The sequence below is a fragment of the Elephas maximus genome, chromosome X (genome assembly GCF_024166365.1).
Source record: "Elephas maximus indicus isolate mEleMax1 chromosome X, mEleMax1 primary haplotype, whole genome shotgun sequence".
NCBI lineage: Eukaryota > Metazoa > Chordata > Mammalia > Proboscidea > Elephantidae > Elephas > Elephas maximus.
In genome coordinates, this window is record NC_064846.1 from 95,538,423 (window position 1) to 95,682,601 (window position 144,179).

The 144,179-nt window shown below is 39.5% G+C and overlaps 1 protein-coding gene, 1 long non-coding RNA gene and 2 pseudogenes across 2 annotated transcripts; 1 reads left to right on the forward strand and 3 right to left on the reverse strand.

The window, feature by feature from the left end:
- Positions 1 to 1,104: 1,104 nt before the first annotated feature.
- Positions 1,105 to 55,514, reverse strand: LOC126068749 (riboflavin kinase-like; annotated as a pseudogene).
- An 886-nt stretch (positions 55,515 to 56,400) lies between these two features.
- LOC126069700 (uncharacterized) lies at positions 56,401 to 62,674 on the forward strand. Its single transcript, XR_007516014.1, has 3 exons — positions 56,401 to 56,511; positions 62,183 to 62,306; positions 62,527 to 62,674. It is a non-coding gene; the product is annotated as an uncharacterized LOC126069700 (long non-coding RNA).
- Positions 62,675 to 88,694: 26,020 nt separating this feature from the next.
- CDX4 (caudal type homeobox 4) lies at positions 88,695 to 97,029 on the reverse strand. Its single transcript, XM_049873324.1, has 3 exons — positions 96,528 to 97,029; positions 90,694 to 90,839; positions 88,695 to 88,901 (listed from the first exon to the last, which is right to left on the reverse strand). The coding sequence occupies exons 1-3, from the start codon at positions 97,027 to 97,029 to the stop codon at positions 88,695 to 88,697; spliced, it is 855 nt and encodes a 284-aa protein (XP_049729281.1).
- Positions 97,030 to 101,215: 4,186 nt separating this feature from the next.
- LOC126069670 (T-complex protein 1 subunit zeta-like) lies at positions 101,216 to 109,310 on the reverse strand (annotated as a pseudogene).
- Between the last annotated feature and the right edge of the window lie 34,869 nt (positions 109,311 to 144,179).

Below are 144,179 nucleotides of genomic sequence, written 5' to 3' on the forward strand. Positions count from 1 at the left end.
TTGCTGAGGACCATACAATTACATTAAAAATAAATAGACTTCTATTTTTCATCGTTTCACTGGCTCTTAAATAGTTTCCCAGGGGGCAAGGGACAACCATTTTGTGTTCCTTAAGAAACTGGTGCATATAAATGAACTGCTATGCATTAATTTAAATCTTGAGAAAACCTAACGATGAAGTCCCCCTGCTACCCCCCAAATTACAGTACAGATCTATATGGTAATCACTGTCCATACTGTGAATGGATGAAACACTACAGACAAATTCAATCTCTTGGAAGTGTACAGCTGTAAGATATTCTCAGTTGACAAAACTGATACTGGCAATCACTTAATGGAAAAAAGACCAAAATCAAGAAAAATATTGAACAAGGATATCTACTCTTAAAAAGGAGAGAGAACTGTTACCCAACACAAAAATGAGACCTATAGATTTGAAAAACATTCATTTTCCTTTGTCTTAAAAAAAAAATCAACAAATGGTAGGAGGAGGGAGTCAAGAATTGACTTAGAATTGAGGCAGGTTTATTTTAAAAAAATGGACAAGCACAATGTTTTGAACTCATGAAGGAAACGACTAAAATGAAATGCCGCCAAGTTTTCAATGTCTGTAATAAAATATGTGAATGTACAATACATCAAAAATACAAAGTATGGATTTTCCCCCTTAGGTTTATAATCAACTACCAAACCTCTGTTTTTAGTGCATGTACTTCCATAAGCCTTCTCTGTTTAGCTGGATGTGCCGTACAAGTACAGATACACTGGTGTTTTCCCAGACGTGCCTTTGCATCCAGACTTACATACATTTTATTTCCATCATAAGAATATAAGAACTTTCTAGTGGCATGTTTTGAAAAGATTTGAAAGTTTTATTAACATAATACATAAAAAAGAGCCTTGATTTTTAAATTAATCTTCCTAGTACTGTGTGGCATGATGGGTTTTACAGTTGAAGCATAATATAGCCACTACATTGTAACATTTAAACTAATTCACAACTGAAGGAAAATGTTAGATTTTTAAAATACAACCAAGATGAGACTGCAGAGTTATGAACAGTGAAATACTAGAAAACAGTGAATGAATAAATAAGATGATTTTTCAGCAGTGGCCCTTCAGTATTTTGCTTTTAGGAACCTGGAAGAAATTGTCTTCTTTGAGTTTCAAATGTTCTGGTAAATCTACTCATTTCTTAGCTTCCTCAGTATCACCTTGAATTGCTGAAATAAGCGACTCTAAAGAATCAAAGTTGTTTACTGGTCTCAGGTAGCCCACGAAGGCCACATTGACGATTTCCCCATAGAAGTCTTCTTTGAAGGTATGCATGAGTTTCCATGGACTTTTTCGTATTCTTGTAGTAGGGGTTCCATCCTACGTTCCCCACAATCTTATGGACATCTCCGCTTCCAACACTGGCCCAACCATAATAAATGCCACTGAATACATCAGGTGGTAGATTATCTACTACTTGTTCAGGGAAGTTAGCTGTGGGGATGCCCAGCTGTTTGGAACCTCAGCCGAAGCCCGCACCACTTGTCCGCGGCAGATGTACAGCAAATGCCTCAGGACAACGCAGGTTTGGGGCCCGGGCTCCGGCCCGGTCCGCGCGTCCAGCGGAGTCGCCGTCGGGGCGCTGCTAGGACACCCGGACCAGACGGGGGACACAGGACAAGCTCGGCCGGGCTGGGCCGGCAACGCGCGGTGGCCAGTCCCTCATGCCGCTGAGCCAACAGAAGCCGCCAGGCGACTCAAGAGCTGTCTCCACCCTGTAGCAGCGGCGACGGCCTTGTTCTTTTTTTTTTTTTTTAATAATTTTTATTGTGCTTTAAGTGAAAGTTTACAAATCCAGTCAGTCTCTAACACAAAAACCCATATACACCTTGCTCCAAGCCCAAGCCCAGTGCCCTCGAGTGGATTCCGACTCATAGCGACCCTATAGGGTCGCTATGAGCTATGAGTATACACCTTGCTTCACACTCCCAATTACTCTTTCCCTAACGAGACAGCCCGCTCTCTCCCTCCACTCTCTTTTCGTGTCCACTTCTCCAGCTTCTAACCTCCTCCACCTTCTCATCTCCCCTCCAGGCAGGAGATGCCAACATTGTCTCAAGTGTCCACCTGATCCAAAAAGTTCACTCCTCACCAGCATCCCTCTCCAACCCATTGTCCAGTCCAATCCATGACTGAAGAGTTGGCTTCGAACATGGTTCCTGTCCTGGGCCAACAGAAGTTCTGGGGGCCATAACCACCAGGGTCCTGCTAGCCTCAGTCATACCATTAAGTCTGGTCTTATGAGAATTTGGAGTCTGCATCCCACTGCTCTCCTGCTCCCTCAGGGGTTCTCTGTTGTGTTCTCTGTCAGGGCAGTCATTGGTTGTAGCCAGGCACCATCTAGTTCTTCTGGTCTCAGGATGATGCAGTCTCTGGTTCATGTGGCCCTTTCTGTCTCTTCGGCTCCTAATCACCTTGTGTCCTTGGTGTTCTTCATTCTCCTTTGATCCAGGTGGGTTGAAACCAGTTGATGCATCTTAAATGGCTGCTTCCTAGCGTTTAAGACCCCAGACGCCACTCTTCAAAGTGGGATGCAGAGTGTTTTCTTAATAGATTTTATTATGCCAGTTCACTTAGATGTCGCCAGAAACCATGGTCCCCAGACCCCTGCCCCTGCTACGCTGGCCTTTGAAGCATTCAGTTTATTCAGGAAACTTCTTTGCTTTTGGTTTAGTCCAACTGCGCTGACCTCCCCTGTATTGTGTGCTGTCTAATTACTGAATGCCCCTCTCTGAGCCGCCCTCCCTCCCCCCTCTCGTAACCACGAAAGAATGTTTTCTTCTCAGTTTAAACTATTTCTCCAGTTCTTATAATAGTGGTCTTATACAATATTTGTCCTTTTGCAACGAACTAGTTTCACTCAGCATAATGCCTTCCAGGTTCCTCCATGTTATGAAATGTTTCACAGATTCTTCACTGTTCTTTATCGAAGCGTAGTATTCCATTCTGTGAATATACCATAATTTATCCATTCATCCATTGATAGGCACCTTGGTTGCATCCCCCTTTTTGCTATTGTAAACAGAGCTGCAATAAACATGGGTGTGCATATATCTGTTCATGTAAAGGCTCTTATTTCTCTAGGATATATTCCAAGGAGTTGAATTGCTGGATCCTATTTTTTTTTATGCTAGTTCTAATTCTAGCTTTTTAAGGAAGTGCATAATCGATTTCCAAAGTGGTTGTACCATTTTACATTCCCACCAGCAGTGTATAAGTGTTCCAATCTCTCCACAGCCTCTCCTACATTTATTATTTTGTGTTTTTTGGATTAATGCCAGCCTTGTTGAGGTGAAATGAAATCTCATTGTAGCTTTGATCTGCATTTCCCTAATGGCTAATGATCGTGAACATTTCCTCATACATCTGTTAGCTACCTGAATGTCTTCTTTAGTGAAATGTCTGTTCATATCTTTCGCCCATTTTTTAATTGGGTTATTTGTCTTTTTGCAGTTGAGTTTTTGCAGTGTCATGTAGATTTTAGAGTTCAGGCGCTGATCAGAAATGTCATAGCTAAAAACTTTTTCCCAGTCTGTAGGTAGTCTTTTTACTCTTTTGGTGACGTCTTTGGATGAGCATAGCTGTTTGCTTTTTAGGGGCTCCCAGTTATCTAGTTTTTCTTCTACATTCTTTATAATGTTTTGTATACTGTTTATGCCATGTATTAGGGCTCCTAACGTTGTCCCTATTTTTTCTTCCACGATCTTTATCGTTTTAGGTTTTATATTTAGGTCTTTGATCCATTTTAAGCATGTTTTTGTGCATGGAGTGAGGTATGGGTCTTGTTTCATTTTTTTTGCAGGTGGATATCCAATTATGCCAGCACCATTTGTTAAAAAGACTTTCTTTTCCCCATTTAGCTGTTTTGGGGCCGTTGTCAATTATCAGCTGCTCATATGTGGATGGATTTATGTCTGGATTCTCAATTCCATTCCGTTGCTCCAGGTATCTGTTGTTGTACCACTACCAGGCTATTTTGACTACTATGGTGGTATAATAGGTTCTAAAATCAGGCAGAGCAAGGCCTCCCACTTTGTTCTTCTTTTTCAGTAATACCTTATTTATCCGGGCCTTTTTTCCTTTCCATATGAAGTTGGTGATTTGTTTCTTCATCTCATTAAAGAATATCCTTGGGATTTGGACTGGAATTGCATTAAATGTATAGATCACTTTTGGTAGAATAGACATTTTTATAATGTTAAGTCTTCCTGTCCATGAGCAAGGTATGTTCTTCCACTTATGTAAGTATCTTTCGGTTTTTTGCAGAAGTGTACTGTGGTTCTCTTTGTATGTCTTTTACATCTCTGGTAAGATTTATTCCTAAGTGTTTTATCTTCTTCGGGGCTACTGTAAATGGTATTGATTTGGTGATTTCCTCTTCAATGTTCTTCTTGTTGGTGTAGAGGAATCCAACTGGTTTTTGTATGTTTATCTTGTATCCCGATACTCTGCTGAACTCTTCTATTAGTTTCAGTAGTTTTCTGGAGGATTCCTTAGGGTTTTCTATGTATAAGATCATGTCATCTGCAAATAGAGATACTTTGACTTCTTCCTTGCCAACCTGGATGCCCTTTATTTCTTTGTCTAGCCTAATTGCTCTGGCTAGGACTTCCAGCACAATGTTGAATAAGAGTGGTGATAAAGGGCATCCTTGTCTGGTTCCCGATCTCAGTGGGAATGTTTTCAGGCTCTCTCCATTTAGGGTGATGTTGGCTGTTGGCTTTGTATAAATGCCCTTTATTATGTTGAGGAATTTTCCTTCTATTCCTATTTTGCTGAGAGTCTTTATCATGAATGAATGTTGAACTTTGTCAAATGCCTTTTCTGCATCAATTGATAAAATCATGTGATTCTTGTCTTTTGTTTTATTTATGTGGTGGATTACATTAATTGTTTTTCTAATGTTGAACCATCCCTGCATAACTGGTATGAATCCCACTTGCTCATGGTAAATTATTTTTTGGATATGTTGTTGAATTCTATTGGCTAGAATTTTGTTGAGGATTTTTGCATCTACATTCATAAGGGATATAGGTCTATAATTTTCTTTTCTTGTCGTGTCTTTGCCTCGTTTTGGTATCAGGGATATGGTGGCTTCATAGAATGAGTTTGGTAGTATTCTGTCCTTTTCTATGCTCTGAAATACCTTTAGTAGCAGTGGTGTTAGCTCTTCTCTGAAAGTTCAGTAGAGCTCTGCAGTCAAGCTGTCCGGACCAGGGCTTTTTTATTTGGGAGTTTTTTGATTACCTTTTCAATCTCTTCTTTTGTTATGGGTCTCTTTAGTTGTTCTACCTCTGTTTGTGTTAGTTTAGGTATGTAGTATGTTTCTAGGAATTCATCCATTTCTTCTAGGTTTTCAAATTTGTTTGAGTATCGTTTTTCCTAGTATCTGATATGATTCTTTTAATTTGAGTTGGGTCGGTTGTAATATCGATCCCTTCATTTCTTATTCGAATTATTTGCTTCCTCTCCCATTTTTCTTTTGTCAGTTTGGCCAATGGTTTATCAATTTTGTTGATTTTTTCAAAAAAACAGCTTTTGGTCTTGTTAATTATTGGAATTGTTTTTCGGTTTTCTATTTATTTCATTTAGTTCAGCTGTAATTTTTATTATTTGTTTTCTTCTGGTGCCTGTGGGTTTCTGTCATTGCTCTCTTTCTATTTGTTCAAGTTGTAGGGATAATTCTTTGATTTTGGTTCTTTCTTCTTTTTGTATGTGTGTATTCATTGATAGAAATTCACCTCTGAGCACTGCTTTTTCTGTTTCCGAAAGGTCCTGATAGGAAGTGTTTTCATTCTTATTGGATTCTATGAATTTCTTTATTCCATCCTTAATGTCTTCTATAATCCAGTCTTTTCTGAGCAGGGTATTGTTCAGTTTCCAAGTGTTGGATTTCTTTTCCCTTCTTTTTCTGTCATTAAACTCCACTTTCACGGCCTTATGGTAAGAGAAGATGCTTTGTAATATTTCAATGTTTTGGGTTTTGCTAAGGCTTGCTTTATGACCTAATATGTGGTCTATTCTAGAGAACGTTCTATGTGCACTAGAAAAGATAGTATACTTGGCTGCTATTGGGTGGAGTGTTCTGTGTATGTCTATGAGGTCAAGTTGGTTGTTTGTGGCATTTAGATCTTCTTTGTCTTTCCTGAGCTTTTTTCTGGATGTCCTGTCCTTCACTGAAAGTGGTGTGTTGAAGTACCCTACTATTATTGTGGAGGTATCTATCTCAGTTTTCAATGCTGATAGAGTTTGTTTTATGTATCTTGCAGCCCTGTCACTGGGTGCATAAATATTTAATATGGTTATACCTTCTTGGTATATTGTCCCTTTAATCATTATATAGTGTCCTTCCTTATCCTTTATGATGGATTTAACTTTGTAGGCAGCATATAGACAGATTTTGTTTTTTAATCCATTATGCCACTCTCTATGTCTCTTTATTGGTGCATTTAGTCGATTTACATTCAGGGTAATTATGGAAAAAAATTATTAATTTTTTAATGAATTTAGTCTATCATTTTGATGTCTTTTTTTGTGTGTTGACAGTTTCTTTTTCCCACTTGATTTTATGTGCTGTGTAGATTTTCTTCATATATTGTCCTTTCCTCATATTTGCTGTTGTTGATTTTGTTTCTGCTGAGTCTGTATTTTTCCCTTGTATTTTATGTTGATGAGTAGGATAGTGTTTCTCCTTTGTGCTTACCTTATTATTTACCCATATTTTTCTATATTTAAAACTAGCTTTTATTTCTTTGTATTGCAGTATCTTCCTCTCCATATGGAAAGTATATGATTACATTTCTTAGTCCCTCTATATTAATGTTGTCTTCTTTTAAATAATAACATCGCCGTTAACCTGTTTTGGGCTTTTTTTTCATAATCTTGCTTTGTTTTTTTATTTTTTTTTTGGATTTCCCTGTCTGGGTTGACTTCTGGTTGCTCTGCCCAGTGTTCTAGTCTTGGGTTGATACCTGATATTATTGATTTTCTAACAAAAGAACTACGTTTAGTATTTCTTGTAGTTTTGCTTTGGTTTTAACGCATTCCCTAAACTCGTGTTTATCTGGAAATGTCTTAATTTCACCTTCATATTTAAGAGACAGTTTTGCTGGATATATGATTCTTGGCAGGCAATTTTTTTCTTCAATTTTTTTGAATATGTCCTCCCATTGCCTTCTTGCCTGCATGGTTTCTGCCGAGTAGTCCGAGCTTATTCTTATTGGCTCTCCATTGTAGGTGACTTTTCATTTATCCCTCACTGCTCTTATAATTCTCTCTTTATCTTTGGTTTTGGCAAGTTTGATTATTATATGTCTTGGTGACTTTCTTTTAACATCTACCTTATGTGGAGTTCGATGAGCATCTTGGATAGATATCTTCTCATCTTTCACAGTATCAGGGAAGTTTTCTGCCAACAAATCTTCAACAATTTTCTCTGTATTTTCTGTTATCCCTCCCTGTTCTGGTATTCCAATCACTCGTCAGTTATTTCTCTTGATAGAGTCCTACATGATTCTTAAGGTTTCTTCACGTTTTTTAATTCATTTATCTGATTTTTCTTCAAATAAATTAGTGCCAAATGATTTATCTTCAAGTTTAGAAATTCTAGCATCTACTTGCTCAGTTCTGCTCCTCTGACTTTCTATTGAGTTGTCCGCTTCTGTAATTTTATTGTTAATCTTCTGAATTTCTGATTGCTGTTTGTATATGGATTTTTCCGGCTTATTAAACTTTTCATTATGTTCCTGAATAATCTTTCTAATTTCTTCAGCTGCTTTATCTGTGTGTTCCTTGGTTTGTTCTGCGTATCGCCTCATTTCCTTCCTGATGTCTTGAAGGGTTCTGTATATTAAACTTTTTTATTCTGCATCTGGTAATTCCAGGAATGCACTTTCATCTAGAAGATCCCTGGATTCTTTGTTTTGAGAGCCTGTTGAGGTGATCATGGTCTGTTTCTTTATGTGACTGGACATTGACTCTTGTCTGCGAGGGTCTATAAGTTATTGTATTAATTTATGCTTGCTTACTGTGTCATAGCTGCTTGCTTTCTTTTGTTCTGGTATACCCCTATGGGTTGCTTGAGTGAGCTAGCTTGATTATTTTTGCCTTTGGAGCTCTGGTGTCCTGTCCCCAGCTGGCTAGAGCTGTTATCAAGTATATCAGTCTAGGAGTCCATTCAGTTTTCTTGTATGAATTCAGCTCAGGTTTCCAGGTAGCTGATCATCAAGTGTGTGGTATAGGCTCTGTCCTACAGTCTTAAGCGTGCAGAGGTGATTGGCGTACATACCGGTATCTGATTGTAGCAGGGGGTCATGCTCTGAACAAGGCAGGGGGCCGAGAACCAACCCCCAAGTGTCTCTGAGGAAAATGTGTGTCTGTTCCCTAGAGAGTGCTGGTGGGTGGGTTCTGCAGAGGGACCATGGTCACCCAAAGTTTTTGGTTGTAAGGACTGGGAGGTACCAGTTATCTTTTGGCCCCTGTTGCAGGTGGCTGGGTGACCTGAGTGGAGCTACCAGTCCTTAGGTCCCTGATATGGGTAGGTGAGGACCTTGTTTAATAGGCAAAGCAAAGTCAAACATCAAACACCCACCTCTCCACAGAAATGGTTGGAGTTTGCCAACAATGGCCTATTCTCCCAAAATAGGCCCACACAGGTCCATGCAGAAGGGAAAGTTGTTCAAGGTGCACGGACTGTTTATGCCTGGACAGGAGCCACTTCTGTCTTGAGCTCCCCCAGTTAATGGAGCTAGCAAATTATCTTTTCCCCCCAACTGCAAATTTTTTCCTTCCCCAAGGCAGGGAGGATGGTTCTAGGTGCTCACCAGGGTCTATCTCAGGCCCAGGAATTCAGCTGTTGAAAGTGGCTTGGGGTGGGGGGGGGGTGCGGTACAATGTAGGCAAGTACTTAGCTTTTGCCGAGAGTGCTGTTCTTCTCAGGTTCCAGAGGTCTGAGTAGGCTGCGTGGCTGGCTGCTTCTCCCCGAGGAAACTGCAGGCGAACGCTAGTACCAGCCCACCACCACCGCTGCCACTCTGGGAATGGTGCCTGAGGGCTTCCTGCGGTTCAGGTCCGGCAATTCCTCTCCACTTCTGAACAGTCTCTTCTTCCCCCGCCCCTCAGTTTGTTGTCTAAGCTTGCCTTTGATGCTCAGGGCTCCCAGCTTTTCACACATATACTCGTTTCACTTGTTTCTTCAGGTCTTTGTTGTAAAGAGGGCTCACTGGAAGCATCTGTATATTCCGCCACCTTGGCTCCGTCTCCTTGTTCGTTCTTTTGACAGTCCCTAGTACGTTCAATATTCTTCGCCAACACCACAATTCAAAGGTGTCAATTCTTCTGTCTTCCTTATTCACTGTCCAGGTTTCACATGCATATGATGCGATTGGAAATACCATGGCTTGGGTCAGGTGCACCTTAGTCTTCAAGGTAACATCTTTGCTCTTCAACACATTAAAGAGGTCCTTTGCAGCAGATTTGCCCAATGCAATGCGTCCTTTAATTTTTTGTCTGCTGCTTCCATGGGTATTGATTGTGAATCCAAGTAAAATGAAATCCTCGACAACTTCAATGTTTTCTCTGTTTATCATGATGTCACTCATTGGTCCAGTTTTCAGGATTTTTGTTTACTTTAAGTTGAGGTGTAATCCATACAGAAGGCTATGGTCTTTGATCTTCATTAGTAAGTGCTTCAAATCCTCTTCATTTTCAGCAAGCAAGATTGTGTCATCTGCATAACACAGGTCATTAATGAGTCTTCCTCCAATCCTGATGCCCCGTTCTTCTTTATATAGTCCAGCTTCTCAGATTATGATTGAATAGGTATGGTGAAAGGCTACGACCCTGATGCACACCTTTCCTGACTTTAAACCACTCAGTATCCCCTTGTTCTGTCCAAACAACTGCCTGTTGATCTGTGTACAGGTTCCTCATGAGCAAAAGTATTCTGAAATTCCCATTCTTCAAAATGTTATCCACAATTTGATATGACCCACACAGTCGAAAAACTTGGCATAGTCAAAAAAACACAGGTAAACATCATTCTGATATTCTCTGCTTTCAGCCAGAATCCATCTGACATCAGTGATGATATCCATGGTTCCACGTCCTCTTCTGAATTTGTCCTGAATTTCTGGCAGTTACCTGTTGATATACTGATGCAGCAGCTTTTGAATGATCTTCAGCAAAATTTCACTTGCGTGTGATGTTAATGGTATTGTTGGATAATTTCTACATTCGCCTGGATCATGTTTCTGTAAAATAGGTATAAATATGGATCTCTTCCAGTCAATTGCCCAGGTTGCTGTATTCCATATTTCTTGGCATAGAAGAGTGAGCACTTTTAGCACAGCATCCATTTGTTGAAACATCTCGATTAATATTCCGTCAATTCCTGGAGCCTTGTTTTTTGCCAATGCCTTCAGTGCAGTTTGGACTTCTTCCTTCAGTACCTTCGGTTCCTGATCATATGCTACCTCTTGAAATGGTTGAACATCGACTAATTCTTTTTGGTATAACGACTCTGTGTATTCCTTCCATCTTCTTTTGTTGCTTCCTGCATCATTTAATATTTTTCCTGTAGAATCCTCTAATATTGCAACTTGAGGTCTGAATTTTTTCTTCAGTTCTTTCAGCTTGAGTAACGCCAAGCATGTTCTTCCCTTGTGGTTTTCCATCTCCAGCTCTTTGCACATGTCATTATAATACTTTACTTTGTCTTCTCCAGCCACCCTTTGAAATCTTCAGTTCTTTTACTTCATCGTTTCTTCCTGTTGCTTTAGCTGCTCGACATTTGAGAGCAAGTTTCAGAGTCCCCTCTGGTATCCATCTTGGACTTTTGTTTCTTCCCTGTCGTTTCAATGACCCTTGCTTTCTACATGTATGATGCCCTTGATGTCATTCCACAACTCGTCTGGTCTTCGGTCATTAGTGTTCAACGCATCAAATTTATTCTTCAGATGGTCTCTAAATTCAGGTGGGATAAGCTCAAGGTTGTATTTTGGTTCTCGTGACTTGCTCTGATTTTCTTCAGTGTTGCCTTGAACTTGCACATGAGCAGTTGATGGTCTGTTCCACAATTGGCCCCGGCCTTGCTCTGACTGATGATATTGAGCTTTTCCATCATCTCTTTCCACAGATGTGGTCAATTTGATTCCTGTGTGTTCCATCTGGCAAGATCCGTGTTGCCATTTATGTTGGTGAAAAAAGGTATTTACAATGAAGAAGTCATTGGTCTTGTAAAATTCCATCATTCGATCTCTGGCATTGTTTCCAACACTGAGGCCATATTTTCCAACTACCAATCCTTCTTGTTTCCGACTTTTGCATTCCAATCACCAGTAATTATCAATGCATACTGACTGCATGTTCGATCAATTTCAGACCGCAGAAGCTGATAAAAATCTTCAATTTCTTCATCTTTGGCCTTAGTGTTTGGTGCTTAAGTTTGAATAATAGTCATATTAACTGCTCTTCCTTGTAGTTGTATGGATATTATGTCACTGACAACGTTGTTCTTCAGCATAGATCTTGAAATGTTATTTTTGACTATGGATGCAACACCATTCCTCTTCAAGTTGTCATGCACAGCATGGAAGACTATATGATCGTCCGATTCAAAATGGCCAATACCAGTCCATTTCAGCTCACTAATGCCTAGGATATCGATGTTTATACATTCCATTTCATTTTTGATGATTTCCAGTTTTCCTAGATTCACACTTTGTACATTCCAAGTTCTGATTATTAGAGGATGTTTGCAACTGTTTCTTCTAATTTTGAATCATGCCACATCAGCAAATGAAGGTCCCAAAAGCTTTACTCTATCCACTTCATTAAGGTCGACTCTACTTTGAGGAGGCAGCTCTTCCCCGGTCATATTTTGAGTGCCTTCCAACCTGGGGGGGCTCATCTTCCAGCACTATATCAGACAATGTTCTGCTGCTACTCATAAAGTTTCACTGGCTAATTCTTTTCAGGAGTAGACTGATGGTTCCTTCTTCCTAGTCTATTTTAGTCTGGAACTTTAGTTGAAACTTGTCCTCTATGGGTGACCCTGCTGGCATCTGAATACCATGACATAGATTCCAGCATCACAGCAACACTCAAGCCCCCACAGTAGGACAAACTGACAGACACATTAAAAAACCCACTGTTGTTGTATTGATTCTGACTCATAGTCACCCTATAGGACAGAGGAGAACTGCCCTTTAGAGTTTCCAAGGAGCACCTGGTAGATTCGAACTGCTCACCTTTTGCTTAGCAGCCATAGCACTTAACCACTAAGACACCAGATTTTCCATAGTGACTGTTAGGGAGATGCAAATAAAACTACAATGAAGTTTAGGAAATTCATAAAAACCAAACCAAAACTACAAGAAATGTGAAAGGGAGTTCTATGGTTAGAAAATCAATAGTATCAGGTATCAACCCATGTCTAGAACACTGGGCAGAGCAACCAGAAGTCAACCCAGACAGTGAAATCAAAGAAAAAAATCAAGATTAAAAAAAAAAAAAACGCTCAAAACTGGGTAACAGCAATGTTATGATGTAAAAGAAGACAACATTAAAATAATAAAGAGCGACTAAGAAATGTAGTCGTAGAAAAGGTGCTACAAAGAAATAAAATATATAAAGATAATCTAATCAGCCCATAAAATTAAGTGGGAAAAAGAAACTGTCAACAACACACAAAAAAAGACATCAAAAATGTTTGCATTAAATTCGTACCTATCCATAATTACGCTGAATGTAAATGGATTGAATGCACTAATAAAGAGACAGAGAGTGGCAGAATGGATTAAAAAACATGATCCGTCTATATGCTGCCTACAAGAGACACACCTTAGACTTAGAGACACAAACAAACTAAAACTCAAAGGATGGAAAAAATAAATCAAGAAATCAAGCAAACGACAATCAAAAAAGAGCAACAGTGGCAATATTAATTTCTGACAAAATAGACTTTTAAGTTAAATCCAACAGAAAGGATAAGGAAGGACACTATATAATGATTAAAGGGACAATACACCAAAAAGGTATAACCAAATTAAATATTTATGCACCCAAAGACGGCTGCAAGATACATAAAACAAACTCTATCAGTATTGAAAACTGAGATAGATACCTCCACAATAATAGTAGGGTACTTCAACACACCACTTTCAGTGAAGGACAGGACATCCAGAAAAAAGCTCAGGAAAGACAAAGAAGATCTAAATGCCACAAACAACCAACTTGACCTCATAGACATACACAGAACACTCCACCCAATAGCAGCCAAGTATACTTTCTTTTCAAGTGCACATGGAACATGCTCTAGAATAGACCACATATTAGGTCATAAAGCAAGCCTTAGCAAAACCCAAAACATTGAAATATTACAAAGCATCTTCTCTTACCATAAGGCCGTAAAAGTGGAGTTTAATGACAGAAAAAGAAGGGAAAAGAAATCCAACACTTGGAAACTGAACAATACCCTGCTCAGAAAAGACTGGATTATAGAAGACATTAAGGATGGAATAAAGAAATTCATAGAATCCAATAAGAATGAAAACACTTCCTATCAGAACCTTTCGGAAACAGAAAAAGCAGTGCTCAGAGGTGAATTTCTATCAATAAATACACACATACAAAAAGAAGAAAGAACCAAAATCAAAGAATCATCCCTACACCTTGAACAAATACAAACAGCAACAAAAGAAACCCTCAGAAACCAGAAGAAAACAAATAATAAAAATTAGAGCAGAACTAAATGAAATAGAAAACAGAAAAACAATTGCAATAATTAACAAGACCAAAAGCTGTTTTTTTGAAAAAATCAACAAAATTGGTAAACCATTGGCCAAACTGACAAAAGAAAAACAGTAGAGGAAGCAAACAACCCGAATAAGAAATGAGATGGGTGATATTACAACAGACTCAACAGAAATTAAAAGAATGATATCAGACTACTATGAAAAATTGAACTCTAACAAATTTGAAAACCTAGAAGAAATGGGTGAATTTCTAGCAACACACTACCTACCTAAACTAACACAAACAGAGGTGGAACAACTGAATAAACCCATAACAAAAGAAGAGATTGAATAGGTAATTAAAAAACTCCCCCCACCCCCAAAAAAGCCCTGGCCCAGACAGCTTCACTGCAGAGTTCTACCAAATGTTCAGAAAAGAGTTAACACCACTACTACTAAAGGTATTTCAGAGCATCGAAAAGGACGGAATACTCCCAAACTCGTTCTATGAAGCCAGCATATCCCTGATACCAAAACCAGGTAAAAAAACACCACAAAAAAAGAAAACTACAGAGCTGTATCCCTCATCAACTTAGATGCAAAAATCCTCAACAAAATTCTAGCCAATAGAATTCAACATGTCCAAAAAATAATTCACCATGACCAAGTGGGATTCATACCAGGTATGCAGGGATTCTATCATTCTATCTCCTGCATTGTTTCTATCACCAAGGCCAAGTTTTCCAACTACTGATCCTTCTTCTTTGTTTCCAACTCTTGCATTAAAATCACCAGTAATTATCAATGCATCTTGGTTGCATGTTCAATCAATTTCAGACTGCAGCAGCTGATAAAAATCTTCTATTCATCTTTGGCCCTAGTGCTTGGTGCGTATATTTGAATAATAGTCACATTAACTGGTGTTCCTTGTAGGCGTATGGGTATTATCCTAACACTGACAGCATTGTACTTCAGGATAGATCTTGAAATGTCCTTTTTGATGATGAATGCAATGCCATTCCTCTTCAAGTTGACATTCCCAGCATAGTAGACTATATGACTGTCCGATTCAAAATGGCCAATACCAGTCCATTTCAGTTCACTAATGCCTATGATATCAATGTTTATGTGTTCCATTTCATTTTTGTTGATTTCTAATTTTCCAAGATTCATACTTTGTACATTCCAGGTTCCGATTATTAATGGATGTTTGCAGCTGTTTCTTCTCATTTTGAGTCGACTTCTTCATTGCAAATACCTTCTTTCACCAACATAAGTGGCGAATATATACAAGGATGTCCCCAGGCGGAACACACAGAAATCAAATTGACTATGTCTGTGGAAAGAGATGATGGAAAAACTAAATATCATCAGTCAGGACAAGGCCAGGGGCTGACTGTGGAACAGACCACCAATTGCTCACATGCAAGTTCAAGCTGAAACTGAAGAAAATTGTACCAAGTCCACGAGAGCCAAAATATGACCTTGAGTATATCCCACCTGAATTTTGAGACCATCTGAAGAATAGACTTGATGCATTGAACACTGGTGACCGAAGACCAGACGAGTTGTGGAATGACATCAAGGACATCATACATGAAGAAAGCAAGAGTTCATTGAAGAGACAGGAAAGAAAGAAAAGACCAAGATGGATGTCAGAGGGAAATCTGAAACTTGCTGTCAAACGTTGAGCAGCTAAAGCAAAAGGAAGAATTGATGAAGTAAAAGAACTGAACGGAAGATTTCAAAGGGTGGCTGAAGAAGACAAAGTAAAGTATTATAATGACATGTGCAAAGAGCTGGAGATGGAAAACCAAAGGGAAGAACATGCTCGGCGTTTCTCAAGCTGAAAGAACTGAAGAAAAAATTCAAGCCTCGAGGTGCAGTAGTGAAGGATTCTATGGGGAAAATATTAAATGATGCAGGAAGCAACAAAAGAAGATGGAAGGAATACACAGAGTCATTATACCCAAAAGAATTAGTCGATTTCTACCGTTTCAAGAGTTAGCATATGATCAGGAGCTGATGGTATTGAAGGAAGAAGTCCAAGCTGCTCTGAAGGCGTTGGTGAAAAACAAGGCGCCAGGAATTAATGGAACAACAATTGAGATGTTTCAACAAATGGACGTAGCGCTGGAGGTGCTCATTCGTCTATGCCAAGAAATATGGAAGACAGCTTCCTGGCCAACTGACTGGAAGAGATCCATATTTATGCCTATTCCCAAGAAAGGTGATCCAACCAAATGTGGAAATTATAGAAAAATATCATTAGTGTCACATGCAATCAAAATTTTGCTGAAGATCATTCTAAAACGGCTGCAGCAGTATAGTGACAGGGAACTGCCAGAAATTCAGGCCTGTTTTCAGAAGAGGACATGGAGCCAGGGATATCATTGCTGGCGTCACATGGATCCTGGCTGAAAGCAGAGAATATCAGGAGGATGTTTACCTGTGTTTTATTGACTATGCAAAGGCATTCAACTCTGTGGATTATAACAAATTAAGGATAACATTGCAAAAAATGGGAATTCCGGAACACTTAATTGAGCTCATGAGGAACCTATGCACGATCAAGAGGCAGTTGTTCGGACAGAAAAAGGGTATACTGATTGGTTTAAAAACAGGAAAGGTGTGCGCCAGGGTTGTATTCTTTCACCATACCTATTCAATCTGTATGCTGAGCAAATAATCCAAGAAGCTGGATTATAGGAAGAAGAACGGGGCATCGGGATTGGAGGAAGACTGGTTAACAACCTGTGATGTGGAGATGACACAACCTTGCTTGTTGAAAGTGAAGAGGACTTGAAGCACTTACTAATGAAGATCAAAGACCACAGCCTTCACTTTGGATTGCACCTCAACATAAAAAAAACAAAAATCCTCACAACTCGACCAATGAGCAACATCATGATAAACGGAGAAAAGATCGAAGTTGTCAAGGATTTCACTTTACTTGGATCCACAATCAACAGCCATGGAAGCAGCAGTCAAGAAATCAAAAGACACATTGCATTGGGTAAATCTGCTGCAAAAGACCTCTTTAAAGTGTTGAAGACCAAAGATGCCACCTTGAAGACTAAGGTTCGCCTGACCCAAGCCATGGTATTTTCAATCTCATCATATTCATGTGAAAGCTGGACAATGAATAAGGAAGACCAAAGAAGAATTGATGCCTTTGAATTGTGGCCTTGGTGAAGAATATTGAATATACCATGGACTGCCAGAAGAACGAATAAATCTGTCTTGGAAGAAGTACAGCCAGAATGCTCCTTAGAAGCAAGGATGGCGAGACTGCGTCTTACATACTTGGACATGTTGTTGGGAGGTATCAGTCCCTGGAGAAGGACATCATGCTTGGCAAAGTACAGGGTCGGTGGAAAAGAGGGAGACCCTCAACGAGGTGGATTGACACAGTGGCTGCAACAATGGGCTCAAGCATAACAATGATTGTAAGGATGGCGCAGCACCGGGGTGTGTTTCATTCTGTTGTGCATAGGGTCACTATGAGTTGGAACCAACTCGACGGCACCTAACAACAACATGCAGGGATGGTTCAACATTAGAAAAACAATTAGTGTAATCCATCATATAAATAAAACAAAAGACAAGAATCACATGATTTTATCAATTGATGTAGAAAAGGCATTTGACAAAGTTCAACGCCTATGTATGAAAAAACTCTCAGCAAAATAGGAATAGAAGGAAAACTCCTCAACATAATAAATGGCATTCATACAAAGCCAATAGCCAGCAGCATCCTAGATGGAGACAGTCTGAAAGCATTCTCCTTGAGATCGGGAACCAGATAAGGATGCCCTTTATTAACACTCTTATTCAGCATTGTGCTGGAGGTCCTAGCCAGAGCAATTAGGCTAGATGAGAAAATAAAGGGCATCCAGATTGGCAAGGAAGAAGTAAAATTACCTCTATTTGGAGATGATATGATCTTATACACAGAAAACCCTAAGGAATCCTCAAGAAAACTACTGAAACTAATAGAAGAGTTCAGCAGAGTATCGAGGTACAAGATAAACGTACAAAAACCAGTTGGATTCCTTTACACCAACAAAAAGAACATGAAAGAGGAAATCACCAAATCAATACCATTTACAGTACCCCCAAGAAAATAAAATACTTAGGAATAAATCTTACCAGACATGTAAAAGACTTATACAAAAAAACTACAAAACACTTCTGCAAGTAACCAAAAGAGACCTACATAAGTTGAAAAATGTACCTTGCTCATGGATAGAAAGACTTAACATTATAAGAATGTCTATTCTACCACAAGTGATCTATACATTTAGTGCAATTCCGATCCAAATTCCAACAACATTCTTTAATGAGATGGAGAAACAAATCATCAACTTCATATGGAAGGGAAAGAGGCCCCAGATAAGTAAAGCATTCCTGAGAAAGAAGAAAGTGGGAGGCCTGATTCTACCTGATTTTAGAACCTATTATACTGCCATGACAGTCAAAACAGCCTAGTACTGGTACAACAACAGATACATAGAACAATGGAACAGAATTGAGAATCCAGGCATAAATCCATCCACATATGAGCAGTTGATATTTGACAAAGGTCCCAAAACAGTTAAATGGGGAAAAGACTGTCTTTTTAACAAATGGTGCTGGCATAACTGGATATGCATCTGCAAAAAAATGAAACAAGACCCATTACTCACTCCATGCACAAAAACAAACTCAAAATGGATCAAAGACCTAAATATAAAATCTAAAACGATAAAGATCACAGAAGAAAAAATAGGGGCAAGGTTAAGAGCCCTAATACATGGCATAAACAGTACACAAAACATTACTAACAGTGCAGAAGAAAAACTAGATAACTGGGAGCTCCTAAAAAGCAAACAGTTATGCTCATCCAAAGACGTCACCAAAAGAGTAAAAAGACTACCTACAGACTGGGAAAAAGTTTTTAGCTATGACATTTCTGATCAGCGCCTGATCTCTAAAATCTACATGACACTGCAAAAACTCAACTGCGAAAAGACAAATAACCCAATTAAAAATGGGCGAAAGACATGAACAGACACTTCACTAAAGAAGACATTGAGGTAGCTAACAGATACATGAGGAAATGCCATTAGAGAAATGCAAATCAAAACTAAAATGAGATTTCATCTCACTCCAACAAAAAAAAAACAAGGGTGGCATTAATCCAAAAAACACAAAATAATAAATGTTGGAGAGACTGGAACACTTATACACTGCTGGTGGGAATGTAAAATGGTACAAACACTTTGGAAATCGATTTGGCGCTTCCTTAAAAAGCTAGAAACAGAACTACCATATGATCCAGCAATCCCACTCCTTGGAATATATCCTAGAGAAATAAGAGCATTTACGCAAGCAGATATATGCATACCCATGTTTGTTGCAACACTGTTAACTATAGCAAAAAGATGGGAGCAACTAAGGTGCCCATCAAGGGATGAATAGATAAATTATGGTATATTCACACAATGGAATACTACACATCGATAAAGAACAGTGAAGAATCTGTGAAACATTTCATAACATGAAGGAATATGGAAGGCATTATGCTGAGTGAAATTAGTTGCGAAAAGGACAAACACTGTATAAGACAGCTATTATAAGAACTCGAGAAATAGTTTAAAAGGGGAAGAAAATATTCTTTGATGGTTATAAGAAGGGGGAGGGAGGGAGGGTAGGAGAGAGGTATTCACTAATTAGATAGCAGATAAGAACCATTTTAAGTGAAGGGAAAGACAATGCACAATACAGGAGAGGTCAGGACAACTAGACTAAACCAAAGGCAAAGAAGTTTCCTGAATAAACTAAATGCTTCGAAGGCCAGTGTAGCTGGGGCGGGGGTTCGGGGACCATGGTTTCAGGGGACATCTAAGCCAATTGGCATAATAAAATCTATTAAGAAAACATTCTGCATCCCACTTTGGAGAGTGGTGTCTGGGGTCTTAAACGCTAGCAAGAGGCCATCTATGATGCATCAATTGGTCTCAACCCACCTGGATCAAAGAGAAATGAACACCAAGGACACAAGGTAATTAAAAGCCCAAGAGACAGAAAGGTCCCCATAAACCAGAGACTACATTCAGCCTGAGACTAGAAGAACTAGATGGTGCCCACTATAACCGATGACTGCCCTGACAGGGAACACAACAGAGAACCCCTGAGGGAGCAGGAGAGCAGTGGGATGCAGACCCCAGATTTTCGTAAAAAGACCAGGCTTAATGGTCTGACTGAGGCTAGAACGACCCCGGTGGTAATGGCCCCCAGAACTTCTGTTGGCCCAGGACAGGAACCATTCCCAAAACCAACTCTTCAGACAGGGATTGGACTGGACAATGGGTTGGAGAGGAATGCTGGTGAGGAGTGAGCTTCTTGGATCAGGTGGACACTTGAGACTATGTTGGCATCTCCTGCCTGTAGGGGAGATGAGAGGGGGTTAGAAGCTGGAGAAATGGACAGGAAAAGAGAGAGTGGAGGGAGGGAGCAAGCAGTCTCATTAGGGCGAGAGCAATTGGGAGTATGTAGCAAGGTGTATATAAGTTTTTGTATGAGGGACTGACTTGGTTTGTAAACTTTCACTTAAAGCACAATAAAAAAAATAAGTCAGTCTAAAAGGACAAATACTGTATGATCTCATGTCCTAGTCATCTAGTGCTGCTATAACAGAAATATCACAATTGGATGGCTTTAACAAAGAGAAGTTTATTCTCTCAGAGCTCAGTAGGCTAGAAGTCCGAATTCAGGGCACTGGCTCCAGGGGAAGGCTTTCTCTCTGTGTCAGCTCTGAAAGAAGTTCCTTGTGATGCATCAGTCTTCCCTTGGTCTGGAATCATCTCAGCCCAGGAACCTCAGGTCCAAAGGACACTCTCTGCTTCTGGCACTGCTTTCTTGCTGGTATGAGGTCCCACTTTCTGCTTGCTTCCCTTTACTTTTTATCTCTCAAGAGATAAAAAGTGATGCAGGCCACACCCCAGGGAAACTGCCTTTACATTAGATCAGGAATGGACCTGGGTAAGGGTGCTACAAGCCCACCCTAATTCTCTTTAACATAAAAAGACAATCTCAAAATGGAGGACAACCACACAATACTGGAAATCACGGCCCAGCCAAATTGATACATACATTTTGGCGGGGGGACATAATTCAATCCATGACATCTCACTTATATGAAATAAGCAAATATAAAAAAAACCACAAAGATTATTCATGGTTAACAACGGTTGGAGGGAGGGGGGAAAGGGGAGTTTTTGGTTTGGGGAACACTGAGTTTATATTGATGGTGGTGGAATGTTTTGGATGAGGACAGTAATGGTGGCATAACATGAATTGCAATGTGTAACGTGGGAGTCGTGTTGACAGATGTTTTGGTGTGTATGTTTTCACCACAATTTGAAAAAAAAGAAAAATTAGATTATTGAGTTATAAGCATCTTTATATATATATACATATTTTTAAGCATCTTTTTATATATTCTGAATAGATCCTCTTTATCAGATATGACATATAAATATTTTCTCCCAGTTGGTGGCTTCTTTCATTACTTTGTTAATGGTGTCTCTTTTTATTTATTTCATTATGCTTTAAGTCCAAGTTTACAATTCAAGTCACCTTCTCATACAAAAACATATACACACATTGTTATGTAACCCTAGTTGCTCTCCCTGCAATGTGACGGCATACACCTTCTCTCCACCCTGTATTTCCCGTGTCCATTCAACCAACTCCTGTACCCTCTGCCTTCTCATCTTGCTTCCAGACAGGAGCTGCCCACATAGCCTCATGTGTCTACTTGAGCTAAGAAGCACACTTCTCACCAGTATCATTTTATGTCTTATAGTCCAGTCTAATCTTCATCTGAAGAGTTGACTTCGGGAATGGTTTTAGTTTCGGGCTAGCAGAAAGTCAGGGGGCCATGACCTCTGGCGTCCTGCCAGTCTCAGTCAGACCATTAAATCTGGTCCTTTTACTAGAATTTGAGGTCTGCATGCCACTTTTCTCCTGCTCCATCAGAGATTCTCTATTGTGTTCCCTGTCAGGGCAGTTGTTGGTGGTAGCTGTGCACCATCTAATTCTTCCAGTCTCAGGCTGATGGAGTCTTTGGTTTATGTGGCCCTTTCTTTCTTTTGAGGTCATATTTTCCTTATGCCTTTGGTGTTCTTCATTCTCCTTTGCTCCAGGTGAGTTGAGACCAATTTATGTATCTTAGGTGGGCGCTTACTAGCTTTTAAGACCCCAGACGCCATTCATCAAAGTGGGATGCACAACATTTTCTTAATAAACTTTGTATGCCGATTGACCTAGATGGCCCCTGAAACCACGGTCCCCAGGCCCCTGCCCCTGCTACTCTGTCCCTTGAAGTGTTTGGTTGTGTTCAGGAAACTTCTTAGCTTTTTGTTTAGTCCAGTTGTGCTGACTTCCCCTGTATTGTGTGGTGTCCTTCCCTTCACCTAAAATAATTCTTGTCTACTATCTAGTTAGTGAATACCCCTCTCCCTCCCTCCCCACCCTCGTAAGCATCAAAGAATGTTTTCTTCTGTGTTTAAACGTTTTCTTGACTTCTTATAATGGTGGTCTCATACAATATTTGTCCTTTTGCAACTGACTAATTTCACTCAGTGTAATGCCTTCCAGATTCCTCCATGTTATGAAGTGTTTCATGGGTTTATCATTGTTCTTTACCGTTTTACAGTATTCCATTGCGTAGTATTCCATTGTGTGAATATACCATAACTTATTTATCCATTCATCCATTGATGGGCACCTAGGTTGTTTCCATTTTTTTGCTATTGTGAACAGTGTGGCAATGAACATGCTTGTGGGTATATCTATTTGTGTGATGGCTTTTATTTCTCTAAGATAAATTCCAAGAAGTGGGGCTGCTGGAATGTATGGTACTTCTATTTCTAGGTTTTTAAGAAAGCGCCAAATCAATTTCCAAAGTGGTATACCATTTTATCTTCTCACCAGCAGTGTATAAGTGTTCCAGTCTCTCCACAACCTGTCCAATATTTATTATTTTGTGTTTTTTGGATTAATCCCAGCTTTCTTGAGGTGAGATGGTATCTCATTGTAGTTTTGATTTGCATTTTTCTAATGGCTAATGATTGTGAGCATTTCCTCATGTTATCTGTTAGCTGCCTGAATGTCTTCTTTGATGAAGTGCCTGTTGATATCCTTTGCCCATTTTTTAATTGGGTTATTTGTCTTTTTGTTATTGAGGTTTTGCAATATCTTGTAGATTAGACCCTGATTGGAATCTCGTAGCCAAAATTTTTTTCCCAGTCAGTAGGTTGTCTTTTTACTCTTTTGGTGATGTCTTTAGACAGCTATCAGTTATCTAGTTTCTTTTCTAGTGTTTGTGTGTTCTTAGTAATGTTTTGTATTCTGTTTCTGCCATATATTAGGTCTCCTAGTGTTTGCCCTGTTTTTTCTTCCATGATCTTTCTTATTTTAGATTTCATATTTAGGTCTTTGATTCATTTTCAGTTAGTTTTTGTGCATGGTGTGAGGTATGGGCCTGGTTTCAGTTTCTTGCAGATGGATATCCAGTTATGCCAGCACCATTTGTTAAATAGACTGTCTTTTCCTCATTTAATGGACTTTGGTCCTTTGTCAAATATCAGTTGCTCGTAAGTGTATGAATTATTTATGTCTGGATTCTCAATTCTGTTCCATTGGCCTATGTATCTGTTGTTGTACCAGTACCAGGCTGTTTTGACTACCGTGGTGGTATAATATGTTCTAAAATCAGGTAGAGTGAGGCCTCCCACGTTGTTCTTCTTTATCAGTAATGCTTTATTTGTCTGAGGCCTCTTCCCTTTCCATATGAAGTTGGTGATTTGTTTCTTCATCTCATTAAAAAATGCCATGGGAACTTGGACCAGGATTACATTGTATCTATAGACTGCTTTGTGTAGAATAGACATTTTCACAATTTTGTGTCTTCCTCTCCATGAGTAAGGTATGTTTTTACATGTATGTAGGTCTCTTTTGGTTTCTTCTAGTAGTGTCTTGTAGTTTTTTTTTTTTTTTGTATAGGTCTTTTACATCTCTGGTTTGATTTATTCCTAAGTATTTTATCTTCTTCTGGGCTATTGTAAATATTATTGATTTGGTGATTTCCTCTTTGATGTTGTCTTTGTTGGTGTAGAGAAATCCAACCGATTTTTGTATGTTTATCTTGTATACTAATACTTTGCTGAAATCTTCTATTAGTTCCAGTAGTTTTCTTGAGGATTCTTTAGGGTTTTCTGTGTATAACATCATATCATCTGCAAATAGAGACACTTTTACTTCTTCCTTACCAATCTGGATGCCTTTTAGTTCTTTTTCTAGCCTAGTTGCTCTGGCTAGGACCTTGAACACAATGTTGAATAAGAGTGGTGATAAAGGGCATCCCTGTGTGATTCCCGTTTTCAAGGGGAATGCTTTCAGACTCTCCATTTAGGATAATGTTGGCTGTTGGCTTTGTATAAATGCCCTTTATATGTTGAGGAATTTTCCTTCTATTCTTATTTTGCTGAGAGTTTTTTTTATCATGAATGTGTATAGAACTTTGTCAAATGCCTTTTCTGCATCAATTGATAAGATCATGTGGTTCTTGTCTTTTATTTATGTGATGGATTACATTAATTGTTTTTCTAAAGTTGAACCATCCCTGCATACCTAGTATGAATCCCACTTGGTCATGGTGAATTATTTTTTGATATGTTGTTGAATTCTATTGGCTAGAATTTTGTTGAGGATTTTTACGTCTAAGTTTGTGAGGAATATTGGTGTGTAATTTTCTTTTTTGTGGTGTCTTTACCTTATTTTGGTATCAGGGTTATGCTGGCTTCATAGAATGAGTTTTGGAGTGTTCCATCCTTTTCTATGCTCTGAAATACCTTTATTAGTAGTGGTGTTGCCTCTTCTCTAGTGGTGAAGTTGGTATTTGTGAGTTCACCAAATTTATTCTTTTTCAGTATCATTTTGGTTATTCTGAATCTTTTACATATCCATAAGGTTTTAGGATCTGAGGCAGAGCCAACATAGTGCTATAGACAGAAGCACCATGCTGTCTTTCTGCAGCAAAGACCCAAAAAACTAAGTAAAACAGAAACAAATGTCAGTCCTGAAACCCTAAGCATCAAATGAAAGGATAAAGGACTAGATCAAGTACCACATGGAAGAAGAATCTGACTGAGAACATAGAATGAGGAGAGCTACAGAGTGGAAGTCCCCTGCCAGCTAATACAGCACTGCTTTGTCATGTTGGGGTACAGCCAGCAATGACCCTAGACAGGGAGTATGGAAAGCAACTTCACAGTAGATAGAGCACCCGGTAACCAGAGAAATATGCTTTCTCACCCCTCACCCTCCTGTCTTGTATGCTGCCTCCACTGCTCTCCAATGGGCCGTGGCCACATGGCCCAAGAGACACTGGCTCACTGCCATCCTGAGTCTCCCCTGCCCCCACCAGCTGTTTCCTGCCAAGCCATTGTTTTTTTCTTTCCTTTCCTTCCTTTACTTTCTCCCTCCTACCTAGCCCCATGTATTGTGTCCACTCCTTCTCAACGGGCCATACCACACTGTTCAGCTGGAGAGCCACTTGCACACGGCCTCCCTGGATCTGCCTCACACCTACCAGCAGGCTTCTGCCATGCCACCATTGTTTTTTTTTTCTTTTCTGTTTCTCTTTCTTCCTTTTCTTTTTTTCCTCCCACCTAGCCCCCATACACTACCTTCAGCCCATTCTACTAGGGCACGCCTTGCTACCTTGGCTGGGGAACCACCTGCCCACGGCTGCCCTGGGTCCGCTTCACCCCAATCTGCTGGTTCCTGCTATGCCATTTTTGTTTTTTCCTTTTGTTTCTCTTATTTCTTTCTCCCTCCCACTTAGCTCCACACATCACATCTGCTCCTTTCCAACCGGCCCTCAGGTCTGCCCTGCTCCCACTCACCAGGCCCCATCACGCTGCCAGGTTTCTTTCTTTTCTCTCTCTCTTCCTTTTCCTTCTCCCTCGAACCTAGCCCCATACCCCACCAACCCCCCTGCTGCACTGCCACAGCCGGAAAGCCACCAGCCTGTAGCTCTGAACTACTGTGGGGTAAAGTGGTATCTCATTATGAGTTTGATTTGCATTTCTCTAATGGCTAACAGGAGTCCTGGTGGCACACTGGTTAAGAGTTCAGATGCTAACCAAAAGGTAGGCAGTTCAAATCCACCAGCCACTCCTTGGAAACCCTATGGAACAGTTCTACTCTGTCCTATATGGTCGCTATGAGTTGGAATTGACTTGAAGGCATTGGGTTTAATGGGTTAATGGCTAATGATGTTGACCATCTCTTTGTGTACCTATTGGCCATTTATATATCCTTTTTGTTGAAATGCCTATCCAAGTCCTTTGATCATTCTTTTATAATAACAATAGTTAATATTCATTTATTGACTGTGTCTAATGTGCTAAGCAACTTTTATTATGTTATATATGTAACAAAACATTTACCATTTCAACACTGTTCACATGTACAATTCAGTGACATTAATTATATTCATCATGTTGTGCAATCATTACTATTACTATTACTTATTTTCAAATTATTCCATAACCATTAACAGAAGCTCATTTTCCCTTAAGTAATGAGCCCTCTTTCCCCCTCTTTCCAGCCCACCACTGGTGTCTTAGTCATCTAGTGTGCTGCTATAACAGAAATGCCACAAGTAGATGGCTTTAACAAAAAAAATTTATTCTCTCACAGTCTAGTAAGCTACACATCCAAATTCAGGGCATCAGCTCCAAAGGAAGGCTTTCTCTCTCTGTTGGCTCTGGAAGAAGGTCCTTGTCAAAAGTCTTCCCCTGGTTGAGGAGCTTCTCAGCACAAGGACCCCTGATCCTAGCTCTTGTTTCTTGGTGGTATGAGGTCCCCATGTCTCTCTGCTTCACTCTTTTATATCTCAAAAGAGATTGGCTTAAGACACAATCTAATATTTTAGATTGTCCTGCCTCATTAACGTAATTGCCACTAATTCTATCTCTTTAGCGTCATAGAGATAGGATTTACAACACACAGGAAAATCACATCAGATGACAAAATGGTGGATGATCACACAACACTGGGAATCATGGCCTAACCAAATTGATACACATATTTTTTGAGGACACGATTCAATCCATGACACCTGGCAACCACTAATAAACTTAGGTCTGTATATACTTGCTTATTCTAGATATTTAATATTATTGGAATCATATATTTGCCCTTTTGTAACTGACTTGTTTCACTCAGTACAATGTTTTCAAGGTACATCTATACTGTAGCAAGTATCAGAACTTCAATTCTTTTTATGGCTGAGTAATATGGTAGTGTATGTATGTACCACATTTTCTTTATCTATTCATTTGTTGATGGACATTTAGATTGTTCCCATTTTTTGACTGTTGTGAGTAGAGTTACAATGAACATCGGTGTATACATATCTGTTTGTGTTCCTGTTTTGAATTCTTTTGGGTATATACCTAGAAGTGGAATTGCTGGGTCATGTGGTAATTCTATGTTTAACTTTTTAAGGAACCACCATAATGTTTTCCACAGAAGCTCTATCATTTTACAATCCCAACAGCAATGGATGGAGCTTCCTATTTTTCCACATTCTCACCAAGACCATTTGTTTTCCATTACTTTTTTTTTAGTCATAGCCATCTTAGTATGTGTGAGATGATAGCTCATTGTGTATTTTTTTACATGAGATATTGTCAAGTGGGTATCTTAGTTTGTATTTTACTTTATTATTGTTATAAAAATATATATAGTGTAGCATTTGCCAATTCAACATTTTTTTACACATTCAATTCAGTGATACCAATTACATTAATCATTTTGTCCAACCAGTATCCTTTGCCAAATTTTTCTATTACCGTGAATCCATATTCAATGCCTTTCTAAACAGTGACTTCCCTTCCCCTCTTCCCTCCTGTGCCTGGTAATCACTGATAAGCTTTGGTCTCTATACATTTACTTGTTCTAGATGTTTCATGTAAGTGGGATCATATAATATTTGTCCTTTTGTGATTGACTTACTTCACTCAGAATAATGTTTTCAAGGTTCAGTCATGTTGTAGCATGTATCAGGACTTTGTTTCTTTTCATGGCTTACTAATATTCCATTGTATGTACAGTGAAACCTGTGACAGCTGGAACTCGATGGATCTGCTTTGTTTTCCCAGGTCTCACAAGTTTTCTGCCTTTGACAGGCTGCAGCCTTACCGCTTTTCTGTCACTCGTTTTAATGGAAAATATTTGAGCTTTCTTTCTCTGACAGGTTTCTGCCTTACACAAGTTCCGGCTTTCACAGGTTTCACTGTATATAGCACTTTGTTTATCCATTCGTCTGTTGATGGACATTTAGATTGTTTCTGCTGTTTAGCAATAGTGAACACTGGTGTACATGTGTCTGTTTGCGTTGCTACTTTCAAGTCTCTTCGGTATACACTCAGGAGTGGACATACTGAGTCATATGGTAGTTTTATGTTGAACCGTTCAGCTTTTTGAGGAACTGCCAAACTTTTCCAGAGGCTGTACCATTTTCCATTCCCACCAGCAGTGGACAAATGTTCCAATATCTGCACAACCTTGCCAACATTTGTTGTTTTCCTATTTGGACTGAAGAAGAATTGATGCCTTTGAATTATGGTGTTGGTGAAGAATGTTGAATATACCATGGACTGCCAGAAGAACAAACAAATCTGTCTTGGAAGAAGTACAGCCAGAAAGCTCCTAAGGAAGCAAGGATGGCAAGACTGTCTCATGTACTTTGGACGTGTTATCAGAAGGGACTAGTGCCTGGAGAAGGACATCATGCTTGGTAAAGTAGAGGGTCAGCAAAAAAGAGGAAGACCCTCAATGAGATGGATTGACACAGTGCCTGCAACAATAGACTCAAACATATTAATGAGCGTGAGGATGGCACAAGACTGGGCAGTGTTTTGTTCTGTTTGTACTACGTTGTTTGGTCGCTATGAGTCAGAACCAACTTGACAGCACCTAGCAACAACAACAGCAGCCATCTGCTGGGGGTGAAATGGTGTCTCATTGTGGTTTTATTTGCAACCCCATAATGGCTAATGATATTGAACATTTTTTCATGTGCTTATTGGCCATTTCTATGTCTTCTTTGGTGAAATGTCTATTCAAGTCCTTTGCCTATTTTTGATTGGGTTATTTGTCTTTTTGTTGTTGAGTTGTAGGAATTCTTTATATATTTTGGACATTAAACCCTTATCAGACATATGATTACCGAATACTTTCTTCCAATCTGTAGGTTGTCTCTTCACTTTGTTAATAAAATTCTTCAATGAACAACTTTTAAAAAAAAATTGATGAGGTTCCAGTTGTCTATTTTGTTTTTTGTAATTTTGGTGTCCTATTTGAGATTCTGCGGTTGAAAACTATGTCTGGAGTTTGTTCTAAGAATGTTATGGTTTTTGTTCTTATATTTAGGACATTGATCTGTTTTGAATAAGTTTTCATATATGGTGTGAGATATGACTCCAGCTTTGTTCTTGTGCAGGTGGAAATTCAGTTGTCCCACCACCAGTTCTTGAAAAGACTCTCCTTTCCCCATTGCATGGACTTAGCTCACCTTGTTAAAAATCAATTGACTGTAAATGTATGGATTATTTCTGTGCTTTCAATTCTATTTCTTTTATCTATATGTCTATCCTTATACTAGTACTATACTATTTTGTTTATTGCAGCTTTATATAACATTTTGAAATTGGGAAGTATGAATCTTCCTACTTTGTTCGTATTTTTTAAGATTGTTTTGGCTATTCAGGGCCACTTGAAATGCCATATAAATTTAAAGGTTGGCTTTTCCATTTCTCCAAAGAAGGCTGTTGGAATTTTGATAGAGGTCATATTGAATCTATAGGTTGCTTTGGTTAGTAGTGGCATCTTAACAATGTTAAGTCTTCCAGTCCATGAATATGCAATGTCCTTCTATTTATTCAGGAAAACCTGGTGGCATAGTAGTGAAGGGCCATGGCTGCTAACCAAAACATCAGCAGTTCAAATCCACCAGCTGTTCCTTGGAAACCCTGTGGGGCAGTTCTACTCTGTCCTATCGAATCGCTATGAGTTGGAATCGACCCGATGGGAACAGAGTTTTTTTTTTTTTTCCATTTATTTAGGTCTTCTTTCCTTTCTTTCAGCAATGTTTTACAGTTTTCAATGTACAAGTTTTTGACCTCTCTTGTTAAATTTATTCCTAGGTATTTTATCTTTTTTAAAAAATATATATATTATTGTGCTTTAGGTGAAAGTTTACAGGACGAATTAGTTTTTCATTGAAAAATTTGTACACAAATTGATTTGTGACATTGGTTACAGTCCCCCCAATGTGTCAACACTCTCCCACCTTCCCTTCACACCCCCAAGTTCCCTGCGTCCATTCATCCAGTTTCCTGTTCCTTTCTGCCTTCGTGCCTTTGATTTGGGGCAGGAGTTGCCTTTTAGCCTCGTATACTTGACTGAACTAAGAACATTCCTCATGTATGTTATTGTTTGTTTTATAGGCCTGTCTCATCTTTGGCTGAAAGGTAGACTTAGGGAGTGGCTTCATTCTGAGTTAGCAGGGTTTCCAAGGGCCGTGGTCTAGAGGTTCCTCCAGTCTCTATCAGACGAGTAAATCTGGTCTTTTTTGTATGTGAGTGAATTTAAATTTTGTTCTACATTTTTCTCCTGTTCTGTCCAGGACCCTTTATTGTGATTCCCATCAAAGCCATCAGTGGTGGTAGCCAGACACCATCTATTTATTCTGGGCTCACGCTGGTAGAAGCTGTGGGTCATGTGGTCCATTACTCCTTTGGACCATTATTTTCCTTGTGTCTTTGGTTTTCTTCATTCTCCCTTGCTCTGAACGGCATAAAACTAATGGATATATTTTAGATGGCTGCTCACAAGCTTTTAAGACACTAGATGCTGCTCACCCAAGTAGGATGTAGAATATTTTCTTTCTGAACTATGTTATAATTGAACTAGATGTCCCCTGAGACCATGGTTCTCAGCCCTCAGGACCAGTAATTCAGTACCTTGAGGTGTTTGGATGTGTCTAGGAAGCTTCTATGGCTTTGCCTTGGTCAAGTTGTGCTGACTTTCCCTATACTGTGTGTTGTATTAACACTTCTCTACTATCTAGTTAGTGATTACCACTCTCTCATAACCATCAAAGTTTTTTTTTCTGTGTGTAAACCTTTTTTTGAGTTTTTATAATAGTAGTCTCATACAATATTTGTCCTTTTGTGATTGACTTATTTCACTCAGCATAATGCCTTCCAGATTCATCCATGTTGTGAAATATTTTGTGGATTCATCATTGTTCTTTAGTATTCCATTGTGTGTATGTACCATAATTAGTTTATCCAACAACTTAGGTCGTTTCCATTTTTTGTTATTGTGAATAATGCTGCAGTGAACGTGAGTATGCATATGTCTATTCACGTGACAGCTCTTGTTTCTTTAGGATATACTCCTAGCAGTAGACTTGCTGGGTCATACCATATTTCTATTTCCAGCTTTTTAAGGAGGCGCCATATCGCTTCCCATAGTGGTTGTACCATTTTATACTCCCAACAGCAGTGCGTAAGTGTTCCAACCTCCTTGAAACCTCTCTAACATTTGCTAATTTCTTTTTTTTTTTTTAGTGCCAGTAATGTCGGGGTGAGATAGTATCTCATTGTAATTTTGATTATCATTTCTCTAAATGTCTAATAATCTCAAGCATTTCCTCATATATCTGTTAGCTGCCTGAATGTCTTCTTGGTGAAGTGTCTGTTCATAACATCTGCCCATTTTTAAGTTGGATTATTTGTCTTCTTGTTGTTAAGGTGTTGAAGTATTCTATATATTTTAGAGATTAGGCCTTTGTCGTATATGTCGTAGCCCAAAATTATTTTTTTCCCAGTGTGTAGGTTCTCTTTTTACTGTATTGGTCAAGTCTTTTGATGAGTGTGTTGAATTTTTAGGAGCTCCCAGTTATCTAGTTTGTCTTCTGGTGTTTGAGCCTTCTTAGGTGTGTATTGAATTTAGGCCATGTATTAAGGAACCTATCCTTATCCCTGTTTTTTCTTCCATGATCTTTATCATTTTAGGTTTTATAATTGCAATTTTTTAAATCTTTATCCCTGTTTTTTCTTCGATGAACTTTATCATTTTAGGTTTTATAGTTAGGTCTTCCCCCACGTGTCTGTCAGTTTGTCGTACTGTGGGGGCTTGCGTGTTGCTGTGAAGCTGGAAGATATGCCACCAGTTTTCACATACCAGCAGGGCCACCCATGGAGGACAGATTTCAGCTGAGCTTCCACACTAAGACAGACTAGGAAGAGGGACCCGGCAGTCTACTTCTGAAAGGAATTACCCAGTGTAAACTTTATGAATAGCAGCGGAACATTGTCTGCTATAGTGCTGGAAGATGAGCCCCCCAGGTTGGAAGGCACTCAAAAGATGACTGGGGAAGAGCTGCCTCTTCAAAGTAGAGTCGACCTTAATGACATGGATGAAGTAAAGCTTTTGGGACCCTCATTTCCTGATGTGGCACATCTCAAAATGAGAAGAAGCAGCTGCAAACATCCATTAATAATTGGAATCTGGGATGTACGAAGTATGAATCTAGGAAAATTGGAAATCATCAAAAATGAAAAGGAACGCATAAACGTCGATATCCTAGGCATTAGGGAGCTGAAACGGACTGGTATTGGCCATTTCAAATTGGACAATCAAACAGTTTACTATGCTGGGAATGACAACTTGAAGAGGAATGGTGTTGCATTCATTGTCAAAAAGAACATTTCAAGATTTATCCTGAAGTATAACGCTGTCAGTGATAGGATAATAGCCATACGCCTACAAGGAAGACCAGTTAATATGACTATTATTCAAATTTATGCACCAACCACTCGGGCCAAAGATGAAGAAATAGAAGATTTTTATCAGCTGCTGCAGTCTGAAATTGATTGAACATGCAATCAAGATGCATTGATAATTACTGGCGATTGGAATGCGAAAGTCGGGAACAAAGAAGAAGTGTCAGTAGTTGGAAAATATGGCCTTGGTGATAGAAACAATGCTGGAGATCGAATGATACAATTTTGCAAGACCAATGACTTCTTCATTGCAAATACCTTCTTTCACCAACATAAACGGCGACTATACACACGGACCTCACCAGATGGAATGCACAGAAATCAAATTGACTACATCCGTGGAAAGAGTTGATGGAAAAGCTCAATATCATCAGTCAGGACAAGGCCAGGGGCTGACTGTGGAACAGACCATCAATTGCTCATATGCAAGTTCAAGCTGAAACTGAAGAAAATCAGAGCAAGTCCATGAGAGCCAAAATATGACCTTGAGTATATCCCACCTGAATTTAGAGACCATCTGAAGAACAGATTTGACACATTGAACACAAGTGACCGAAGACCAGAGGAGTTGTGGAATGACATCAAGGACATCATCCATGAAGAAAGCAAGAGGTCATTGAAAAGACAGGAAAGAAAGAAAAGACCAAGATGGATGTCAGAGGAGACTCTGAAACTTGCTCTTGAGCATTGAGCAGCTAAAGCAAAAGGAAGAATTGATGAAGTAAAAGAACTGAACAGAAGATTTCAAAGGGCATCTCTAGAAGACAAAGTAAAGTATTATAATGACATGTGCAAAGAGCTGGAAATGGAAAACCAAAAGGGAAGAACATGCTCAGTGTTTCTCAAGCTGAAAGAATTGAAGAAAAAATTCAAGCCCTGAGTTGCAATAGTGAAGGATTCCATGGGGAAAACATTAAAGGACACAGGAAGCATCAAAAGAAGATGGAAGGAATACAAGGAGTCATACCAAAAAGAATTAGTCGATGTTCAACCATTTCAAGACATGGCATATGATCAGGAGCTGATGGTACTGAAGGAAGAAGTCCAAGCTGCTCTGAAGGCATTGGCGAAAAACAAGGCTCCAGGAATTGATGGAATATCAATTGAGATGTTTCAACAAACAGATGCAATGCTGGAGGTGCTCACTTGTCTATGCCAAGAAATATGGAAGACAGCTTCCTGGCCAACCGACTGGAAGAGATCCATATTTATGCCTATTCCCAAGAAAGGTGATCCAACCGAATGTGGAAATTATAGAACAATATCATTAATATCACACGCAAGCAAAATTTTGCCGAAGATCGTTCAAAAGTGGCTGCAGCAGTATATCGACAGGGAACTGCCAGAAATTCAGGCCGATTTCAGAAGAGGACGTGGAACCAGGGTTACCATTCTGATTTTAGATGGATCCTGGCTGAAAGCAGAGAATATCAGTAGGATGTTTACCTGTGTTTTATTGACTATGCAAAGGCATTTGACTGTGTGGATCATAACAAACTCTGGGTAACACTGCGAAGAATGGGAATTCCAGAACACTTAATTGTGTTCACGAGGAACCTTTACATAGATCAAGAGGCAGTTGTTCGGACAGAACAAGGGGATACTGATTGATTTAAAGTCAGGAAAGGTGTGCGTCAGGGTTGTATTCTTTCACCATACCTATTTAATCTGTATGCCGAACAAATAATACGAGAAGCTGGACTATATGAAGAATGGGGCATCAGGATTGGAGGAAGACTCATTAACAACCTGCGTTATGCAGATGACACAACCTTGCTTGCTGAAAGTGAAGAGGACTTGAAGCACTCACTAATGAAGATCAAAGACCACAGCCTTCACTTTGGATTGCACCTCAACATAAAAAAAACAAAAATCCTCACAATCGGACCAATAAGCAACATGATGATAAATGGAGAAAAGATCGAAGTTGTCAAGGATTTCGTGTTATTTGGATCCACAATCAACAGCCATGGAAGTAGCAGTCAAGAAATGAAAAGACACATTGCATTGGGTAAATCTGCTGCAAAGGACCTCTTTAAAGTGTTGAAGACCAAAGATGTCACCTTGAAGACTAAGGTGTGCCTGACCCAAGCCGTGGTACTTTCAATCGCATCATATGCATGTGAAAGCTGGACAATGAATAAGGAAGACCGAAGAAGAATTGATGCCTTTGAATTGTGGTGTTGGTGAAGAATATTGAATATACCATGGACTGCCAAAAGAACGAGCAAATGTGTCTTAGAAGAAGCACAACCATAATGCTCCTTAGAGGCAAGGATGGTGAGACTGCATTACCTACTTTGGACATGTTGTCAGGAGGGATCAGTCCCTGGAGAAGGACATCATGCTTGGCTGACTACAGGGTCAGTGGAAAAGAGGAATACCCTCAAAGAGGTGGATTGACACAGTGGCTGCAGCAATGTGCTCAAGCATAACAACGATTGTAAGGATCGCTCAGGACCGAGCAGTGTTTTGTTCTGTTGTGCATAGGGTCGCTATGAGTTGGATCCGACTCGATGGTACCTAACAACAACAACAACAACATTTAGGTCTTTATCCAGTTGAGTTAGTTTTTGTGTATGATGCTCGGTATGGGTCCTGTTTCTTTTTTTTTTTTTTACAGACAGGCATCCAGTTTTGCCAGAACCACTTGTTAAAAAGAATGTCTTTTCCACATTTAATGGATTTTGTTCCTTTTTCAAAGATCAGCTGGTTATGGATGGATGGATATACCTCAGGGTTCTCCATGCTGTTGCGTTGGTTCATGTGTCTGACATTGTACCAGTACTAGGCTGTTTTGACTACCATGCCTGTATAGTAGAATCTGAGATCAGGTAGTATGAGGCCTCTTATTTTGTTCTTTTTCTTCAAAATGCTTTACATATTCAGGGCCTCTTTCCTTTTCAAGTAAAGCTGGTGATTAGTTTTTCCATCTCATTAAAGAATGCTGTGGATACTTCGATCAGGATAGCATTTTATCTGCAGATCGCTTTGGATAGAATTGACATTTTCACAATGTTGAATCTTCTTATCCATGAGTATGTTGTTTTTCCATTTATGTAGGTTTTTTTATTGCAATAGTGCTTTGTGGTTTTCATTGCATATGTCTTTCACATCCCTGGTTAGATTTATACCTACGTATTTTATCTTTTTAGTGGCTGTTATAAGTGGTATTGTTTTCCCAATTTCCTTTTTGAAGTTCTATTTTTGGTGTAATCCAACTGATTTTTGTATGTTGATCTCATATTCTGGTACTCTGCTGAATCTTTCTATTAGTTACAGTAATTTTATTGTGGGATCTCTGGGGTTCTCTATGTATAGTATCATGTCATCTTCAAACAGGGATACTTTTACTTCTTCCTTTCTGATTTGGACACCCTTTATTTCTTTCTCTTGCCTTATTGCTCTAGCTAGGACTTCCAGCACAATGTTAAGCAGAGTGATATTAAAGGTCATCCGTGGAGGCAGGGCCAAGATGGCAGGGTAGTCAGATGCTTCTGGTGATCCCTCTCACAACAAAACCAAAAAAAAAAAAAAAAAACAAGTGGAACAATTATATATATGACAAGTTAGAAGACTTGAACATCAAAGGCAAAGTTAGGAAATTGGACTGAGTGGCAGGGGGAGGGACGGATGGTTCAGAAGCTGTGAGGAGTTGCTGGACCTCATTCAGTGGGAACCAGCACCCATCAGACACAATCCCCCAGAGTGACTGCAGCGGGGCTGGCAGTAGCATTTGGAATGTGGTTTTCTCAAGGAGAGACAGCAAGCCACACAGTCTACTCACACCTCCAGAACCAGAGAAGAACAGTGCTCTTGGCAAAAGCTAAGTACTTGGGTTTATTTTACCATGCCCCCAGCCCCCAATCTGGCTTCAATGGCTGTCCATTTCCGGGGACCTGAGATAAGTCCTGCTGCATGCCCTGAGCCATTCTTCTGGCCTTGGAGAAGAAATAAATTAGCAATTGGGGGAAAAGATAATCTGCCAGCTCCACTAACCTGGGGAGCTCAGGACAGAAGCGGCTCCTGTCCAGGCATACACGGTCCATGGACTTTGAATACCTTTCACCCCTGCATGGACCTGTGTGGGCCCATTTCAGGAGCTTAAGCACTTGTTGGCAGAGTACGACAGTATATGTGCCTGAGGTCTGACTTCAACTGTTTCAGCTGTGCAATGGAGAGGTGGGTTTTTGGTGTTTGACACTTATTTGCCTATTAAACATGGTCCTCACCTACCCACATCAAGGGCATAAGGATTGGTGGCTCCACCCACATCACCTAGCCACCCGCGACAGGTACAAGGATAAGTGGTGCCTCCCAGTCCTTACAACCAAAAGTACTGGCTGCCCCTGGTCTAGCTGCAGAACCCACCCACCTGTGTGCTCTAGGGAACAGGAACGCGCTTTCCTCACAGACATCTGGGGGACAGTTGTCAGTCCCCTGCCTTGTTCAGACCGTGAAACCCTGCTGCAATCAGCTACCTGTATCTACACCAATCACCCCTGCTCCTCTAACACTGTAGGACAGAGCCTGTACCGCATGCTTGATGACCAACTACCTGGACACCTGAGCTGAATCCATACAAGAAAAATGAATGGACTCCTAGGCTCATATACCTGATAACAACTCTAGACATCTGGTGACAGGACGTTAGAACTTCAAAGACAAAAATAATCAAGCTAACTCCCTCAAGCAGTGTATTTGGGCATATCAAAACAAAACAGCAAGAAGCAAGGATACAGTAAGTGAACAGAAAATAAATTAATACAATAACTTATAGATGGCTCAGAGACAACAGTCAATATCAAATCACATAAAGAAGCAGACCATGATCGCTTCAACAAGCTCTTAAACAAAAAATCAAGGATCCTTCCAGATGAAGGTGCCTTCTTGGAATTACCAGATGTAGAATACAAAAGATTAATATACAGAACTCTTCAAGACATCAGGAACAAGATCAGGCAACAAACAAAAGAAGCCAAGGAACACATAGATAAAGCAGTTGAAAAAATTAAAAAGATTATTCAAGAACATAATGAAAAAATTAATAGGCTGCAAGAATCCATAGAGAGACAGCAATCAGAAATTCAGAAAATTAACAATAAAATTACAGAATTAGACAACTCAATAGAAAGTCACAGGAGCAGAATTGAGGAAATGAAAGGCAGAATTAAGAGATTGAAGATAAAACACTTGGCACCAATATATTTGAAGAAAAAGCAGATAAAAGAATTTTTAAAAATGAAGAAACTCTAAGAATCATGTGGGATTGTATCAAGAGAAATGACCTCTGAGTGATTGGAGTGCCAGAACAGGGAGGGATAACAGAAAATACAGAGAGAATTGTTAAAGATTTATTGGCAGAAAACATCCCTGATATTGTGAAAGATGAGAAGATATCTATCCAAGATGCTCATTGAACTCCACATAAGGTAGATCTCAAAAGAAAGTCACCCAAACATATTATAATCAAACTTGCCAAAACTAAAAATAAAGAGAATTTTAAGAGTGGCTAGGGATAAATCAAAAGTCACCTACAAAGGAGAGTCAATAAGAATAAGCTCAGACTACTCGGCAGAAACCATGCAGACAAGGAGGCAATGGGATGACTTATGTAAAACATTGAAGGAAAAAAATTGCCAGACAAGAATCATATATCCAGCAAAAATGTCTCTCAAATATGAAAATGAAAATAGGACATTTCTAGATAAATAGAAGTTTAGGGAATTCATAAAAACCAAACCAAAACTACAAGAAATACTAAAGGGATTTCTTTAGTTAGAAAGTCAATAATATCAGGTATCAATCCAAGACTAGAACAGTGGACAGAGCAATCAAATGTCAACCCAGACAGGGAAATCACAAAAATAAGTCAAGATTGAAAAAAATGCTCACAGCAGGGAAACAATGATGTTATTATGTAAAAGAAGATAACATTAAAACAATAAAGAGGGACTAAAAAATGTAGTCATAGATCTTTTATATGGAGAGGAAGTCAAGGTGATATAAAGAAATAAAAGTTAGGTTTAAACTTAGAAAAATAGGGGTAAATATTGAGGTAACCATGAAGGAGACTAACAATTCTACACATCAAAATAAAACACAAGAAAAACCTAAAGACTCAGCAAAAACAAAATCAACAACAAAGAATAAGAGGAAAAGACCATATATAAAGATAAACTACTCAGCACAAAAATTAAGTGGAAAAAAGAAACTGTCAACAACACGCAAAAAGACATCAAAATGACAGCACTAGACTCAAAGCTATCCATAATTACACTGAATGTAAATGGACTAAATGCACCAATAAAGTGACAGAGAGAGGCAGAATGGATTAAAAAAAAACACGATGCATCTATTTGCTGCCTACAAGATACACAACTCAGACTTAAAGATACAAACAATCTAAAACTCAAAAGATGAAAAAAATATTTCCAGCAAACAACAATCGAAAAAGAGTAGGACTAGCTATATTCATTTCTGACAAAATAGACTTTAAAGTAAAATCCACCACAAAGGATAAGGAAGGACACTATATAATGATTAAAAGGACAATATACCAGGAGGATACAACCATATTAAATAACTTTGCACCCAGTGACAGGGCTTCAAGATACATAAAAAAAACTCTAGCAGCACTGAAAAGTGAATTAGACCGCTCCACAATAACATTAGGAGATTTCAACACACCACTTTCAGTGAAGGACAGAACATCCAGTAAGAAGAAGCTCAATCAAGACACGGAAGATCTCAATGCCACAATCAACCAACATGACCCCATAGACATATACAGAACACTCCACCCAACAGCAACCACGTGTATTTTCTTTTCCAACGCACATGGAACATTCTGTAGAATAGACCACATATTAGGTTATTAAGCAAGCCTTAACAGAATCCAAAACGTCAAAATATTGCAAAGCACCTTCTCTGACCATAAAGCCATAAAAGCAGAAATCAGTAACAGAAAAAGGAGGGAAAAGAAATAAAACACTTGGAAACTGAACAACACCCTGCTCAAAAACAACTAGGTTATAGAAGAAATTAAGTATGGAAAAAAGAAATTCATAGAATCAAATGAGAATGAAAACACTTTCTATCAGAACCTTTGGGACACAGCAAAAGCAGTGCTCGGAGGTCAATTTAGAACAATAAGTGCACACAGCCAAACAAAAGAAAGGACCAACATCAAAGAATTATCCCTACAACTTGAACAAATAGAAAGAGAGCAACAAAAGAAACCCTGAAGCACCAGAAGAAAGCAAATAATTAAAGTTGGAGCAGAATTAAATGAAATAGAACACAGAAAAACAATTGAAAGAATTAACAAGATCAAAACCTCGTTCTTTGAAAGAATTAACAAAATTGATAAACCACTGGCCAAACTGACAAAAGAAAAACAGGAGAGGAAGCAAATAACTTGAATAAGAAATGGGATGGTCGATATCACAACAGACCCAAATGAAATTAAAAGAATCATATCAGATTACTATGAAAATTGTTCTCTAACAAATTTGAAAACCTAGAAGAAATGAATGAAATTTTGGAAACTCGCTACCTACCTAAACTAACACAAACAGAGGTAGAACAACTAAAGAAACCCATAAAAAAGGAAGAGGTTGTTAAGGTAATCGAAAACTCCCAACAAAAAAAAGCCCTGGGCATGACGGCTTCACCGGAGAGTCCTACCAAGCTTTTAGAAAAGAGTTACCACCACTACTACTAAAGGTATTTCAGAGCATAGAAAAGGACGGAATACTCCCAACCTCATTCTATGAAGCCACCATATCCCTGATACCAAAACCAGGTAAAGACACCACAAAAAAAGAAAATTACAGAGCTGTATCCCTCATGAACCTAGATGCAAAAATCCTTGACAAAATTCTAGCCAATAGAATTCAACAACATATCAAAAAAATAATTCACCGTGACCAAGTGGGATTCACACCAGGTATGCAGGGATGCTTCAACATTAGACAAACAATGTAACCCTTCCTTTAAATAAAACAAAAGAACGAAATGATCTTATCGATTGATGCAGAGAAGGCGTTTGAGGAAGTCCAAAACCTATTCATGATAAAAACTCTCAGCAAAATAGGAATAGAAGGAAAATTCCTCAAGATAACAAACTGCATTAATATAAAGCCAACAGCCAACATCGTTCTAAATGGAGAGAGTCTGAAAGCATTCCCCTTGAGAACATGAACCAGACAAGGATGCTGTTTATCACTACTCTTATTCAACATTGTACTGGAGGTCCTAGCCGGAGCAATTAGGCTAGATAAAGAAATAAAGGCCATCCAGATTGGTAAGTGTCATGGAGTGAATTACATCCTCTCAAAAATGTATGTCTCAACTTGGTTAGGCCATGCTTCCCAGTATTGTGTGGTTGTCCTCCATTTCATGATTGTAATTTTATGTTTAGAGGATTAGGGTGGGATTGTAACACCACCCTTACACAGGTCACCTCCCTGATCCAAGGTAAATTGAGTTTCCCTGGTGTGTGGCCTGCAGCACCTTTCATCTCTCAAGAGATAAAAGGAAAGGGGAGCAAGCAGAGAGTTGGAAACCTTATACCACCAAGAAAGCAGTGCAGGGAGCAGAGTGCATCCTTTGGACATGGGGTCCCTGCGCCTGAGAAGCTCCTCAAGCAGGGGAAGATGGAGGACAAGGACCTTTCTCCAGAGCTGACAGAGAGACAAAGCCTTCCCCTGGAACCGAAGCCCTGAATCTGGACTTGTAACCTACTAGACTGTGAGAAAATCAATTTCTCTTTGTGAAAGCCATCCACTTCTTGTGGTATTTCTGTTATAGCAGCACTAGATGACTAAGACAAAGGGTCACAATAGATGGAACCTGAGGGAATGGGAGAAAAATGTGGAACAGACCTCAAATCATAGGGGGGAAAAAAAACAGACCCACTGGTCTGGTTGGGACAGAAGCAGCCCCAGAGACTATTGCCCTGAGATACTCTTCAAACCTTGAACCAAAACTAACTCCTGAAGATACATTGTAGGTAAATAATAAATAGGCTCAAAAAATAATGAATACCACCTCTAAGTACCGTATTTTATGCAAATAATGCACACATTTTGCATTTATTTACCAGCCATGCCCTCCTGCGAAAGCCATCCTTAAAATGTTCATCAAAAGATTAATGGATAAACAAAATGTGGTATATGAATATACAATATTATTCAGCCATAAAATGAAATGAAGTTCTGATACATGCTACAACATGGATGAATTGTAAAAACATAACATTGAGCAAAGTAAGTCAGACACAAAAAGCAAATATTCTATGGCCTCATTTATATTGAATACATAGAATAGGCAAATTCATACTGACAAAAATTTATTTGAGGTCACCAAGGACTGGGAGGAGAAGGAAACAGTTATTATTTAAGGGGTATTTAGTTTCTGTTTAGGGGATAAGAAAACATTTCAAAATGAATAATGGTTGTCATGGATTGAATTATGTCCCCCTAAAAATGTGTAAATGTGTGTATCAATTGGACTGGGCCAGGATTCCTGGTTTTGTGTGGTTTTCCTTTATGTGGTAAATTCTGCCTCTATGGTGTTAATGAGGGAGGAGGGGCGGCAGTTGTGTTAGTGAGGCAGGACTCTCCCTACAGGGTTGGATTGTGTCTTGAGGCAATCTCTTGAGATATTAAAGGGAGAAGCAAGCAGAGAGACAGGGGGACCTCATACCGCAAAGAAAGCAGTACCAGGAGCAGAGCGCATCCTTTGGACCTGGGGTTCCTTCGCAAAGAAGCTCCTAGTCCTAGGTAGGATTGATGAGAAGGCTGACAGAGAGAGAAAGCCTTCCCCTGGAGCTGACATCCTGAATTTGGACCTTTAGCCTACTTTACTGTGAAGAAATAAATTTCTCTTTGTTAAAGCCATCCACTTGCACTATTTCTGTTATAGCAGCACTAGATGACTAAGACAGTGGTAATGGTTGCACACCACGGTGAATGTAATTAACGTCACTGAACTGTACAATTAAAATGGCAAATATTTTGATATGTATATATATTACCACAATAAAAAGTTAATAATAAATATCAACGTTGGCAATGTTGTGGGAAAGCAACATGTAGATTGTTGTTGTTAGGTGCCGTCGGGTGTGAAACACTGCCCGATCCTGCCCCATTCTCACCATCTTTGCTATGTTTGAGCCCATTATTGCAGTCACTGTGTCAGTCCATCTTGTTGAGGGTCTTCCTCTTTTTTGCTGATTCTCTACTTTACAAAGCATGTTGTCCTTATTCAGGGACTGATCCCACCTGATGACATGCCCAAAGTATGTGAGATGAAATCTCACCATCCTTGTTTCTAAGGAGCACTCTGGCTGTACTTCTTCCCAAGACAGATTTATTAGTTCTTTTGGCAGTACAGGGTATGTTCAATATTCTTCAACAACGCCATAATTCAGAGATATCAATTCTTCTTCAGTCTTCCTTATTCATTGTCCAGCTTTCACATGCATATGAGGCGATTGAAAACACCATGGCTTGGCTCAGGCGTACCTTAGTTTTCAAGATGACATCTTTGCTCTTGAACACTTTAAAGAGGTCTTTTAAAGCAGATTTGCCCAATGCAATGTGTCGTTTGATTTCTTAACTGTTGATTCCATGGGTGTTGATTGTGGATCCAAGTAAAATGAAATTCTTGACTTCAATCTTTTCTCTGTTTATTATGATGTTGTTTATTGGCTCAGTAGTGAGGATTTTTGTTTAAAGTGTAATCCGTACTGAAGGCTGTATGTAGTCTTTGATCTTCACCAGTAAGCGCTTCAAGTCCTCTTCACTTTCAGCAAGCAGGGTTGTGTCATCTGCACAATGCATGTTGTTAATGAGTCTTCCTCCAATCTAGATGCTGTGTTCTTCTTCATACAGTGCAGCTTCTCAGATTATTTGCTCAACATACGGATTGCATAAGTATGGTGAAAGGATACAACCCTGACATACACCTTTCCTGATTTTAAACCACGCAGTATTTCCTTGTTTTGTTCAAACGACTGCCTCTTGATCTATGTACAGGTTCCTCATGGGCACAATTAAGTGTTCTGGAATTCACATTGTTAGCAATGTTATCCATAATGTTACCAGGTGGAAACCCAAGGTTCGTGCTCAGCATGACTCATATTGGCCAATGAACTAGAGACGGAGGTGGGAGAACAGGAAAGGCACCTTTATTTTTTTGTACAAGGAAAGGAGTCAGCTGGAACTGCTGCTGCCAAGACTACTCACCAAGGGCAGGCAGGCCGGTTACTTTTAAAGGGGTTTACAAGTAGGGAGTTCATACAAATTACGTCAGCAACATTCTTAATCATGCTACGCAGGCGCAACAGGGCTTACATAAAAGCAGAATTCAAATGCAAAGCCTGGGGGGAGGAAGCCAAGCAAAGAAAATAGAATTTTTAATACAATACTGTGGGAGCTGTCTCAGTAAATTTGTTATGATCCACACAGTTGAATGACTTTGCATAGTCAATAAAACACAGGTAAACATCTTTATGGATCCATCTGACATCAGCAATGATATCCCTCACTCTATGTCTTCTTCTGAATCTGGCTTGAATTTCTGGCAGTTCTCCGTTGATGTACTGCTGCAGCCACTTTTAAATGATCTTTGGCAAAATTTTATTTGCCTGTGATATTAATGATATTGTTCACTGATTTCCACATTCTGTTGGATCACCTTTCTTGGGAATAGGCATAAATATGGATCTCTTCCAGTCAGTAGGCCAGGTAGCTGTCTTCCAAATTTCTTGGCATGAACGAGTGAGCACTTCCAGCGCTGCATCCGTTTGTGAAACATCTCAGTTAGTATTCCATCAGTTCCTGGAGCCTTGTTTTTCGCCAATGCCTTCAGTGCAGCTTGGACCTCTTGGTTCAGTACCGTCAGTTCTTGATCATATGCTACCTCCTGAAATGTTCAAAATTGACCAATTCTTTTTGGTACAGTAACTCTGTATTCCTTCCATCTTCTTTTGATGCTTCCTGCATCATTTAATATTTTCCTTATAGACTCCTTCAGTATTGCAACTCAAGTCTTGAATTTTTTCTTCAGTTCTTTCAGCTTGCGAAATGCTGAACGTGTTCTTCCCTTTTGGTTTTCTAACTTCAGGTCTTTGCATATGTCATTATAATACTTTGTCTTCTCCAATAGCCATTTGAAATCTTCTGTTAGGCTCGTTTACTTCTTCATTTCTTCCTTTTACTTGAGCTACTCGAAGTTCAAGAGCAAGTATCAGAGTCTCTTCTGACATCCATTTGGGTCTCTTCTTTTTTCCCTGACTTTTTAATGACCTCTTGCTTTCTTCATGTATGATGTCCTTGATGTCATCCCACAACTTGTCTGGTCTTCGGTCATTAGTGTTCAATGTGTCAAATCTATTCTTGAGATGGTGGGATATACTTGAGGTCATACTCTGGCTTTCATGGGCTTGTTCTAATTTTCTTCAGCTTCAACTTGAACTTGCATATGAGCAAATGATGATCTGTTCCACAGTTGACCCCTGGCCTTGTTCTGACTGATTATATTGAACTTTTCCATCATCTCTTTACACAGATTTGATTCCTGCGTATTCCATCCGGCAAGGTCCACATGTATAGTTGCTGTTTATGTTGTTGAAAAAGGGTATTTGCGATGAAGTCTTTGGTCTTGCAAAATTCTATCATGGGATCTTCAGCATCATTTCTATCACCAAGGGCATATTTTCCAACTACCGATCCTTCTTTGTTTCCAACTTTCACATTATAATCACCAGTAATTATCAGTGCATCCTGATTGCATGTTTGATCAATTTCAGACTGTAGAAATTGGTAAAAATCTTCAATTTTTCATCTTTGCCCCTAGTGGCTGATGTGTAAATTTGAATAATAGTCATATTATTCAAATAAGGTATGGATATTATCCTATCACTGATAGCATTGTACTTCAGGATAGATCTTGAAATGCCCTTTTTGACAATGAATACAACACCATTCCTCTTCAAGTTGTCATTCCCGGCAAAATAGAGCATATGATTGATTCAAAATGGCCAATACCAGTCCAATTTCAGCTCACTAACACCTAGGATATCAATCTTTATGCGTTCCATCTCATTTTTTACAATTTCCAATTTTCCTAGGTTCGTACTTCATGTATTACACGTTCCAATTATTAATGATTATTTGCAGAAACATGTGGATGCTTGCACTAAAAATGGATCCAATATTTTTTGGGGGGTAATTTGTCAATGTGTAATAAAGGCTATAACAATGATCAGTCCTCTAATTCAGCAAGACTACTTCTAGGACTTTATTCTAAAAGGAATAATTTAGTATAGGAAAAAAGTGATTTGTACATAATGTTTATAGAAATGTTATTCACTAGACTATTTTAGATATAAAGAAAAAAAAAATTTTCTTTATAAGAATAAATCAAACATGGATCCTGTCCCTAAAGAGCTTGTGATTTAAGGAAGGGATAGTTAAGTGCAGAATATTTGGGAAAGAATTGGACTACATGTTCTCTAAATTTCTTTCCAGCACTTAAATTCAGTTATTCTATTATTTCTACTCTGTTCTATTGAAGCTGGAGTGGGTTCCCTTGATTCTTTCCCCAACAGTGGCAAGCTGTTCACTATCCCCCATAGTACAATCTAGTGCATACATAAAAAGTCAAGGAACACACAAACTAGTATGAAATCATAGAGGGTAACTTATTACATATGGAGGGAGTGTGGGAAAGCATCACTCAGTAAGTCTCATTTAGTTAGGATTTAAAGATTAAATACTTTGACAGGTTAGAGAAGTCTGTGGATTATTGAGAAATAAATCATACTCTAGTGATTGTTGTTATGATGGATGTCTTAGTTATCTAGTGCTGCTATAACAGAAATACCACAGGTGGGAGGCTTTAACAAGGAAAATTTATTCTCTCACAGTCTAGGAGGCTAGAAGTCCAAATTCATGGTGCCAGCTCCAGGGGAAGGCTTTCTCTCTCTGTCAGTTCTGGGGAAGGTCCTTGTCATCAATTTTCCCCTGGCCTAGGAGCTCCTCAGCACAGGAACCCCAGGTCCAAAGGACACACGCCTCTGGCTCTTCTTGCTTGGTGGTAATGAGGTATCTCTGTCTCTCTGCTTGCTTCTCTTTTGTATCTCAAAAGAAATTGACTCAAGATACAGCCTAATTTTGTTGATTGAGTCCTGCCTCATTAAGATAATTGTCTCTAATCCTGCCTTATTAACATCATAGAGGTAAGATTTACAACACATAGAAAAATCACATCAGATGACAAACTGGTGGGCAATCACACAATACTGGGAATCATGGCCTAGCTAAACTGACACACATTTTTGGGGGGAAACAATCCAATTCATAAAATTCCACCCCTTGGCCCCTCAAAATTCATGTCCTTGCCACATGTAAAACACATTCACCCCTTCTTATTATAGCAAAAGTCTTAAATCAACTCCAAGTCCAAAATCCAAAAATTCCTCTTCATCTGTGAAATCTAGAAGACAAGTTATCTGCTTCCAAAGTAAAATAGTGGAACAGGCACAAGCTAGATATTTCCATTAGAAATGGGAGGAATTGGAGGGAAAGAAGGGATAACAGGCACCAAGCAAGTCAGCAGAACACATTACAGTAGCTCTCAAAGCTTGAAAATAATCCTCTGTTCTCTGAGACTATTTAGGTAGTGGCCCTGCCAATCAGACTCTGGGTGTTAGCCACACTCTCTGGACTCTAGGTGGAAGCCCCTCAGCCCTAGGCTTCAGTTCCAACCATCCAGACCCACTGGAATGGCAACTCTGCTGCCTCAGATTTGGGCGGCCCCATTCTCCTAGTCCATTTGTATGATGACTCCATTCCCTCAGCCCAGGCAGGCCCTGTTCTTCTGCCATTTGGGCATGACAGCCCCACCCCCTCAGCTTTGGGCAGCATCTAGCACCATCCCACTGGCACTCATGAAAGGCAACCCCACACTCCAGAATTGAGTTGGTGAAAATCTGCCTGTTTGAAACTGAGGAGGCTGTGGCCCCACCCTCAGAAACTCCAGAGGCCATGGCTCTACCATTCGAGACCCCTGAGGTCATGGCCATATTCTTTGAGACTGAAGCGGCTTAGCTTCCTGTGCTCTTTTTCTCTTCAGCTTTTGCTTCGTGGTTTCTTGGCCTTTTGGCCACTTGTGCCTCACCACCTATGTCTGTCCTGCTCGGGCAAGTGTTTCTAAGCTGTTTCACTCCTCTGGTAAGTGCCTGGAGGCACCCCACTCTGCCAGTAAACTTTGGCCAGAAGGCACTCAGCTCCCTTGCTCTGAGAGTCTGCAAGTCTGGCTCCACTGATAAGTGCCTGGAGGCACTCCTCTCCACCAGGAAGGCTCCTGCCAAAGGCATTCAGCTCTTTCGCTCTGTGGGTTGGCTCTAGCACTGTCTCGTGCTGGTCTCCTGGTTCTGCTTCTGCCATTTCTTTGCGGCTGCACATTCTCTGCTGCTTCTCACTGCCTGCTCTGTCTCCAGTGTAACAGCTCTCCTCACTTCTTTCTGAGTCCTCGATAGCATTGTGTTTGATGTCCATAATTCCACCAACAATCTCCTTAAAGCAATCTAGATTTTTACTATTGGGCATTTTAAAACTCTTCCAGCCTCTACCTATTCAGTTTCCAAACTCCTTCCAAATTTTAGGTATCTGTTAGAGCAGCACCCCATTCCCAGTACCAAATTATGTCTAAATATCTAGTGCTGCTATAACAGAAATACCACGAGTGTGTCTTTAACAAAGATAAATTTATTCTCTCACAGTCTAGGAGGCCAGAATTTCGAATTCAGGGTGCTAGCTCCAGGGGAAGGCTTTTGATCTCTCTCGGCTCTAGGGAAAGGTCCTTGTGATGTATCAGTCTTCCCTTGGTCTGGAAGCATCTCAGCCCAGGAACCTCAGGTCCAAAGGACACTCTCTGCTCCTGGCGCTGCTTTCTTGGTGGTATGAGGTCCCACTCTCTGCTTGCTTCCCTTTCCTTTTTATCTCTTGAGAGATACAAAGTGATGCCGGCCACACCCCAGGGAAACTGCCTTTACATTGGATCTTTCCCTGGCCTAGGAGTTTCTCAGTGCAGGGACCCTGGGTCCAAAGGACGCCAGCTCCTGACTCTTCTTGCTTGGTGGTAATGAGGTCTCACTCTCTCTTTACTTGCTTCTCTCTTTTATATCTCAAAAGAGATTCACTCCAGACAAAACTTAATCTTGTGAATTGAGTCCTGCCTCATTAACATAACTGCCTCTAATTCAGCCCCATTGACATCATAGAGGAAGGATTTACAAGACATAGGAAAGCACGTCAGATGACAAAATGGTGGATAATCACACAATACTGGGGATCATGGCCTAGGCAAGTTGACACACGTTTTGGGGGGACACAATTTAATCCATAACAATGGTTTTCAGAACACATAGGATTATTGCTTCTCAATGGTCTAATGAAGTGATTCACTATATAAATAAAAAATAATATCTTGTGGAAATTTAAATTATATGAAGTTAAAAATACATTACAATAATAATGCAAAAAGCACAAGAAAGTAAAGGTATTAATGGGGTATAGGATACTAACGTTATCAGTAAAGTAGTAAACGTATTAACTGGTTTAGACTGTAATAAATAAAAACAGTGGGTTATAAATTTTAGAGTAACCACTAAAGGAATAGTATAACTAACAAGGTACTAGAGGGAAAATTCTAAATAATAGAAATATTTGATCAATTTAAAAGGTGGCGTGAAAAGAGAAAAAAGGAACAAAAAGAGATGTGTCAAATAAAAAAGCAAAAATGATGATGGGAAATATAGGCCATAATATAGCAGTGATAAGATTAAAATTAAGTAAAATAAATATCCCAGTTAAAAGACAAACATTGTCAGTTTGGATAATAAATAAATAATACCAAAGGAAATCCAACTGCATGCTGTTTACATGGCCTTTATCTTGAATATAAGGAAACAGAAAGGTTGAAAGTGAAAAGATGGAATAAGATAAGCCACACAAACACTAACCGAAACAAAATTAGTGTACATATACTTATTTGACTCTGCTTTGAGAAGGCAGCTCCCCAGTCATATTAAAATATGACTTCCAACCTGAGGGGTTTATCTTCCAGCATTGTATCAAACAATGTTCCGCTGCTATATATAAGGTTTTCACTGTCCAGTTTTTTAAGAAGTACATCACCAGGTCCCTCTTCCTAATCTTAGTCTGGAAGCTCCACTGAAACCTGTCCACCATGGGTAACTCTGCTGCATCACAGCAACATGCAAGCCACCACAGTATGACAAACTGCCAGACAAATGGTGGAACCAACTTCATGGCACCTGACAACAACATACTTATATGGGAAAAAATAGAATTTAGGGGTGAAATTAATTGAGATAAGAAGAGAGATTAGAAAATGATAAGAGGGTCAATCCACAACAAAGATAAATATCACAATTCTAAATCATTAGGAACACAACTAAATAGCATTAAAAGATACAAAGTAAAATTGGACAGAACTAAAAGGAGACACACAAAATCACTTTGGGAGGCTTTCACACGGTTCTGTCAATATCTGATAGAAGAAAAAAAGCAAAAAAAAATTGTAAAGCTTATGTGAACAACAAATTTAACAAACTGTACCTAATTGACATACATAGAACACTGCATAGGACAATGAGACAATACAGATTCTTTTCAAGTGCAAATGAAAAATCATCAAAATTGAACATATGAAAAACTTTTGGAATCAAGTAGCGGTGATGGTTGCTGTATTGTATATTAAATGGCCACTAACAGTCTTTTAAGACCCCAGACACTACTCACCAAAGTAGAACATAGGACATTTTCTTTACAAACTTTGTTATGCCAGTGGAGCTAGATGTTCCCCAAGATCATGGTCCTCGCAGCCCCCAGCCCAGTAATTCGATCCCTCAGGGAATTTGGATGTGTCTATGCGATGACCCTGTCTTGTACGACTTGTGCTGGCTTCCCCAGTATTGTGTACACTCTCACCCTTCACCAAAGTTACCACTTATCTATCGTCTATTTAATGTTTTTCCATCCCCACCCCTCCCCTCACTCATAACCATCAAAGATTGTTTCTTTTTGTGTGTAAACCTTTTATGAGTTTTTACAGTAGTGGTCTCATACAATATTTGTCCTTTTGTGATTGACTTATTTCACTCAGCATAAAGCCCTCATGATTTATCTGTGTTGTGAGATGCTTTGCAGATTCATCGTTGTTCTTTATTATTGCATAGTACTCCATTGTGTGTAGGTACCATAGTTTGTTTATCCATTCATCTGTTGAATGGGCATCTGGGTTGTTTCCACCTTTTTGCTGTTGTGAGCCATGCTACAATGAACACGGGTGTGCATATGTCTATTCGTGTGGCAGCTCTTATTTCTCTAGGATATATTTCAAGGAGTGTGATTGCTGGATCATATGGCATTTCTATTTCTAGCTTTTTAAGGAAGTGCTGTATCATTTTCCAATGTGGCTGTACCATTTTGCATTCCCACTAGCAGTGCATAAGAGTTCCGATCTCCCCGCAGTCTATCCAACACTTGTTATTTTCTGTTTTTTTGATTCCTGCCAGTAATGCAAGGTGAGATGGTATCTTGTTGTCATTTCGATTTGCATTTCTCTAATGACTGGTGATCGTGAGCATTTCTTCATTTATCTGTTAGCTGCTTGAATGTCTTCTTTGGTGAAGTGTCTGTTCATTTCCTTTGCCCATTTTTTAATTGGATTATTTGTCTTTTGTTGTAGAGGTGTTGGATTTTCCTATAGATTTCAGAGATTAGACCCTTGTCAGATTTGTAATAGCCAAAGATTTTTTCCCAGTCTGTAGGTTGTCTTTTTACTCTGTTGGTGAACCCTTTTGATGAACATTAAGTGTTTAATTATTAGAAGATCCCAGTTATCTAGCTTATCTTCTGGAGTTTGTGTGTTGTTAGTTATGGTTTGTATTCTGTTAATGCCGTGTATTAGGGCCTCTAGTGTTGATCCTATTTTTTCTTCTGTGAACTTTATAGTTTTGGGTTTTATACTTAGGTCTTTGATTATTTTGAGTTAGTTTTTGTGTATGGTGTGAGATATGGGTCCTGTTTCATTTTTTTGCAGATGGACATCCAGTTTTGCCAGAACCATTTGTTAAAAAGACTGTCTTTCCCCATGTGATGGACTTTGGACCCTCGTCAAAGACCTTGTGACCGTAGATGAATGGATTTACATCTGGGTTCTCAATTCTGTTCCATTGGTCAGTATATCTGTCATGGTAACAGTACCAGGCTGTTTTGACTACCATAGCTGTTTAGTAGGTTCTAAGGTCAGGCATGAGTCGGAATCAACTCGACGGCACTGGGTTTGGTAAGGTCAGGTATTGCAAGTCCTCCTACTTATTTTTCTTAATAGTGATTTACTTATCCAGGGCCTCTTCCCTTTCCATATTAAGTTAATGATTAGTTTTCCCACCTCTTTAAAGACAGTTCTTGGTATTTGGATAGGAATTGCATCATATCTGTAGATTGGTTTGGGTAGAATTGTCATTTTCACAATGAAGAATCTGCCTATCCATGAGCATGGTATGTTTTTCCATTTTTGTAGGTCTCTTTTGGTTTCTTGCGGTAGTGTTTTGTAGTTTTCTTTGTATAGGTCTTTTACATCCCTGGTTAGGTTTATTCCTAAACATTTTTTTAGGGGCTATTATGAATGGTATTGTTTTCATGATTTCCTTTTCATCATTCTCTTTATTGGTGTATAGGAATCCAACTGATTTTTGTATGTTTATCTTGTATCCTGCTACACTGCTGAATCTTTCTATTAGTTCAAGTAGTTTTCTCGTGGAGTCTTTTGGGTTTTCTATGTATAGTATCATATCATCCACAAATAGAGACAGTTTTACTTCTTCCTTAGCAATTTAGATGCCCTTTATTTCATTTTCTTGCCTTATTCCTCTAGCTAGGACTTCCAGCACAATGTTAAATAGGAGTGGTGATAAAGGGCATCCTTGTCTGGTTCCTGTTCTCAAAGGAAATGTTTTCAGCCTCTCTCCATTAACAATGATGTTGGCCGTTGGTTTTAGATGCCCTTTATTATGTTGAGGAATTTCCCTTCTATACCTATTTTATTGAGAGTTTTTATCAAGAATGGGTGTTGGACTTTGTTGAATGCCTTTTCTGTGTCGATGGAGATGATCATGTGATTCTTTTATTTATGTGGTGGATTATGTTGATAACTTTCTAATGTTGAACCATCCTTGCATGCCTGGTATGAATCCTACTTGGTGGTGGTATGTTATTTTTTTGATATGATGCTGAATTCTATTGACTAGAATTTTGTTGAGAATTTTTGCATCTATGTTCATGAAAGATATTGGTCTGCAATTTTCTTTTTTTGTAATGTCTTTGCCTAGTTTTGTTATTAGGGTTATGCTGGCTTCATAGAATGAATTCAGGAGTATCCCTTCCTTTTCTATTTTCTGAAATAGTTTGAATAGTACTGGTGTAAGCTCTTCTCAGAATGCTTGGTAGAATTCTCCAGTGAAGCCATCTGGGCCGGGGCTTTTTATTGTTGGGTTTTGTTGTTTTTTTTTTTACCTTGTCAGTCTCTTCTCTTGTTATGTGTCTGTTCAGATTTTCAACATCATTTTGTGTTAGTTTGGGTAGGTAGTGTGTCTTTAGAAATTTGTGCATTTCCTCTAGGTTTTCAAATTTGTTGGAGTATAGTTTTTCATAATACTCTGTTATAATACTTTTTATTTCAGTTGAGTCTGTTGTAACGTCCTCTATTTCATTCCTTATTTGGGTCATTTGTGTTCTCTCCTGTTTTTCTTTTGTTGAATTGGCCAGTGGTTTGTTGATTTTGTTGATCTTTTCAAAGAACCAATTTTTGGTTTTGTTGATTCTTTCTATTTTTTTTATTCTCTATTTCATTTATTTCTGCTCTAATCTTTATTATTTCCTTTCTTCTCGTGGCTGTGGGCTTCTTTTGTTGTTCTCTTTCTATTTGTTCAGTTGTGTAGCTAATGGTTTGATTTTGTCCCTTTTTCTTTTTTGATGTTTCCATCTATTGCTATAAATTGACCTCTGAGCACTGCTTTTGGTGTGTCCCAAAGGTTTTGGTATAATGTGTTTTCATTCTCATTTGATTCTAGGAATTTTTTCATTCCATCTTTGATTTTTAGTATTATCCAGTGGTTTTTAAGCAGGATGTTATTCAGTTTCCATGTAATCGATTTTTTCCCTTGTTATTCCTGTTGTTAATTTCTACTATGATGGCATATGATCAGAGAAGATACTTTGTATTATCTCAATGTTTTGGATTTTGTTGAGGTTGCTGTCTGGCTTAATATGTGGTCTATTCTGGAGAGATTTTCCATGTGCTTTGGAAAAGAATGTGTACTTTGCAACTGTTGGGTGGAGTGTTTTATATATGTCTATGAGGTCAAGTTGGCTGATTGTGCCCTTTAGCTCTTCTGTATGTTTATTGAGTTTCTTTCTGGAGATTCTGTCCTTTACCGAGAGTGGTGTGTTGAAGTATCCTATTATTATCGTGGAACTGTCTATTTCTCAGTAGGTGGTGGGAGATCAAGGGGTCTCAGTGCGTGTGGGGCTGGCCTGCAGGAACTGGCTGAGTGTAGGATGGCCAATGCTGCAGCCAGGTGGTCACTGAGTGTTGACACAAGGTGTGCCTGCTTATCATTGGAGTCTCCACCTAGTAGTCACTGGTGATGAAATATGCCTGCCAAGACATGCCAGGTGGTCACTGGAAGAATGTACAGGGATGTGTCTGCTAGTTGCTGGGCTAGGGTGTGGGGCACACTTGTTGGTTGCTGGGCAGTGACTCCGGGTGTGTTTCCGGTTACTGTGTGGGCTCAGGGGGGGGGATAGCACTGGTCACTGGGCAGCTGATATGTGGGCATCCCTGCTGGTTACCAGGCTGCAGGAATGCTCTTGCCAGTCATCATGCAGTGGGCTTGCTCTTGGTGGTCACCAGGCTGCAGGTACACTGGTATTGGTTGCCCAGCTATGGATGCACTCACTGCAGTTACCGAGCTGCAGGTATATAGCCAGGGAGCTGATGTGCTCCCACCAGTCACCAGGCAGCAGGCTCTCTCCCACTGGTCGCCAACTACAGGCATGCTCCCACTGGTCACTGGGAAATGGGCACACTCTCACCAATCATCGGTGTGCAGGTGCACTTCTGCTGGTCACTAGTCAGTAGGTGTCCTCCCATGGTTGCCAAATTGCAGGCACATTCCTGCTAGTCACCAGGAAACAGGTGCCCTCCCACCAGTCCCTGGGCTGCAGACACTCTCCCGCTGGTCCCTAGACAGTGGACAGTGGGTGCTGGCTTGCCCCTGCATGTCATGGCTTGGGGAGCTCTCCTGCCTGGCTGCCCAAAGTGACTGGGGCCCAGTTTGTTTAAACGTGTGGCGTGGCACACAGATGCTGGCTGGTTTGGGGGCCTCTAGTTGCTACTCTGCAGTTTCACTATTCAGTGGTGTTTCCCAGCCAAATGATCAGGCTCTGCTGCTGGTGAGTGGACCCTTCTCCAGTTCCTGTCACCCTCTTTTCTCTGTGGTCAACAGGATCACTGGAGGTCCTGCCCTATCTTCCTGCTCTTTCCCTTTTTAGACCCAGCTTGTGTCCCACTCACCTTGTTTCATTCCAGGTTTGTTTGCATAGTACCTCTTTCTCCTGTCATGAGAGGACAGGAATGCTGCCCGCTTTGTCCCAAGATGGCCACGTTGTACCAGGCCAGGTGGCAAGGCACTGAGGGTCTGCATCTCTCCACATCAGCTGTTTTCTTTCTGTCCCTCTTTCCACTTGGAGCTCAGTCTAATTCCTCGTCCTTCTGTTTGATGATCAGGGTTCCAAGGTTGCCATCTGTATCTGTTTCACTTGGTTTCTTGGGTCTTTGATGTAGAGAGACATTCTGGTGCATTAGCCCAAGTCTCCATCTTGGGATCCTCCTCAGTAATCACTGAATTTTTAAAAATTAAGCCAGGCCCTAGCTTTCAGGAATTGAAGATGGAAATTTAGTGTTTTGGTCATTTGTCATATTCGAGTCCTAAAATAAACTTTGATTGTTACATGCATATATTTGGATGTGGCCATGAGGAAGCAGGTAATCAGACCAGGGCAAGGATGGGGAGGATATAGCTAAAATGATTCAGGTTTATTGGCTCAGAGTTTAACCTTTTTGGAGGGAAATGACAATTCTTACTAAGCATGGAACAGAGGACCTCTGAAGAAAAGAGAAATGTTTTAGTTACTTTTATGGAAAAAGAAAAATGACACACCTCTCAAGATGTTTTCTCCATGGAAAAGAGAAAGAACGAAGTATTCTTTTACTATTCTTTTAGTAAAGAATAAAAAAAAAAGAATACTATCATAGAAATTACAGCATTCATCTTGAATTCATCATGTTCAACTGTTAAGTGTACTTTAACCCTCTTCTCAGATAATGCAAAGATTCCAGAACTCTTTAACTGCATTTATATTACCTACAACTTATATATTGTTGTTACTATGTTAATATTTTATATATTTCAAACCCCAATACATTGTTATTGTTTTATACAGTAACTTTCATTTAGATTTACCCACATATTCATTATTTTCATTGCCCTTCCTTCCCAGAGCTGTGACCTTCAACCTGGGATCATTTTATTCCATGGAAGCAACAATCAAGAAATTAAACCACACATTGCACTGCAAGAATCTGCTGCAGAAGACCCCTTTGACGTTTTAAAAAGCAAAGATGTCACTTTGATGACTAAGGTATGCCTGACCTAATTTATGTTTTTTCTCAATTGCTTCATATGCATGCAAAACTGGATAATGAAGAAGGAAAACAAGATGATTGGATGCATTCAAATTGTGGTGCTGGTGAAGAATACTGAATATACCATGGACTGCCAAAAGAATGAACAAATCAGTCTTAGAAGAAGTACAGCCAGAATGCTCCTTAGAAATAATCATGGCAAGACTTCGACTTACTTTGGACACATCATCAGGAAAGATCAATTGCTGGAAAAGGCCCTCATGGTAGTCGAGTAGAGGGTCAGTGAAAACAAGGGAAATCCTCAATGAGATGGACTGATACAATCGCCACTACAATGGACTCAAACATACTAATGATCATGAAGATGGAACCCATAAAAAAAAACTCATTGCATCCAGTCAATTCTGACTCATAGCAACCCTATAAGACAGAGTAACACTGCCCAGATTGCCACATCTTTCTCCTGCAGAGTGGCTGGTGGATTCAAACCGCTGACCTTTCAGTGAGCAGCCAAGCACTTTAATCACTGAGCCACCGGGCCTCCTTGAAGATGGCACAACCCAGCAATGTTTTGTTCTGTTATACATAAGATCATCATGAGATGGAGTGAACTGAACAGCAACTAAAACAACAAATAACATACTTTATAGTGCGTCTGTTAATGACGCTGTCTTAGGCTGGGTTCTCTAGAAAAGCAAAACCAGTAAAGCGTATAAATATATGTATAGAGATTTATATCAAGGAAATGGCTCATGCGGTTGTAAAGGCTGGAATGTCCCAAGTCTGTGGGTCAGGGTAGAGGCTTCTCCCAATTCACATTGCCACAGGGACTGGCGAACCCAAAATCAGCAAGTCAGAGAGCAGGGCTCTTGCTCACAGGCTGCAAAGATCAATGAATTCCAAGATCGGCAGGCAAGACTGAAGGTAAGCTGCTAGCTCAAGTCCCAAGGACCAGAGGTCAGATGAACGGAACAAGTTGCAGGATCCAGCATGAGCAAAAAGCCCTCAAGCCTTGCCAGAATGTCTGCTTATATTTGATACAGGCCACACATCCAAGGAAACTCCCTTTCACCATCATGGGGGTGATCACATATCAAATCTCAACAGGGAAGTGATCACAACATTATTTGGCTGCCAAAACACGGAGAATTATGGCCCAGTCAAGTTGACACACAATCTTAACCATCACAGACACATTTTATTAGTTTTTGTTTGTCTGAAAATATCAGGAAAAAATAGGAAATATAATTCAGTCTTTTATTGACTCAAAGCTTGGCCTTTATTGGGAAAACAATGGCAACAAAGCATGGAATAGCTGATCTTAGAAGATTCACTAAAAGGAGTAACTTGCCATGGAAAGGAGAAATAATGAAAAACTGTCTTTCAGATGTATAAAAGGCAATGCTATTAAAGATGGTGACTAATACCTGCTGGTGAGAAGACCAATATAAACCATAAGATGTTATTGTTGGAAGAGGAACCATGGATCTTTTTATGCCTCCCTCTTTACCTCTTCACCTCTTCATTTTATGGATGATTAAATGAAAATTAATATTTTTTTAAGACCATCCACTGAGTTAGTGTTTGATCTTGGTCTAAAATTCAGGTCTCCTAACTTACAGCAATACTGTTAAGATAAGTAGAAGATTTTAGTAATAGCAAAGCACATTGTTAACTTAATTTTTTTTTTAATTAAAGAAATAGTAGTTTTCACAGGGGGCTTTCTGTTAGGGAGAAATGGAAGATATTGTAATCTTATTGCATTTCTAGATGAGCACCTCAGAAGCAACTGAAAGAGTGGAAAATTTTTAAGAAATTGCAGGTGGGAAACCAAAAACAAATATACATTAAAAAAAATGTAAAGTCTTTAAAATCCAAGAAGAATCGAATACCCTATGATATGCATGATTTCCCTCTTCTTACCATCCCTCCCTCCCCCCTGCCCCATCATGTTTGGCAATCCCTCTTCCACCAAATTTTCCCCTAACTGCTTGCATTCCCAATTCTGCTAGTCCATCATCCAGAATGAAGCATGTAGGTCTTAAATCTCCAGAAAATAGCCCAAACCAAAGGTTACACAGAAGAGGTTTTGTTGAGCATGTATTAACCTGATAAAATTTGGAGGAGAAGAAACAAAATTTGCTACTGACAGCTTCACTGAGGTATGACAAATGAGCTGTTCTTTTTTCTCAGTTATGGGGGTCTGGGAAACTAGATGTTATGGATTAAACTGTGACCTCCCAAAATATGTATTAAAGTCCTGGCTCCTGTATCTGTGGACGTGATTCTGCTTGGGAATAGGTATTTCATTTTATGTTAATAATGTCATACCAGAGTAGGGTGAATTCTAAACCTAATCACTTAATGAGTTATAAAACCAGCAGAAAAGACATAGATACACACAGAGACAGATGCCAAGGATGCTAAGGAATGCCAAGGAACTCCCAGGTTTATTGACAAGAAAGGACTGTCCCCTAGAGCTGATGCCCTGATTTAGACTTCTGACCTCCAAAACTGTGAGAAAGTAAATTTTTGTTCTTTAGAGCCACCCACTTATCATCTATTTGTTATGGCAGCATTAGGTTACTAAGACAATAGTGGAACACCACTATATAGGATGTGGATAATAGAAGACTCAAGAGTAATGTTCTTAATATTGTTTATTGGGGTGAAATTCCTATAAAACTAACCATTTTCTGGTGTAATTTATACATTCACTATGATGTGCAACCACCACCTCATTCTAGTTCCAAAACATTTCATCACCCCAAAAGTGAATCATATACCCATTAATCAGTTACTCTCCATTCCTTCCTGTCAACTGCCAGTCTCCTTTCTGTCTCAATGGATTTACCTTTCCTGAATATTTCATATAAATGGAATAATAAAATATGTGACTTCTTTTACTGCGCCTAGATTCTTTTATTTAGCAATCCAAATTGCAACATGTATCAGGACTTCTTTTATTTCACATAATCTTTTTAAGGTTCATCCACATTGCTGTATATATTAGTACTTCATTCCTTTTTATGGCTGAATAGTATTCCAGCGGTTAAGAGCTCGGCTGCTGACCAAAAGAACAGCAGTTCAAATCTACCAGCTACTCCTTGGAAACTCTATGGGGCAGTTCTGCTCTCTCTTATAGGGTCGCTATGAGTTGGAATCGATTTGACGGCAATGGGTTTCTTTTTTGGGGGGATATGTGTGTGTGTGTGTGTGTGTGTGTATAAACACATTTTGTTTATCCATTAGTTGATAGACATTTAGGATGTTTCCACATTTTGGCTATTGTGAATAGTGCTGCTATGAATATGCATGTACATGTATTTGTTTGAGTCCCTGATGCCTTCAGTTCTTTTGGGTATGTATCTAGGAGTGGAATTACTGAGTCATATGGTAATTCAATGTTTAACTTTTTGAGGAACTGCCAAACTGTTTTGCATAGCAGCTTCACCCTTTAATATTTCCACCAGCAATTCACGAGGTTTATGAATTCTCCACATTGTCACCAACACTTACTATTTTCTGTTTTTTTTGTTTGTTTTTATATTAGCTATTCTAGTCGGTGCAAAATAGTCTTTCGTTATGGTTTTGATTTGTTGCTTTTTCCTAATGACTAGGGATGGTGAGCATCTTTTTACGTGCTTGTTATCTGTTTGTATATCTTTGAAGAAATACCTATTCAAGCCTTTTGCCCATTTTTAAATTGGTTTTTAATCTTTTTATTGTTGAGTTGTAAGAGTACTTTATATACTCTAGATAATAGACCTTTATCAGATATATGACTTGCTAATACTTTTTCCTAATGTAGGTTGTCTTTTCACATTCTTGACGATGTCCTTTGATATACAAAAGTCTTACATTTTGACGAAGTCCGATTTATGTATTTTTTCTTTTATTGCTCAGCTTTTGTTGCTGAGTCCATTGCCAAATGAAATGTCCTGAAAATTTACTCTTATGTTTTCATCTAAGAGTTTTATAGTTTTACCTCTTATAAATATATATATACATATAAATACATATATATATGTATTTGGAAACTCTGATGGCATACTAGTTAAGAACTAAGGCTGCTAACCAAAAGTTTGGCAGTTTGAATCCACCAGGCACTCCTTGGAAACCATATAGGGCAGTTCTAGTTTGTCCTATAGGGTCATTATGAGTCAGAATTGATTCATGGCAAAGGGGTTGGCTTTTTTTGGTTTTATTTATTTAATCAGTCTTTAATCTTTATATGGTATGAAGAGTCTACCTTCATTTTTTTTTTTTTGCACAATTAGCTGTAAATATTATTCTTTCCTCATTGAATGGATTTGGCACCTTTGGCAAAAATTTATTGACAATAGATGCATGGGTTTATTTCTGCACTCTCAGTTCTATTCCATTGACCTATATGTCTATCTTTATGCCAGTACCACACTGTTGATCACTGAAATTTCGTAGGAAGTTTTGAAATCAGAAAGTCTCAGTCCCCCAAATTTGTTCTTTTTAAAAAAAAAATTCATTAGGCTATTCTAAGTCCCTTGCAATTCCATATAAATTTTAGGATCACCTTATCCATTTCTGTATAAATGGCCATTATGATTTTGATAGAGATTACATTGGATCTGTAGATTGCTTTGTGTGGTATTGCCATCTTAACAATATTACATCTTTCAATCTTTAAATCACTTTTGTGTGGACTTTTTAGCCATTTTGCCAATTTTTTATTGGCTTTTAATGTTTTTGTTGTTGAGTTGTAAGAGTCCCTTATATAGTCTAGATAATAGTCTTATCAGATATATGATTTGCTAATACTTATAACTCCTACCGAAGTGATTGGGCAGGACTAGGTGATAGGGTAATTGTGGCCCACCAAAGGGATTGATCAGTTTTGCCATCCTGCTAGCTAGAGGTGAGCCATCTCAGAGGCGAGAGAGAGAGAGAAGATACCACCACCAGGGAAGAACAGCCAGGAGCCAGCATGTCCTTTGGACCAAGGATCACTTCATTGGGATCAGAGGCTGCCCTGGTGGAAGAACTATATCCTTGCTTGTTCCTGAGCCTGAATTGTAACCTGTTACTTCCCTAGTGAAACCCATAATCGTGAATATGATCTGTGAGTTCTGTGTGGCCATTACAATGAAGTATTGAACGCAGCAGAGAAGTAGAGAGTACCCTGGGAGGGACACTTGGTGTTAGAGTTGGTAAAGATGGTGGAGAGAGGAGTCATGTTTGACCTCCGCCTCATAGGAATCTGCCTTGGGCTGTTGGTCTTGGCTGTTCTTCCCCCTTGGGAAGTTAGATAAGGTCAGACACTGCCACCATGCTGTTGTTACAGTTGGTGTCAGAAGAAGCGGGATTCTTTACAATGGCTCCAGACTCTTGGAAGCATGGAGCCTTGTAAGAGAAAGAACAAAGTCGCTTGGGAAGTAAAAACTTTTGATTCTTAGGTGGCACTTTCGTTGTTGTTACGTGTGATTTAGAAAATAATATTGGAATCATTATTCTCTATCCTTGAGCATAGAGAATGTGACCCAGCTGGAGCTGGGCTCACAAGGACACATCAACTGGGCCCTGGGGTATAAAGACAATATAGCAAAGATAATCTTGGAAAATATTGTTTAAGGAGACTTTCACGTCAATAAGAACACAAAGACTTTCCATTCATCTTTTTCTATTATTTAGTGAACAGAAATTTGTTGGACCAATGAAGATCCTCCTGACTGTTGTTACTGAAACCTGCACCAATGATTGTTAAGCGGGACAATTCAAAATGTGAGATCACAGCTTCTAGCCAATCTGTGAAAAGGTGAAGTTTTCAATGGTTTTGCCCATTTTATAATGTTAATATAGACTGATGATTCTGTAATATTCTCTGGACTTGGGCAGGCAAGGCTGTGGCAGCATGCTTGTCCTTTTTCCCATTCTTACTTATTCTGTCCAACCTCTCAACTTTTGTCTTTTTGAATATATGCCGAATAAAACTTTATTTTTGCTTTACTAAACTTTGTTTTGTTTTCCCCATACAGCAGGTGTAATGGCGGAAAAGCTGCAGTTGAAGTGGCCTGGGCCGAAACCAGCCTAGATAAGCACGATGATTGATAGGGGGCCAGGGTCTTCTGGTTCCACCCTGCCAGAGGCCCAAGGCCATATTCATATGAATGAGAAAATAGTTAAGGGGTGGAGAAGATGCAACTGGAATGTTTTAAAAATGGTTATGTGTTTAAGATTATGTGTTTAACTGAATGTACTATGGATATTGAATGTTTCTCCTACCTACTGTTGTTGTAAAGCAGACCTGTATGTATGGTAGAAATGAATATTGGGTAGTAGAGAGTACAGAGAGCATGTAACTCTGCCTTAAGTCAATATTTGATTGGATATGCTAAAAGAGGACCTAGGATTTGCCCAAGAGAAACACACAGGCTGTTTGAATGCAGTAGCCCTGTGGATAGAGTGGGGGCTTAGGTCAAAAACCTGAGCCCCACCAGAATTTACATGTGAAAAGACATATTGAACCACCCAGAAATGCTGAGAGAACTGGAGATTTGCATTGAAGGCAAGACCTGCAGAAGGAAAAAAAAATGACTGTTTTTGCTCTTTGAATTTCAGGTAAGCAGTTGCTGTTGAATGTGTTGAGGCAGGAAAAGCCAGTGCTCATCAGATGGAAACCCCTTGCAGTTCTGGAAGTTAAGGGGAGCCAGCAAGTAGGCAGCTTGGTCTGCTTGTTTGTGGTGACCACCTGGGTCCACTCATGAGTGGAAGTGCAGCAATGAAGAGAAGGGTTGAGTTTGCACATGTTCTATTGGCACCCATTGACCTAGCCCACGGTGGCTAGGGATGAGAGAAATAAAGGGCTGGCTGGTCAGAAGTAGAACAGTTGTTGAACTCCTGAAGTTTATGGATAAAACCCATTGACCTAGCCCAAGGGGGCTAGGGATGAGAGTGTGTGAAGGGGCTGCCTGAAGGGTTGGGAGATGTGTGTGAACTCTCAAGCCTAAGGCTGCTACCCATTGTGACCTAGCTTTGATGGCTAGGGATGACCTGACCAGAACCCAACTGAATGAAGAGAAAGATGTTTGGCACCGTGAGCTGGTGTAGATTACTGAAATCTGATGGCTTGCTCTAGACTGGACTTTGCTTGTGAATGCAGATGCTCGAAGTTCCAACTTGAACAGAAGATTCTTCAAGACCAAGGAACATGCTTATCTCCTCAGAGTACTGGTTTGATAGTGCTTTAGGAAATAATATTGGAGTCATTACTCCCTGTCCTTGAGCGTAGAGAAAGTGACCCAGCTGGAGCTGGGCTCACAAGGACTCACAAGGACTCACAGGGACACATCAACTGGGCCCTGAGGTATAAAAACAATAAAACAAAACAAAACCCAGTGCCATTGAGTCAATTCCGACTCATAGCGACCCTATAGGACAGAGTAGAACTGCCCCATAGAGTTCCCAAAGAGCGCCTGGCAGATTCAAACTGCCAACCCTTTGGTGAACAGCCGTAGCACTTAACCACTATGCCACCAGGGTTTCCATAAAAACAATAGCTAAGATAATCTTGGAAAATATCTTTTAGGGAACCTTTCACATCAACAGAACACAGAAAACTTTCCACTCTTATCTTTTTCTGTTAACATTTTGTGAATAGAAATTTCTTGGACTAATGAAGACCCTCCTGACTGTTGTTACTGAAACCTGTACCAATGATTGTTGAGTGAGGCAATTCAAAATGTAGGATCACATTTTCTAGCTAATCTGTGAAAGGGTGAAGCTTTCGATGGTTTTGCCCATTTTGTAATGTTAATATATACTGATGACTCTGTAACGTTCCTTGGTCTTGGGCAGACATGGCTGAGGCAACATGCCTGTCTGTTTTCCCATTCTTACTTATTCTGTAATATTTCCTTGAACTCGGGTAGACATGGCTCTGGCAACATACTTGTCCACTTCCCACTTTTGCCTTTTTGAGTGTATGCTGAATAAAACTTACTTTTCACTTTACTAAACTTTGTGATTTTTTTTTACCCTACAACAATTGCTGTTGTTGGGTGCTGTTGTAACTGAACTAGGGTTCTTGTCTTGTCTTATTAGCTGATTGAAATAAGATGGATGCCATACCACCAGTTGCAAGGGAGAACAGAAAATGGAAATTTATTGTCTGCTCAGACAAGGAGCAACTGGTGTCTAGTGACCATAAGGCCACGTGCTCGCCGTCTAAGGGTGCTGGGGAGCTTTTTGTTTCCAATGGCATCGGGGGTTGGGTTTGGTACCCGGAACTCTCCACCCTTAGCCTTCCCATGCCCATACTTAGAGGTCCAGATATTAAGTCATCTTCTGTCGGATGTGTGTGTAGTGGGACCCCTCGCTTTTAAAATAGAATCAGGTGAAATCATGGGCTGGGAAATATCGTTCTTTCTGGTGACAGTCGGGTCTGGGGTGGTCTGAAGGACGTGATCTCTTTAATCTGTGCATGCTTCAAGGCATAGCTTGGACTGGTTCAGTGGATGGAGCCACTACCTGCTGCAACTTCCTGAAAAATGTTGCTCAAAACAAGCTTGTGGTTAGCAAGACAAAGAAAGGGGGAGGGGACGGGTGTTAATTGGGGTTTTCACCGTCAAGGCAGTTCTGACGCATAACAACCCTATTTACCACAGAAGGAAACACTGACCGGCCCTGTGCCATCCTTACAATCCTTGTTATGCTTGAGTCCATTGTTGCAGCCACTGTGTCAATCCATCCCCTTGAAGGTCTTCCTCTTTTTCACTGACCCTCTGCTTTACCAAGCATGATGTCTTTCTTCAGGGACTGATCCTGTAACCAAACAAGGGTTCTTGTCCTGTCCTATTAGCTGATCAAAATAAGATGGATGTAACACCACCAGTTGCAAGGGAAACAGAAACTGGAAATTTATTGTCTGCGCAGACAAGGAGCAATGCAGGATCTAGCCACCATAAGGCCACATGCTTGATGTCTGAGGGGGTTGGGAGCTTTTTATTTCCAGTGGCGTCTGGGGGTTGGGTTTGGTGCCTGGAACTCTCCGCCTTTTGCCCTACTATGTCCACATTTGGAGGTCCGGATATTGAATCATGTTGGTGATATTCAGGTCCAAGGACAGACTGAGGACACCGCTCTTATGGTCCTGCGCATGCACCAAAATCTTGGTTCACACATGTGCAGGATTCTGGCACCAAATTCAAAATGTGCTTAGGGCAGCAGCTTGGTTGGGCCAAACCGCAGTTAGAAGCTGTGGCTTGGCGGGCTATGAGGGGGGCAGGGAACCACGGCAGAGTGGGTGGGGGGGGAGGGAGTCTTGGTGGAGGCCTCAATCCCTCCTGACAACATGTCCAAAGTATTTAAAACACAGTCTTGCCATCCTTGCTTCTAAGGAGCATTCTTGTTGTGCTTCTACCAAGACGGATTTGTTCGTTCTTTTGGCAGTCCATGGTATATTCAATGTTCTTTGACAACACCACAATTCAAAGGTCTTCCTTATTCATTGTCCAGCTTTCACATGCATATGATGCAATGGTAAATACCATGGATTGGGTCAGGTACACCTTAGTCTTCAAGGTGACATCTTTGCTTTTCAACACCTTAAAGAGGTCACTTGCAGCAGATCTGCCCAATGCAATGCGTCTTTTGATTTCTTGACTGCTGCTTCCATGGGAAGCAATAGAGACGGTCAATTTAAATATTGGCTATCTAAAACGGGGGGGGGGGGAGTAAAGCATGAAGTGGCTGGCTTACACACTTTCGTGAGTGTGCTTACATTAAATGAGGAGGACAAAGGAGGATCCCCACTGAATAGATTCCTCTTTTCCTGATGGGCCGAGGGAACACAGGGCGGGGGAAGATGTTGATAGGATTATTTGATTCAGCTGTGAGTGTTGATTGCTAAAAAGGTTAATTGTGATTGTAAAAGCTGTAATTGTAGAAGCTGTAACTGTGAAAGAGTGGACTAAGCGGGAGGCACTGCTGGACTCCAGTACAATGGCTGAACCTAAAGTCTCTTAAAGGTTTGCTTATGCTGATACCTCATGAGTTCTGTGGGGCCACTGCAATGAATTATTGAACTCAGCAGAGAAGTATAGCGTGCTATAGGAGGGACAATTGGTATCACAGTTGGTAAAGATGGCAGACAGAGAATTCCTGTTTGACCTCCGCCTCATAGGAATCAGCCTTGGGCTGTTGATCTTGAGTCTCCTTCCCTCTTGCGAAGTTAGGGAAGGTCAGACACTGCTCCCACATTGTTTTTACACAATTCATGAAGCCTCCTTTGTCTTTCCATTTATTTGGGTCTTCTTTAACTTATTTCAGCAATTTTTTAGTTTTCTGTGTACAACTCTTTTACTTCCTTGGTTAATTTTTTTTTAAATAATTTTTATTGTGCTTTAAGTGAAAGTTTACAAATCAAGTCAGTCACTCACACAAAAACCCATATATACCTAGCTACACACTCCCAATTACTCTCCTGCTCCCTCCCTCCACTCCCTCTTTTTGTGTCCTTTTCGCCAGCTTCTAATCCCCTCCACCCTCTCATCTCCCCTCAAGGCAGGAGATGCCAACATAGCCTCAAGTGTCCACCTGATCCAAGAAGCTCACTCCTCACCAGCATCCCTCTCCAACCCACTGTCCAGTCCAATCCATGTCTGAGGAGTTGGCTTTGGGAATGGTTTCTGTCCTGGGGCAACAGAAGGTCTGGGGGCCATGACCACCGGGGTCCTTCCAGTCTCAGTCAGACCATAAAGTCTGGTCTTATGAGAATTTGGGGTCTGCATCTCACTGCTGTTCTGCTCCCTCAGGGGTTCTCTGTTGTGTTCCCTGTCAGGGCAGTCATCGGTTATAGCCAGGCACCATGTAGTTCTTCTGGTCTCAGGATGATGTAGTCTCTGGTTCATGTGGCCCTTTCTGTCTCTTTGGCTCGTAATCACCTTGTGTCCTTGGTGTTCTTCATTCTCCTTTGACGCAGGTGGGTTAAGACCAATTGATGCATCTTAATTTTTTTTAATGGCTGCTTGCTAGCGTTTAAGACCCCAGACGCCACTCTTCAAAGTGGGATGCAGAATGTTTTCTTAATAGATTTTATTATGCCAATTGACTTAGATGTCCCCTGAAACCATGGTCCCCAGACCCCTGCCCCGGCTATGCTGGCCTTCGAAGCATTCAGGAAACTTCTTTGCTTTTGGTTTAGTCCAATTTTGCTGACCTCCCCTGTACTGTGTGCTGTCTTTCCCTTCACCTATCTACTATCTAATTAGTGAATACTCCTCTCCAGCCCTCCCTCCCTCCCCCCTCTCGTAACCACAAAAGAAAGTTTTCTTCTCAGTTTAAACTATTTCTGAAGTTCTTATAATAGTGGTCTTATACAATATTTGTCCTTTTGCAACTGACTAATTTCACTCAGCATAATGCCTTCCAGGTTCCTCCATGTTATGAAATGTTTCACAGATTCCTCACTGTTCTTTATCGATGCGTAGTGTTCCACTGTGTGAATATATCATATTTACCCATTCATCTGTTGATGGGCACCTTGGTTGCTTCCATGTTTTTGCTATTGTAAACAGTGCTGCAATAAACACGGGTGTGCATACATCTGTTCCTGTAAGGGATCTTATTTCTCTAGGATATGTTCCAAGGAGTGGGATTGCTAGATTCTATGGTAGTTCTATTTCTAGCTTTTTAATAAAGCGCCAAATCAATTTCCAAAGTGGTTGTACCATTTGACATTCCCACCAGCAGTGTAGAAGTGTTCCAATCTCTCCACAGTCTCTCCAACGTTTATTGTTTTGTGTTTTTTGGATTAATGCCACCCTTGTTGGAGTGAGATGAAATCTCATTGTAGTTTTCATCTGCATTTCTTCAATGGCTAATGATCGTGAACATTTCCTCGTATATCTGTTAGCTACCTGAATGTCTTCTTTAGTGAAGTGTCTATTCATAACTTTTGCCCATTTTTTAATTGGGTTATTTGTCTTTCTGCAGTTGAGTTTCTGCTGTATTGTGAAGATTTTAGAGATCAGGCGCTGATCAGAAATGTCATAGCTAAAAACTTTTTCCCAGTCTGTAGGTAGTCTTTTTACTCTTTTGGTGAAGTCTTTGCATGAGCATAGGTGTTTGATTTTTAGGAGCTCCCAGTTATCTAGTTTTTCTTCTACGTTCTTTATAATGTTTTCTACGCTGTTTATGCCATGTATTTGGGCTCCTAAAATTGTCCCTATTTTTTCTTCCACGATCTTTATCATTTTAGATTTTGTATTTAGGTCTTTGATCCATTTTGAGTTAGTTTTTGTGCATGGAGTGAGGTATGGGTCTTATTTCATTTTGTTGCAGATGGATATCCAGTTATGCCAGCACCATTTGTTAAAAAGACTGTCTTTTCCCCATTTAACTGTTTTGGGGCCTTTGTCAAATATCAGCGGCTCATTTTTTTTTCATATGTGGATGGATTTATGTCTGGATTCTCAATTCTGTTCCATTGGTCCATGTATCTGTTGTTGTACCAGTGACAGGCTGTTTTGACTACTGTGGCAGTATAATAGGTTGTAAAATCAGGTGAAGTAAGGCCTCCTACTTTAGTTCTTCTTTTCTACTCTAGTTCTTCTTTTTCAGTAATGCCTTATTTATCTGGGGCCTCTTTCCCTTCCATATGAAATTGGTGATTTGTTTCTCCATCTCATTAAAGAATGTCCTTGGGATTTGGATCGGAATTCCATTAAATGTATAGATCGCTTTTGGTAGAATAGACATTTTTATAATGTTAAGTCTTCCTATCCATGAGCAAGGTATGTTCTTCCACTTGTGTAGGTCTCTTTTGGTTTCTTGCAGAAGAGTACTGTAGTTTTCTCTGTATAAGTCTTTTACATCTCTGGTAAGATTTATTCCTAATTATTTTATCTTCTTGGGGGCTACTGTAAATGGCACTGATTTGGTGATTTCCTCTTCGATGTTCTTTTTGTTGGGGTAGAGGAATCCAACTGATTTTTGTATGTTTATCTTGTATCCCGATACTCTGCTGAACTCTTTATTAGTTTCAGTAGTTTTCTGGAGGATTCCTTAGGCTTTTCTGTGTATAAGATCATGTCATCTGCAAATAGAGATACTTTTACTTCTTCCTTGCCAATCTGGATGCTCTTTATTTCTTTATTTAGCCTAACTGCTCTGGCTAGGATTTCCAGCACAATGTTGAATAAAAGCGGTAATAAAGGGCATCCTTGTCTGGTTCCCGATCTCAAGGGGAATGTTTTCAGGCTCTCTCCATTTAGGATGATGTTGGCTGTTGGCTTTGTATAAATTCCCTTTATTGTGTTGAGAAATTTTCCTTCTATTCCTATTTTGCTGAGAGTTTTTATCATGAATGGGTGTTGAATTTTGTCAAATGCCTTTTCTGCATCAATTGATAAAATCATGTGATTCTTGTCTTTAGTCTTATTTATGTGGTGGATTACATTAATTGTTTTTCTAATGTTGAACCATCCCTGCATAGCTGGTATGAATCCCACTTGGTCATGGTGAATTATTTTTTTTATATATTGATGAATTCTATTGGCTACAATTTTGTTCAGGATTTTTGCATGTACATTCATGAGGGATATAGGTCTATAATTTTCTTTTCTTGTCATGTCTTTACCTGGTTTTGGTATCAGGGATATGGTGGCTTCATAGAATGAATTTGGTAGTATTCCATCCTTTTCTCTGCTCTGAAATACATTTAGTAGTAGTGGTGTTAACTCTTCTCTGAAAGTTTGGTAGAACTCTGCAGTGAAGCCGTATGGACCAGGGCTTTTTTTTGTTGGGAGTTTTTTGTTTACCTTTTCAATCTCTTCTTTTGTTATGGGTCTATTTAGTTGTTCTACCTCGGTTTGTGTTAGTTTATGTAGGTAGTGTGTTTCTAGGAATTCATCCATTTCTTCTAGGTTTTCAAATTTGTTTGAGTATAGTTTTAATTTCAGTTGGGTCTGTTGTACTACTGCCCATCTCATTTCTTATTTGGGTTATTTGCTTCCTCTCCTGTTTTTCTTTTGTCAGTTTGGCCAATGGTTTATCAATTTTGTTGATTTTTTTCAAAAAACCAGCTTTTGGTCTAGTTAATTCTTTCAATTGCTTTTCTGTTTTCTATTTCATGTAGTTAAGCTCTAGTTTTTATTATTTTTTTTCTTCTGGTGCCTGTTGGTTTCTTTCGTTGCTCTCTTTCTATTTGTTCAAGTCGTAGGGATAGTTCTTTGATTTTGGCCCTTTCTGCTTTTTGGATGTGTGCATTTATTGATATAAATTGGCCTCTGAGCACTGCTTTTGCTGTGTCCCAAAGGTTGTGATAGGATGTATTTTCATTTTCATTGGACTCTCTGAATTTCTTTATTCCATCCTTAATGTCTTCTATAATCCAGTCTTTTTTGAGCAGGGTATTGTTCAGTTTCCAAGTGTTTGATTTCTTTTCCCTGCTTTTTCTGTTATTGATTTCCACTTTTATGGCCTTATGGTCAGAGAAGATGCTTTGTAATATTTCAATGTTTTGAATTCTGCTAAGGCTTGCTTTATGGCCTAATATGTGGTCTATTTAGAGAATGTTCCATGTGCACTAGAAAAGAAAGTATAGTTGGTTGCTGTTGGGTAGGGTGTTCTGTATATGTCTACGATGTCAAGTTGGTTGATTGTGGCATTTAGATCTTCCGTGTCTTTATTGAGCTTTTTTCTGGATGTCCTTTCTTTCACCGAAAGTGGTGTGTTGAAGTCTCCTACAATTATTGTGGAGCTGTCTATCTCACTTTTCAATGCTAACAGAGTTATGTATCTTGCAGGCATATCATTGGGTGCATAAATGTTTAATATGGGTATATCTTCTTGGTGTATTGTCCCTTTAATCATTATGTAGTGTCCTTCCTTATCCTTTCTTATGGATTTAAATTTAAAGTCTATTTTGTAAGAAATTAATATTGCCACTCCTGCTCTTTTTTGATTGTTGTTTGCTTGATATATTTTTTTCCATCCTTTGAGTTTTAGTTTGTTTGTGTCTCTAAGTCTAAGGTGCGACTCTTGTAGGCAGCATATAGACGGATCTTGTTTTTAATCCATTCTGCTACTCTCTGTCTCTTTATTGGTGCATTTAGTCCTTTTACATTCAGGGTAATTATAGATAGGTATGAATTTAGTGCTATCATTTTGATGTCTTTTTGTGTATGTTGACAGCTTCTTTTTCCCACTTGATTTTATGTGCTGAGTAGATTTTCTTTATATATTGTCCTTTCCTCATATTTGTTGTTGTTGATTTTGTTTCTGCTGAGTCTATTTTTCCCTTTGTATTTTATTTTGATGAGTAGGATAGTTTGTCTCCTTTGTGGTTACCTTATTATTTACCCTTATTTTTCAAAATTTATAACTAACTTTTATTTCTTTGTATCGCCGTATCTTCCTCTCCATATGGAAGGCCTATGATTACATTTCTTAGTCCCTCTTTATTATTTTAATATTTTGTTCTTTTATATAATAACGTCACCATTACCCTCTGTTGGGCTTTTTTTTTTTTTTTTTTTTTTTGGATTTCCCTGTCTGGGTTGACTTCTGCTTGCTTGCCCACGTCGATACCTGATATTATTGATTTTCTAACCAAAGAACTCCCTTTAGTATTTCTTGTAGTTTTGGTTTGGTTTTTATGAATTCCCTCAACTTGTGTTTATCTGGAAATGTCTTAATTTCACCTTCATATTTAAGGGACAGTTTTGCTAGATATGTGATTCTTGGCAGGCAATTTTTTTCCTTCAATTTTTTAAATATGTCATCCCATTGCCTTCTTGCCTGCATGGTTTCTGCCGAGTAGTCCGAGCCTATTCTTATTGGCTTTCCTTTGTAGGTGACTTTTTTTTATCCCTCACTGCTCTTATAATTGTTTCCTTATCTTTGGTTTTCGCAAGCTTGATTTTAATATGTCTTCGTGACTTTCTTTTAAGATCTATCTGATGTGGAGTTCAATGAGCATCTTGGATAGATATCTTCTCATCTTTCACAATATCAGGGAAGTTTTCTGCCGACAAATCCTCAACAATTTTCTCTGTATTTTCTGTTATCCCTCCCTGTTCTGGTACTGCAATTGCTCATAGGTTATTTCTCTTGATGGAGTCCCACATGATTCTTAAGGTTTCTTCATTTTTTTAATTCATTTATCTGATTTTTCTTCAAATATATTAGTGCTACGTGATTTATCTTCGAGTTAAAAAATTCCAGCTTCTACTTGCTCAATTCTGCTGCTCTGACTTTCTACTGAGTTATCTAATTCTGTAATTTTATTGTTAATCTTCTGAATTTCTGATTGCTGTCTGTGTATGGATTTTTCCAGCTTATTAAACTTTTCATTATGTTCCTGAATAATCTTTCTGAGTTCTTCAGTTGCTTTATCTGTGTTCCTTGGCTTGTTCTGCGTATTACTTCATTTCCTTCCTGATGTCTTGAAGGGTTCTGTATATTAAACTTTTTTATTCTGCATCTGGTAATTCCAAGAATGCACTTTCATCTAAAAGATCCCTGGATTCTTTGTTTTGAGACCCTGTTGAAGTGATCATGGCCTGTTTCTTTATGTGACTTGATATTGACTGTTGTCTCCGAGCCATCTATAAGTTATTGTATTAGTTTATGCTTGCTTACTGTGTCGTAGCTGCTTGCTTTGTTTTGTTTTGGTATACCCCCATGGGTTGCTTGAGTGAGCTAGCTTGATTATTTTCGCCTTTGGAGCTCTGGTGTCCTGTCCCCAGCTGGCTAGAGCTGTTATCAGGTATATCAGTCTAGAAGTCCATTCAGTTTTCTTGTATGAATTCAGCTCAGGTTTCCAGGTAGCTGATATCAAGTGTGTGGTACAGGCTCTGTCCTACAGCCTTAGAGGGGCAGGGGAGATTGGTGTATATACCCATATCTGATTGCAGCAAGGGTGATGCTTTGAACAAGGCATGGTGCTGAGAACCGACCCCCAACTGTCTCTGAGGAAAATGCATCTCTGTTCCCTAGAGCATGCTGGTGGGTGGGCTCTGCAGAGGGACCATGGGCACCCAAAGATTTTGTTGTAAGGACTGGGAGGTACCAGCTATCCCTGGGCCCCTGTCGTGGGTAGCTGGTTGACCCAAGTGGAGCCACCAGTCCTTAGGTCCCTGTTGTGGGTAGGTGAGGACCTTGTTTTATAGGCAAAGCAATGTCAAACGTCAAATACCCACCTCTCCACCGCACCACTTAAATGGTTGGAGTTTGCCAACAAGGGCCTATTCTCCTGAAATAGGCCCACACAGGTCCATGCAGAAGGGAAAGGTGCTCAAGGTCCACGGACAGCTTATGCCTGGACAGGAGCCACTTCTGTCCTGAGCTCCCCTAGTTAATGGAGCTAGCGAATTATCTTTTCCCCCCAGTTGGAAATGTTTTCCTTCCCCAAGGCCAGGAGGACGGCTCCAGGTGCTCACCAGATTCTATCTCAGGCCTAGGGATTCAGCCGCTGAAGCTGGGTTTGGGGTGGGGTGGGGGTGCGTGGTAAAATATAGGCATGTACTTAGCTTTTGCCGAGAGCGCCCTTCTCCTCAGGTTCCGGAGGTGTGAGTGGGCTGTGTGGCTGGCTGCTTCTCCCTGAGGAAACTGCGGTCAAACGCTAGGACCTGCCCTCCAAAGCCACCACTCCGGGAATGGTGCCTGAGGGCTCCCTGCAATTCATGTCCGATAACTCCTCTCCACTTCTGAACGATCTCTTCCTTTCCCTGCCCCTCAGTTTGTTGTCTAAGCTTGCCTTTGATGCTCAGGGCTCCCAGCTTGTCACAAATATACTCGTTTCACTTGTTTTTTCGGGTCTTTGTTGTAAAGAGGGCTCCACGGAAGCGTCTGCCTATTCCGCCATCTTGGCTCCGCCTCTCCTTGGTTAAATTTATTCCTAGGTTTTTATTCTTTAGATATTATTGTAAATTTATTTTTTTTCTTAATTTCCTTTTTGGATTGTTCACTGCTGTTATTTAGAAACAGCTGGTTTTTGCATGCTCATCTTGTACCTTGAAACTCTTCTGAATTTTTTTATTAGTTCTTGTAGATTTTTTAATTGATTTTCTATACATAGAATCAAGTTATCTGTAAATGGATATAGTTGTGCTTCGTCCTTTGCAATCTGGTTGCTTTTTTATCTTTTTTGCCAATTTCTCTGGATAGCACTTCCAGTACAGTGTTAAATAGCAGTGGTAAAAGCAGGAATCCTTGTTTTGTTCCGATTATTATGGTGAAAACTTTCAGTGTCTCACCAGTGAATATGATGTTAGCTGTGGGATTTTTATTAATGCTGGTTACCAGACTGAGAAAATTCCCTTGTATTCCTAGTTTTCTGAGTGTTTTCGTTGCAGGACAAGGCTTCCCAGCTTGGGACCAAGTCCTGTTTAGGCTCTTGCCTTCTGCTGACCAAGAATGACCAGGAGAGGCTCAGAAGTTCCACACGAACAAAGGTTTATTAGTGACAGAGAAAAAAAAAATCTCGCGAGGGAGGGATGGAGAGGGGCTTATTCCTACGCTGGTCTCCAGTCTCTCCCTGAATGGAAGTTTTCCTGGAGTTTATAAGGGGTTTTAGGGGGGAAGGATCTCATGTTTTATTCATTGCTTTCTGGGGAAAAAGGTGGAGCTTTCTGAGAAATAGGGGGGTTAAGATATTAGGTGCGTGTGCATCTGGAATCCAAGGTGGAGTCAGTTTGGACAATGTCAGGTCCCCACTGCGCAGTCCCAGTGGCCACTTGACAAGACCATAAGGTCGCACCCATTCTCACTGCACATGCCCCGGGGATCGGCTGATTCTCTTCATCTTTGGAAAGCAGCTTGTAGGGAAGATATGGAGAATTTCATGCATCAGAGTCCAGGATGTGGGTTATCTTGTAACACCACCCCTCATGGTGGGGTCCTGAAAAACAACTTACAAGAGAGATATGCAGGATGCCACCCCCATAGTGCGGTCCTGAAAAACAACTTGAGAGAGATATGTAGGATGCCACCCTCATAGTGGGGTCCTGAAAAACAACTTGGGAGAGAAATACGTAATACTTTGTGCATCACAGGCTGCATGTGTGGGTTGTCTTGTAACATCCCCCAGGGGATAGAGTCCCAGATCAATGGGCCTGTTATTCTGGCCTTAAGGCTCTCCAGCCTTCTGTCCCTGTCTCATTTTTATGACAAAGGGGTGTTGGATTTTGTCAAGTGATTTTTCTTAGTCAATTGAGATGATCAACTGTTTTTTCCCTTTTTTTTTCTATTAATGTAGTGTATTACATTGATTGATTTTCTTATGTTTAACTACTCCTGCATTCCTGGGATAAATCCCACTTGATCATGGTGTATGCTTCTTTTAATATATTGTTGTATTTGGGCTTTAGTACTTTGTTCAGGATTTTTGCATCTATATCCATAAAGTATATTGTTCTGTAGTTTTCTTTTCATGTGGTGTCTTTGTCTGGCTTTGGTATCAAGGTCATACTAGCTTCATAGAATGAGTTGGTAAGTGTTCCCTGTGTTTTTTGGGAAGAGTTTGAAAACAGTTTGTATTAATTCTTCATTAAATATTTAGAAGAATTCTCCAGTGACACCTTCTGATTCTGTACTTTGTTTTTTTTGGTTTTTTTTTAGATTCAGTCTCTACTTTTTACAGGTCTGCTGAGATTTTCTGTTTCTATTTAAGTCAGTTTTAGTAATTTATGCTTGTCTAGGAATTTGTCCATTTCGTCTAGGTTATGTAATTTTTTGGCATACAATTGCTTATAGTATTCTCTTATAATTCTTTTTACTTCTGCAAGGTCACCCATAATGTCCCCATTTGCAGTTCAGATTTTAATGAGGTTATTGATATAAAGCATTTCTTTATTTTAATGTAGGCATTTACTGTTATATATTTCCTTCTGAGCACTACTTTTGATGTATCCCATATGTTGTGTTTTTATTTTTGACTTTAAGTTTTTTTTCTTTATTCCCTTTATGACTTCTTGTTTGAAATTGGTTCTTTAAGTATGACTTGTTTAATTTTCACATATTTGCTAATTTTTGTTTTCCTTCTGTTATTGATTTCAGGCTTTATTTCACTGTAGTCAAAGAAGGACTTTGTATTATATCTATTCTTTAAATTTATTTTATTTATTCCAGAAAATGAGACGTGTGAACTTTAGAATGTATATTCTGCTGTCTTGTGTTCACTACATGCCTGTTAGGTCTAGTTGGTTTATAATGTTGTTCAAGTCCTCTATTCCCCTATTGATCTATTGTCTAGATGTTCTATCCATTTGAAAATGGTGTATTGAAGTCTCCAACTATTATTGTAGAACTGTCTATTTCTTCTTTCAATTCTGTCAGTATTTGCTTTATATATTGCAGGCTCTGTTGTTTTGTACATATCTGTTTATAATTGTTACATCTTATTGATGAGTTGACCCTTTTATCAGTTCGTAATGTCCTTCTTTGTCCTTGTAAAAGAAGGTGGCCTAAAGTTCATTTTGTCTACTATTAGTGTGGCCACCAGTCATTTTTTGGTTACTATTTGCATTGGAATAACTTTTTCCATCCCTTCACTTTCAACCTATTTGTGTCTTTGGGTCTAAAATGAGTCTCTTGTGGACAGTATATACTTGGTCATTTTTTACCAATTTTTCCAATCCCTGCTGTTGATTGGAGAGTTTAATCCATTTATATTTAAAATAATTACTGATAAAGAATAACTTACCTTTTGCGTGTTGCTCTTTGTTTTGTTATATCTTATACATTTTTTTGTTCCTCATTTCCTCCATTACTGCCTTCTTTTGTGTTTTAATGGATTTTTTAAACATTTTACTGTGCTTTAGGTGAAAGTTTACACAGCAAATTAGTTTTCTATTCATTAATTCATACACAAATTGTTCCATGACATTAGTTGCAATCACTGCAATGTGTCAGCTCTCTCCCTATTTTTATCCTAGATTCCCCATTTCCATTCATCCAGTTTCCATGGCCCTCCCTGCCTTCTGATCTTTGTTTTTGGGAAAATGTTGCCCTTTTAGTATTGTATAGTTGATTGTTCTAAGGAGCACATTCCTCACAGGTGTTACTGTTTATTTTATAAGCCAGTCTATTATTTGGCTGAAAGATGGCCTCTGGGAGTGGCATCAGTTTCAAGTTAGAAGGGCATATTAGTTCAATAGTCTTGGGGGTTCCTCCAGTCTCTATCAGACCAGTAAGTTATGAATTATGAATTTGTTCTACACTTGTTCTACCCATTCTAATCAAAATGTTTTATTGTGTCCCTGGTCAGAACAGTTGGAAGTGGTAGCTGGACACCATCTAGTTCCTCTGGTCTCAGGCTAGAAGAGGCTGTGGTTCAGGTAAGACATTAGTCCCTTGAACTAATTGCTTCCTTGAGTCTTTGGTTTTCTTTACTCTCCTTTGCTCCAAATGGGAAGAGATCAATAATTGTATCTTAGATGGCTGCTCACAAGTTTTTAAAACCCCGGACACTACTCACTAAACTAAGGTGTAGAACAGTATCTTCATGAACTATGTTATGCCAATTGACCGAGATGTCCCCTGAGACTAGGATCCTTAACCTTCAAGCCCTTGAACTCAGTGCTGTGAGGTTTTTGGTTATTTCTAAGAAGTTTCCATAACTGTGTCCCCTATGTGTCTATTATATGTATGAATATACATGCAGGAATACAAATATGTATATAGAAATATCCACAACTATGCCTATATATACATGCAGATGTACTCTTGTACGTCCTCCCACACCTATTTAGCATACATGTATATCTGTGTCTCCACTCACAAATTATTTGTTCTTACTGTTGTTGCAGGATTGTATATGTTATAGCATTATTAAAAAAATTAAAAATAGTTACCCTTTATTCTTGCATACTTCTCAGCGTCTTCCTTTGCCTTGGTCACATCGTGCTGACTCACCCCATGTCTTAGACTGGGTTCTCTAGACAAGCAAAACCAGTAAAATGTATATATATATATAGAGAGAGATTTATATCTGTATAAAACTGGGCTGTGACATCCCAAGTCCGTGGGTCAGAAAAGAGGTTTCTTCTGATTCACGTAGCTGCAGGGGCTGTCGAACCCAAGGTCGGCAGGCTGGAGAGCAGGGCTGTCATCACAGGCTGTAAAGATCAATGAATCCCAGGTCTGCAGGCAAGACATCAGGTAAGCTGCTAACTCAGGTCCCAAGAACCGGAGGTCATACATACAGGAACCAGCTGAAGAATGCAGAACAAGCAAAAGTCCCCCCACCCAGCTCTGCCTGGACATCTGCCCACACTTAATGCAGGCCACATGCCCAAGGAAACTTCCTTTCAACTGATTGGCTACTCACAGCAGATCCCATCATGGGGGTGATCACATATCAAATCTCAACAGGGAAGTGGTCGCAACATTATACAACTGCCAAAACACTGAGAATCATGGCCCAGCCAAGTTGACACACAATCTTAACCATCACAGTCCACCCCTTGTCAACTTGGCACCTGTACACATCTCCTTAAACCATACATAATCTCTGAATAAAGACAATTATAAAGTCATACTTGCTCCTAACGTGATACAATGAACACACGTGCAACTGCAAATGCACTAGCCCTGTTTACATCTTATTTTATAAGTGAAAAAAAACAAAGATATTTGGTGCACACATTCAAAGCAGAAATGCTCATAACAATTACACTCCTCATGTCTGCAACTGGTTGCTTGGCTGTAACTAGTATTTAGAACTACCTTCTTCTACCACCTGTTCCGTATTCCCTTTTCCCTCAGCAAGCACCTCAGCTGATTGTGGTTCTTTGCCTGGTGGGGTGACCCAAACCTTCATTCCTGAAGGGTCTCAGCCATTAGTAGTCATTTTGGAATTGGGTAGCTGTAGTTTTCCATTGATTTTAATCACAGGGCATGGCAGTGCTAAGAGATGCCCTAAGGGATGTCCTGCATTCCTGACATACTCTTCTTTACCTCCATTATGTAATATCAATCCAGTTTCCTCTTGGGAATCCGGATCAATCACATGCACTAGAAACTTTTAAACTAACCAATAAAATTTCAGTGCTCACAACTCCAAGGCCCATACAGAAGCCCTATCCTATAGTTCCAGACTGTGGTTACCTTGTCCCTGAGTGCAACCCCCTGTGTGGCCCTACATCGAGGCATGCTTAGTTTTCCTCTCTGGAACTTGTGAGTACTAAAACTCTATTTGTTCTCTGGCATTTCTGCACCAGTCTCACTTTCTTGTGCTGCACCTGACAGACCATCCAACACAGCCACAGACTTCTTTGGGTCAAAATTTAACACTCAGCAGCACTAGGAATATGGTCCTAGAGACTGGCAGTGCTGCTCTAATAAATACCTAAAATGTGGAAAGGGGTTTTGAATTGGGTAGGAGGTAGAAGCTGGAGGAATTTTGATGTGCTTGATAGTAGGGTCTTAGATTGCCTTGAGGAGACTGCTGGTAAAATTGTGGGCATTAAGGGCAATTCTGATAAAGGCTCAGAAGAATTGAGAGCAGTATGGAAAGCTTCTATGGCCATGAACAGAATGATGCTAGAAATGCAGAATGAAATGTGCTTCTAGTGAGCCTTTAAAAGGAAATTGTGAACATGCTATTGGACACTGAAGGATGAGTGATCCTTTTTATAAAGTGGCAAAGAACATTTGAACATGTCTTGTGGAAGTAGGACTTGTAAGTGATGAACTTATATATTTAGCTGAGGAAATTTCTAAGCAAGATCTTAAAGGGGCAGCATGATTTCTACTTGCCACTTACAGTAAATGTGGGAAGAAAAAGAGAGACTTAAAAATGAACTGAGTAAAATGAAACCACAACTGAAATATTTGGAAAATTCTGTTGTCCAAACTAAAAAAGTATGCCCTGGAAGTTTAACCAAGAGTGTGGCTGCACAATCTTTTGCTAAAGGAATTAAGCTTATGATTGATGGATCTAATCAACCACTGTAGCAGAAACCCTGTCAGATTAGATTGAATGGGACAGAGACAGGAGGAAAATAAAGGAGAGCTGTCTGCCTCCTGGAATTCTACAGGCAGGAAATGGGTTGACCGATATACTTGGTTTCAAACATTTTTTGTCCTCCAGGAAAAGGAAGGCACTATCCCAGGAGCAGTTCAGAGATCTGCAGAACTGTCAGAAGGAGCAAGAATGAAGCAACTATCTTCTAGTTTTCAAAGGGTGGAGCCATCACCCCCTAGGTTTGAAAGAATCTGGTCACCACCACTACTTTGGTTACAGAGGGTGAGGATGCTGTTCAGATAGGCCATGAGAATGGGTCCACCCCAAAGTTGAGGGGGTGGGGTTGCCTTCACAATGAACCAGGAGAATGGGGCCACCATCCAATGTTGAGGGGATAGGGCTACCATTTCAGTGGACCAGGAAAATGAGTCCACTACCCAAAGTTGAGGGGGCTGTCATGTCTGTGGGTCAGGAGAATGGAGCCACCAAGGGCCAGGAGGGCGGGGTCATTACTCAGGCCAATCAGAGGAATAGGGCTTCCCAAAACTGTCCCAGTGGGCCTAGAAGGTGGGGCCTTCACCAAGAGTTCAGAGAACATGGCCAGTTCCCAGAGGGCAGAGCTGGGATCATTGCCCAGATAGTCCTAGAGAACAGAGAATTATTGTCCTGTCTTGAGAGCTAATGAAATTTGCTCTGCTGGGTTTTGAGCTTGCTTGATATCCGGGACTCCTTCTTTCCCCCAATTTCTCCCAATTAGAATTACCATGTGTCTGTTCCACTATTGTAATTTAGAGTTTCCTTCAGTTCTTTGAGCATATTGAAGAATGCTGGTTTAAAGTCTTTGATTAGTCAAGTCTAATATCTGTGCTTCCTCAGGGAGAGTTTTTGTTAATTTTTCTGAATTGGCCATGCTTTCTTGTTTTTTGCATCTTCGTAATTTTTTGTTGAAAACTGGACATGTTGGATATTATAATGTGGTAACTATGGAAATCAGACTCTTCCCCCACCTTTTTTTTTTTTTTGCTATAAGCTTTAACTGTTTGTTTAGTGATTTTTCTAAACTATTTTTGTAAAGTCTGTATTTGTCATGTGTGTTCTCTGAAGTCTCTGTTCCTTTAGCTGGTGTTCAGCTAGGGTTTTAACATATTTCTTTAAACACCAGGATTGAGAGAGAGGGAGAAACAAAGAGAGAAAGAGAGAGAAACCTTTCCCAGTCTCTGCAGACTGATCCTGTGCTAGGGCACTCCTTCAATGCTAGATAGTAAAATTACAAAATGGAGGGGTAGAGCCCAGTGCTTGAAGACAGGAACTGGGTAAGGCCTACTTGCTTGTGAAGAGTGATTGAGTCAATGCTGCTTTAACCTTTATTTCCTGCTTGCCCTGAGCCTAGAGATTAGCTGGAAGTAAAAACTTAGGCTCTTCTGAAATATTTTCTTAATATGGGTTCTTCTCTGTGCACGTGGGTGGATTTTTAATTCCTCAGTGTACACAGGAGATGATGATAATGATGATGGTAATATTGACGGTTTTTGGAATTCCCAAATTTTCCAAAGAATCTCTCTCCTCAGCTTTTCCTCTCAGGGTTTTTGGTGCTGTGAACCATAATCTTTCACCCCATGAACCTACAGGTTGTTCATTTGCCTTACAATATTTTTGAGAATTGCCTACCTATTTTCTGCCCTGAGTGAGTTTCAAGCTAGGTGAAACAAAGACATCCACCTAGCGCCAGTCACTCACATAGCAACCAGACAGGTTAGAACAAACACATTTTTTGTGCAAATAAGATCTGCTTTGATCCCTCCAGAACCAGGAAACAGGGCTTCACGCTGGGAATGCGGGTTTCCATCTTTAAGACTTCCACTGAGCTAGGTAGGGTTTGAGACAAAGGCAAATAAAAATTCCACAAAGCTTTCGTACCATTTTGCAGTGATTAAGAATTTGGTTGCTAACCAAAAGGTCAGTGGTTTGAATATGCCAGCTGTCCTCGGAAACCTTATGGGACAGTTCTACTCTGTCCTATAGGGTAGCTTTGAGTCAGAATTGACTTGACAACAACGGGTTTGGTTTTCAGGTTTTTAAAATATTCCAGAAAGATGTTGTCTGGCCATATCTATTTCCATTGTTTCCTCTCTGTAGATCATGAAATTGCACTATTTCAATTATTTCTTGAAGTTAAACTTTCAACTCAGTGCTTTGCACAATGGATTTGATCTGGTTTTTCCTTAATTCACTGTTAGCTTGGTTAAGGTAAACCTTTGTTCTCCAGGATTCTGAAAATTTATTCATGCTTCATCCCCCGCCCCCCCCCCCCCGGTAGAGTGATGGGTCCTTGTAGCTTCCTACTCCACCAGTTTCACTGAGATCATTCCAAGAGTGATTTTTCTGACTAAACTTTTTATGAAAAGAATGGAGGTTGGTGACTAATTTAGGTTTGGTTTGGAGGGCCCTTGGTAGGGGCTCTGCATAAGTTTTCTCTGGCCACCATAACAAATTACCACAAACTTGGGAGCTTAAAACAACAGACATGTATTTTCTCATAGTTATGGGGGCCTGAAGTCCAAAATCAAGGTGTCAGCAAGGCTACCCTCCCTTCAGAAGCTCTAGGGAGGAATCTGTTCCTCATCTCTTCCAGGTTTTGGGGGCTCCACATATTTCTTGAGTTGTGGCTGCATCAATCCTTTATCTGCTTCCATAGTCACATATTGCCTCCTCCTCCTCTTCTGTCTGAAATCTCCTTCTGCATCTACTTTAAAAAGATACATGTGATTCCATTAGAACTCACTTGGATAATCCAAGATAAGTTCCTTTTCTCAAGATCCTTAACTTAATCACATCTTTTGCCATGTAAAATAATACTCACTGGTTCCAGAGATTAGGATGTGGACATACCTTTTTGGAAGTCACTTTTCAGCCCACTCATACTGATCCTATAGGACAGAGTAGAACCACCCCATAGAGTTTCCAAGGAGTGCCTGGTGGATTCAAACTGCTGACTTTTTTGTCAGCAGCTGTAGCACTTAACTACTACACCACCAGGGTTTCTAATTAAGTCAGAATTGACTTGAAGGCAGTGGGTTTGGTTTTTTTGGTTTATTCAGCCCACTACAGACTCCATGTTACATCTACTTTATTTTCCTCAGGCTAATAGAGAGCCAGGAGAGGCTATGCTGGAAGGAGAGAAGGGAGAGGTCTTTCTCCTTTTCCTTTGGAAGGCATTTGACTTGCTACTTCCCTTATCCATAAGGGAAAACCAGGAATGTGTACACAAGTACAACTAAAGGTAAACATAAGGTCCAAGTAATTTGAGTTTATTGTTTTTTAGTATCCTTATCCTGCCTGAAGAGGTTCTTTCCCATTTCAGGGAGTATTTCCAAGTTATCCATTTTGAACAGGGCATTTTAATGATTTTCTTGTTGGAGAGGTATTAAAGGAATGACTAAGACTAGCTTAAGTCCCTTCCCCTCTCAGTGACATTTGTATTGTAATTAGATTCAGCCCAACATCCCCATTTTATAGATGAAGATATGGGGGTGCTGAAAGTATAAGTCTCCAGTTTAAACTCTGGAAAACAGAAAAAATCTTTGAGACCAAAGACTAGATCTCCCAACAGTGATATTTTAAGCCCTGAGAAACCTAGATGGTGTGTGTGTGTGTGTGTGTGTTTCATTTAGGGGAATTTTCAGGATGTCACATAAAAATTAGAGCTAGAAAAGAAACTCTTAAAAGCAAGTTGTTTTAGTTATCTAGTGCTGCTATAAAAGGAATACCACACACAAGTGAGTGGCTTTAACAAACAGAAATTTATTTTCTCACAGTTTAGGAGGCTAGAAGTCCAAATCCAGGGCTCCAGTTCTAGGGGAAGGCTTTCTCTGTTGACTCTGGAGGAAGGCTCTTGTCACTTTGAGCTTCTGTTCCTCAGTAATATTCATGTGGCTTGGCATCTCTCTTTCCCCATCTTTGCTTCTCCTACTTGCTTAATCTCTTTTATATCTCAAAACACACCCTACACTAATCCTGCCTCACTGACATAACAATATGACCCATTCCCAGATGGAATTATAACCACAGGCATAAAGTTTAGGAATTACAACACATATTTTGGGGACACATTTCAAATAACACAAGTCAAATCCCCAGATGAAATAACAGAGGTCCATATTGGTGAAGTGATTTAGCCAAAAATTACACAGCTATTTAATGGCAGAATTAGGTAAAACTAGAACTACAGGTCTCATTTCCCAATTCAGTGCTTCTTTTACCAAATCATTAAATTGGCTCTGAAGGCACACAATAAGGGACTGGATTTGCTTTGTATTGACACTTATACTTGAAGATTCAAGGCTCATATTCCCTGTTCTCCCTCTTGCCTCTTCAGTAGCACCTGTTGCTCTCCCTCCTTTGTAGCAATTTGAGACATGAATATATAAGGAATCAACTCTACCTGAGAAGCTAAACCTAAGTTATCTAAAGTGACTATCTCCATAGACTAAATATTCCAGTTACTCCTTACTTTCTTTATTGTTATCAGCGTTACAACAACTCTGGTGTATTTTTTTTTACTGCTTTATTAAGGCATAATTGACATAAAATAAACTGCACACTTAAAGTAGAAATGTCGAGGAGTTTTGAGATATATATATGTATATATACACACACACATCACCACACTTAAAACAATAAACATATTCATCACCCTGAGAAGTTTCCTGTTGCCCCTTTGTAATATATCCCTCTCTTTCAAGCCCCCTTGCTGGCCTCTTCTTCCTTCTTGACTTGACTTTGGTAGTGTTAAACTGTACTAAACCAGAAAAGAAGCCAGATTCTCTAGAACTGAGCCAAGGGTAGAAAATCCCTTTTGGCCTTGCTTCTTTCCTCCTTTGAAAAGAATCCAGACCCTCTCAAAACCTTTGCCTGCAGCTGCACACAAACAACTCCCAGACAAGATCAAGGGTCTTAAGAAAAGATCTGTGAGACTGGAACACTTCAATAAATTGCAAGGAGGTTTCTACAGTCTCCAAATGGCTTGAGGATAAAGAAAGATTTGAAATGAAAATATGTTTCTTAAGGAAACACTTGTTCTATTATAAAACAGCACAAATTTGAAAAGTAGTGAAAAGAAGAAAATCCCCCATAATCCCACCACCCTAACTGAACACTGACAGTCATTTAGTGTTGTTTTTATTCCTGTCTCCTCTCCCACCAGAAAAAAGAATTCTTTACTGAAACCTACTTTTAATGTGACTCTTGACTTTTTTCTACATCCCTCCATCACACACCACAATCTAGCCATAAAGGTGTGGGGTGTGTGTGTTTTTCTCAGGTTTCAGAGAAAGACTCAACATGTCTTTTTCAATGAAGTGCCTATAATGTTTTATTAGGAACAAAAGTTTCACACTGTGGCTCTGTTTGCAGGCTCTGGAGAATCAGAATATATACATATGTATTCCTACTTCTTTGTTGTTATTGGGGTTACAACCTATATACGTATGTATGTAGGAGCCCTGGTGGCATTGTGGTTAAGAGCTCCGCTGCTAACCAAAAAGTCAGCAGTTCAAATTCACCAGCTGCTCCTTGGAAACTCTGTGGGGCAGTTCTACTCTGTCCTATAGGGTCACTATGAGTCGGAATCGACTCAACGGCGACGGGTTTGGTTTTATATATATATATATATATATATATATATATATATATATATATATATATATATATATATATATATATAATGGAAATATCTCTTCTTAGTGGAAAAAAAGTTTACTGTAGGCAACAGCAACTCCTGGGAAAATGCAACTGCTATAGCAAAAGGTATACCTTTGGGGTAGTGAATGTTAGAGATAAGGACACTAAGTTCTGAGTATACGTAGACAAGGATGCTCAGAACTTAGCTTCCTCAACTTTAACACCCCTCCCTCCACTAGATTTGAAGGACCCATTTTAATGCTGGTTTTCTATGTTCAGCACTCAGGATGGCCTGTCAGACAGTCAGCATGCTATGTATCCCACTCCATATTTACTGGAGGCAATGAGGTGTGCTGGAATATGTCCTGACCTGGGAATCAAGAAACCCTTCCACAGTGCCTGTCACAGAATAAAAATCAAACCAAATCCATTGCCATTTATTCTGACTCATAGTGACCCTGTATGACAGAGTAGAACTGCCCCATATGGTTTCCAAGGAGCAGCTGGCAGATTCGAACTGCTGACCTTTTGGTTGGCAGCCAAGCTCTTAACCACTGTGCCACCAGCACTCCTGTCACAGAATAAGCACTCAATAATATTTACTGAATTGAATCTGTGGATCTGAGTTCTAGTCCTACCTAGGTTTTGCCACTAATTTACCAAAAAGTCAGTAACTTTCTGAAGAGAAAGGGAATTTAAATTTATCTAGTCTACCCTATCACTATCCCCCAATATCTAAACCTAGGCTAAAAGAAGGTAGTTGGTTTCCCAAAGATACTTATGCCCCTTTAGTCTCTAGTTCCTTAAACTACAAAATGAGGATAACATTCCTAGCCTATCTCAAAGGGTATTGGGCTAAATGATGTAGCAGGTATGAAAGTACATTGAAAAATATAAAAAATGTCTCACACAATAAGGCATTATCAGGGTTATTACTAGAAGCCCCAAATCCACTGACTGGGAGGATAAGTAACCTGGGAAACAAAGGCTGCATTCCTATGTGGTAATTACTCACTGGTTGGTATTTAGGGAGTTGTGTGCAACTTCAATAGCATAATCAAATAAATAGGGTGGTAGTGTTCTGAGTTTGCCCCATCACTAGAGACTAAAGAAGATCATTCTTATGTAGCTAGGAGTTCTTGTCAGTATTACGATTGCTTTGCTGTATGTCTTTGGAAAGTGACCTAATTGGTTGACACCTCAGCTTCCCTATCAGTAAAATGGAGTCATTGATACCTTCCTAATTAATGTGTTGTGAAGATACAGGAAGAAATAATTCCAAGAGGATGTTAAAAGATGGAAAGATTTTTCCCTTAAATCTTTTCAGAACTAAATGAGGTACCCTCGGGAGAGGAATAGAAAGTAAACCCTCTTTCTGATATTTTCATAAGCAGACAGAGGATAAATTTCTTACCCCCAACCCAAATACAGGTAATAGTTGTGCTCAAAATTCTAATTTTCTTAAGAACTAAGAGGATACATCGTGAAAAGGAAAGTTGTGCTCTGATTGCTTTCATATTTTAATCGATCTTTCCTTTAAACCATCAAAATTTAAAAAGATTCTGAGCCCAGTCTTTGGCCACTTTTATATGCAAGCAGTATACTGAACTAACACCAAAATCTCCAGGCAATCCGACTCACTGCAATCCCTTTCTTTAGCCAAGTTGTGTGGTTGTAACCTGTGAACTGTAGCTCCTTGGGCCACACTGCATTGACATTACATGATGTGGGGAAAGTGGATAGGCTGAAAGGTGATGGCAGGGAGGGTCTTTGTGCTTATGTAAATCAGACTGACACTGACCTATACAAGTAATGGGAGTGGAAAGGCAGAAGATGAGAGGCTTTATTCTGTTTGTGGGAGATCTGCTTTTCTAATAACTCAACCAAGTGACCTGAATTGTCCTAGGCTGATTTCATTATTTTGGCAAGATTTGGAATTGACGCTGCAGGTTAGAATCTATAAGATGATTGATAAAAGACAAATATGATTGAGGGACAAAACTGGTCTTTTTTATTTGTTATTTTTATTATCCAGTGACAATAGATTCAGAGTCTTCTCCTGATGATTTCGTAAGCATTTATTTTGTTATGAAAAACACTTGACAAAATGTAACTAGAGAGACATAAATATTTTCTTACCATCTCCCCATCGTCCAAAGATAGCATAAAAGAACACACACAGCATCAAATAACAGAAGCACAAATATATATTACACAAATGTACCTCCTGGCAGAACTGTCTTTTACAATCTGTTCACAAGCACATTTGTGAAATTATGAACAGAGCTTGTGATTCTAGCTTTTATTTAAATAGTTTACCATCAACCTTTCTGAGTGACTGACATATAGCATAGCATATAACAGGAGTTTATTTTTTTTGGATAATTTCTAAGAGTAAGAGTCCCCTGAATTATCTTCAATCCATTACCCAACCACTTGTTCTGAATACTGCCTTACAAGGGATTTACACCCTACCACAACTCTCCTGCTGATATCTTAGAGATGAAAAAGACACCACTAAAGAAAGGGCACTTTCCATTTCTCTTTGCCTCTCTTTCATTCAGAGACTATGACCTGTTTTATCTCGATAGGCTGAAATCCATGGACAGCAGATGGGGTGGTGAAAAAAGTGTTAGGCAGTTCCCTAGGACTGATGGACCCAGAGTCACTTTTCACTGAGCCTCCACTGTTCCCAAACTGAGAGATTTTCTTCTTGATCATCTTCCTCTCCTTGGCTCTGCGATTTTGAAACCAGATTTTCACCTGAAATACAATATGGCGTTGGATTTACTAGGGCAACATACCAGATGCAGTTGATGTAGTTATTACTGATATTGTACAGGGACTTTAACATTTACAAATCCCCTTTACATGTATCACTTCATTTGAACCTCACAATGACATCGTGAAGTATACCAATTTAACAGATTTTTTTTTTAAAAACTGAGGCTCAGGTTGATGGACATTTGGGTTATTTCCAGCCATTGGCTATAATCGATAAAGCTATGACCATTCATGTAAAAGTAAAAAAAAAAAAAAAACTGAGGCTCAGAGAGGGTAAGCACCTTGCATGAGATGGGACTGAGATTAAGTCCAGGGCTTCACACGCTGAATGCAGTGCTCTTTATATTACACTACACCCACTACCTCTGTTGCGTTGTTAGAAAGAAAAAATAATAGAATGACAGATGCTGAAGAGTGGTGATGAGAGAAGAATGGAGGGATTTATATTGCAAAGGCGATTATGATTAGTCATTAAGAAGAACTTCCTAATAGTAAGGTAAGGAGCCCTGGTGGCACAGTGGTTAAGTGCTCAGCTGCTAACTGAAAGGTTGGTGGTTCGAATGCACCAGCCAGTCTGCAGGAGAAAGATGTGACATTTGGCTCCATAAAGATTCAAATACCAAACTAATTGCCTTTGAGTCAATTCTGACTCAGAGTCACCCTATAGGACAGAGGAAAACTGTTGGAAACCCTGTGGGGCAGTTCTACTCTGTCATATAGTGTCACTATGAGTTGGAATAGACTCAATGACAAACAACAACAACGATACTAAGATTAATGAAAAATAGAACTGGGTGAGCAAGAGTGATGAAACGCTTTTTATCTCTTGCTGGAGATAAAGATTAAAGTGACACCAATGTGCATTTATACCTGGTTGAATTGCAAGCTGCTTCGGTTGAGGCAATACATTAATAAACCTTAAACTCTAGAATTCTATGATTCCAGGATTACTCCTAGACTTAAGTTAAAGGATATCAGGAAGTTATCTAACGTCAAAGTCTCAATGAATGGAAACCATTGATCCTTGTCATGATTTAACATACATTGAGTACCTACAGTAAACTCAATTTGGGACCGGCATCATATGATCATGTAGGTGGCAGAAATTTAAATTTCCTACATCGACTCGACAGCACTGGGTTGGGTACCCTGAATGAAGGAAATCCTGGTGGCTTAGCAGCTAAGAGCTACGGGTACTAACCAAAAGGTCAGCAGTTCAAATCCACCAGGCACTTCTTGGAAACTCTATGGGGCAGTTCTACTCTGTCCTATACAGTCACTATGAGTTGGAATTGACTCAATGGCAATGGGTTTGGTGTTTTTTTTTTTACCCTGAATGACAGAAAAAAACTTGGTTCAGATAGCAGCAGTGGTGTTCAGTTAGTGAATGGGATTTGTGTTCTGTAGTTTGACTGGTATGAACTAGAGAATTGCCTTGTTTGCCAAATCATCACTTCACACATTGGTTGTGACTATTTGAGGAACCAGATCAAGGTTTTGATTTGATGGATTGATTCTACTGGAGTTGTAATCTCCCTCCACCTCCTATGCCCCAGCCCATTACTTCTACACCCACATGGTGCACATTACATTCAAACCCGCCAACCAATGAGACTAACCTGGGAGATCCAGTAGGCTGAATGTGGGCTTTGGGAAAACTTGGAGAGTGTTTCTTTTGTATGCTTACAACTACTCCTTCTTACAGGCTCCCCTAAAACCTCAGCCTTTTTAAATGACTATGTAGGACATATCAGATATGCTTCTGGTGTACCTGTCTCTCAGAAAGGCCCAGGTTGACTGCCAGCTCTGATTTCCTCTGGATGGTGATATATCTATTGCAGTGGAATTCCTTTTCCAGCTCCAGCCTTTGATGATCTGTGTAAACAACACGATACTTTTCTTTTGTCCTGGTTTTGCCTATCAGGGGAGAAAGCAATGTATTTAATCTTATTCTGCTTCTTCGGACATTGTTTTGGTTGAAGGAATCATAGTCACTTTTCCCATCCTCATCTCTTACTTTAAAATAAAGTAAGTACATTTTTTAGTCAAACATGTCATAAGTACATTTCTCCGTTAAATAATTTTTCATGTGTGGCTCTGATATATATTTATAAACATGAAACCAATATCCCTCTAATGTTTTTTTCTAAAATGGTCAGTCAAATCACAATGACTCCACTATTGACCTACTGTTATACCAAAACATTTTAAAGTAAACAGTTAACCTACGATTTTTACTCCCTTCCCACTCATATGAGAACATTGGCAATAGTTTTAACATCCATTATACATATACTTTCCTTTACATTTTATGTAGTCTGTTCATTCATACTGTTTCCTATTAAACTTCTTATGTACCCTTTTGAATTATGCAGACCATATCTTATCCTCATTTTACAGATAAGAAACCTGAGGTTCAGTGTAGGTAAGTGACTTTGTGTTAATAAGCTGAGGAGTGGACCCAAAACACATACCAGTTGACTACCAATATAAAAAAAAAAACAGTGTGCTAAATGTCATCCCCGGTTTAAACATGCTAGAAAGCGTAAGACTGGCCCAAATGTGGCAAGCTATTCTGTGATCTTGACATTAATAGTTACATATACATCCCAGAGATAATTTCATTTAAATGATTTAAAAAGAAAACATTTATCACTTTGCAAGTTCTGTTCTGTTCTATATACCCTATTACCTATTAGAAAATGTAGTTTAATTTTTAGTGTGTGTCTTAAATAAATTTTATTCTCAAGTGAATAGTGAAAGGGGGAAGGAGAGGGAATGTTGACTTAAGCAGAATAAAGTGAGTATTCCATGCCCTTTGAAAGGATATCCAAACATTTGCTTTGTGTTACAATATTTAACTAATTTCTCATGCCCTTTTTCAAATACAGTCTTATTCTTTCTGTCAAATTTTCTAAAGGCGATTAGGAAGTTTCCCTTTCTCTTAAATTTCTCTAACCCCCTCCAGGCTCTTCCTCCTCTTCTCTATGGCTTTTGGTAAACTTCTTCTGATCTTTCCTCGTTGTTTTTGATGTGAGGTTTTGGGGGGCGATCTGTAGGACAAAGACTTCTTTAAAGTAGTTCCCTAAACTCCATTGAGGTGTTAAGATGCAGCACAAGCCTAACAAAGGAGCTACACTACATCAGATCCCTGAACCCTCTTTACATTCAGGAACACCAGCCAATTGGTTTGGAATTTACAAGCCCTAAACAAATGTCAGACACCCTTTCATCTCCAGGAAAGAAAGAAAAGGGACATGAATGTAGAAACAAATTCTAGATGAGAGATATGCCTTAGCTTTAAATTAAATGACTGAATAACATAGACTAATGAACTAGACAAAACTTTTCCTCCTGAGAATTGAAAATAATGAGCCCCAGTCAATTAACTTGCCTCAAAGACCCAAATTTTGGGCAGATTTTCTGAATACAAACAGAAATCCAGGAAACCAGCAATCTGGCTTTGGGTATGTTACAAAGACAGAATGTATATTTGGGGTCAAATGAAAACTTTGTGGTTTAATTTATTTCCAGAACCTCAAATCTTGGGGTCAAACTGTATTTTTAAAGAGATGTTTCCTAAAACCCTTCTTAAACCCAACGTGGCTGAGTGTTTAAATTATAACTTAAGGGAGAGGTTAAAATTCAACTTTTGTGTTTCTGTGTTTCCTTCCCTTTGATAATCTGTAAATATAACTAGACTTTGGTCCTTCCCCACCCCCATTGGTCATAAATTCCCCTCTTGCAGTTTCTTCTAAGGACCATAAAGTCAAGACCAGGCCTCTTTATTTGCCATGAAATCCTCACCCTTTCCGGCAATATAACCTCTGAAGAAAGGAGGGTTGAGGAAGAGCCTGGCTGCATATCAAAGCCACACAAAGTGTTAAAAAAAGGTCTGTTGCCTCATTCTGACAGATAAGACCTCAAACCCCAAAAAGATGTAGCTTAGGCAAAAATATTGACTGTACAGTTTACAAAGAGAAATGAATTCACATTTCGTGGTGCTCTTCTTGTGGTCCTCCCCCGAACTATCTCTACCCCCACCCCCTTTCCCTCCCCTTCTGCTTAAATGAGGAGACCAGATTGGATGGGGTTTGGAAAATTTCTGGTAGAACATAATGTTCATATACCTATACCCCAGCATTGCTTTTATTGTTCAAGCTATTCTCTTCTTCCAGGGAATATGACATTTCTGAGGGTGATAGACATCCCTAAAACTTCAACTTATTGAAATGACTATATGGGACATATTAGATGGACTTCTGGTATACCTATCTCTTAGACTACTGGACCACTATTGTGAGTTAATTTAGGAAAATAACAAAGCCTAAGACAGATATATATTAAAGGGCCGTTCCCATCCTCTGTGGCAGGGATTTCATTGCCCACCCCCTAAAAGAGCCAAGCAAACCTCTCTGGCTCAAAATGAATGGAATCCTTGCCATTACCCAGGAGACAGTATCCCCACAGAGTCTGCAAAAAAAAAAATGTATTTGATGACTTATTATCACCCTATGGTGCTCACTTGAGAGACTGGCTGAGAAGGTACTGTTAAAAAAAAAAAAAAAAACTGTTAAGCAGAAAAAAAAAGCAGAAAAGCACCCTCCAAAACTAGGGGTTACGATGATAATGACAATAGGGGTAAAGATGAAGAATTTTCTCTATAAGGAGTACTGTGCAATTGACCCTACCATGATGTTTTTCATCTCAAGGTAATCCTTCATTGCTTTTAGCTAAAAAATGCATCAAAACTTATTTTAAAATTTGTTAAAGGAAATGATCAAAACCAAAGAAGACAATGATAAGCCTCAAGAACTATTGTGAAGTGTCCTAATTGAATAAAGACTTTTAAGCATAACTTCCTCAGCATTTTGTCCAGCGGCTTAATCAGAATTAATCAAAATCAAATCCTCTTTCCCTCTTTGCCACCCCTAACAAGAAAACCTCTCTCCCAGCTCTGCTTAGGTTACCACCTTGCCAATACTCATCCGGGGTCAAAACTCCAGATTAAAAAAAAGAAAAAAGAAAAAATAATACCTATTTGTAATGCACTGAAAAGAAATGAACTGAGAATATGTAAAATATGACAATACTATTTTTTCACACAGCCTTTTCTGTATAATCTTCTAAATGAGGTGTGTATTAGAATAGACCACGTAGGCAACTGAATGGGAATAAAAACATCTCCCTTTTTAATCAGATTGCCTAAGGGACAGTAATTTACTCTATGTAAATTTGATTTTCATTAGAAAATCAAATGCTATAATGGTCACTGTGACATGTTTTCTGATTGTCTCCTAATATGTATACATTTTTCTTTAACCTAAGGCTATTTGAAACATTATTCAGCAATGGAAAGAGCTTTTGCAGTTCATCTGTGTTCCTCTGAGCCATAAACCATGTGTTGTCCCAAAATACTACAGAGCAATGTGGAAAATTTAAGAGGATACAATGCATTTATTTATTTAATGAATATTTGTTTAACACATACTATGTGCTAAGCATACAAATGCATGCATTTTGGTCAGGAGTGGTCCACTGAGATGGTCAGCTTAATTTTTATCTTGTGGGGTTCATAGTCTGAGTTGTGCATTTTTCTGGGAGGAGAGACCATATTTTATCATATTCTGAAATTGTTGCTAAATATGCACCTTGGGCTACAAGAATATAACAAGGGGGTCATTTAATTTATAAGACTTATTAAAATAAAAAAATTGAATTAAATAAAGCCTCATCTATAAGATAGGCTGCCAGGAGTCAAGAGTGTCTTTCTCATAGAAGTTGGAGAAAGTATCTTGTGAATATGGCATGGTAAAGCCAGGTTTGAGGGCTTAGCTAATGATGAAGAGCCTCCAGGCTAAGGAGCCTCCTCCTAAAATCCTCCTGGCACCTAGAGACAGACTCCAGCTTATCAAAGCAAATGCAAATGGAATACTTAAGCAGAGAAATATGTCATATTTTCCCTCCTAACCAGAAAATTTGTGGCCCAAGATTTCTTTCATTTTTTTCTTTTTTCTCTCTTCCAAACAACATACCTGTGACTTTTCTCTTTCAGAATGTTTCAAAACATAATCCTGGACTGGGAGCAGCTACTTTTCTGGCATTTATGTTGTTTGCTGATTGTTAGGGCTTAGTGAATGGATGTTATTTACAGACCCTAAGATTAGATGTAATAACAGGTCTGGGAGTGCCCCACCCTAACCTTATTTTCTATCCTACTTAGCTGGCCTACTCATCCATATTTCAAAAAAGAAAAATGCATATTTACTCCAAAAACTCTTTAAAACCAAGGATTTAAGCTCCGCTTTTAACCAGGATTGCTACCCTAGTAATGTCTTAATCAACCAGAACTGCCTTCTCCTGGCCAAGTCCTCCTAACGGTTAAGGTTAGCCCCTTCCCACCCTCCACCCTCTGTTTTTTTTTTTTAAAAAAAAAAAGTTGCTTTTTTTAGAGGGGGATAAAAATGCAGAACTGTGAACAGAAGCATAATCATTGCAGAAGAATTCTATTTAAATGTCATTTCCTCCCCAGAGGGATGAAAGGATGGAGTCAAATTTTGCTAATATTTTCTAATGATGGGGAGCAACAAGTTGGAATAATAAGAATGTGGTAAAAGAACAAATCCAGCTGGAAACAAACACTCCTCCCCTCCCCCACCACCACCATCCAAGGTTAAAGCCCATCTCCCACTCCTCCACCCTTGGCTTCCAAGAGCCACCCACCGACTTGCTGGAAGGAGCTCAAGGGTTGGCTGGGATGGATGGGCCTTCCTGAGCACTGTCTAAGCACTCCTGCCTGGGCAGTAATGAAGGATTTAACTACTTGTTAGTGTCCGAGTTGATATTCCTGCAGCTCATTGGATGTTTAAAATTGAGTAGTGTATTATGTCCCAGCGCAGCTCTGGAGCCTTCTCACTGGCCTCAGTGATTCCACTGGGGGAAAGGACATTGGAAAAAAGCAATGGGTTTGAGGTAAACTCTCCTCTGTCAACTTTGTGGGTGAAGGAAGCTGGCACTTTGGGTTGAGAGATTAGATGAAGCTCCTTTGCCTTCAAGTCCTTCGTGGTTGAACTGGAGCGTTGATGCTAGCCAAGCACCGTGCACCTAAGTTTAGTATTTCCAGCTTTTGGGGAATGTTGGCTCACACAGATGGGGAAGGGTTTGAAAACGGAAAGCATGAACACCAGTAAACACTTTGAGCATAGAGACGTCATGGCAGTTTTCTTGCCTCATTCTCCTGTTGAGTCTGTTTTTCCGTCTGGGAAATTACAGGGACCTATCCTGATCCTTGTAGCTCAACACGCCCATTGTCCAAGCGCTACCTCCCTTGACTGATCAAGGAATGACTAAAACCACACCCCTAGGGTTGATTTAGTTCCAAATGCTGAATTGAGATGGCTTTGGACTGAGATTCACTCAAGGTAGCTCACTAATGGGCAGAGGTGGAATGGGAAGGGCGGCGCGGGAATCCAGCCTCACAAGGGCCTCTTCAGCTAAGCCGTCCAGGGAGAAACCTAGGTAGGAGTAGGAGGACTGGCAGACCAAGGAAAGTGGAGGAGAAAGGAAGGAAGGAAAGGTGTGCAGGCCTTGGAATCTATTACTCACCGGTCACCTGCACGGTCTTGCGCATCCAGGCATAAGGGCTGTGTCGGTTCCTCCTGGGGGAACTGGTGTCAGCGGTCCCCGCGTCAATGGGGACCAGTGTCCGGTCGGCTGGGGCTGGCAGGCTGACGCCGCTGTTTCCGCCACCCGCTGGGCCCAGGTTGCAGTACTCAGGCAGGCCGAAAGCGGCTGGGCTAGGGGTCAAGTCGTTCGTGGGCACAGAGCCTATTGTATTGGACGGCCCAGAGTACACGTTCCAGTCTTCCCGGGGGAGACTGAATGGTGAGCCCCAGGCTTCTAGCGACGGCCCTTGGAGATCCATATTGGACATGTGGGGATACCCCGTGTAGTGCACATAGGCAGGGACCGCCCCGAAGTTGGGAGCTGGCAGCGGACTCCCACTGCCCCCAGTGCCATCCCCGTCAGCACTGCCATCTCCCCGAGGGCTCCTGAGTGTGCCCGGGTACATGCCCACTTCTTTCTCCAAAAGATTGCTTCCGTACATGATGCCTTGGGTGGGAGGAAGGAGCTCCCTAAGCCATCCTGATATCCCTGCAAGGCCCGGTCCCAACTTCCAGAAAGCAGCAGCGAATCCGTCAGTCCGTAGCTGTGCTGCAAGCTCCTCTGCTTCCCTCCGACTGCTCCATCCCACGTTTCCTACCCTGAAGGCTTCCAGGTGACTGGTAACCCTGTATAGATGGGCCACCAATAGCTGGGCTGACGTCAAGGGGCTCCATGCCTTTACATAACATTTGCATTCAAATGAAGGGCCATTCCACTTTCACAGGGACTTATTCAAGCTATGCTCCCTCTCCCTGAGCTTGCTGGCCTGTCTATCTCATCTTTCTTGCTTCTTTTTATCTAGTACACATAGCACCAGTCCTGTGCTTTTGGAGAAGGGAGCTTCTTCAGGAGTTTCTGGCCAACTCTCTCCAAAGCAATGTGGGGACCTGCAGACGCAGGGCCAAGTCCTGTTCTCTGCCATTGCATCCTTCTCAGGGTCCTCTACCCTCTTCCTGATCTTCCCGACCCAGTCGGCCTCTGCAGTCTCTTCTCTGCCCACATTCCCTGGCAGTACACATACTTGGCACTTGCCCATGATGCCACTGAAAAAGGTTTTCCTTTCTCCTCACTGCTCCCTGCCCCAGAATTCATTCCAGCACTATATATTGAGTGTCTACAGTGTGCCAGGGACTGTTGTAGACAAAGGGGATACAACAGTGGATAAGAAACAAAAATTCCTGCTCTGCCCTGCTAAGGTTACATTCCAGGATGCATTAATTGGATGTTTTACAAATAGCACGAATTTAAGAAAGATGAAGAGGGTAGGTTATGAATAAAGGAAGTAGGGAGGGAGAAGAACAAGTGGATAGTGGACTCTCCCATTTTTCCTGTTGGTTCACTAGTCTCAGGGGCCTCTTTCTGCTAGATATGACTTCTGGTCCAAAGCCAGTGCCCCAAGGGGCCAGAACTCCTGCAGTCTCAAATCCAGAGCAGCTGCAGCTTCCAACTTGCTTTCGGACTTGAGATTTTCTTTGTAAAGCCCCAATTGTTGAAAAAGGCATGGGCTTGCCAGTATATGCCAATGAACTCAAGAGCTTACCTCAAGTAACCAGGTCACCTCCTGAGCATATACCCACCATCACCCTCCCAGCAGGCTGCTGAATGTGCTCTTCTACAAAGTCCAACCCAACTCAGCACCTCCACTTTGCTAATCCCTCTCTAGCTTTGGGAAAGTCACTTCACCTCTGCAAGTTTCAGGATTTCTTTCCTGTGTGAACTAGGGATCTAAACAATATCTACATCACAAGGCAGGATTTACTGAGATAATGTTTGCAAACTGCTTAACTTAGTGTTTGATAAACAGGACTAAACCACTGTATTTATTAATTCATTCAACAAATACATATTGTTCTGTGCATGGAAACATCAGTAGTGAACAAAACAGATGAAGCTCCTGATCTTATCAAGGTTATATTTTAGTGGAGACAAGCACTAACAAGTAATTAAATTATGTGTCAGACTGTGATCAATGCTGTGAAGAAAAAGAAAAGAGGGAAAGAGGATAGGGAATGATGGGGAGTGTTAAACTTTTAAATGAGGTGGTCTTGGAGGGCCTTAATGAGAAACAGCAACTGAGTAAAAATCTGAAAGAGGCAAGGGTGTGAGCTATGAGGAGAGAGGATCCACGCAGAGCGAACGAGTGAGAAGAGAATGCCTGTCTTGGAGAAACAATGAGTAAGACAGTGTGGCTGAAGAGTAGATGAGGTTCAAAAGCAAAGGGGCAGGAGGCCACTGGAAAGGTTCTAGCTTTTTCTCTAAGTGAGGTGGGGCTTTGAAGGTTTTGAGCAGAAGTGACATGATTTAAGTCTAAAAGGATCACTCTGGCTGTTGGATTAAGAATAGGCTTTAAGAGGTCAAAATAGAATCAGGCAGACCAATTAAAAGACTATTATAATGCAGTTGAGATGTTATGGGGACTCCTCTGTGGTAGTGGCACTGGGGGGAGCATGGCTGGAATCTAGGAATATTTTAAAGCCTGCTTCAGAGAAGAAGCAGGAGAAGGAAAAGAAGTAATTGGGCAGCAAAGACTAATTAAAGGCTGACGCTGGGGATAAGGGACTGAGGGGCACAAGAAGTAAAATAACTATAAAAACCCAAACCAAACCCATTACTATTGAGTCGATTCCGACTCATAGCCACCCTATAGGACAGTGTAGAACTGCCCCATAGGGTTTCCAAGGATTGAATGGTGAATTCAAACTGATGACTTTTTAGTTAACAGTTGCAATCTTAACCACTGTGCCACCAGGGCACCAAAAACTATAAGAAAAAAAAATATCGGCACTTTTAAAAACATGATCTCAAGCTTCACGACAGCCCCGTAAGTTATTTATTATTGTATTCATTTTAAAGGTGAAGAAACTGAGGCTCAGAGAGGTAACATGACTATTTAAATGCACACAGCTGGTCTGTGGTGAAGTTGGTTCCAAACCTGCGCCACACTGACTGCAAAGTACATGTTTTTAAATTGATACTAGGCTAAACATACAACTTCAGGGATTGGGCCTGAGCTTGGCTGCTTTTTCCTTTCTCTGCTCAGACTCCCAGACCTAGCATTCAAAACTCTTTACAACATGGCTCTGATTGTTGTTGTTGTTGTGCTTAGGTGCCATTGAGTCAGTTCCAACTCATAGCAACGTATGTACAACAAAACGAAACACTGCCAGGTCCTGCATCATCCTCACAGTCCTTACTGTGTTTGAGCTCGTTGTTGCAGCCACTGTGTCAGTCTATCTTGTCCAGCGTTTTCCTCTCTTTCACTGACCCTTCACCTTACCAAGCATGATATCATTCTCCAGGGACTGGTCCCTCCTGATAACTTGTCCAAAGTACTTGAGATGAAGTCTCACCATCCTTGCTTCCAAAGAGCCCTCTAGCTGTGCTTCTTCCAAGGGAGATTTGTTTGTTCTTCTGGCAGTCCATGGTATATTCAATATTCTTCACCAGCATCATGATTCAAAGGCATCAATTCTTCTTTGATCTTCCTTATTCATCGTCCAGCTTTCTCATGCACATGAAAACCAAAACCAAGCCAACCCAACCCATTGCCATCGAGTCAATTCCGACTCATAGCGACACTAAAGGACAGGGTAGAACTGCCGAAATCGTTTTCAAGAAGCATCTGGTAGATTTGAACTGCTGACCTTTTGGTTGGCAGCCATAGCTTTTAACCACTATGCTACCAGGGTTTCCATGCATATGAGGCGATTGAAAATATCATGGCTTGGGTCAGGCACACCTTAGTCCTCAAAGTGACATCTTTGCTTTTCAACACTTTAAAGAGGTCTTTTGCAGCAGATTTGTCCAATGAAATATGTAATTTGATTTTTTTGAAGGAATATTTATTGGTTATCTAACATGTCATTTTATGCCACTGCAGCTAAAGCAAAACCACCTGTTCAGTGGGTAAAAAGGACTTGCTTTCTCTGTATACAGTTCAGTGTAATTAAAAAATACTGTAATTATAATTCATTAATTAGATAATAGACAAGACTTATTTTAGGTGAAGAGAAGGACAAAACACAATATAGGGGAAGTGAGCACAACTGGACTAAACCAAAACTAAGAGGTTTCCTGAATACAACTAAACACTTCAAAGGACAGACTAGCAGTAGCGGGGCTCTGGGGACCATGGTTTCAGAAGACATCTAGGTCAACTGGCATGACAAACTGTATTAAGAAAAGGTTCTGCATCCCACTTTGGTGAGTGCCAACTGGGGTCTTAAACGCTAGCAAGGGGCCATCTAAGATGTATCAATTGGTCTCAACCCACTTGAAGCAAAGGAGAATGAAGAACACCAAAGACAGAAGGAAAATATGAGCCCAAGAGCCAGAAAGGGCCACATAAACCAGAGACTCCATCGGCCTGAGACTGGAAGAACTAGATGGTGCCCAGCTACCACTTAAGGCACAATATAAATAAATAAATAAATAAAGAGAAAAAAATGCTGTAATTATAATTTCAGAACCTCAGAATTTGAAGAGGTGACAATGATTGCTTGTTTTAATATGAGAAAAGAAAATTCCTTTGAAAATCGTTTGAAGCTTGGACAAAAATTCCATAGCTATATTCTTAGGATCACTCTGTAGAGTCTTCATGAGCCAGAGGATACAAAGGAAGCTTCAACTCAACCTTTTAGAGAAGACATTCCAGCTCGCATGATTTCATCAACCAGGAGAATGTTGGTAGCAATCGCAGTGCAGAAATAAAGAGCCTGTTGCTTCTTGATTTGTAAACTTTCACTTAAAGCACAATAAAAATTATATATATTAAAAAAGAACCTGTTGCTTTACACAATAGTTATACCATATACCTGCTTCTGGTGCTACCATTGGCTCACCTGTGTTCAAGTTTACACCCACAAGTCAACCAGATTCTGAATGTTCTGCTTGAACTTTTAATAGTGTTTCCTGAAAATCAAAACCAGAGTTCTGAGCAAGAACCTTCGGAATAATGAGCAACTCATCAGCAAATGTTTGGACTCCAAGTTGGGCCCTGCCCTTGACACCGGGCTTGTGTTAAATCAGAGCTTCTGCAATTGCCACTTACACTGCACCAGCTCCTGGAACCACACAGCCATCATCAACAGCATTTTTAACAGCCCTCAAGCCACCTCTTATTGCATCTTACATTTGAGTGAGTGTGTGCTTACTTGGTTCTTTGACCAATAGTGTAACAGAGAGAGAGTTATTGCATTTCTCAACGAAGGTGAACTTCTCTTCTCCCAACGTGTTCTTATAGATGAGTCCCGCATGTCCCAAACAGTCAGGATTTAGGTCATCTAATTTTTTTTTTAAAGAATTTAGAGCCACCCCGCTACAAGCAAGCATCAGCCTCTCCATATTTCTTCGTTTAGCTCTGTGCAGAGCTACTTTGCCTTCTTTTTGCAAGGGCATCTAAGGAAAAAGTGTCGATTCCCTTTTGATTAATAATGAGAAATCCTTTATTTGAATCACCACAGACTTTTACATTTTACATGTTTATTTTTAACTTTGTTTCATAAAGCCATTCGTAATTTAGGCATCATTCTTTCAAGTACTAGATTTCTAACATTTAAAATTACATTTTCTAAAAATTTTAATTAAAAAAAAGCCAGGAACTGCTTTGTTTACCACAAATCCATACACCATAAAGTAAAGCACAATTCAACTGAATTTATCCACGTTTCCCGCTACTCTAACATCAGACTTTCTTTTTCAGTTCTGTTATTTTGTTAACTCTATCTTCAATAAATTTTCTTTCAGCTTTTACAAGTTTCTCTCTTTCATCCGCACTCTTGTAAAAGAAACCAGAGTTCACTTCTGTTTTCTTCGTATTCTAATGACATATTGCACATGAGGATGTATGCCTCTTCTACTCTTTTCTTCATATCAGGATGCCGTGCCCCATGGTCGAAAACAAACCCTCTGAGTAAGCTTGTATCAGTTTGAGACTTATGTTTTATCTCCGTGATTTCAACCATGAAAAAGTCAATAGGTTCATCTTGTTTTTTTTTTTAATTTTTATTGTGCTTTAAGCAAAAGTTTACAAATCACGTCAGTCTGTCATACAAAAATTTATATATATACACCTTGCAATATACTCCTAGTTGCACTCCCCGTAATGAGACAGCACACTCCTTCCCTCCACTTTCTATTTTCCTGTCCATTCAGCCAGCTTCTGTCCCCCTCTGCTGTCTCATCTCCCCTCCAGACAGGAGCTGCCCACATAGTCTCCTGTGTCTATTTGATCCAAGAAGCTCACCCTTTACCAATATCATTTGCTACCCCATAGTCCAGTCCAATCCCTGTCTGAAGAGTTGGTTTTGGGAATGGTTCCTGTTTGGGGCTGAGAGAAGTTCTGGGGACCATGACCTCCAGGGTCCTTCTAATCTCAGTCAGATTATTAAGTCTGGTCTTTTTAAGAGAATTTGAGGCCTGCATAGCACTGCTCTCCTGCTCCCTCAGGGGTTCTCTGTTGTGTTCCCTGTCAGGGCAGTCATCGGTTGTAGCCGGGCACCATCTAGTTCTTCTGGTCTCAGGCAGATGTAGTCTCTGGTTTATGTGGCCCTTTCTGTCTCTTGGGCTTGTAATTGCCTTGTGTTCTTGGTGTTCTTCATTCTCCTTTGCTCCAGGTGTGTTGAGACCAATTGATGCATCTTAGATGGTTGCTTGTTAGCGTTGAAGACCCCAGACAACACTCTCCAAAGTGGGATGCAGAATGTTTTCTTAATTGATTTTATTATGCCAATTGACTTAGATGTCCCCTGAGTTTTTACAGTATCATGCAAGTTTTAGAGATCAGACCCCAGTTGGAAATGTCATAGCTAAAAACTTTTTCCAAGTCTGTAGGAAATCTTTTTAGTCTTATGGTGAAGTCTTTGATGAGCATAGGTGTTTGATTTTTAGGAGCTGCCAGTTATCTAGTTTCTCTTCTGCATTGTTAGTAATGTTTCGTATACTGTTTATGCCATGTATGAGGGCTCCTAGTGTTGTCCCTATTTTTTTTCCATGATCTTTATCACTTTAGATTTTATATTTAGGTCTTTGATGCATCTTAAGTTAATTTTTTGTGCATGGTGTGAGGTATGGGTCTTGTTTCATTTTTTTTTGCAGATGGATATCCAGTTATGCAAGAACCAGTTGTTAAACAGCGTGTCTTTTCCCTGATTTAACTGACTTTGGGCCTTTGTCAAATATCAGCTGCTCATATGTGGATGGATATATGTCTGGATTCTCAGTTCTGTTCCATTGGTCTATATACCTATTGTTGTAGCAGTACGAGCCTGTTTTGACTACTACGGAGGTATAATATGTTCTAAAATCAGGTAGAGTGAGGCCTCCCACTTTGTTCTTCTTTTTCAGTAATGCTTTACTTATCCGGGGCCTCTTTCCCTTCCATATGAAGTTGGTGATTTCTTTCTCCATCTCATTAAAAAATGCCTTTAGAATTTGGATCAGAATTACACTGTATCTACGGATCACTTTTGGTAGAATAGACATTTTTACAATGTTAAGTCTTCCTATCCACTTATGTAGGTCTCTTTTGGTTTCTTGCGGTAGTGTCTTGTAGTTTTCTTTGTATAGGTCTTTTACATCTCTGGCAAGATTTATTCTTAAGTATTTTATCTTCTTGGGGGCCACTGAAAATGGTATTGATTTGGTGATTTCCTCTTTGATCTTTTTGTTGGTGTAGAGGAATCCAACTGATTTTTGTATGTTTATCTTGTACCTGATACTCTGCTGAACTCTTAGTTTCAGTAGTTTTCTTGAGGATTCTTTAGGGTTTTCTGAGTATAAGATCATGTCATCTGCAAATAGAGATAATTTTACTTCTGCCTTACCAATCTGGATGCCCTTTATTTCTTTTTCTAGCCTAACTGCTCTGGCTAGGACCTCCAGCACAATGTTGAGTAAGAGTGGTGATAAAGGGCATCCTTGTCTGGTTCCCGATCTCAAGGGGAATGCTTTCAGACTCTCTCCATTTAGGATGATGTTGGCTGTTGGCTTTGTATAAAAAAAAAATATGTTTAGGAATTTCCCTTCTGTTTCTATTTTGTTGAGATTTTTTATCATGAATGGGTGTTGGACTTTGTCGAATGTCTTTTCTGAGTCAATTGATAAGATCATGTGGTTCTTGTCTTTTGTTTTATTTATATGAGGGATGACATTGACTGTTTTTCTAATGTGGTACCATCGCTGCATACCTGGTATGAATCCCACTCGGTCATGGGGCATTATTTTTTTGAGATGTTGTTGAATTCTTTTGGCTAGAATTTTGTTGAGGATTTTTGCATCTAAGTTCATGAGGGATATAGGTCTGTAATTTTCTTTTTCTGCAGTGTTTTTACCTGGTTTTTATATCAGGGATATGCTGGTTTCATCAAATGAGTTTGGGAGTATTCCGACCTTTTCTATGCTCTGAAATACCTTTAGTAGTAGTGTTAACTCTTCTCTGAAAAAAAAAAAAAGAAAGAAAGTTTGGTAGAATTCTGCAGTGAAGCTGTCCAGGCCAGGGCCCTTTCTTCTTTTTGTATGTGTGCTTTATTGATATAAATTGACCTCTGAGCACTGCTTTCACTGTGTCCCAAAGGTTCTGATAGGAAGTGTTTTCATTCTCGTTGGATTCTCTGAATTTCTTTATTCCATCCTTAATGTCTTCTATAACCCAATTTTTTTTGAGCAGGGTATTGTTCAGTTTCCAAGTGTTTGATTTCTTTTCCCTGCTTTTTCTGTTATTGGTTTATACTTTTATGGCCTTATAGTCAGAGAAGATGCTTTGTAATATTTTGATGTTGTGGATTCTGCTAAGGTTTGCTTTATGACCTAATATGTGGTCTCTTCTAGAGAATTTTCCACGTGCACTAGAAAAGAAGGTATACTCGGCTGCTGTTGGGTGGAGTGTTCTGTATATGTCTATGAGGTCAAGTTGGTTGGCTGTTGCATTTAGATCATCCATGTCTTTATTGAGCTTCTTTCTGCATGTCCTGTCCTTCCCCGAAAGTGGTGTGTTGAAGTCTCCTACTATAATTGTGGAGCTGTCTATCTTACTTTTCAATGCTGTTAGAGTTTTTTTTTTATGTATCTTGCAGCCCTGTCATCGGGTGCATAAATATTTAATATAGTTATATCCTCCTGGTATGCTGTCCCTTTAATCATTATATAGTGTCTTTCCTTATCCTTTGTGGTGGATTTAATTTAAAGTCTATTTTGTCAGAAATTAAGATTGCCACTCCTGGTCTTTTTTTGATTGTTGTTTGCTTGATATTATTTTTTTACATCCTTTGAGTTTTAGTTTGTGTCTCTAAGTCTAAGGTGTGTCTCTTGTAGGCAGCGTATAGATGGATTGTGTTTTTTAATCCATCCTGCCACTCTCTGTCTCTTTATTAGTGCATTTAGTCCATTTACATTCAGCATAATTATGGGTAGGTATGAGTTTAGTGCTGTCATTTTGATGTCTTTTTTTTGTTGTGTTGTTGACAGTTTCTTTTTCCCACTTTTTTTTTTTTTGAGTTGAGAAGTTTATCCTTATATATGGTCTTTTCTTCTTACTAGCTTTTGTTGATTTTTTTTCTTCTGAGTCATTTTTTGTTTCTTGTATTTTATTTTCATTAATAGGACTGTTAGTCTCCTTTGTGGTGACCTTAATATTTATCCCTATTTTACTAAGTTTAAACCTAACTATTATTTCTTTATATCGCCTCGTCTTCCTCTCCATGTGAAAGATCTATGGCTTCATTTCTTAGTCCGTCTTTATTGTTTTAATGTTGTATTCTTTTACGTAATGGCATCGCTGTTTCCCTGCTTTGAGCATTTTTTCTTTTTATCTTGATTTATTTTTGTGATTTCCCTACCTGGGTTGACATCTGATTGCTCTGTCCCTTGTTCTAGTCTTGGGTTGATATCTGATATTATTGATTTTCTAACCAGAGAACTCCTTTTAGTAGTTCTTGTAGTTTTGATTTGGTTTTTATTAATCCCCTAAACTTCCATTTATCTGGAAATGTCCTAACTTAGCCTTCATATTTGAGAGACAGTTTTGCTGGATATATGGTTCTTTGTTGGCAACCTTTTTTTCCTTCAGTGCTTTATATAAGTCATCCCATTGCCTCCTTGCCTGCATGGTTTCTGCCAAGTAGTCCGAGCTTACTCTTATTGACTCTCCTTTGTAGATGAATTTTCATCTATCCCTAAAAATCCCTAGTCGGTCTTAAAATTCTCTCTTTATCTTTGGTTTTGGCAAGTTTGATTATAATATGTCTTGGTGACTTTCTTTTAAGGTCTACCTTATGTGGAGTTTGATGAGCATCTTGGATAGATATCTTCTCATCTTTCACAATATCAGGGAAGTTTTCTGCCAACAAATCTTAAACAATTCTCTCTGTATTTTCTTTTATCCCTCTGTGTTCTGGTACTCCAATCACTCGTAGGTTATTTCTCTTGATAGAGTCCTACATGATTCTTAAGGTTTCTCCATTTTTTTAATTCTTTTATTTGATTTTTCTTCAAACATATTTGTGCCAAGTGCTTTATCTTCAGTCCCATCATGTCTGCCTTCCATTTGCTCAATTCTGCTCCTCTGACTCTCTATTGGGTTGTCTAATTCTGTAATTTTATTGTTAATATTCTGAATTTCTGATTGCTGTCTCTCTATGGATTCTTGTAGATTATTAAAATTTTCATTATGTTCTTGAATAACCTTTTTGACTTCTTCAACTGCTTTATCTCAGTCTTCCTTGGCTTTTTCTGCATATTGCCTGATGTTTGAAGAGTTCTGTATATTAATCTTTTGTATTCTGCATCCAGTAATTTCAGGAAGGCACCTTCATCCAGAAGATCCCTTGATTCTTTGTTTTGAGAGTTTGTTGCAGCAATCATGGTCTGCTTCTTTATGTAATTTGATATTGACAGTTGTCTCTAAGCCATCTATAAATTATTGCATTAGTTTATTTTATTTTTGCTTACTGTATCCTGGCTTCTTATTTTATTTTGGTATGCCCATATAGGTTGCTTGAGTGAGCCAGCTTGATTATTTTCATCTTTGAAGCTCTTATGTCCTGTCACCAGATGGCTAGAGCTGTTATCAGGTATATGAGCCTAAGAGTCCATTCACTTTTCTTGTATGGATTCAGCTCAGGTGTCCAGGTAGCTGGTCATCAAGTGTGTGGTACAGGCCCTGTCCTAGAGTCTTAGAGGGACAGGGGTGATTGGTGTAGGTACCATACCTGGTTGCAGCAGGGGGTCACACTCTGAAAAAGGCAGGGGGCTGACAACCATCCCTCAAGTGTCTGTGAGGAAAACGTGTCCCTGTTCCCCAAAGTGCGCAAGTGGTGGGTTCTGCAGACAGACTATGGGCACCCAATGTTTTTGGTTCTAAGTACCGGGAGGTGACAGTTATCCTTGGACACCTGTCACAGGTGGCTGGTGACCTGAGTGGAGCCACCAGCCCTTAGGCCTCTGATGTGGGTAGGTGAGGACTCTGTTTAATAAGCAAAGTGCTGTCAAACATCAAACACTCACCTCTCCACCACACAGTGGAATCAGTTGCAGTCTGCCAGCAAGGGCCTATTCTCCTGAAATTGTCCCACACAGGTGCATGCAGGGGGGAAAAGTATTCAAAGTCCACAGACCACTTATGCCTGGACAGGAGGCATTTCTGTCCTGAGCTCCCCAGGTTAGTGGAGCTGGCAGATTATCTTTTCCCCACTTGTGAATTTATTCCTTCTCCAAGGCTGGGAGACTGGCTCAGAGTGCTCAGCAGGGCCTATCTCAGGCCCAGGGAAATCGACAGCCACTGAAGCCAGCTTGGGGGCTGGGAGCATGGTAAAAAATATATGCAAGTACTTAGCTTTTGCTGAGAGTGCTGTTCTTCTGTGGTTTCAGAGGTGTGAGTAGACTGTGCTGCTGGCTGTCTCTCCCTGAGGAAACTGCGGCCGAACACTACCACCACCCTCAGCAGTTGCTCCCAGGAATTGTGCCTGAAGATCCCCAGGGTTTCAGGTCCAATAACTCCTCTCTGCTTCTGAACTGTCTCTCCCTCCCCCTGCTGCTCAGTCCATTTTCTAACTTCTTCTTTGATGTTCAGGGCTCCTAGCTTGTCATAAATATAATCGTTTCACTTGTTTTTTCAGGTCTTTGTTGTAAGAGGGATCACTGGAACAATCTGACTACTCTGCCATCTTGACCTTGCCTCCTCATCTTGTTTTTTAATGGCCAAGATGGAGTCAACTACATTCTCTGTTAAGACGTCAGCAAGTTCAGCATGAACTTTAGTGTGCAGAGATGTTCTGGCCACATATATAAGTGTTTGTCCATCCATCTCTTTACTTACTTTGATTTGCTCCAAAAATTGAAGGGCCTTTTCCTTGTAGCTTCAAATCCTTCAGTTATTATTTTGGGATGAAAACCTTCAGAAATGTAAAGGGGCACCTGTTTCAGCAGCTCTTCCTTGATCAGGACATTGGAAGTAATACCATCACCAGTTATGTCATTCTGGGCTGTTGCTACTTTTGCTATTAAGAAGGCTGTTGGATATTGAATTTGCATTTCATGAAGCAGCACATTTCCATCTTTAGTAAGCTCAAAGTCTCCAGCACCAGAAACAAGCATCTTCATGGTGCCCTTGGGCCCAAGGTTGGTCCTCAGCATGTCCTGCAGTCCCTGAACCACACTGATATTGACTGGCAGCACCACTGGAGCTCGTGCCACCTCGGCCGTGGAGTTCAGGGTCCTCACGGCTGCCATGGTAGGCCAAGCAGAAGAGGAGGATGAGACCTGAGGTGTGGAAACCGCAAGGCCCAATCAGCTCAGCCTTGTTTAATATCTTGACTGCTGCTTCCTTGGGTGTTGATTGTGGATCCAAGTAAAATGAAATCCTTGATAACTTCAATATTTTCTCCACTTGTCATGATGTTGCTTATTGGTCAAGTTGTGAGGATTTTTGTTTTCTCTGTTGAGGTGTAATCCATAATGAAGGCAGTAGTTTTTGATCTTCTTAGGTACTTTAAGTCTTCTTTGCTTTCAGCTGGAAAGGTTGTTTCATCTGCATATTGAGGGTTGTTAATGAGTCTTCTACCAATCCTGATGTCGCGTTCTTCTTTATATAGTTCAGCTTCTCGAGTTACTTGCTCAGCATGCAGATTGAATAAGTATGGTGAAAGGATACAACCAACCCTCATGCACACCTTTCCTGACTTTGAGCCATGCAGTATCCCCTCATTCCATTCAAACAGCTGCCTCTTGGTCTATATACAGTTTCCACATGAGCACGATTAAGTATTCTGGAATTCCCATTCTTTGCAATAGTGTCCATCATTTGCTATGATCCACACAGTCAAATGCCTTTGCATAGTCAATAAAACACAGGTAAACATCTCTATGGTATTCTCTGCTTTCAGCCAAGATCCATCTGACATCAGCAATGATATCCCTCATTCCATGTCTTCTTCAGAATCTGGCTTGAATTTCTGGCAGTTCCCTGCTGCAACCATTTTTAAATTATTTTCAGCAAAATTTTAGTTGTGTGTGATGTTAACAATATTGTTTGATAATTTCCACATTCTCTTGGGTCATCTTTCTTGGGAATAGGCATAAATATGTATCTCTTCCAGTCGGTTGGCCAGGTAGCTGTCTTCCAAATTTCTTGGCACAGACCAGTGAGCACCTCCAGTGCTGCATGTGTTTGTTGAAACATCTCAATTAGTATTCTGTCAGTTTCTGAAGCCTTGTTTTTCACCAATGCCTTCAGTGGAACTTGGATGTCTTCCTTATATACCACAGGTTCTTGAGCATATGCTACCTCCTGAAAAGGTTGAATTTGACCAATTCTTTTTGGTACAGTGACTCTGTGTATTCCTTCTATCTTCTTTTGATGCTTTCTGTGTCATTGAATATTTTCTCCATAGAATCCTTCAAAATTGCAACTTGAGGCTTGAATTTTTTCTTCAGTTCTTTCAGCTTGAGAAATGCTGAGTGTGTTCTTCCTTTCAGTTTTCCAGCTTCAGGTCTTTGAACATTTCATTATAATACTTTACTTTATCTTCTTAGGCTGCCCTTTGAAATCTTCTGTTCTTTTACTTCATCATTTCTTCCATTCACTTTAGCCATTCTACATTCAAGAGCAAGTTTCCGAGTCTCTTCTGACATCCATTTTGGTCTTTTCTTTCTTTCCCTAATTACCCTTGCATTATTCTCCTTCACCTACTCTACCCTTTAGGCAAACTGGTTTACGTGATGTTAAAAAAAAAAAAATCAGGATGACAGTGTATAGAGGGCCCTAAGAAGTTGCCTAACCAGTATCATCATTTTACAGACGAGGAAACAGAGAGCCAGAGAAGGGAAAATGTTCTTTAAGGAAGTGAATGGCAGAACTGTGATTCAACCTCAGATTTGTTGACTCCCAACACTCTTTCCACTACAAAATGTATCTTTGGTTATGCAATTGCCTGTGTCTAGAATGTCTATATCCACAAAAATTGTCCAAATTCTTCCTGTTCTTCAAGGCTTAGCTCAAATGCCCCTTCCTCCCTAAAAGCCCTATGGGATGATGCCCCTGTCAGAAAGAGCTCTTCTTCTTCACTGAATCTTATTACTACCTCCCTGACACTGAATCACTGACACTGTTCTTGCCATGTTATTGGAGTTATTTAGGCTCTTATCTGAATCTTCTGATATTTGTGCACCTTGAAGAGGTATTCTTTTTTTTTTTTTTTTTGAAGAGGTATAGGGTAGTGTGTTTGAGCTCAGTGGAGCCGAGTGGTAGTCTCAGAAAATATTCATATAATGAATCAATAAATGCATTTGAAACTAGATTGGAAATCACCATTTGACCCAGCTTCACGGACGTATGGAAGAGAAATCAGTAAAAACATTGCCCAGCACTTGGCAGCACTTGGCTTCAGGATCCCTCCATCTTTGTCTTTTTGTTTGTTTGGAGGAAGCAGGTAGGAAGGTTCAATCAAGTTTATGTAGCCATGTGGTGGTGAACTTTTGGTTTCTTTCTTAACCTGGAGGTTAACCAGAGAGTTGACTTCTCTGTAGGAAGCAGCTGGGGGTGCCACTGGAGTCAAACCTCACAGACTGAAGATCAGAGCTCAACCATGCAAGAGTTATTTAAGAGGGACCTTTTAGTTTTTCTGAGGCTTACGAAGGTAAAGGTCAAATGAAGCCTCTGTTAGTACCCCCACAGCCTCGCTCTGGGCCAACCCCACTGATTAGGTTAATTATAAGTCTTCTGGGAGATAATGGATGTTAAATAGTGCAGTCCACCTATAAGGGACTAAAGGGTTTGGGAAAAGCCTTTTCTTTAGCAGGCATACTCCTTGGGAGGCTCTCACTGCCTGGTAAATATTTTCTAAGCCTGGCCTGGCCTCTCAGGGCTGTCTGAGTATCCCAGAACTACTCTCCATCCCACCTTACCTCCCAACCCTTCCCTACCTCTTTGGCCCAGATTCTGGCCTGGTTATTACCTCTGACGGGGGACAGGGAGAGGGAAAGTGGTCTCTTTGTACTAAGGACTTGGCCTTAGTGTTAACCATTACAAAAAAAAAAATAAACATTGCCATCTAGTAGATTCCAACTCAGAGTGACTCTATAAGACAGACTTGAACTGCCCCATAGGGTTTCCAAGGAGTGCCTGGTGGATTCAAACTCCCAACCTTTTGGCTAACAGCTGTAGCTGTTAACCACTTCACCACCAGGGTCTCCAGTGTTAATCACTGAGTCCTCTTCAATGGTAGGAGAGGGATGAGGTACGCAGAGCTTAAGACCCTCTTTCTGGATGCAGGGAAGGGATTTTCCTGAGGCACACACTAGTAGGGAGCCTGTGGAACTGGGACTCAAACCTAAGTATAACTGACTGTGGATCTCTGCAAGATGCCCCACCTTTCTCACAATCAATTTTCAGCGTGAAACAATGGGATTGGTAACAAAACCATCCTATATGGATGTTGAGAAGATACAGTGTACCAGTGATATATCAATAAATGGTCATTGTTATTGTCATCTGCAAGACTGCCTGGGGCTTTCACAGGGCAGTAGCCCACCAGATGTTCCTCGGCCCACATCCGTAGATGGAACGCACCCAGTGATTGGGGAGAAGACCCAGTGCAATTTGGATATTTCTGCCTGGTGCCTCCAGGCTTCCAAGAGCATCCCCCAAAACCTACCCACCCCTACCTCTCTCCCTGAGCTCCCTAAAGCCTTAGCACCACCAGCACTCAAGCCTCAGGATTAGGATGGAGCCTTGTATCCTTTCTGTCCATCTTCATCACATTCTGGAGAATAAGCACAGTTAGGCTTTGGCCTGACCCAAAGCATCGCAGCTAGGGGAGGTGTGTTTTGGAAAAAGATTATAGTTCTTTGGTGGGAATGTAAGTAGTTAGGATAAGTACCCACTGGAGTGGGGGAAGGCAGGATTCCTCAGTTTTGGGTGAACACGTTGAATGAGGAAGGTCCAGGGCTCTGGGATGGAACCCAGAAGACAAAGTAATGGGAAACAGGCTTCATGAACAATCAAGAGCGGCTCAACTCGGGCAAAAGAAGGTGTGTGAGGAGGTGAGTAGGGGCCATGGCCTAATGCCAAGATTCCAGATGTAGGAGGGACTGGTGGGGGATAGCGTTTTGCAGAAGAGAGAGGGAGGGGAAGACAGAGAAGATAACCAAGAATGAAGAGACTACAACCTCACATTCTCATCAGGGCAAGGGAGTCTTAGACTAAGATTCTGAGAGGAGAAAGCAAGCTAATTCTCTGAAAGAAGAAGAGAAACTCAAGTCCTAGCTGTCTGTCTAGGGAAAGAGAACCGGAATCCTGGTTCACGGAGTACGTACTCCGGGTCAAAACTAGTTCTGTGTCCTTGCTGGTGTGAACTACCATCAGGCTCCTTATAACCGAAGAGGGTAGGTGGTGTCAGTCCTGTTTTATGGGTGTGGAGGGTGTGAGTGGAGACTCAGTGAGGTTTAGTAACTGGTCCAAGGGGGCAAACAGCCAGTCATAAGTAGTCCAAAATCATTCTCCAGTCTGACCACAGTGCTTGGAGAGTAATGGTCAAGTTGTTGTGCCCATATTCACTGAAAACTGGGTAAAAGAGAAAAATTGGTACAAACTGTAAAGGGAGAGATTTAGATTGGTTTTAAAGAACTTGCCCACTGTGAGGACCAGGAAGCACTGTAATTTGGTTAATAATTCAATGAAAGAAATATGGAGTGGCCTTTTAAGAGGACTAGGTAGCTGACTCAGGGATTATTTCAGAAGATTTTGATTTTGAAGCTAAAACAGAGCCACATTACAGACTAAAGTTTTATTTTCACTCTAAAAGGTCAGCTTTCACTTTAGTCTTGCTTCCGCCCAGTTTCTTTATTCTCTCCCACTCTGTAATACCTCTCTTACTGTTTCATCTTGCTAGTTTTTGCATGTTCCCTTATCGGAAAATTTCTCCACTACATTTTCACTCTCTCCTGAACAACCAAACTTTAGTCACCCAATAAGAGAGCAAGGAAATGCATCTTTGGAGGGTTTAATTTAGAGATTGGTAAACTATACTTTTCAACCCAAATCCAGCCCTCCATCTGTTTTTGTTTTTCAGCCTGTGAGCTAAGAATCGTTTTTACATTTTTAATGGTTGAAAAATATCAGTAGAAGAATATTTCATGATACATGAAAATTATATGAAATTGAAATTTCAATATCCATAAATAAAATTTTATTGGAATACAGCCAAGCTTATTTTTTTTACCTATTGTCTATGGCTACTTTTGTGCTATAATGGCAGAACTGAGTAGTTGTAACAGAGACTGTATGGCCCAAAGAGTCTAAAATATTTACTGTTTGATCCTTTACAGGAAAAAAAAATTGCTTACCTCTGCTCTAATGAAAACGAACTGGAGTTGAAAGAAGGGAGAGGGGTTGAAATGAACAAAATTTTCTATTTGTGCCTAGGCTGGAAAATAGTTGGGTCAGTAAGGCTGTGTGTGGTGAGACAGGGGTGGAGATAGGTTGGTCTTTGGAAGAGAAGACAGGGAAAGAATGCCACCTAGACATATGCTCCATCGTACCTTGATTTCCAAGACTGACTCTTCAATTACAGATATGTTGATCCATAAATAAATAGTAGGAGTGAAGGGTCGATTGGAAGACTGCTAGAACCAAGGAAGCCTCTTCATGAGGGCTGAGGCAAGGGTAGGGGAGATGGCTAAGGAAACAGGCAAGTTGCAGAATGCTGAATGGCTCGGTGGGGGAGAGGGGGCTTAAAAGTAGGCATTAATATGTTTAGAAACAGGAAAAGGGTCCCTTAGTGTCAGGAACTGCCTGGGTCATCTTTATTTCCTTCTTTTTAGACTCCCAGAATAGAGAAGCTTTCAGAAAGGTACCTTAGTGATGAGTTTCTTAAAAGCCCTCATTTTACAAATGGAGACTCCGAGGCCCCAGAAAGGGAAGCAACTTGCCTCAGGTGCTCCAAGGGTGCAGCCAGGAAGTCTTCTGAAATGTCTCAGTGGTCTCCTTTCCCTTTCTCTTTCCCAGGGTTCATTCCTCACAGCAAACCTGGGAAGGTTAATTTAATTCCACCTACTTGTACCTCAAAGGGAGCCCTGGTGGTGCAGTGGTTAAGCATTTGACTGCTAACCAAATCCACCAGCTGCTCCTTGGAAACCCTATGGGGCAGTTCTACTCTGTCCTATAGGGTTGTTATGAGTTGGAATTGACTCAATGGCAAATGTTTTTGTTTTGTTTTTCTTCACGTGTACCTCAGGAGTCCCTGGGTGGCACAAACAAATAAGCACTCAGAAGGTTGATGGTTTGAACCCAACGAAGGCTTAATGATCTGTTTCTGAAAGGTCACAGTGGAGCGCAGTTCTACTCTGCACATATGGGGTCACCAGGAGTCAGATCCACTCGACAGCAACTAGCTTGGTTTTTGTACTTGTACCTCTACCCTTCTCTAGCACCCCAAAGAGTCAGATCAGCTACAGCTTTTATGATTAGGAATATTTTTTTTTTAGGAAGCCTAATAACAATAGCTAACATTCATTGAGCACTTACTATGGGCAAAGTACTCTTCTAAGCATTTTATGTATAGTAACTCAGCTAATCTTCATAATAACTTATTATCATAGGCTCAGAGGCACAGAGGGAAAAGTAACTTGCTCAGGGTGATCCAGTTAGTAAGTGGAAGATTCAAATTCACATAGTCAATTAGAAAGTCTATGTGCTTAAACATTGCCAAAGCTGTTTTAGTAAAGTGAAGGCGAAAGAACATTACCTTCTCTCTTCTACTCCCCATTCTCACACCCTTTCAGTGTTTGTCTCTGAGTCATTAGTGGAAAATTTCCATTGAGATGTTGAGGACTTACTATTTTTTCATCTTAGAATAATTTGCATTTAAAAAGAGAAGCCTAGCAAGGTTAGCCCCCCAAAAGTGATTCTTTAAGTGTGGACTTTCAAGCACAGTTTATGGAAATATTTTTTGACAAACGCCTTTCTTTCATGTCATCCAACTTAACTTTTCTATGGGTGGGTCCCTGCTATCCAGACCATGTTTCCTCTCCCTTTCAATTAATAGCTGCCAAGAACTTGGCAAAGGGGATCTGTGTCACTTAATTCGATATGCTCAAGTAATCAAGCAACTGGTGGATTGTAAACTTTTGCAGTGCCTTGCACAGGGTAGATGTCAGTGTATATTTGCTGATGCTTGATAATTGCCCTTTTCCTGTCATTATTCTAGGAAAGCATGTCCTTTATAATAGGGCATGCCAAGTGAAAGGAATAGAATAGCAAGGGTCAATAAGAATTGGCAATAGATAGGTGGGTTGAGACCAGGTTAAGGAGGACTGCGAATGTCAGACCAAGGAGTTTAAACTTGATTTGATCAGAAATGGAGAAACATTTAATGTTTTTGAGCTGGAGAATGGCTCAAACTATGCTGTGGAAAGATTAATATGATAGCAGTATTTAAGATGAATGCAGTGGAGCAGCAGAGACCTCTTCAGAAACTCTTGCAATAGTTCAGTAAGAGGTAATGAGCTCCCAGACTGGGTGGTGAGAGTGGAAATAAAAAAGATAAGGCTTGAATTGTGCTCTTTTTTAAAAAAATTAATTTTTATTGTGCTTTAAGTGGAAGTTTACAAATCAAGTCAGTCTCTCATACAAAAATTTATATACACCTTGCTATATATTTATTTTACATACTCCTAATTGCTCTCCCCCTAATGAGACAGCACACTCCTTCCCTCCACTCTCCATTTTCAAGTCCATTCGGTCAGCTTCTGGCCCTCTCTGCCCTCTCATCTCCCCTCCACACAGGAGATGCCAACATAGTTTTATGTGTCTACTTGATCCAAGAAACTCATTCTTCATGAGTATCATTTTCTATCCCCTAGCCCAGTCCAATCCCTGTCTGAAGAGTTGGCTATGGGAATGGTTCCTGTCTTGGGCTAACAGAAGGTCTGGGGACCATGACCTCCAGGTCCTTCTGGTCTCAGTCAGACCATTAAGTCTGGTCATTTTAGGAGAATTTGGGGTCTGCATCCCACTGTTCTCCTGCTCCCTCAGGGGTTCTCTGTTGTGTTCCCTGACAGGGCAGTCATGGGTTGTAGCCGGGCACCATCTAGTTCTTCTGGTCTCAGGTTTTTGGAGTCTCTGGTTTATGTGGTCCTTTCTGTCTCTTGTGCTCATAATTACCTTGTGTCTTTGGTGTTCTTCTTTCTCCTTTGCTCCAGGTGGGTTGAGACCAATTGATGCAACTTAGATGGCTGCTTGCTAGTGTTTGAGACCCCAGAAGCCACTCTCCAAAGTGGGATGCAGAATGTTTTCTTAATAGATTTTATTATGCCAATTGACTTAGATGTCCCCTGAAACCATGCTCCCCAAACCCCCATCCCTGTTACACTGGCCTTCGAAGCATTCATTTTTGGACTGTGCTCTTTTAAAGAATTATCCACTTGAGATCAAATTGACAACAACTCAAAAAGTTAGATGAGGAGCTTAGGAAGCAGTGAGTTTAAGTTAATGGTGGCAGAATACTTTGGCAAATAGGAAGAATGGTTGCTCAACTTGAAGTGTAATCGATGCCACTGAATTGTACATGTAGAAATTGTTGTAATGGTGTATCTTTGCTGTATATATTTTCACACACACATACACAAAATACTGCTTGATATGAACAACACTGCAAAAATAGAGCTGGCAGGACTTGGAATTTGATTGGAGGTAAGCCCCCCCTCCCCAGGAGAAAGAGAAAAATATGACTTTAGAGTTCAAGATTAAGTTCTATGTTCTGAAAAATTAAAATGATAAGCTGGTTCTGGAGCCATGGAGGCTGGAGGAACCCATGAAATTATTGCTCCAGAAAGTCTGGAATCCACGAGAATTTGAAAGAGGTTGTTTGGGTTTAGAAATAGTTAAGACTGCTTTAGTTGTTATGGTTTTGTGCTGAAGACCAGGCCTCCTGATATACTTGGAAGAAAAAGTCAAGTTACTCAAGGATCTCACCTTAAACTGAAACTGAGTACTCCATAAGCAATAACACCCTCTTTCCCCCTTCCCCTCGACCCTGGTAACCACTAATAAATAATTTGCCTTCTCTTGTCTTTTTATGTAAATGAGGTCATACAATATTTGTCCTTTTGTGATTGACTTATTTCACTCAGCATAATATCTTCAAGCTCCATCCATATTGTAGCATGTATCAAGGCTTCATTTCTCCTACTGACTGAGTAGTATTCCATTGTATATATGTACCACATTTTGTTTATTCATTCTTCTGTTGATAGGTATTTAGGTTGTTTCCACCTTTTGGCTGTTGAGTCTCTTCTTTCAAGTTTTTGTTATATACCTAGAAGTAGAAGTGCTAAGTGCTGTGGCTGCTAACCAAAAGGTCAGCAGTTCGAATCCACCAGGTGCTCCTTAGGAACCCCACGGGGCAGTTCTTACTCTGTCCTGTAGGGTCGCTATGAATCAGAATTGACTCGACGGCAGTGCGTATGTTATGCCACCAGGGTTTCCCCACACATATTAAGACCACTGGAAATTGCCCAACAGTGTTCTGATGCCCTTTTAATGTTTAAAAGTTTATTTTTCTCTATTTCGTTTTGAATAGTTTCTATTGATATGCCGTCAAGCACATAAATCTTTCTTGTGTAATGTGTAGTCAGCCTTCAACTCCATCTAGTATGCCTTTCATTATAGTTTTTATCTCCAGAAGTGGTCATCATTATATTGAGCCTTCATTATGTCTTCTATGTTCTATTTAGCTTTTTGAAAATAAAAATTACAGTTAAAATAACTATTAATATCCTTTTTTGCTAATTTTAATATCTATATTATTTCTGTGTTGAAATTGACAGATTATTCTCCTCATTTTATGGGTCATGTTTACCTTCCTCTTTGAATGCCTAGTAATTTTTGACTGGATTCCAGACATTATGACTTTTATCTTGTTGGGTGCTAGATATTTTTCTAGTCCTATAAATATTCTTGAGTTTCATTCTACAATGTGGCTAATTGGGACCAGTTCGATCCTTTTGAGTCTTACTTAAACAATTTTTATGTGGGTCAGAGTATGCTCAGTCAATGGCTAATTTTTGTGACTACGGACGGGCAAGACCTTACTGGATACTCTACCCAGAACTTTGTGGTTTATAAATATCTTTCAGTTCATCTGGTGGTAACAGAGATTTTTCCCAGCCCTGTGTGAACACTGGGCATGATTCTCTCTAAACATTTTGTATGGTTCTTATCCTGTCTTGGATAGTTTCTTTGCATGCATTAACTGATCATATTTCCCTATTATTCTTCTGAGTAGTCAAGAGGGATGCTGTGCAGATCTGCAGAGTTCTCTCTCCCTGCAACTCTGTCCTCTTTGGTATTATGCCCTATGAACTCTAGATGCATTTTTTCCTGTGGATTCTCAGCTCCATCTCCTTAACTTAAGGTGTCTGCTTGACTTCACCTCAGTTACCCCTCCTTCCACCGTGGCCTGGAAATTCTCTTAAGGCAATAAAAAAAAAATATAAGCTGGGGCAATTATAAGACTTACCTGTTCCTTTCTTGTTTCTCAGGGATTACTGATGTTGAAAAACATTGTTGCATATATTTTGTCTTGTTTGTTTTCGTTCTTTGAGACTGAGGGTAAATCCAGTCCTTATTGCAACATCTTGGCTAGAAGAAGGTTATACCAATCTTTATTATATCCATCATTCTGCTTGACTGGGGTTTAATTTGCTCTTTCGTATTTTGTTTCTTAAGATTTTAACTCTTTTTTCTTTTCTAATATAAGATTTTCATGCCATAAACTTCCCCGTAAGCAATGTGATAATTTTTATGTATAGTTTTTTCATTTAAATTTAGTTCAAAATATTTTAATTTTCTTTGAGACTTCTGCTTTGACTCATAAAAATTTTTTTTAGAATTGTGTTGTTTAATTTCCAATTATTTGGAGTGATTTTCCAGATATCTTTCTTTATCGATTTTGATTCCATTATTACCTGAGAATCTGCTTTGTAAGATTTATATTCTTTCAAATTTGTTAACATTTATTTGTGGCACAGAATATGGTGAATCTTGTTGTTGTTAGGTGCCATCAAGTTAGTTCTGACTTATATAGTGACCCAATGCACAACAGAATGAAACACTTCCCATTCCTGTCGCATTCTTACAATCATTGCTATGGTTGAGCCCATTGTTGCAGTCACTGTGTCAGTCCATCTCGTTGAGGGTCTTCCTCTTTTCTGCTGACCCTGTACTTTACCAAGCATGATGTCCTTCTCCAGGGACTGATCCCTCCTGACAATATGTCCAAAGTATGTAAGACGCAGTCTCGCCATCCTTGCTTCTAAGGAGCATTCTGGTTGCACTTCTTTTAAGGCGGATTTTTTCGTTCTCTTGGCAGTCCATGGTATATTCAATATTCTTCACCAACACCACAATTCAAAGGCGTCAACTCTTCTTCGGTCTTCCTTATTCATTGTCCAGCTTTCACATGCATATGATGTGATTGAAAATACCATGGCTTGGGTCAGGCGCACCTTAGTCTTCAAGGTGACATCTTTGCTCTTCAACACTTTAAAGAGGTCCTTTGCAGCAGATTTACCCGGTGCAATGTGTCTTTTGATTTCTTGAGTGCTGCTTCCATGGATGTTGATTGTGGATCCAAGTAAAATGAAACCCTTGATAACTTCAATCTTTTCTCCATTCATCAGGATGTTGCTTACTGGTCCAGTTGTGAGGATTTTTGTTTTCTTTATGTTGAGGTGTAATCCATACTGAAGGCTGTGGTCTTTGATCTTCATCAGTAAGTGCTTTAAGTCCTCTTCACTTTCAGCAAGCAAGATTGTGTCATCTGCATAACACAGGTTGTTAATGAGTCTTCCTCCAATCCTGATGCCCTGTTCTTCATATAGTCCAGCTTCTTGGATTATTTGCTCAGCATACAGATTAAATAGGTATGGTGAAAGGCTACAACCCTGATGCACACCTTTCCTGACTTTAAACCACTCAGTATCCCCTTGTTATGTCTGAACAACTGCCTCTTGATCTATGCATAGGTTCCTCATGAACACAATTAGGTGTCCTGGAATTCCCATTCTTTGCAATGTTATCCATAATTTGTTATGATCCACACAGTTGACTGCCTTTGCGTAGTCCATAAAACACAGGCAAACATTCTTCTGGTATTCTCTGCTTTCAGCCAGCATCCATCTGACATCAGCAATGATATCCCTGGTTCCATGTCCTCTTCTGAATCTGGCCTGCATTTCTGGCAGTTCCCTGTCGATATACTGCTGTAGCAGCTTTTGAATGATCTTCAGCAAAATTTTGCTTGCGTGTGATATTAATGATATTGTTCTATAATTTCCACATTCGGTTGGATCACCTTTCTTGGGAATAGGCATAAGTATGGATCTCTTCCATATTTCTTAACATAGATGAGTGAGCACTTCCAGCTCTGCATCCATTTGTTGAAACATCTCAATTGATATTCCATCAATTCCTGGAGCCTTGTTTTTCATCAGTGCCTTCAGTGCAGCTTGGACTTCTTCCTTCAGTACCATCAGTTCCTGATCATATGCTAGTTGAAATAGTTGAACGTTGACTAATTTTTTTTGGTGTAATGACTCTGTGTATTCCTTCCATCTTCTTTGATGCTTCCTGCGTTATTTAATATTTTCCCCATAGAATCCTTCACTATTGCCACTCGAGGCTTGCATGTTTTCTTCAGTTCTTTCAGCTCGAGAAATAAATGCTGAGCATGTTCTTCCCTTTTGGTTTTCTATCTCCAGCTCTTTGCACATGTCATTGTAATACTTTGTCTTCTTGAGCAGCCCTTTGAAATCTTCTGTTCAGTTCTTTTACTTCATCAATTCTTCCTTTTGCTTTAGCTGCTCGATGTTCAAGAGCAAGTTTCAGAGTCTCTTCTGACATCCATTTTGGTCTTTTCTTTCTTTGCTGTCTTTTTAATAACCTCTTGCTTCCTTCATGTATGATGCCCTTGATGTAATTCCACAACTCATCTGGTCTTTGGTCATTAGTTTTCAGTGCGTCAAATATATTCTTCAGATGGTCTCTAAATTCAGGTGGGATATACTCAAGGTTGTATTTTGGCTCTCGTGGACTTGCTCTGATTTTCTTCAGTATCATCTTGAACTTGCGTATGAGCAATTGGTGGCCTGTTCCACAGTCAGCTCCTGGCCTTGTTCTTACTGATGGTATTTGATTTGATTCCTGTGTGTTCTGTCTGGTGAGGTCCATGTTGCCATTTAAGTTGGTGAAAAAACGTATTTGCAATGAAGAAGTCATTGGTCTTGCAAAATTCTTTCATTGGATCTCCAGCATTGTTTCTGTCACCAAGATGATATTTTCCAACTACCAATCCTTCTTTGTTTCCAAGTTTCGCGTTCCAATCACCAGTAATTATCAGTGCATCCTGACTGCATGTTCGATCAATTTCAGACTGCAGAAACTGATAAAAATCTTCAATTTCTTCATCTTTGGCCATAGTGTTTGGTGCATAAATTTGAATAATAGCATATTAACTGGTCTTCCCTGTAGGCATATTGATATTATGTGATCACTGACAGAATTTTACTTCAGAATAGATCTTGAAATGTTCTTTTTGACAATGAATGCGACACCATTCCTCTTCAAGTTGTCATTCCCAGCATAGTAGACTGTATGATTGTCTGATTTGAAATGGTCAATACCAGTCCATTTCAGCTCACCAATGCCTAGGATATCAATGTTTATGCATGCCATTTCATTTTTGATGATTTCCGATTTTCCTGGATTCATACTTCATACTTCCAGCTTCTGATTTTTAATGGATGTTTGCAGCTGTTTCTTCTCAATTTGAGTTGTGCCACATCAGCAAATGAAGGTCCCAAAAGCTTGACTCCATCCACATCATTAAGGTGGACTCTACTTTGATTTTTTTTTCTACTTTGAGGAGGCAGCTCTTCCCCAGTTGTCTTTTGAGTACCTTCCAACCTGGGGGGGCTCATCTTCCGGCATTATATCAGACAATGTTTTGCTGCTACTCCTAAGGTTTTCACTGGCTGATTCTTTTCAGAACTAGACTTCCGGGTCCTTTTTCCTAGTCTGTCTTAGTCTGGAAGCTCAGCTGAAACCTATCCTCTATGGATGACCTAGCTGGTATCTGAATACCAGGGCATAGCTTCCAGCATCACAGCAACATGCAAACCCCCACAGTATGACAAACTGACAGACATGTGGGGGATGGTGAATCTTAGTAAATGTTTATTTGTGCTCTTAAGGAAAATATGTATTCTGCTATTTTTTGGATGGAGTGTACTATACTTGTAAATTAGGTCCAGTTCATTGACAGTTTTTCAGGTCATGTATATTGTTACTGATTTTATACCTACATTTCCTATCAATCACTGAGAGAAAAGTGTTGAACTATTATCATGGATTTGTACATTTCTCATTTAGGTCTATCAGTTTTTTGGCCTCATATATTTTGAATCTCAGTTATTAGTTTCATTGGCATTTAGGATCCTTACATCTCTGGAAAATTAACCACCATAGCATTACGCAATATCCCTCTTTTTTCATGATGATGTTTTTTGTTCTTTAGTCTACTTTGTCTGAAATTAATATAGCTACTTCAGTTAGCTTGCATGGTTTATATTTTTTCATGCTTTCTCTTTTAACTTATCAGAATCTGTATATTTAAAGTTTGCGTGTGTGTGTGGACAATGTATATTTCGGTCCTTTTTTTGGATCCAATGACAATCACATTTCTTTTAACTAGCATGTTTAGACCAATTACATTTAAAATGATTATTGATATGGTTGGACTAAACCTACCATTTTGCTATCTGTTTTCTATTTGTTCTATCAGGTCTTTGTTTCTTTTTCCTTCTCTAGATTTAACTGGATGTTTTTTACTATTCCATTTTTTCTCCTCTGCTAATTTATTATTGATGCTGCTTTTTCACTTTTTTTAGTGGCTATTCTAGGGATACATATTCTTAGTCTGCATTCAGAGAATATTAAGACACTTCTTGTGTAAAGCCTTTAAACAGAATATTTCAATTCCATGAACCTATCCCTTGTGCCATTCTTGTCATGTTTGACTTTTAGATATGCTTTAAACATGTAATACATTGTTACTATTTTTCATTTAATCAGTCAGCTATCTTTTATAACAATTAAAAAAGAACAAAAAGTTCTGTTTTATGATTCTCATTTCAAGTTCTCTTCATTTTTTCTTGTATGTCTAAGTCTCTGACTTATAACATATTCCTACTGCTTGAAGAAATAATTTAATATTTCTCATGAAGTAGGCCCTCTATTAATAAATTAGCTTTTATTTCTATAAGAAAATGTTTATTTATCCTTCACCTTTGAAGGATACTTTTACTAGGTATAGAATTCTGGGATGGCAATTTTATTTCTTTCAGCACTTTAAAGATGCCATTGCATTGTCTTCTTGCTTGCATGGTTTCCAGTGAAAAGTCTGCTGTAATTCTTACCCTATTTTTAACTAAGTCATGTGGAAGGAGCTCTGGTGGCACAATGGTTAAATACTCAGCTGCTAACTAGAAGGTTGGCAATTCGAACCCACAAGCTCTTCCATGGGAGAAAGATATGACAGTCAGCTTCTGTAAAGATTTACAGCCTTGGGAACCATATGGGGCAGTTCTACTCTGTTCTATGCCATCAGTTGAAATAGACTCAACAGCAATGGGTTTAGTTTTTTTTTATGTAATGTGACTTTTTTCTCATGTTACCTTTAAGATACTCTCTTTGTCTTTAGTTTTCAACAGTTTGTGATATGTCTAGAGGGGTGTGTGTGTGTGTGTGTGTGTGTGTGTGTGTGTATTTATCTGGCTTGGTGTTTGCTGAGCTTCTTGGATATATGGTTGATGTCTCTAATTAATTTTGGAAAATTCTCAGACATTGTATCAAACATTTCATCTTCCCTGTTTTCTTTGTCATCTCATGCTGGGTTTCCAGTGATCTGTATGTTAGACCATTGTCTATTGTCCCACAACTCTTGGATGTTCTGTCTTTTTTTTTTCCCCCTTGGCATTTCATTTTGGGTTATTTCTATTTACCTGTCTTCAAGTTCATTGATTCTTTCTTCAGGTGTGTCAAATGCACTGGTGAGTCCATCAAAGGCATCAATCATCTCTGTTCCTGCATTTCCATATGATTTTTAAAATCATCTCTTTGTTTCAATTAGCTACCTAATGTTGCATGTTGGATACCTTTATTAAAGAGTTTTGAAATAGTAATCATTGTTATTTTAATTCCCTGATGGTTCCAGCACATATGTCATACTTGACTCCAATTCTCATGATTGCTTTGTTTCTCCACTGTGTTTTGTCTTGATTTTTTTGTGCCTCATCATTTTTTTGCTGTTGAAATTATGACATGTTGTATAAAAAATATATATATATTCAACATTATATTTTGAGATATATATTTTTCATGCTTGGATATGAGCATAGATTTCCTTCTGCTAGGCCTTTAGTATGATAGTTTGTGTTAATCTCATAAATATTTGACCTGAGTTTGAAGTTTGTTGTTGCTATGATTATTCATAATGCATTAAAACCCAAAAACCAAACCCATTGCCTTCAAGTTGATTCCAACTCATAGTGGCCCTATAGGACATAGTAGAACTGCTCCATAGGGTTTCCAAGGCTGCAAATCTTTATGGAGGCAGACTGCCATATCTTTCTCCCAAGCAGTGGCTTAATGTACTGGAGGTGCAAATGCCTACAGTGCTATCTTGTAATTAGGTTGTAGGCTAATTTGCCATAGTGTTTTTCTCAACATCTGTTTCTGAATTGGTTTTGGGTCTCTCTGCTTGGTTTTGGAATTTCCCTGTGTGCTGCTCCCCATTGTAGCTTCAAGCTGCGATCTACTGTTACTTGTATTTAACACTTGGTATATAGGGTCACTATGAGTCAGAATCGACTCAATGGCACTGGGTTTGGTTTTTTTGTTTCGTTTTGTTTTGTTTAGTGTGATGGTGGGGGATGGAAGAATGGGGCATTCACTGATGACCTGATTAACTCTCAGCCCTAGATAGACACTATGAACCTGGGTCTGGTTTGTTTGGTCTGCTCCTTCTCCAGATATAATGCTTGCCCTAGCATATACTCCTATCCTTCTTTCCGGAGTAAAGTTGTTTTTTCTTGTTCCTCTTGCTCAGAAAGCAGTGGATTTCACTACTGTCTTCAGGCTGTAGTTTTTGTTGCCCTTCTCCCTGTAGATTAAGAATTTTTTCCTTAGAAGGGATAGGCAAGATTGGCCTGGATGATTTAGGCAATGCCTGATAGTCCTCTCCCCGTAAGCAAGATGAAGGAAGCTTTCTGAGGATTCTACCACTTGTTATTGTGAGCAACTGATGGGACTTCTGGAGGAAGTGCTTGCTTAACTTTTTGGAACACTCCTATGTCTGAGGCCCTCAAGGGCTACACATTCTGATGCTAGCCCACATTTAGTTTTTAGCACTTTGTTAAAAAATTTTAGTTGGATTTTCTTACCAGCTTATGTAGGTAGAATCAGGCAGCTTTTGCCATAGAGTTTATGCCAAACATCTTAAATTAATAATAAAAAAATAGTCTGCCCTAAAAAAAAAAAATTACACTGCTTCTTATGAAATTTAGGAAACAACACTATGATTCCAATTCTTTTCTCCCAATATTTGTGCTATTTTTTCATACATTTTATTTTTACATAAGCTAAAATCAAACAATAATTTCTATTATGTTTTCTTTAGACCGCTAATCTTTATGTGAAGGATTCGATGAGAAAAAAATTCAATGACACAGAAAGCATCAAAAGAAAATGGAAGGAATACACAAAGTCATTGTACCAAAAGAACTGGTCAATATTCAACCATTTCAGGAGGCAGCATATGATTAAGAACTGCTGGTACTGAAGGAAGAATTCCAAGGTGCACTGAAGGTGTTGGTGAATTGACAGAATACCAATTGAAATATTTCAACAAACAGATGCAGCACTTCAGGTACTTACTTGTCCATGCCAAGAAATTTGGAAGATAGCTACCTGGTCAACCGACTGGAAGATAACCATATTTTTGTCCACTCCAGAGAAAAGCAATCAAACAAAATGCAGAAATTATCAAACAATATCATTAATATCACATGCTAGCAAAATTTTGCTGAAGATAAAAAATGACTGCAGCCAACATCCATGGGGAACTGCCAGAAGTTCAAGCCAGATTCAGAAGGAGTTGTGGAACAAGCTGATGTTGGATGGATCTTGGCCAAAAGCAGAGTCTACCAGAAAGATGTTTACCTGTGTTTTTCCCTTTCATTTGTTGATGGACATTTGGGATGTTTCCATCTTTTTACTTTTATGAATAATGCTGCAATGACCTTTGATATACAACTATCTGTTTGAGTTCCTGCTTTCAATTCTTTTGAGTACATAACCAGGAGTGGAATCACTTGCATCATATGGTAGTTGTATGTTTAACTTTTTGAGGAACTGCTAAACTGTTTTCCCTGGTGACTACACATTCCCATCAGCAGTGGATGAGGGTTGCAATTTCTCCATATCCTCACCAACAATTGTTGTTTTCCATTTTTCTTAAAAAATTTTTTTTATTATTGTACTTTAGAGGAAAGTTTACAGAACAAACTGATTTCTCATTAAACAATTAGTACACATATTGTTTTGCGACATTGGTTACCAACCTCACGACATGTCAACATTCTCCCCTTTTCAACCTTGGGTTCCCTATTACCAGCTTTCCTGTCCCCTCTTGCCTTCTAGTCCTTGCTCCTGGGCTGGTGTGCCCCTTTAGTCTCGTTTTATTGTGCGGGACAGTCTAATCTTTGACTGAAGGGTGAACCTAAGAGTGACCTCATTACTGAGTTAAAAGAGTGACTGGGGGCCATACTCTTGGGATTTCTCCAGTCTCTGTCAGACAAGTAAGTCTGTTTTTTTTGTGTGTGTGTGAGAGTTAGAATTTTGTTCTATATTTTTCTCCAACTCTGTCTGGGGGTCGATATTGTGATCCCTGTCAGAACAGTCAGGGGTGGTAGCTGGGCATCATCTAGTTGTGCTGGACTGGGTCTGGTAGAGGCTGTAGTATTTGTGGTCCATGAGTCATTTGGACTAATCTTTCCCTTGTGTCTTGGTTTTCTTCATTCTCCCTTGCTCCAGATGGGGTGAGAGCAGTAGAGTATTTTAGATGGCCGCTCAGAAGCTTTTAAAACCCCAGACACTACTCATTGAAGTAGAATGTAGAACATTTCCTTTATAAAATATGTTATGCCATTTGAGTTAGATGTTCCTCGAGACCATGGTCCCCACAGCCCTCAGCCCAGTAATTCGGTCCTTCAGGGAGTTTGGAAGTGTCTATGGAGCTTCCACGACCTTGCCTTGGACAACTTGTGCTGGCTTCCCCGGTATTGTGTACTGTATTACCCTTCACCAAATTTACCACTTATCTATTGTCTACTTAGTGTTTTTCCATCTCCACCCCTACCCTCCCTTGTAACCATCAAAGATTGTTTCTTTTTGTGTGTAAACATTTTCATGAGTTTTATAGTAGTAGTCTCACAATATTTGTCCTTTTATGATTGACTTATATTAGCATCACGCCCTCCAGACTCATCCATGTTGTCAGATCTTTACAGATTCATCATTGTTCTTTGTAGTTGTGTAATACTCCATTGTGTGTATGTACCATAGTTTGTTTATCCATTCATCTGTTGCTGGGCATTTAGGTTGATTCCATCTTTTTGCTATTGTGAACATTGCTGCAGTGGCAATGGGTGTGCATATGTCTATTTGTGTGACGGCTCTTATTTCTCTAGGATATATCCCTAGGAGTGGGATTGCTGGATCATATGGTATTTCTATTTCTAGCTTTCTAAGGAAGCACCATATCATTTTCCAAAATGGTTGTATCATTTTGCATTCCCACCAGCAGTGCATAAGAGTTCCAATCTCCTCGCAGCCTCGCCGACATTTGTTATTTTCTGTGTTTTTGATTCGTGCCAGTTATGTCGCGGTGAGATGGTATCTCATTGTGGTTTCGACTTGCATTTCTCTAACGGCTAGTGATTGCAAGCATTTCCTCATGTGTCTGTTCACTGCTCAAATGTCTTCTTCAGTAAAGTGCCTGTTCATTTCCTTTGCAGATTTTAATTGGATTGTTTGTCTTTTTGTTGTAGAGGTGTTGGGTTTCCTGTAGATTTTAGAGACTAGAACTTTGTTGAATTTGTCATAGCCAAAAATTTTTTTCCCAGTCTATAGATTCTCTTTTTGGTGTTTTGGTGAAGTCTTTTGATGAAAGTGTTTCATTTTTAGAAGATCCCAGTTATCTAACTTATCTTCTGTAGTTCGTGTGATGTTAGTTATAGCTTGTATCTGTTAATAACCCGGTGGCACAGTGGTTAAGTGTTATGGCTGCTAACCAAAAGGTCGACGGTTCGAATCCACCAAGTGCTCCTTGGAAACTCTGTGGGACAGTTCTACTCTGTCCTATAGGGTCGCTAAGAGTTGGAATCGTCTCGACAACAACGGGTTTTCTTTAGCATTGTTCCTATTTTTTCTTCTGTGATCTTTATAGTTTTTGGTTTTATCTTTAGGTTTCTGATAACTTTTGAATTAGTTTTTATGTATCCTGTGAGATATGGGTCTTGTTTCATTTTTTTACAGATGGGCATCCAGTTTTGCCAGCACCATTTGTTAAAAAGACTGTTTTCTCTCCATTTGTTGGAATCTGGACCTTTGTCAAAGGTCAGGTGACCACAGGTGTATGGATTTTCGTCTGTGAATTTCTGCGATTATATTCAAAAGAGATATTGGTCTGTAATTTTCTTTTTTTTGTGGTGTCTTTGCCTGGTTTTGGTATCGGGGTTATGCTGGCTTCATAGAATGAATTCAGAAGTATCCCTTCCTTTTCTATGTTCTGAAATAGTTTGTGTAGTACTGGTATAAGTTCTTCTTTGAAAGTTCGGTAGAATTCTCCAGTGGAGCCATCTGACCAGGAATTTTTTTGTTGTTGTTGGGAGTTGTTTTTTGTTTTTTACCTTTTCAATCTCTTGTTGTGGTTCTGTTTAGACTTTCAGCATCAGTTTGTGTTAGTTTGGGTAGGTAGTGTGTTTCTAGAAATTTGTCCGTTTCCTTTAGATTTTCAAATTTTTTAGAGTGTAGTTTTTCGTAGTATTCTTTATGATCCTTTTTATTTCAGTTGCGTCTGTTGTAATGTCCCCATTTCATTTCTTATTTGGGCTATTGCATCCTCTCCTGTTTTTCTTTTGTCAATTTGGCCAATGGTTTGTCGATTTTGTTGATCATTTCCAAGAACCAACTTTTCGTTTTGTTGATTCTTTCTATTGTTCTTCTATTCTCTATTTCATTTATTTCTGCTCTGGTCTTTATTATTTCCTTTCTTCTAGTGGCATCTTTTGGGCTTCTTTTGTTGTTCTGTATTCAAGTTGTGTAGCTGATGCTTTGTTTTTGTCCCTTTCTTCTTTTTTGATGTGTGCATCTATTGCTATAAATTGACCTCTGAGCACTGCCTTTGCCTTGTTCCAAAGGCTTTAGTATAATGTGTCTTCATTCTCATTTGATTCTAGAAATTTTTCGATTCCTACTCAGTGGTTTTCAAGCAGGGTGTTATTCAGTTTCTATGTATTTGATTTTTTTCCTTGCTCTTCCTGTTGTTAATTTCTACTTCGATGGCATTATGATCTGAGAAGATACTCTGTATCCCTTTCAGTGTTTTGCATATTGTTGAGCATTGCTCTGTTCCCTAAGATGTGATCTATTCTGGAGAACGTTTCATGTGCGTTGGAAAGGAATGTGTACTTTGCTGCCGTTGAGTGGAGTGTTCTCTATATGTCTGTGAGGTCAAGTTGGCTGATTGTGGCCTTTAGATCTTCTATATCTTTATTGAATTTCTTTCTAGATGTTCTGTCCTTCACCAAGAGTGATGTGTTGAAGTCTCCTACTATTATTGTGGAACTGTCAATTTCTCTTTTTAGTGCCGTAACAGTTTGTTATATGTATTTTGGAGCCCCGTCATTGGGAGCGTAGATATTTATCATGGCTATGTCTTCATGATAGATTGTACCTTTAATTGTTATATAATGCTCTTCTTTGTCTTTTATGGTGGATTTTGTTTTAAAGTCTATTTTATCTGAGATTAGTATTGCCACTCCCACTCTTTTTTGGTAGATGTTTGCTTGGTATATTTTTTTCCATTCTTTGATTTTTAGTAAATTTATGTTTTTGTTTCTAAGGTGTGTCTTGTAGACAGCATATTGATGGATCCTGTTTTTTATCTGTTCTGTCACTCTCTGTCTCTTTATACATGCATTTAGGTCATGTACATTCAGTGGCATTATTAATGGCTGTGAATTTATTGTCATTTTGTAGTGTTTTTGTGAGTGTGTGTGTGTGTGATCCAGATGTTTTCTTTGTTCTTTTTATCCTCTTGTGCTGAATTCCTTTCATTAGTGGATTTTTTTTTCATTTCTTTTGTTTTTGTAGATTTTGCATTACTTCGACTATGTTTTTCTTCTTTATTTTGATGAGTAGGTTTGTTAACTTTCTTTGTGGTCACCTTGAAACTTACCTTTATGTCCCTAAGTTTGAACCAGTCTTTTATTACTTGGTAAATTAAAAAAAAAAAAAATTTTTTTTTTTTTATTGTCTTGCCTTCCTTTCCATTAGAAAGTTCTATACCTACACCGTTCATTGCCTTTTTTATTGTTCTGACGTTGTTGTCATTTACAGATTAACCTCTCCGGTTCCCTGCTTTAAATCTTTTAGTTTTGATTAATCCCTGAGAGTTCATTACCTAGGTTGGTATCTGGCTGATGAAGTCTTGCATCCTAGATTCAGGTTGTCAACTGATGTCATTTGTTCTCTAGGCAAAAGACTCCCTTTAATAATTCTTGTAAGTTTGGTTTGGATCTTGCATATTCCCTTAATTTCTGTTTATCTGGAAATGTCCTAATTTCACCATCATATTTAAGCAAGAATTTTTGCAGGATATAGTATTCTTGGTTGGCATTTTTTTTCAAGGTTTTATATATGTCATCCCATTGCCTTCTTGCCTGCTTGGTGTCTGCCAAATAATCAGAATTTAGTCTTATTGTTTCACCTCTGTATGTGACTTCTTGTTTTTCTGGAGCTGCTCTCAGGATTCTTTCTTTGTCTTTGGTTTTAGTAAGTATGATTATGATATGCCTTGATGATTTTCTTTTGGGGTCTGTCCTACATGGGGTGCATGGAGGTTCTTGGATAGTCAGCTTTTCATCTTTCTTGATATTTGGGAACTTTTCTGATAGCATTTCTTCAATGCTCCTCTCTGTGTTTTCTGTTTTCTCCCCTTGTTCTGGAACTCTGATCGCTCGCCAGTTTTTGCTTTTGATTGTATCTCACATAATTCTCAAGGATTCTTATTTTTCTTTGTTCTCTTTTCTCATTTTTCCTCAAACATATTGTATCCCAATATTTGTCTTAAATTTTTCTGATCCTGGAAATATGACTGATGTTTGTGTATTGATCTTGTGCTGTATAACTTTACTGAGTTCATTTGTTAGCTCTAGTTGATTTCTTGTGGAATTTTTTGGCTTTTTCTATATATAGGTTTTTTTGGGGGGCCCTTTGTAAATAGAGATAATTTTGCTTCCTTTTTCCTATTTGGATGCCTTTTTTTTCTTTTCCTTGTCTAATTACTCTGACTAGAACTTCCAGTACAATGTTGAATAACAGAAATGAAAGCAAGTGTCCTTGTCTATCTTAATAGTAAGAGGAAAGTGTCCAGTCTTTTTCCGTTGAGTATGGCATTTGCTGTGGGTTGTTCCTAGTGCCTTCAACATGTTGAAGGATTTCTCTTCTGTTCCTAGTTTGTTGAGTTTTTTTTGAAAGTGTGTTGGAATTTGTCAAATGTCTTTTCTGCATGAGATGATCATGTAGTTCTTTTCTTTTGTTCAATTAAGATGGTGTATTACATCGATTTTCTTAGGTTGAACCACCCTTGCACTCCTGGGATAAATACCACTTAGTCATTGTGTGTAATCCTTTTTTTCATTGTATTAAATTATATATAGCAAAACATTTGCCATTTCAACCATTTTTACATCTCAGAGACACTAATTACATTCACCACGTGTGTAACCATCACTACTATCTGTTTCCAATTTTTTTCATCACCCTTAGCAGAAGTTCAGTACCGCCTAAGCAATAACTCCCCATCTCTTCTTTCTACCCACCATTGGTAGCCATTAATAGACTTCGGTTTCTATGCATTTGCTTGTTCTAGATATTTCATGTCAGTGGGATCATACAATATTTGCCCTATGTGCCTGACTTATTTCACTCAGCATAATGTTTTCAAGGCTCATCCATGTTTCAGCAGGTATCAGAACTTCATTTCTCTTTCTGTCTAAATAATATTTAATGATATGAATATCATGTTTTCTTTATCCATTCATCTATTGATGAACATTGTTTTTTTTCTACCTTTTAGCTATTCTGAATAATGCTGCAATGGACACTGGTGTACAAGTATCTGCTTGAGTTCTTGCTGTCAATTCTTTTGGTATATCCTTGGGAGTGGAATTCCTGCATCATATGGTAATTGTATGTTTAACTTCTTGAGTAACTGCCAAACTGTTTTCCACAGTGGCTGCGCTATTTTACAATTCCAACAGCAATGGATAAGTGTTCCAATATCTCTGCCTCATTTCCCAAATTTATTTTTCATATTTCGGATAACAGGCATCCTAGTGGTATTGCATTTTGGTTTTGATCTGCATTTCCCTAATGGCTAATGCCACTGAGAGTCTTTTCATGTGCTTATTGGCCATTCGAATATCTTCTTTGGTGATGTCTATTCAAGTTTCTTGAACATTTTTTATTGAATTTTTTGTCTTTTTATTGTTGAGTGTTAGGAGTTCTTTAAATATTCTGCATATTAAACCCTCATACACTATTTAGTTCCCAAATATTTTCTCTGTTCTATATGTTGTCTCTTCACTTCATTGATAAAGTATGCTCTTTGATGCACAAAAGTTTTAATATTTGATGAAATCCAATTTATCTATTTTGTCTTTTGTTGCTTATGCTTTTGGTGTCAGTGTATGATCCTTTTAATATGCTGTTGGGTTCAAATGTGTTGATTATTCTACCTGCTTAAACCTGCTTTTGATCCAGGTCTTGTTATTTTTGGAGAATTCTCAGTAATTATCTCATCAAATATTTTTTCTACTTCATTCTCGTTCTCTTACTTTTTAGGTTCCAATTACTCATAAAGTGGATTATTTGATATTGTCCTACAGATATTTGGTCATGTATTCTCTTTCTTCATTTAAAAAAAATTTTCTTGTGTGTCAGGTAGTGTAATTTTTTTTTTTTTTTTGGACCTATCTTCAAGGTCAATGATTATTTTCTCAATGTGTCAAGTAAGGGCCTGTTGAAGGCACTCTTCATCCCTTTTTGCATGACTTTTTTGACATTTCTGTTTGATTCTTTCTTACATTTTGTATCTTTAAGTTGAAATTCACTGTCTATTCATGTTGCTCATTAATGTAATGATCATCAATATTTTGAGTTATCTGTCTGTTAATTTCAATATCTGGTTCCTCTAATAATTTTATTGTTAGTTACATTGTCTCTTGATAGTGGGTTCTTTTTCGTTGTTTTATTTCATGTTGATTAATTCCCCCCCCCCCACGTTGGTTAATTCTTAATTGAGTGACAGATTTTTTTTTTGTAAGACAGCAGAGACTGGGGTGAATTATATTTATATTTGGAAGTATCAAGCCTCGAAGCCATTCTTGTGTAGTGCTGAGTTTATCTCATCAGGAGTTCGGTTGGGTTCAGGTTTTGTTAATGCTATGGTTAGCTTCCATTTATCACTGGCTTCAAATTCTGTTAGCGTTACCTTGTGCTTGGGGTAAGAACTTGTTTGTTAGAGGATTTTTCTTATTGATTTTGGTACTTCCTTTTGTTTGGCATTCCCTGTCTACTTGCATCTCAGAGAGGTTCATTCTCCACACCCTTGCCCTTGCCCTGCAATACAGTTCTGTTACTTGGACTTGCTACTTCATGTTAAATGGTTGGAGTCAGTCTTAGGCTGGTCTATGTCCCTGTATTTTGGTGGTGCAGCTTTGATCCGTGCCCAACCACACACACTATCAGTAGGATTTCTCTAATGACCTGGAACCATGGTGTTTTCTGCCCTTCTCCAGGGTTAGAGATTTTTTTTTCCTTTCTTCCAGCTGTAATGGGTCTTCATTTGTATCCTGGGGATCATCAATATTTGTTCCCCTTCACCCAGTACCTTGAGGATTTTGTTCCTTAGGAATAGAAATGACTAGGCAGTTCTTTATGCTTTTCCTTCAGTGTAGGCTTCTTCTCCTTGTCAGTCCTGGTTCACTTGGAGCCTTGGTTGTGCAATGGTTAAGAGCTATGGCTACTATCTAAAAAGTTGGCAGTTTGAATCCACCTGCCACTCCTTGGAAACCCTGTGGGGCAGTTCTACTCTGTCTTATAGGGTTGCTAGTCTCAGAATCGACTCGACAGCAATGGGTTTTGTTTTTCACTTGGGACGGCCTCCTCTTTTTCCTGATCTTTTTCGTGAGCACTTAATAGAATTGCATATAGAAGAGTCTGTGAATGATTGTGAACTGCTTTTGATCTTGCAAGTTTTGGGGGTTTCATAATCTATGCTCAACCTTTAGCAATTTATTAAAAATTTATTTAAATATTCTTATGTGCGTGTATGGTGGTCCCTTAATTCTGCAGTTCTTTGACTCAGTCATCTGAGTCACCAATGTTCTTTTTCTGTTTCTCCTTGAAGGATACTGTTTTTTTCTTATATTTCAGGTTAGTTCCTCCCTCTGTAGCTTATACTCTTTGATGCATTCAAGAAAATTTTTGATTTATAAATTTTTTTCTTGTTTTTTTGATGGAAGCAATGATTTTTCCCTAGCTTTATGCATATTAGGTGGTACTACAAGGCCTACCAAAATGTATTTGTTGTTTTTCTTTTTTCTTCCTATTTCTAGTAGCATGGGTTTTAGAGACAGACCTGAGTTAGAATCTCAAAGCTCCACTTACTAGCTTTGTGACTTTGGGGAAGTTACTTAACTTCTTCTATTATGTTCTAAATTTTATTGTGGTAAAATATATAGACAAAAAATTGACATTGTAATTATTTTAAGTGTGTAATTTAGTGACATTAATTACACTCACCACTATTTCCAAGTTTTTTATCACCCTCCACGGAAACCCCAAAACCCTGTAGCAATACCTCTCCAATTCCCCCATTCCCAGCCCATGCTAGCCATTAATAATCTTTTCTTTCTATGCAATTGTCTAGTCTTGATATTTCATATAAATGCTTTTATACAGTTCTTTTTGTGTCTGATGTTTCACTCAGCATAGAGTTTTCAAGGTCCATCCATGTCATAGCATGTAACACAACTTCATTTCTCTTTATGGCTGAATAATATTTTATTGTATGTATTACTACATTTTGTTTATCCACTCATCTGTTGGTGGACACTTGGTTTGTTTCCACTTTTTGGCTATTGTGAATAATGCTGCAATGAATATTGGTATACAGGTATCTGTTTGAGTTCCTGCTTTCAGTTCTTTTGGGTATATCCCTGGAAGTGGAATTATTTTGTCATAAGGTAATTATATGTTTAACTTTTTGGGGGAACTGCCAAACTGTTTTCCTAGCAGCTGCACTGTTTTATATTCCCACCAGCGATGCATTAGAGTTCCAATTTCTCCATTTTCTTTTAATAATAGTCATCCTAGTGGATGTGTTGGCTATTATTAAAAAAAAAATGGAACCTAACAAGTATTGGTGAGGATATGGAGAAATTGGAACCCTCAGTCATTAAGAGCAATGAAGTTGTGATATATGCTATGACATGGATGAACCTTGAAAACACAGTGCTGAGTGATGTGACCCCCCACACTCACACATTTGGCAGTTTGTTGTACTCTGGGGGCTTGTATGTTGCTGTGATGCTGGAAGCTATGCCACCGGTATTCAAATACAAGCAGGATCACCCATTTCGGACAAGTTTCAGCTGAGCTTCCAGACTAATACTGACCAGGAAGAAGGACCCGGTGGTCTACTTCTGAAAAGAATTAGCCAGTGAAAACCTTATGAATAGCAGTGGAACATTGATATAGTGCTGGAAGACGAGCACCTCAAGTTGGAAGGCACTCAAAAGACACCTGGGGAAGAACTGCCTCCTCAAAGTAGAGTCGATGTTGATGACACGGATGAAGACCTTCAGTGAGATGGACTGACACAGTGGCTGCAACAATGGGTTAATTCTTTATGAGAACACTATGCACGAGGCAAACATTCTTTATTAATTGGGCCAAACTGTTGTTTACTTTAACGATGGCTTCATTTTTTTTTTCATAGGATGATTTCGAATTGAGGTTTATGAATTATTTCCAGGGATTAGTTTCAGGAATTCCCCCGATTTCAATAAATCCAGGAAGTCTGATTTCCATATGAGTTTGAAGTTCTGTTCCATGGTTTTCCTCCTTTTGATTAGGATCCTTCTGTTGGATCTTTGATCAAAATGTTCAGTAATGATAGCTGGGCACCATCCATTTTTTCTGATCTCATGGTCATGGAGGTAGTAGTTTATGAAGGCAATTAAACCTGCTGTCCATTTTCTTCTCCAATTCCTGGGTCTCCTTCTTCCTTGACTCTGCCAGGCTAATAGAGGCTAATTGTATTTTGGGTGGGGGCGTGCAAGCTTTTAAGACTCCAGGTGCTCCTCATGAAACAGAAGAGAAAATCTAAAAACAACTATAGACCAATTGACAGGATAGACCAATGAAACTATGACCCTAAACCTTTGAGCCAAGAAAACTAATCCCATGAAGTGTTTAGTCGTACCTAAATAGTATCAACAGGCACACCCTCTTTTATTTATTATTTTGGCTGCTTTTACAGGTGTAAAATTATATAAAACACTTTATTTGCCATTTCACCCCCTCCCCTTTTTTTTCTTGGTGTACAGCTTAATGGTAACAGCTGCATTAGTCTGGGTGTATAATCACTGCCCTTAGCCGATGCCAGTTTTCCCATCATCATACACAGAAATTCACTACTTCCCAGTGAGTGAGTTCCCCTCTCTCCCCCACCCCAGTAACCCCAGTAATCATTGATTTCTATATAATTACCAATTCTTGTAATTTCATACTTACCCTTTTGTGACTGACTTATTTTGCTCAGCATAAGGTCTTTGAGGTTCATCCATGTTGTAGCATGTAACAGGACTTCATTTTTCATTGAGGCTGAGCAGTATTCCATTATATGTATGTACAAGATTTTGTTTATCCATTATTCTGTTGATGGACACTAGGGTTGTTTCCACCTTTTTGCTATTGTGAATAATGCTGCAATGAACATCCGTGTACATATGTCTGTTTGTCATTGATTTTAGGTCCCTGGGGTATATAGCTAGGAGTGAATTATCTGGGTCGTATGGTAATCCCATTTTAATTTTTTTTGAGGAATCATCATACTGTTTTCCACAATGTTTATACCATTTTACATGCCCACCAACAGTGGATAAGTGTTCCAATCTTCCCACATCCTTACCAACATTTGTTGTTTTCTATTTTTTTCAACAGTGCAGTTTTAGCAGGGATGAAGTGGAATCTCATTGTAATTTTGATTTGCATCTGTCTAATGGGAAATTCTTGTGGCGTAGTGGTTAAGTGCTATGGCTGCTAACCAAAGGGTCAGCAGTTTGAATCCACCAGGCTTTCCTTGGAAACTCTATGGGGCAGTTCTACTGTGTCCTATAGGGTGGCTATAAGTCGAAATCGACTTGATGGCAACAAGTTTTTGGTTTAATGGTTAAAGATAATGAGCATCTTTTCATGTGTTTGTTGGCTGCTTGAATATCTTCTTTGGTGAAGTGTCTGTTCATGTCCTTTTGCTCATTTTTTGATTGGGTTATTTGTCTTTTTGTTATTATGTTGCAGAAGTGTTATATACATACATATATATATATATTCTCTTTTTTTGGATATTAGACCTTTATCGAACATATTGTTCCTGAAGATTTTTTCCTAGTCTGTAGGTTGTCTGTATTTTTTTTGATGAAGTCCAGTTAACTAATTTGTCTTCTGCCCCTGTGTTCTCTTCCAAGAACTTTATAGTTTTAGAGTTAACATTTAGGTCCTTGATCCATTTTGACTTCGTTTTTGTGTATGGTGTAAGATATGGGTCCTGTTTCATTTTTTACATGTGAGTACTCAATATTGCCAGCACCATTTGTTGGAGACTGCTCCCTCACCATTGAATGTACTTACAACGCTTGTCAAAAATCAGTTGTCAATAGGTGCAGATTTATTTCTGGGCCCTCAATTCTATTCCATTGGTCTATTTGTCTATCATTGAACCAATACCAATACCAGGCTGTTTTGATTACTGTAGTTGTGTAGTATGTTTTGAAACTGGGGGTTGTTAGGCCTCCTACTTTGTTCTTTTTCATCAAAATTGCTTTGGCTATTTAGGGCCTCTTTCCTTTCCATATAAAGCTGAGGTCTGGTTTTTCCATTTCAGTAAAGAATGCTGTCAGAATTTTGCTCGGATTTGCATTGAATCTATAAATAAAATTGGGCAGCACCGACATTTTCACAATATTAAGTTTCCCAATTCATGAGCACAGAATATCCTTCAATTTATGCAGGTCTCTTGTAGTCCATTTTACAGTTTTCATTGTATAAGTCCTTTACATCCCTTGTTAGGTTTATTCCTAGATATTTTAGTTTTTTAGGTGTTATTGTAAATGTTGTTGTTTTCTTCATTTCCTTTTCAGAGTCCTCCTTGTTGTTGTATAGAAACCCAACCTATTTTGGAGTATTGATCTTGTAAACTGCAGCATTGTTGAATTCTCCTGTTAGTTGCAGCAGCTTTCTTGTAGAATCTTTGGGATTTTGTATATATAGGACCATGTCATTGAAACTAGAGATAGTTTTACTTCTTCCTTTCCAATTTGGATACTTTTATTTTTTTTCTTGCCTTATTATTCTGGCTAGTAGTTCCAGTACAATATAGAATAGTGGTGGTGATAGCGGGCATCCTCATCTAATTCCCATTCTCAAGGGGAAGGGTCTCACTCTTTATTCGCTGAGTATAATGTTGGCAGATAGTTTTTCATAGATATCCTTAATCACATTAAGAAATTTCCCTTCTATTCCTATTTTGCTGAGAGTTTTTTAACAGGAAAGTGTGTTGAATTTTGTCAAATAGCCTTTTCTGTGGCTATTGAGATGATCATGTGGTTCTTTTCATTTGTTTTATTCATGTGGTGTGTCACATTGATTGATTGTCTAATGTTGAACCATCCTTGCATTTCTGGAATAAATCTCACTTGGTCATGGTGTATAATTTTCTTAATACATTGTTTGATTCTATTTGCTAGAATTCGTTGAGTATTTTTGCATCTATGTTCATGAGGCATATTGGCCTGTAATTTTTTTTCATGTGATGTTCTCATGACCCTTATGTTTTCTTCTAAGGGTTTTACAGTTTTAGTTCTTATATTTAGGTCGTTGATTCATATTGTGTTAATTTTTGTGTATGATGTGAGATAGTGTTCCAATATCATTGTTTCACATATCAAAATCCAGTTGTCCCAGGGTTGCTCAACTTCTTTAATCTTCATTTGTCCCATCACTAAAATGAAAATAATTATGCTATAATATCTATGATCATGGGGCCAAGATGAGTTTAAAATTCCAGTAAGCAAAACAACTAATCTAAATTGATAACTTATCCTTTCCTATAAAAAAAAAATTACTAAATGAGATTGTGCTTGCTAAATTTCTAGCACTGTGCCTGATACATAGAAAATGTTTTAGTAAATATTGAATATTGTTAGCTTTCATTACTACTAAAGTGCATGGCACATAATTAGCTCTTGACAAATGTAAAAATGTTACCCTATGAAAATTTCTGTACAATCTATATATATATATTTTTTTAATAATTTGGTATATTTCCCACTGTCTAATTACTAGGCCAAAAGTTCTGAACAGCTTTACTATTACATAATATTGTGGAAAGAACACTGAACTTAGCATCGGATGGCATAAGTTAAAGGCCTAAATATGGCAACAAATAGCTATGCAAGCAATTTATCCATTATTTTATACCATGACTTATTTTGCAATTTAGTGGGGCTTGTGACCAGAGATGCACCCCTTTATAAAGAGTCACAACAATATTTGGCTTTATAATAGTAGTTTGTAATAAACAATAAATAAGATAGCACAGGAAACCCTGGTGGCGTGGTGGTTAAGTGCTACAGCTGCTAACCAAAGGGTTGGCAGTTCGAATCCGCCAGGTGCTCCTTGGAAACTCTATGGGGCAGTTCTACTCTGTCCTATAGGGTCGCTATGAGTTGGAATCGACTCAACGGCACTGGGTTTGGTTTTTGTTTTTGGTAAGATACCACACAACAACAAAGTTAACAACATAAACACAAATAGTTAATCTACAATAAGCAACATAAACAATTATTTTGTTAGCCACGCAGCCTTCCTTAAAAGTGGTTGCTTATATTGAACTGAAATTTGCCTCTCTGAAAGTTACACTCATAAGTTTTCTCCATACATGCCATATACATATGCTCCCCAAATCTGACCTTTAATATTTATTCTTATTAAATTTCTTTTCTTACATCTTGTCTGTTCAAATAATTTCAAGCAATTTCTAGTAATAGTGCTTCTTTCCATTTAGTCACTAGAATTCCAATCTTAGTGTTTTCTGTGATTGACAAGCATGCCTCATTTCTCCATCCTAAACATTAAATAAAATCCTGAATAGTGTAGAACCCTGTGGCATTGGACAATTAATCAGTAAACTCTTCATATCATCACTTACTAAGGTGAAATATGATCTACATATTTAATTATGCAGTTTATTTTGTGCATTCATTAAACAAGGACATCATGATACAGTTATCCAATGTTTTGCTGAAATCCAAATATTCTATATCCTCTATTCTACTAACTAAAAAATATGTTGAATTGCTATGAAGGCAGCCTGTGCAGGGGGATCAGAGGAACAGTAAATTATTAAACAAAAATTAATGGCTATTTGTGCCAGGTACAAAACCTTGACAGACTGATAGGGAGTTTTCAAAATGTCCTAACCACTGAGACTTTCTGAAAAGAACAACTTCGCAGTTAAAAATGTTTCTGACTCACCATACCAAAACATCCAACTCCCACCAGACAAGTATACCTAGGAATGCAATGACAGAAAGACCCTCATTTTGTAAAATCCTTCCTTTGCTTAAGGACATTGTAACTTCCGTACTGGAAATCCCCCAAATGCCTTTAAAACCCTGCACTTGCACTGCTTGAATGAGCCCCTTGCCACTTCAGTCTTAGCTGCTCCCCGTTTGCAAACAGCTTATTGCTCGATAAACTCTGTTAACTCTAATTGACTCATTAATCAAATTTTTCTTTTTGGCAGTACAAAAGGACACATTGACAGGGTCAGTGGACTGGCTGGTTGGCTGCATCAGCCGTGATGGTGATGTCTGTGCAAAAGTAGAGGTTTGATCTTGGGTATGATGGAGTAAGCACATTCTACCCCGTCTTTTCCATCGATTGCAGTTGTAAAACCAGGACAGAATTAATGGAACAGCTATTCGAGAACTCTGAAAAGTAAACAGTAGCAGGCAGGTTCGGGGGGATGAGGGGTTGGAAGATCAGATTTCAAAGTACAGTCATTCAGGGTATAATGAATGTCCTTTCAGGCAACATCGGACTGCATATATTTCTGTGGTCCCATAAGGTTTCTTTCCTTTTTTTTTTTTAAAGGGAAAGCAGCTCTCCTTTTGTTAATTTTTTTAATAACGGTTTTAAAGTTCCCAAACCCCAGAGTGAATGAGCAGCGGGGCTACACGGTGCATCCCAATTCCCTCAGCGACGACTCCTCTACCTCCTCCTCTTCCTTCCCCTCCTCCTGGCTTCATTCACCCACCCAGTGGCCGACAGCCTTTCATTCCTGGCCAGGGCCAGATTATCCAATAAGCAAGGTAAGCAGGGGTCCAATAGTGCTTTTCCACTAATGTGCAGTGCACAATTTCACCTGCCCCCTACCACATCAAAGATGCGATGAAACCCATGTGAAAGTTTTCACCACAGGATAGCAAGTGAACACAATTCAGCCTCTTGGTACCTTGCTCAATGCAAGCGGTGTATACCGTGCTTACTGGTTAATCTGCCTCTGCTTCTGGTGCAGGGCAGCACCTGCCAAGGCTCCCACACTCCTGCTGTAGGCGTTGGTGGGGAGCAGGCCGGTGGGGGCGCTTGTGGGCTCCTGACTCCAGGAGGCAGCTGCGGCTTCACATGATCAGGAAGAGGCTGTACCCACAGGCAACCAGGGCAGCCACCGCCACCGTGCTCCCAGCACTAGCACACCCGCTCCCCACCCCACCCCTGCGGCCACCTCTCTGTACCCCTTGAATCCCTTGCCCTATGCCCGGCTGTTCACAAAATCCTGATCTGGCTCCTGGCACAGGCTCTGCTCAGCCCATAGCCGTACACCCAGCAAGGCCGGCCTCCTGTATCCAGTGGATACTGCTCTCAGGCTTTGTCTAAGGTGGCAGGCAGTGACGGGGACTGTGGGGCCCGGATGCTTCTGCTTCTCAGGCGGGTGGAACAGTGGGCACTGCCTGTGTATGATATGGTGTTTCCACAACAACCCAGTCACTTAACATCCGATTTCACAGAATGTATGGTGGGTGTTAGGAAACCCCGGTGGCATAGTGGTTAAGTGCTACGGCTGCTAACCACAGGGTCGGTAGTTCAAATCCTCCAGGCGCTCCTTGGAAACTCTATGGGGCAGCTCTACTCTGTCCTATAGGGTCTCTATGAGTCGGAATCGATTCGACGGCACTGGGTTTGGTTGTTTTTTTTGGATGGTGGACATTAAGTGAAGATGCATGACTGTACTTACTAAACAGTCAGTGATTATATAATTTTTCCTCTGCTATCTCCCTGCCTGGAGTCAAAGTAGCCCCAGACCTGGACTGGACAAAGAGAACTCCATGAGGAGTGTTATGCTTTTGCTA

Excerpts from the sequence above, each read along its gene's own strand:
- CDX4 (XM_049873324.1), bottom strand. The coding sequence starts at position 97,029 with ATGTACGGAAGCAATCTTTTGGAGAAAGAAGTGGGCATGTACCCGGGC. Across the intron at positions 90,840-96,527 it reads CAAGACCGTGCAGGTGACCG|GCAAAACCAGGACAAAAGAA; the intron begins GTGAGTAATAGA and ends CTCCCCTGATAG. Across the intron at positions 88,902-90,693 it reads TGGGCCTTTCTGAGAGACAG|GTGAAAATCTGGTTTCAAAA; the intron begins GTACACCAGAAG and ends ATTGTATTTCAG.